At 46.7% G+C, this 144,179-nt stretch overlaps 1 protein-coding gene across 3 annotated transcripts; it reads right to left on the bottom strand.

Moving 5' to 3' along the window:
- Positions 1–39,188: 39,188 nt before the first annotated feature.
- Positions 39,189–142,900, bottom strand: msrb3 (methionine sulfoxide reductase B3). Of its 3 annotated transcripts, XM_072485179.1 has the most exons (7): positions 142,756–142,900; positions 141,918–142,045; positions 122,168–122,276; positions 109,435–109,512; positions 87,827–87,855; positions 43,375–43,472; positions 39,189–39,921 (listed from the first exon to the last, which is right to left on the bottom strand). In XM_072485179.1, the coding sequence occupies exons 2-7, from the start codon at positions 141,991–141,993 to the stop codon at positions 39,766–39,768; spliced, it is 546 nt and encodes a 181-aa protein (XP_072341280.1). In that variant the 5' UTR covers positions 141,994–142,045; positions 142,756–142,900; the 3' UTR covers positions 39,189–39,765. The 3 variants fall into 3 exon arrangements, with proteins under 3 accessions (XP_072341280.1, XP_072341279.1, XP_072341278.1); XM_072485178.1 differs by lacking the exon at positions 141,918–142,045 and having other exon boundaries at positions 142,756–142,894; XM_072485177.1 differs by lacking the exons at positions 141,918–142,045; positions 142,756–142,900 and adding an exon at positions 125,952–126,189.
- Between the last annotated feature and the right edge of the window lie 1,279 nt (positions 142,901–144,179).

Below are 144,179 nucleotides of genomic sequence, written 5' to 3'. Positions count from 1 at the left end.
ACCCACCTAACCTGCACATCTCTGGACTGTGGGAGGAAACCGGAGCACCCGAAGGAAACCCACGCAGACTCGGGGAGGACGTGCAGACTCCGCACAGACACTGACCCAAGCCGGGAGTCGAACTTGGGATTCTGGCGCTGTGAAGCAACTATGCTAAGCATTGTGCTACCCTGCTGCCCCAGGTTGTGACACAGCCGCCATGCTAAATGAGATACATTTGATACAGGCCTTGCAGCTCAGAACTGGGTATCCTTGAGGCTTGTGGGCCATCAGCAGCAGCAAAATTACAGTCAACCACCATCTGCAACTTCATGGCCTGGTATAACCCTCACTCTACCATTGCTATCAAGCTGTGCGATCAACCCGTGGTTCAAGGAGGAGTGCAGGACATCATGCCAGGTGCAGCCTCAGGCATGCTGAAAAATGAAGTGCAGGTAAAGTTACAACACAGGAACATTTGCATGTTCAACAGCGGGAAGCAGCATGCAACAGACAGAGCAAAGTGACCCCACAATCATGAAAACAGATCAAAGCTATGCAGCCTGACACATCCAGCTGTGAATGGTTATGGTCAACAACTAACTGAAGGAGGAGGCTCCACAAACATTTCGATCCTCAATGATGGAGGAGCCCAGAATATCAGTGCAAAAGGCAAGGCGAAGAAGTCATTTGCAACCATCTTCAGCCAGAATTATCAAATGGATGATCCACCTCAGCCTCCTCCTGAGGTCCCCAGCATCACAAATGCCAGCCTTCAGCCAAATTGATTCAATCCAAGCGATACCAAGAAATGGCAGTAACAGACGCTGAGAAAAGATGTAATTGTTATTCTGCTCAAGGTCTGTTGCAAATTTCATAAGTGTGGCCAGGATTTCCCAGCCCTCCCAGCCGATGGGATCTTCCTGCCCTGTCGAAGATGACCGCACCCCCCCCCCAACAGTGGGCTCACTGGTGGTGTAGCTGACGAGCACCACAAATAGCCATTGACCTCGGTGGGACTGGAAAATCCCACCAGCGGCCAATGATAAGCCACCTCTACTGCTGGAAAACCTGGAAAATCCCGACATGGATGCTGCATATTCTTAACCAGATTGTGGATACCCTCTGTCCTTGATAATTCAGTCATTTGCACTAAAAATCTCAATCTCCAGTAATTCAAAGTATGTAACATTATTTAAGCTAGGTGTGGGCTAATCGTTTTGAATTATTAAATCATTCAAATTATGAGACCGCTGATTAAGAAGTGGACATTACCAGAAAAACTGCCCCGATAGTAATTGTACAGTAATGCTTTTATTTAGCATTATATATAGCACTAGTAAAAGGCTTTCCATTTTTTTATGTTTGTAACGAGAGCTAGTGATTTCACTGGAATGTGAGGCCTTTTGAACTATAATATTCTTGGAATAGGCACAGCAGCAGTAATATGATTGGTAACAAAGTTTCATCGTAACTCTTAAAAGATTAGTTCATTCATTTATTGTAATGTGATTTATCTCATTCATAACAGGACTGTTGTTCAAGTGCAAGGAAGAAGGTGAATACAGTACTGTAAGAGTACCTTGTGAAGGAATAAGTTATGTGATGGAACTCCTTGACATAAGGAATGCTGCAGCCTTGGCCTCTGTGAGAACAGCAGCTGATAGCCACTTGCTTTGGAGATGTGTTCACGCAGGGAGGTGATGTTTGGTGTCAGACAGAGAGCAAGGAGATTAATTAAGGCTGGAAGTAACAGGCTGGTATAGCAGCCCTGTCCACTTCTTGGTTATGACTGTTCATTGAGCTTTAAATAAATATTGATGGGAAATATGGCGTTCCCTTTGCACAGCAGATTGTTTGGAATGTAGTGGTATACAAAGAAGGAATTTTAACGCCTCTGATTTGGGATGGCGTAATGATGCTTGATAGCCCCCTGCCGAAGCCCTATGCTAATTTATGCCACCCACAGTGAGCGCATTCAAATTCACAAAAAAATTTGGTGCTCTACTTGTCAGTAAATACCCTTTGTTAGTTGTAAAAGCAGCCTGGTTATGCTGCAGCCCTTGCACAAACATTTCAGGCACTCTTCATGGGACTTCGAACATGACAGATTCCTCTTGCCTTTATAAATGACTCTTAGTTTTCTGTATACCTTTAGACACTTATTGTCTTCATTTTTATTACTGTTTAAAAATTGTAAATTTACATAATTAAGCATATGTCTAAGGCTAAGGCAGTTTTTTGATTCGCAGCGTAACAGTGTTCCGATATTTATTTACAATATTCTATATTTATACGGCACCTTTCATGTAATAAAATGTCCCTAAGGTGCTTCACAGGAGTGTTACAAGCAAAATGTGACACTGAACAACATAGGACAATATTGGGGCAGATGACCAAAAGCGTGGCCAAAGAGGTAGGATTTAAGGAGCATCGTGAAGGAGGAAGGAAAGGTAGAGAGATGGGGAGATGGTCAGGGAGGGGGCTCCAGACCTCAGGACCGAGGCAGCTGAAGGCTCTTAGTGCTGGAGTGATTGAAATTAGAGATGCTCAAGAGGACAGAATTAGAGCGTAGAAGCGCCGTAACAGCCTCCCCGAACAGGTGCCGGAATGTGGCGACTAGGGGCTTTTCACAGTAACTTCATTGAAGCCTACTTGTGACAATAAGCGATTTTCATTTTCATTTTCATTTCATTCATTTCAGATGGCTGTGGATATCTTCAGAGGGAGAAGATTAAAAAATATATATATATTCATTCAAATTTTCAACGATTCTCAACAAAACACTCCAACCAGAAAAAAAAGAGAATAAAGCACAAAACAAGCCCCCAAGCGTATACATGAGATTTCAAAAAAATACAATAACTCCCATTTAACAAATAAACACGCCAGTAAGGAAAAAAAAAACACCCCACTCTAACCTAAACAAAACAGAAAAACCAAACGCCCCCCGCCCCTCCCCCCTCCCCCCTCCGGGATGCTGCTGCTGTTGACCTCCACCTAACGTTCCGCGAGAAAGTCTAGGAACGGTTGCCACTGCCTGGAGAACCCCTGCACAGACCCTCGCAAGGCAAACTTTATCCTTTCCAGCTTGATGAACCCTGTCATATCGTTAATCCAAGCTTCTACGCTTGGGGGCTTCGCATCCCTCCACATTAGTAGGATCCTTCGCCGGGCTACCAGGGACGCAAAGGCCAGAACACCGGCCTCTTTCGGCTCCTGCACTCCCGGCTCGTCCGATACCCGAAATAATGCTATCCCCCAGCTCTGCTTGACCCGGGTGTTCACCACTTTGGACATAGTCCTCGCAAAGCCTCTCCAGAACCCCTCCAGCGCTGGGCATGTCCAGAACATGTGGGGCAGCACGGTAGCATTGTGGATAGCACAATTGCTTCACAGCTCCAGGGTCCCAAGTTCGATTCCGGCTTGGGTCACTGTCTGTGTGGAGTCTGCACATCCTCCCCGTGTGTGCGTGGGTTTCCTCCGGGTGCTCCGGTTTCCTCCCACAGTCCAAAGATGTGCAGGTTAGGTGAATTGGCCATGATAAATTGCCCTTAGTGTCCACAATTGCCCTTAGTGTTGGGTGGGGTTACTGGGTTATGGGGATAGGGTGGAGGTGTTGACCTTGGGTTGGGTGCTCTTTCCAAGAGCTGGTGCAGTCTCGATGGGCCGAATGGCCTCCTTCTGCACTGTAAATTCTATGTGGGCGTGATTTGCTGGGCTCCCCGAGCACCTCACACACCTGTCCTCCACCCCAAAAAACCTACTCATATTCCCCCCGGTCATATGCGCCCTATGGACAACTTTGAACACTTTTGCTAACACTGTTGGGGAGGTTTTAAACTAATGTGGCAGGGGGGTGGGAACCAGATTAGGAAGTCAGAGGTCAGTAAAGAGGCAGCAACTAAAGCCAGTAAGGTACTAGATAATAAAATCAATGTGACTAAGGGGAAGAGTAGACAGTGGAGAGATGATGAACGCAAAGGGACAGGTGGTCTGAGGTGCATTTGTTTCAATGCGAGAAGTGTAGCAGGTAAGGCAGATGAATTTAGGGCTTGGATTAGTACCTGGGAATATGATGTGATTGGTATTACGGAGACTTGGTTGAGGAAAGGGCAAGACTGGCAACTAAATATCCCAGGGTATAGATGCTTCAGGAGGGATAGAGAGGGAGGTAAAAGGGATGGATGAGATGCATTACTGGTCAGAGATTATGGGCGTCATTCTCCGCCGGCGGGAGTCTCCGTTTTACCAGCGCCCGGGGGTTTCCCGACGGCGTGGGGCTGCCCCACAATGGGAAACCCCATTGACCGGCCGGTGTTACGGAGACTCCCGCCGGCCGGTCGGGGCAGAAATGTGGCGGGGCGGGTAGGAGAATTTCGCCCTATATCACAGCTATGATTAAGGAGGGGACGATGGAGAATTCGAGCACTGAGGCAATATGGGTAGAGCTAAGAAATAGGAAGGGTGCACTAACATTGTTGGGACTTTACTACAGGCCTCCCAAAAGCGAGCGTGAAGTAGAGGTACAAATATGTAGACAGATTATAGAAAAATGTAGGAGCAATAGGGTGGTCGTGATGGGAGATTTTAACTTCCCCAACATTGAATGGGACTCATGTAGTGTTGGAGGCGTAGATGGAGCAGAATTTGTAAGGAGCATCCAGGAGAGTTTTTTAGAGCAGTATATAAATAGTCCAACTCGGGAAGGGGCCATGCTGGACCTAGTATTGGGGAATGATCCGGGCCAGGTGGTTCAAGTTTCAATCGGTGATTACTTTGGGAATAGCGATCACAATTCCGTAAGTTTTAGAATACTTATGGACAAAGACGAGAGTGGTCCTAAAGAAAGAGTGCTAAATTGGGGAAAGGCCAAGTATAACACAATTCGGCAGGAGCTAGGGAATGTGGATTGGGAGCAGCTCTTTAAGGGTAAATCCACATTTGAAATGTGGGAGACTTTTAAGGAAAGGTTGATTAGAGTGCAGGACAGACATGTCCCTGTGAAAATGAGGGATAGAAATGGCAAGATTAGGGAACCATGGATGACGGGTGGAATTGTGAGACTAGCTCAGATGAAAAAGGAAGCATACATAAGATCTAGGTGACTTAAATCTGATGAAGCTTTGGAGGAATATCGGGAAAGTAGGACAAATCTCAAACGCGCAATAAAGAGGGCTAAAAGGAGTCATGAAATATCTTTGGCTAACAGGGTTAAGGAAAATCCCAAAGCCTTTTATTCTTATATAAGGAGCAAGAGGGTAACTAGAGAAAGGATTGGCCCACTCAAAGACAAAAGAGGACATTTATGCATGGAGTCGGAGGAAATGGGTGAGATTCTTAATGAGTACTTTGCATCGGTATTCACCAAGGAGAGGGACATGATGGATGTTGAGGCTAAGGATGGAAGGTCAAGTTGGCATAAGGAAGGGGGAAGTTTTGGGTATTCTAATTGGCATTAAGGTGGCCAAGTCCCCAGGTCCGGATGGGATCTATCCCAGGTTACTGAGGGAAGCGAGGGAAGAAATAGCCGGGGTCTTAACAGATATCTTTGCAGCATCCTTGAGAACGGGTGAGGTCCCGGAGGACTGGAGAATTGCTAATGTTGTCCCTTTGTTTAAGAAGGGTAGCAGGGATAATCCAGGGAATTATAGACCTGTGAGCTTGACGTCAGTGGTAGGAAAACTGTTGGAGAAGATACTGAGGGATAGGTTCTATTCACATTTGGAAGAAAATAGACTTATCAGTGATAGGCAGCATGGTTTTGTGCAGGGAAGGTCATGTCTTACAAACCTAATAGAATTCTTTGAGGAAGTGACACGTTAATTGATGAGGGAAGGGCTGTAGATGTCATATACATAGACTGCAGTAAGGCGTTTGATAAAGTTTCCCATGGCAGGTTGATGGAAAAAGTGAAGTCGTATGGGGTTCAGGGTGTACTAGCTAGATGGATAAAGAACTGGCTGGGCAACAGGAGACAGAGAGTAGTGGTGGAAGGCAGTGTCTCAAAATGGAGAAAGGTGACTAGTGGTGTTCCACAGGGATCTGTGCTCGGACCACTGTTGTTTGTGATATACATAAATGACCTGGACGAAGGTATAGGTGGTCTGATTAGCAAGTTTGCAGATGATACTAAGATTGGTGGAGTTGCAGATAGTGAGGAGGACTGTCAGAGAATACAGCAAAATATAAATAGATTGGAGAGTTGGGCAGAGAAATGGCAGATGGAGTTCAATCCAGGCAAATGCGAGGTGATGCATTTTGGAAGATCTAATTCAAGAGCGGACTATACGGTCAATGGAAGAGTCCTGGGGAAAAGTGATGTACAGAGAGATCTGGGAGTTCAGGTGCATTGTACCCTGAAGGTGGCAACGCAGGTCGATAGAGTGGTCAAGAAGGCGTACAGCATGCTTGCCTTCATTGGATGGGGTATTGAGTACAAGAGTCGGCAGGTCATGTTACAGTTGTATAGGACTTTGGAATCCTGCGTGCAGTTCTGGTCGCCACATTACCAGAAGGATGTGGATGCTTTAGAGAGGGTGCAGAGGAGGTTCACCAGGATGTTGCCTGGTATGGAGGGTGCTAGCTATGAAGAAAGGTTGAGTAGATTAGGATTGTTTTCGTTGGAAAGACAAAGGTTGAGGGGGGACCTGATTGAGGTCTGCAGAATTATGAGAGGTATGGACAGGGTGGATAGCAACAAGCTTTTTCCAAGAGTGGGGGTGTCAATTACAAGGGGTCACGATTTCAAGGTGAGAGGGGGAAAGTTTAAGGGAGATGTGCGTGGAAAGTTTTTTACGCACAGGGTGGTGGGTTCCTGGAACGCTTTGCCAGCGGAGGTGGTAGAGGCAGGCACAATAGCATCATTTAAGATGCATCTAGACAGATATATGAACGGGCGGGGAACAGAGGGAAGTAGATCCTTGGAAAATAGGTGACAGGTTTAGATAAAGGATCTGGATCGGCGCAGGCTAGGAGGGCCAAAGGGCCTGTTCCTGTGCTGTAATTTTCTTTGTTCTTTGTATTAGGCTGAGCCTGGCGCAAGAGGAGGAAGAATTAACCCTACTCAGGGCATCAGCCCACAGATCTTCATCCAGCTCCTCCCCCATCTCCTCCTCCCACTTACCCTTTAACTCCTCCACCGAGGCCTCCTCCGCCTCCTGCAGCTCCTGACCTTGCCTTCTCCAACCCATACACCCAAATTCACCCTGTCCTGAATCCTTCGTGCTAGGAGCAGCGGAAAATCCCTCACATGCCATTTCACAAACGCCCTCACTTGCATGTACCTAAAAGCATTCCCGGGAGGTAACCCAAATTTCTCCTCTAGCGCCCCTAGGCTCGCAAAAGTCCCATCGATGAATGGGTCCCCCATTCTTTTAATCCCAGCCCGATGCCAGCTCAGAACCCCCCCATCCATCCTACCTGGATGGTTCTCTCATATCGGGGACCAGACCGAGGCCCCCACCTTGCCCCTATGTCGCCTCCACTGCCCCCAGATCTTCAGAGTCGCCGCCACCACCGGACTCATGATGTACCTTGTCGGCGGAAGTGGCAACGGTGCCGTCACCAGTGTCCCCAGACTCGTACCCACACAAGATGCCACCTCTAGTCTCTTCCACGCCGCCCCCTCTCCCTCCATTACCCACTTACGGATCATCGCCACATTAGCTGCTCAATAATAGCCACATAGATTCGGCAGCGCCAGCCCCCCCCTGTCCCTGCTATGCTCCAAAAACACCCTCTTCACCCTCGGGGTCTTATTCGCCCATACGAATCCCATAATACTCCTGTTTACCCATTTAAAAAAAGCATTGGGGATTAGGATGGCCAGGCACTGGAACACAAACAGGAACCTCGGGAGGACCGTCATCTTTACTGATTGCACCCTACCCGCCAGGGAGAGTGGCAGCATATGACATCTCTTGATGTCCTCCTCCATCTGTTCCACCAACCGTGTCAAATTGAGCTTGTGCAGGGCCCCCCAGCTCCTTGCTACCTGGATCCCCAGGTATCAGAAGCTACTCTCCGCCCTCTTCAGCGGTAGCTCGTCTATCCCCCTTCCCTGGTCCCCCGCAGGCACCACAAAGAGCTCACTCTTCCCTACGCTGAGCTTATAGACCGAGAAGTCCCCAAACTCCCTAAGGATCCGCATAACCTCCGCCATCCCCTCCACTGGGTCTGCAACATATAACAGGTCATCAGCATATAACGACACCCGGTGTTCCTCCCCCCACCCCGGACCAATCCCCTCCAGTTCCTAGACTCCCTCAGTGCCATGGCCAGCGGCTCAATTGCCAGTGCAAACAACAAGGGGGATAAGGGACACCCCTGCCTCGTCCCGCGGTACAACCTAAAGTACTCCGACCTCCGCCGGTTCGTAGCCACACTTGCCACTGGGGCTCTATATAGCAGCCTGACCCACCTGATGAACCCCTCCCCAAACCCAAACCTCTGCAACACTTCCCAAAGATACACCCATTCCACCCGTTCAAAGGCCTTCTCCGCATCCATAGCCGCCACTACCTCCGCTTCCCCCTCCACCGAGGGCATCATGATCACATTTAAGAGCCTCCACACATTTGTGTTTAACTGCCTGCCCTTCACAAACCCCATCTGGTCCTCATGGATCACCCCTGGGACACAGTCCTCAATCCTCGTAGCCAGAACCTTCACCAACAACTTAGCGCCTACATTGAGGAGCGAAATTGGCCTATACGATCCACATTGCAATGGATCCTTATCCTGCTTCAAAATCAACAAGATCAGCACCCGGGACATTGTCGGGGGCAGGGTCCCCTCCTCCCTCGCCTCATTGAAAATTCTCACCAGCAACGAGCCCAGCAGGTCCACATACTTTCTGTAAAATTCAACCTGGAACCTGTCCAGTCCCGGGGCCTTCCCTGCCTGCATGCTCCCCAATCCTTTAACCAGCTCCTCCAGCCCAATCGGCGGCCCCCAAACCAGCCACCTCCTGCTCCTCCACCATCGGGAAACTCAGTTGGTCCAAGAATCGCCGCATCCCCTCCTCCCCCTCCGGGGGCTCAGACAAATACAGATCCCCATAGAAGTCCCTAAATACATTGTTTATTCTCACCGCACTCCGCACCGTATTCCCCCCTCTATCTCTAATTCCACCAATCTCCCTCGCTGCCTCCCTCTTACGAAGCTGATGTGCCAGCATCCTGCATTTTCCTCCACTGCGCCGCTGCTTTTCCCGTGGTCAATAGATCACATTCCATTTGGAGGTTTCGCCGCTCCCTAAGCAGCCCCTCCTCGGGGGCCTCTGCATAGCTCCTGTCCACCCTTAATATCTCTCCCACCAATCTCTCCCGCCCCCTCCTCTCTCTCTTCTCCCTATGGGCCCCAATGGAAATTAGCTCTCTCCTAACCACCGCCTTCAGAGCCTCCCAGACTACCCCCACCTGCACCTCCCCGTTGTCGTTGGCCTCAATGTATCTTTCAATACACCCCCGGATCCGCCTGCACACCTCCTCATCTGCCAACAGTCCCACATCGAGGCGCCCCAACAGACGCTGGTCCCTCTCCTCCCCCAACACCAGCTCCGCCCAATGCGGGGCATGGGTGCGAGATGGATATAGGTGAATATTCTGTTCCCTCCACTTTTGGGATTAGTGCCCTACTCATTATAAAGAAATCTATCCGGGAATAGGCTTTATGGACGTGGGAGAAAAAAGAAAATTCTCTGGCCACCGGCCTGGCAAACCTCCACGGATGAAAGACCTGTCCTACCCATCCCTTTTTCAGCCTGACCTGATCTGCCACCTTCAAGTGTGTCTCCTGGAGCATGACAACATCTGCCATCAGTCCCTTTAAGCGCGCGAACACCCGGGCCCTCTTGACCGGCCCTTTCAGGCCCCTCACATTCCATGTTATCATCTGGATCAGGGGGCTACTCACCCCACTCCCCCTGCTGACTAGCCATCACCTTTTTTAGGCCAGCCACGTGCCCGCGCCTCCCGCACCTTCCAGTCCCCTAGGCGGTGGACCCCCGCCCCGACTCCCTCTTCTCCCTCCAGCTCCCCTTTGGCCAATGCAGCTGCAACTCAGTTCCCCCCCCCCCCCACCCAGCCAGATCAACGTCCAGCCATTTTGCTCCCCCCATTACACTCCCGTAAGTCAGCTGACTCCTGCTGACCCCGGCCACTCCCGCCATTGCAACGACCCCCCAGTGTGGGAATCCCCCCACCTCCCCCTGTCGATCAATGTGCGCTCTGCTCCAGCACCATCCTTCCCCCAGGCCCCGCCCCTCCCTTCCTTAGCGTGGGAAAAAGCCCGCGCTTTCTATTCGAGCCGGCCCCGCCTCCTGTGGTGCAGCTCCTTTTTCTGCAAACTCGCCCCAGCTCCCCATCCCCGGGCTTCATCAGCGGGGACCTGCCCCTACAGTACCGGCGCCCACACTCTCACACAGCCCCCACGTCATATCCACTCACCCCTTCCCATTTCCCCTCTTCCCAGCCTGAAACCAGAAGAAGAACACCCCCAAAATGCAGTAAACACCCCCCACAACAAACCCGCAGTTCGAGTCCAGCTTTTCAGTCTGAATAAAGGTCCACACGCGTCATCTGGCGTCTCAAAATAGCGGTGACGGTCCTGAAACGTGACCCACAATCGCGCTGGCTGCAGCATTCCAAACTTCACCCCCTTCCGATGGAGAACCGCATTAGCCCGATTAAAACCAGCCCTCTTCTTGGCCACCTCTGCACTCCAATCCTGGTAGACACGGATCTCCGTATTCTCCCACCTGCTGCTCCGTTCTTTCTCCGCCCATCTCAGGACGCACTCTCTGTCCATAAAACGGTGGAACCTCACCACTACAGCCCTTGGCGGCTCGTTGGCTTTCGGCCTCCTTGCCAGGACTCGATGAGCCCCATCCAGCTCCAGGAGCCTCGGGAAAGCTCCCGCGCGCCATCAGCGTGTTGAGCATTGCGGCTACGTATGCCCCAGCGTCGGACCCCTTCACTCCTTCAGGGAGACCCAGAATCCGAAGGTTCTTCCTCCTTGACCTGTTCTCCAGGTCCTCAAACTTCTCCTGCCACTTCTTGTGTAGAGTCTCGTGCGCCACCACCTTCACCGCCAGGCCCAAAATCTCATCCTCGTTCTCTGAGGCTTTCTGCCGCACCTCTCGAATCGCTGCCCCTTGGGCCTTCTGGGTCTCCACCATCCTTTCGATCGACGCCTTCATTGGCGCCAGCATTTCTGCTCTCAGCTCCGCAGTTTTTAAGGAACTCTTGCTGCTCCCGCGATCACTGCGCCCACCACGCTTGAGCTCCACCCGCCACCATCTTGCTTTTCCTCCCCCGCTCTCTTCACTGCTTCAAAACCACTTTTTTGATCGCTCCACGCCTGGTCCACTCCATACAGTGCTGGGGGAACCTTAATCTCACCTTCCCACACTGGGAACCGTCGTACAAGTGCCGCTGGGGCTCCTCAAAAGGGCCCAAAAGTCCGTTCTTGGCGGGAGCTGCCGAACGTGCGACCTACCTAGGCATAGCTGCAACCGGAAGTCCCAGAGGGAGAACATTATGGAAGGCTTGCGATAGAGGGATTTGAAAGCAAACGGGAGAATTTTAAAATGGAGGTGTTGCTCAACTGGGAGCCAATGGGTCCATGAACACAGGTCTGGAAGGGTGAACCTGACTTAGTGTGAGTTAGGACAGGAGGAGCATAGTTTTGTGACCTCAAGGTTACAGAGGGTAGAATGTAGGAGGCCAGCCAGGAGTCCATTGGAGTAGTCCAGGCCAGAGGTAACAAAGGCATGAGGGCTTGGATACTGATAGATTTGACACATTTATCCAATAATTAGAACCCTGGTAGATCTAACACACTAGTAAAAATAATCTGGCCAGGTTCCCGAGTATCAGGAGGCACGGTGGCGTAGTGGTTAGCACTGCTGCCTCACGGCGCCGAGGACCCGGGTTCGATCCCAGCCCTGGGTCACTGTCGGTGTGGAGTTTGCACATTCTTCCCGTATTTGCGTGGTTCTCACCCCACAAAGATGTGCAGGGTAGGTGGACTGGCCACACTAAATTGCCCCTTAATTGGAAAAAAAAGAATTGGGCACTTGAAATTTATTTTTTAAAAAGGTTCACAAGTATCAGTGCGACACATTATTGACATTTAATTCCCTTCATTATGTAAAATCGCTCGTTTCTCTTAAAAAACATTGTTAGGCAGGAGATGTTTTAAATCCACAACATTGCCGTCACATTTTGAAAGTGCTCAGAACCATCAGTCACTCTTCATTGTGGAAAACATACTTTGCTTCTAAATTTTACAGTGTTTCCTTTTTCAGAGTACTTGATGTCTGGTGCAGCTGAGCTATCTGGTCTACCCTTTCTGAGATGTTGCCGCACAAAGGAGATTTCTTTCAAGCAAACGACATAGCCACGTATATATAGAATTCATCGCACTGAAATCTGCTAAGTTGAATGACTATCAGTTAGTATTTGCATTTATTTGCAAAATTACTTCATAAATAGTGATTAAGCCACTTTAACAGTGGCTGTGTGAATCCAAGGTTAGAATTGCCGAAGGGTAGGAGATTGTTTTCTAATATTAGAGCTACATGCGAAGATGGTAACAATTTATTTTTAAAGAAAGTCTAGTACGTGATAGGTGGACACGAATCAATTAAATTTGGAATGAGAGTTTGGGCTTTTGCATATTTCAATCTTTCTGACTTTAGTCTGTCCAGGAAGTTTGTCACATATGTTTGCAGCAGCTTCGGAAAGGGTAATGTTCAAAGCTCCACACAACCTTCAAAGTTCTGAGTTCTTGTTAAGGTGTAAAAGATTGAGTTAAAGTTAATGGGAGAAAATATTTCATTGTTTAACTCCACCAGGAAAAGGCAAAGTATGGAGGAGTTTTTGGAGCGTTTCTCAGAGAACATTTGCATTGTCAGAAGTGGCTGGTAAGCTGTGGCACAGTGGTTAGCACTGCTGCCTCACGGCGCTGAGGTCCCAGGTTCGATCCCGGCTCTGGGTCACTGTCTGTGTTGAGTTTGCACATTCTCCCCGTGTTTGCGTGGGTTTCGGCCCCACAACCCAAAGATGTGCAAGGTAGGTGGATTGGCCAAGCTAAATTGCCCCTTAATTGGAAAAAATTAATTGGATACACTAAATTTAAAAAAAAAGAAATGGCTGGTAAGGAGGTTAATATTAAACTACTTTCTGTTCTTAGGCAGCCCCTCAGGATCGAGGATGGCTTCCTTTCATGCTGTTCGATGGGGTCTAAGATGGGCAGTTTGTCTGATGTGCGAACTGCAGACTTTGCCACATGCAGGGCAGGTGCGTTTGGAGGGTTGGTAGATGGGCTGTTTCGAGGTATGGGGACTTCCTCTGATGCTTCGACTTCACCTCTGCATGATCCTGACAAAAGGTCGGATTCTCCGGTTCCCCGGCCATCTATTTCTTGGCGGCTCATTGTTCACTAGTGGCGGGATTCCATCCTACCACTGTTTCCCAATGGGATTTCCCATTGAAACCACCCAACATTGCCGGGAAACCGGCAGGCGGGGGTGCGCTGCCAGCGGGAAAAGGGAATCCCAGTGACTGGAGAATTCCAGCCAAAGTCTCCCCATGTGTTTAGGTCCTTCTCCATTTTGGTTGGTCACAAGCCAGGTTCTCCCACGGGTCCACAGGAATGTTTGACCTCTTCAGGGATGCTTTGAAGACATCCCTAAAGTGTTTCCACTGTCCTCCTGGAAGTCTCCTGTCGTGTTCAAGGTTCTCTTAAGGTTGACGTGCAGGTTCAGTAGCCTGTTAGGAAGCAAATGCAATGTTAGTATTCATGTCGAGAGGGCTAGAATACAAGAGCAGGGATGTATTTCTGAGGCCATATAAGGCTCTGGTCAGACCCCATTTGGCGTATAGTGAACAGTTTTGAGACCCATATCTAAGGAAGGATGTGATGGCCTTGGAAAGGGTCCAGAGGAGGTTCACAAGAATGGTCCCTGGAATGAAGAGCTTGTCGTATGAGGATCAGTTGAGGACTCTGGGTCTGTACTTGTTAAGAGTTCAGAAGGATGAGAGGGGGGATCTTATTGAAACTTACAGGATACTGCGAGGCCTGGATAGAGTGGACGTGGAGAGCATGTTTCCACTTGTAGGAAAAACTAGAACCAGAGGACACAATCTCAGATGAAGTGGACGATCCTTTAAAACAGATGAGGAGGGATTTCTTCAGCCAGAGGGTGGTGAATCTGTGGAACTCTTTGCCGCAGAAGGCTGTGGAGGCCAAATCACTGAGTGTCTTTAAGACAGAGATAGATAGGTTCTTGATTAATAAGGGGATCAGGGGAGCAGCATGGTGGCGCAGTGGTTAGTGCTGCTGCCTCATGGCGCCAAAGTCCCAGGTTCGACCCCGGCTCTGGGTCACTGTCCGTGTGGACATTCCCCCCCTGTTTGCGTGGGGTTTGCCCCCACAACCCAAAAGACGTGCAGGGTAAGTGAATTGGCCACGCTAAATTGCCCCTTAATTGGAAGAAATGAATTGAGTACTCTAAATTTATTTTAAAAAAATAAGGGGATCAGGGGTTATGGGGAGAAGGCGGGAGAATGGGGATAGAAAGTTATTAGCCGTGATTGAATGGCGGAGCAGACTCGATGGGCCGAGTGACCTAATTCTGCTCCTATGGTTTTATAGTGGCTGAGATCAGAGTAGAGCAGTTGATCCAAGAGTCAGGGGTGCGATTCTCCGACCCCCAACAGGGGGTCGCCAGCCGGCGTGGATTGAACCACCTTTTGAACGGTGGGTCAAGTCGGCGCGGGCGGGCTCCGGGGTCCTGGGGGGGCGCGGGACGATCTGGCCCCGGGGGCTGCCCCCACAATGGCCTGGCCCGCGATCGGGGCCCACCGATCCGTGGGTGGGCCTGTGCCGTGGGGGCACTCTTTTCCTTCCGCCTTCGCCATGGTCTCCACTATGGTGGAGGCGGAAGAGACCCCCTCCACTGCGCATGCGCGGGGATGCCGTGAGCGGCTGTTGACGCTCCCACGCATGCGCCGCACGGCAAAGTCATTTCCACGCCAGCTGGCGGGGCACCAAAGGCCTTTCCTGCCAGCCGGCGGGGCGGAAATCAGTCCGGCGCGGGCCTAGCCCCTCAAGGTGAGGGCTCAGCCCCTCAAGATGCGGAGAATTCCGCACCTTTGAGGCGGCACAATGCTGGACTGATTTGCGCCGTTTCAGGTGCCGGTCGGCGGACATCGCGCCGATTGCGGAGAATCCTGCCCCAGATGTCAGGCACAAAAACATGTCTGTCCAGAGGAGACGGTTTTTGTATGATTAGCTGGATGATGCTGGGCAGGTTGGCTTGTGAGAGGATGTTCCTGTTGGACTGCATTCCCTACCATTGGATTTGTAGCATTTTGCAACGTCACCTCAGCTGATACTGCTGCAGTGCTTTAAGGTGCCTGCCTTGGTCCTCCCATGTCACTGAAGCATAATAGGAGCATGTGCATCATGGCTGATCTTAGTCTCAGGTTTTGAGATCTTGTGCCTCCAATACTCTTCTCCTTAGTCAGACGAAGGCTAAGGTGGCACAATGGATCCAATAATGAGTTTCAACAGCTCTGTCTGCCTCCATTGAGAGGAGGCTCTCAAGATACGGAAAATGGTCCAGTATCTCACCGTTGATCCAAATCGATGGAGGGAGGTGTTTTGCAGTGGGAGCTGGTTTAGGAAGAGCACCTTATAGCTTTCTGGTTTTTTTGTCATCACACACACACGAGTGTCATCTGCATACCAAAGCTCGAAGACTGAGGTTGGGGTGGTTTTGGTTTTGAATTGAAGGTGGTGTAGGTTAAACAGTTATCCAACTGTTCTGTAGATTATCTCTACATCTGTGGATACTTTTCTGGAAGTGAGGTGCGGTATTGCAGCAAGTAAAATGGGAAAGAGAGTTGATCCAATGGCACAGCCTAGCCTGACCCCAGTCTTCACTGAGATAGGGTCTCTGGTGGCTCCATTGGTGAAGATCATGGCTTGCTTGTCATCGTGATGGCGGTGGAAGGCGGTGACAAATCTCTGATGGTAGCCACATTTGACGAGCTTACTCCATCACCTGGCTGATAGAGCCGAAGGCTTTTGTGAGGTTGAAGAAGACCAGGGACAGCAGTTGATGCCGAACCTTGCATTGTTCTTGAATTTGCTGCAGAGTGTAGATCTTGTTTGTCATGCCTCTCGAAGGGCTAAACTGGCACTGTGACTCTGGACGGAGTTCTCTGTCCATTGGGGTGGTTGTGGAGGATTTTTGCAATGACCTTTCCTGTGGCAAATAGCAGGGAAGTTAATACAATCAGACTTATCGCCCTTGAATATAGTCATGTTCACAGCATCCTTGAGCTCGCCGTGCTCCTCTTCCCAGATGAGGTGTATGATGTTGTGCAGCCGTGATTCAGAATTCCAGCGGGGATTCCTCCTGCTCCAGGGGCCTCGTTTGCTCTGGACCTGGGTAGTGACAGGACTGAGCCCGGCAGAGTATTGAGGGATGGAATCCAGGCCGTTTCAGCTAAAGACAAGAGGCTCGGTTGAAGAATTCTTCAAAATATTCTCTGCAGTGAGCACTGTCTGCCTCCCTGTCCTTGATGAGCTTTTCAGCAAGCTTGACTCTCTGCAGAGTGGGTGCTTGAATGCTTGGACTTTAGATTACAATAATAATAATCTTTATTATTATCACAAGCAGGCTTACATGAACACTGCAATGAAGTTACTGTGAAAATCCGGCGCCTGTTCGGGTAGATTGAGGGAGAATTCCGAATGTCCAATTCACCTAACAGCACGTCTTACAGGACTTGTGGGAGGAAACCGGAGTATCCGGAGGAAACCCACGCAGACACGGGGAGAACGTGCAGACTCTGCATAAATAGTGACCCATGCAGGGAATCGAACTGCGAACCCGGCGCTGTGAAGCAGCGGTGCTAACCACTGTGCTACCGTGCCGTCCATTATCTTGATAGTGCCGAAGAAACCGCACATGTCATTGGTGTCCATGAATTGTTGGATCTCCTGTGCTCTTTCCACTCGTCATTTGGTCTTTTATGGGATTTATAGTGTATCACTGTCTTCAACTGCATTCAGCAGGACTGGGGGTTTTCCTTTGAGCCACAGTGAAGTCTTGTAAAATACCACATTTGCAGTGAAAGAGTTAATAGTGAAGTATTGTAAAATGCAGTATCCATTGTATAACAAACAAAAGTGTCAATCAATAAGAAATGTTATCAATGAGGAGTGGAGGTGCAAGAACTAATCTACAAGCTGTAACAGGAGGTTGGACTTTTGACGAATGTTATCTGACCTTTAGACTGTCCAGCACAAAGTTAGCCATATGTGTCTGGCTCATGTTATACATTGCAAATGTTAAGGTTCAGACCTCCACAACCATCAAAGATCTGACCTCCATTTAAAGTGTGAAGCACTATCAATAAAAGTTGATTGATTTAGTTTGTAAATGGAAGGATAAACAGAGGGTCCCTTGAATTTGAGAAAAATAAATAATGTGCGTACTTTGCACTGGTGACAAACCCAAGATTTATTTATTACTCTCTTCTCAAGAACACATGGGGTCCTAATGTCCCACTTTTACGACCACAAATTAAAATTTCAATGCTTTACACAGCATCTGTCAAAAAGTGATTAGTATTTTTGATGCTAATGTTTTTTGTTGATTTGCTTTTAAGAGTGGGGCAAAAAACGTACTCCAGACTTAGGCTCTCGTTTATCGTAGGTGACATTTTTTTGTTGGAATAGTTATGGAAGAGTTACAGAAAAATAGTTCATGATATTTTTGTCACCCATGATGCACCGTAATCATTGGTTGCAAAATAAGACTTACAACCTGGATGGGAACCATTGTATTTTGCAAACGGCTGTAGCAAAAGGAGTGTGGAGTTTGTATCAGCTCAAAAAAAAAAAATCACATATTTGCAGGTCCTAAAGTGGTGACAGATTCGTCTTCTCAGCTTTCTAAATCACGGAATCAACAGAAAAGTTAGTCTGGTAATCCTGGTGTTGGGGCAGAGTTGGACTCTCAAACTGACATTCCATCATTTCAAACAGTCTTACTTGCTGGTTGAACTTGCGTGATTTTGATGACATTTTTGGCTGGCGTATGTGACAACATCTCCAAGCTGTAGCTGAGTGCAACATCGTGGAAGGAAAGGGGGAAAAAAACAGGGGCATCCCACTGGATAGAACTGCATATACCGGCTGCCGGCCATGGGTACGATTGGTTGCAGTCATGGTGAACTCAAGTCTCATCCACCAGAGGGAGAGGAGATTGTGTGATGGTAACGGGGATGCGGGACATAAAACAGTACGTTAGAGAACGTTAGCATTTGTTACCTGTGTACAATGAGTAGCTAACATTTATCTTGCAGAAATGTTTTGATAATCGCACCGGTAAAAGGCTCCAGTCCCATTTCAAACACAAATACGAGAGTGTCAAATGCCATTTTACTATTAGCTTTTTTTTAGGAGGAAATGACCCTGCTGTAATCACACTCAGTCAAATAATGGTGACTAAAGATGCACTTGAAGTGGACAATAAAATCCACCCCCTTCCCTCCCCGAATTAGACGGGCAACTGACTATTAAATTTGCTCATAACACAAAGAATGTTTTGCTATTTTTGTTTTTCATGGTGCTAATTCGACGCTGCAGCGAAGCCTTGTAGAGGGCGACTAGGAACTGCGGTTTATTGAGAAGACAAAGCACTGAATGATGTCAGAAAGAACAGAGGGCCACAGTGTGAAGGATTTGTAGGTTACTTAGCTCTGCATGTCACAAGTTAGTTTATTTTTTTTGGAGAAAACCACAGCTCATGAGCCATATATCTGGTTTGTATCACAGGTTAATGTGGCTGAGAAAAAAAGCACTGAAAATTAATAAGTTTAAAGTGGTGGTGATGCTTGTAACCCCAAGTGGCCCGGGGGGTCATGTGATGTCACAGAAATCATTTCCAGGTGGAAAACAAACAATCACAAATAAACCGTCGGTACACAGACCACACATGTCACGTAACATTGGTACATAGACCACACATGTCGCATATCATGTACTTTGTTGGCCGGGAGGGTTGCTTTCTATAAATGGTTAAATAACCTAAATCTTCAAAGTGACAAAGATACTGATTACTGGAGAATGAATTGCTTACTAAAAGGTCCAGGAAATGTTAACCTCGTGAGTGTTAGGCGAGCACTTTTGCCACGACTTAAAACACAAAACCATGTCAAACAGTTTAATTTAATAAAAATGCTAAACATTCCACACGTTTAAATAAATCCTTTAGAAAAACAACAATTTCCTTTGGCAATGTAAAGAAACTAGCATCTGGAAATGTTACAGGAATTCAGTACAGAAAGAGTTAACAACTCTTGTTTACACGATCAATCTGAGTGGCATGCCATATATTTAGTTCCTGCCAAACCCTGGAAGGTTCTTGACATTAAACAACACTTGAAAGCACTGCCATTTTCAATACTCTGATCTTAAATAGACTCTTTAGTTACAAACCACCTTCATGTAGAAATCGACTGGCTTTTAATGCTATGGATTTGGAATCTGTGTAACTAGATCAGATACAGGTCACACTGTACATCCACAAATGGAATAAGCAACTACAAGAATATACCTACCAATCCAGGGTGGGGTTCTCATCCTGCCCCCAACCACCCCCACCCATCTAGACAAGCCTTAATATGGTGCATAATTTTGTGGAGTGCCACATGGCCATATTAGGATGCAAGCAAGTTACTGATTTGGTTTAACATTTAATGTGATGTATACATAGTGCATGTTTAAACATATGCTTGTTTAGTGTTTTCGGTATAGCGAGGCAAGGCTTGAACCCAGGTGGGTGAACTAACAAAGGTTTGCTAACAGAACGGTGTACATTACAGAGCAAAGGTCTTTCTGGTGACTTCTGCTTCCTCGTAGAGCAGCACTTCTCCACCAACTGGGTACTTCTGTTGGGGCACTTTCTGTAGACACTGCCACACTAGATCTCTCTTCTGGAAATGAGGCCTCAACCTCCCCTATTTCAGTCAGAACAATAGTCTCACCTATCACAGCCTGATTGGACAGTTTACTTCTCGGGCAGCCAATAATAAATACCTCCAGCTGGCAATAACCAATCAGACTGTAACACTGGCTCCTGGGACGTCTCTCGTCCATGCAGATGATCCACATGTTTCTTCAAGATCCTGTATTGTACGCTCACTTCGTAAGATAATGGTCCCGTCTTGGTCACAATTCCTGTAACGCAGTTTGGGCCATTCTCGAAATTCCTCACATAAACTGGGTCATCTTGGATCTTTAGTTGAATCATTGCTCCTCTTTTGGTTGCATTTTTTTTTCTACCGTCCCTGTTAAATTTGGGAATAGTAGGCTTAGCCTGGTCATTAAACGTTGACCCTTCAATAGTTCTGCTGGAGATGTATCAGTGGTCAAATGTGGGGTGCTCCTGTACGCGGAGAGGAACCAAACTAATTTTGTTTCCAAAGATGCAGCTGGTTGTTTCTTTAAGCCGGTCTTGAAAATTTGGACTGTGCTTCTTTTTACCTCGTCGCCAAATGTAGTAACTTGGCTCCCCCAGTTAGGTACAAACATCAATGACTGGATTCTCCCAAAATGGTGCTATGTCCCCGCGCCGGGTAAAAACGCTGAATTCGCAGCCCCCACGCAAGAGCCTCGACCGGCCGTAGCAAGTTAGTTCCACGCAGTCGGGATCTCGGCTGGTCGGGAGTGGAGAATCGCTGGGCAGGCCTCCCCCCCCCCCCCCCCCCCCCCAGCTGCGTGGAGTAATTCGCGAAAACCACCAATTCCTGGGTTCTGGAGAGTCGCTGGACCGGCACCAGACCCGATTTCGGTGCGAACGTTGATTCTCCGCCCCCGCGCCAACATACTGTTTACAGCCTGGATGCTGCCAGTCTGCCCCCTGGATCGAACTGAGCAAAAGCCCGCTCTCTGCTCAATCATTCCACGCGTTAGCCACCGATTGGACAAGTGGGTCACATGACCCTTCAGAAGATCACCCTTTAAAGGGGCCAGCTTTTGCAGAAACATTTTATATTTGGGTGCCTTTGCCTCCTTTTTTGAGGACGAAGTCTCTTCTTTATCAATCTTCGGTTCTGTTGATTGCCGTGCTCACAAAATCCAGGTGAAATACAGTAATTGGATTCTCCTCGCCCCAACGCCGAGGTCGTGTTCGGCGACGGGGCGGAGAATCCGTTTTGGCGCTGAAATCGGGTGCGGCGGTGGTTTTTAAATTCGCCACCCCCGAAAATCGGTGTACCCGCGGAGTACGCCACGCCGAGTATCCACCGCCTCAGGCCATTGCCTGAGGCCCGCCCCGCAATGCTCCGTTGCCGACCGGCCGAATTCCCGACGGCGTGGGTTACGTGTCCTCAAACCGTCCGGGATCCTCGCCTGGCGACTGCAGACTCAGTCCGGGGACGCCACAGTCATGGGAGGGCCGATTGCTGGCAAGGGGGGCTTAATTCAGGGCTGGGGGCAATGCGAGCGGCCGATGCGAGGCACTACTTTGCCGGTCCAGGTCCGTGGGTTGAGTCCGCCATGGAGCACGGCCTGGCCGCTGGAGGCCATCGCCCTGCGCATGCGCGACCTGTGACCCAGAAGTGCGGGTGGGGGGAAGGGGGGGGGGGGCCGGATCGGTAGCTAGAGCTGTGAGCTCTACGACGGCTGCCTGCTAGCTCGCAACAAAACGGGGAATCTGGCCTTTTGACGGCAGTTTTCTTGGTATAAAAGACCACAGGTTTCACGACACCATGTGGACTTAGTCCCAAAAATGGAGAATCCAGCCCCAGATATTTTGAACTTCTGTTGTCTAAGTGGCCCTATATAGAACTCCCCAAAGCAGGCTGCTGAGCATAATCCGATGAAGCAACAGATGCAAAACAAGTGCACATCCACTTGTATCCACTTCACTTCCATATTTCTATAAAGGAATAATTTCATTCCTAATTACAGACACTATGGTGTAATTCCTGCTGGAAATGCTTGAACATGGACATGGGACAATGACGGAATTATGCTCAGCAGCGACAGCTGCTGCAATTGAATATTCTGTTGAGGCACCATCGACGCTTACACATTTAGAGTGTAAAAATTTAGAGTACCCAATTAATTTTTTTCCTACCTGCTCATCTTTGGGTTGTGGGGGCGAAACCCACGCAAACATGGGGAGAATGTGCAAACTCCACACGGACAGTGACCCAGAGCCCGGGTCGAACCTGGGACCTCGGGGTCGTGAGGCAGCAGTGCTAACCGCTGTGCCACTGTGCTGCCCTTCACATGAAGAATGGTAAGATAGCAACTGCTATCTGTGGACTATATGCTGGGCAGAAATGAATACACAGGGCTAAATAGCTGGCTTGCAATGCAGAACAATGCCAGGTTCAATTCCCGTACCGGCGTCCCCGAACAGGCGCCGGAATGTGGCGACTAGGGGCTTTTCACAGTAACTTCATTGAAACCTACTTGTGACAATAAGCGATTATTATTATTCAGGAGAGGGGTAGGTAGTTGGGTAGTTGTTGCAATTTACCTAAGGGTAGGTTCTCCGCTGTTTCTCCACGGTTCCCCAGTCCTGCGCTTTCCTCTTCAGCTGCTTATTTTCAACTTCAATGAGCAATATTAGGAGGGAAGAGAATACTTGGAAGTGGCTTCTCATGGCCTTGCCCGCGTGTGCTTAAAGGAAATACAAATCATCTTCATGAAGGATCCTCTGCTTCTGTGCAGCCGTTGTGTCCCTTGAGATTCGAGCGCTTCGGCCTTCACCACCGACAATTTGTCGTTGGCCATGTCTCGTAACCCTCACCTGGACCTGGGGCGACATTCAATCCACTGAGGTCTTAAATGATTCTCGGAGTAGGGCGGAGGGGAAGTTGCAAAGAAAGGGGGAAAAAAACATAAGTTCACCAAGGTTTTCATGACTCAGGTTCCTCAGTGGTTCAACTACTAAAAGTATTGTGTGGTATTATTCATGAGATATGGACATTGCTGACAAGGCCAGTATTTATTACCCATTCCTCATTGCCCTTGAGAAGGGGGTAGTGAAGAACCTACTGTCTTATTACCTGTGTGGTAGGTAACTCGTGCTACTCGATCCTTGGTTGATGGTGAGGTCTTCTGAATCTCGACGAAGAAGACTTGAACTCATCCAGTAACAACAAAGGTTTATTGAGTAACTATAACAAGAAGTGCATGAGTTTACTTTAACTTTGATACTAGTGATAAGGTTAACAAGATCTAACTACAATAACTATACGTAACTCCACTAGCCATCTGAACTATTCTGATAGTGTCCTGGTCACAGTGCACCCGAGAGAGAGAGAGACAAAGGGAGACACAATGTGGTTGCTTTTTATACCCCTGTTGGTCCGGCCCTCTAGTGATCATGTGGTGCTGCTGATTACACATTAACCCCTTGTGTACATGCACATACAGAGATCACTACACCTACCTGAATACAAGTGACTGGTTTCCTGGAGCACTTCGGTGGGAAGTTCAGAGCAAAGCACATTGCTGCAGGTCTGGAGTCACGTATAGGCCAGAATGGGTAATGATGACAGATTTCCTTACCTGAAGATTAATGAACTGGATATCAGAGTCCTCACCCCCTACCATGACCGCGCACTGGAGGTGAGGATCCGCCGGGCCCCGCCCAGATGATCTGTCACACGTGGGTTGTGAATGGCATACAGAATGACCAGGTTTACCTAGAGCTGATGCAGGCGTTAGGGTGCGGCTGTGATATTCAGAGGGGGATGTCAGCGACACTCCAGCAGGTCCATAGTCGATTGGAGGAGTCCTAGAGGCTATGGGCGCAGGAGATGACGTTGGCAATGTGTGGCACCAAGGCCAACACTGCTAGGGTGCCTCCTGCAGTGGAAAGCCTGGTGCACAATCTCAGCAGCATGAGTGGAGGTGTCCAAAATGTGACTCAGTCAATGATGGCCATGGCTGAGCGCCTTGACAGCATGTCCTAGTCACTGGGGGACATGCCCCAGTCCCAGGTGGACCTTCATGAGGCGCTGTGGAGCATGTCCCAGTCTCAGGTGGGCATTGCAGAGGCCCTCCAGAGCACGTCTCGGTCACTGGGGTACATGTCCCAGTCGCAGGTGGGCATTGCTGGCCGCTCCAGAGCATGTCCCTGTCATTGTGTGGCATCACCTAGGGCGTCAACACCATGCTGCAGACATTGGAGAGCCGCCATGGCTGGCAGAGCCAGATGACGTAGGGACAGCGGGGCTCGATCCAGTTGCCCCTCAGTCCCGAGGTGACCCCCAGGCCATATGGGCACCGACCAGGAGAAGGGGGCACTAGATGACAACCTGGAGCCACCCAATGGAGGTATGACAGCGGCCACCAGCTCCCCCAAGACCCACCCCCCTGACAATAGCGCGTCTCTGAGTCAGCACCCAGAACAGGGTGGCATGGTAGGACATGTGCAACAGGCAAGTGGGCCGGAGTCCTCCAGACACCCACTAGGGACAGCTGAGGCCACGGGACATGCTAGGCAGCAAGCTGTCTCCACCTCTGATGTGCATCTTGAGGACACAACTAGGTGCAGCTGTGGAGCACAGACGGCTAAACAGGTCAAGGATCACTGAGAGGAGGGGGGTAGGGAGTAAGGAAGGACGGTGTGACGAGGGGGGTTGGGGAGGGGTGGGGAAGGTGGGGCGGCACCATTGGGGGCCGGGGCAGTTGGGGGGCACATATGTATAGTATTAAAAAACGTTGCACTCGAGAAATATGACGCTGACCAACAATCTCCTGCCCCAGCCCCGCGGGCATGGATGTCCTGGATGTCGATCCCCACCACCCCGCCCCCTCTCACCCGCTACTCAGGCACACCCCATGCAGGCGATGGGTGTGAGTGAGCACTCAGCAGACAGGCACGCGTCAGACTATGGCATAGATTGAGGAGCACCAGCGCCCAGATCTCAGCGGGTTATCATCACCCCCCCGAGCTCATTGCCGCTACTCACCTCCTTGGGTTCCTGTCGCAGCCATTCCGCCAGCTTCATGGTGTAACAATGTTTACTGATCGGTGCCCGCATGACCAATTGCTCGGGAGGAGGTTCAATAGGTGGTCACTCACATTACTTGTACGGAGATTGGCCGTAAGTGGTGATTATTGGTTTTTCGCCGCACTATGGCGGGAGCCTGATTTTGCCAATGGGAGTGAGCCAGTGAGATCGCAAACCAATCGGCGCCCAGTTCTCGATTTTGGCCTCTCCTGCGACCTAAGGGCCTCTCGTTCAAGTGCAACGTGGCCATTAAATTGCGCCCTTAGAATTTATTTCATCACTGTGGAACTGTACTAACTGGCCAGACCAGCTCCTGACACATCGGGCCACCATCCTGAAAGGGTGCCCCGATCTCTAAATGAACTTGAGGGTCCCCCACGCCCTCCAACAACGCACAATATCATCCCCCCCCACACATGGGCATTACCTCACAACCCCCCTAGTGAGGACACCCCACTGTGGAGTCACTGAGGCCCTTTGCCAGCCTTCCTATGCCCCCTTTTGGGCCCCCCCCCCTTCCGGTCCCTCACCCTTCCCAACCTTCCGGAGGCCCCTTCATATCATCCAATCACCCCTGCCCCCACCCTTCATGCCCTCCTCATCCCTCCTTACATGGGCATGGCCCCCCCATCAGCCCTGATCCTTGGCAGTGCCGCATTGACTGTGCCACCCTGGCAGTGCTCCTGACAGATGATATGTGCCACCTGGGCACTGTGGCAGTGCCAGGGTGGCGGTGCCATGTGCCAGAGGAGAGCACGTACCCTACCTTGACCACGCCAGACCCTCCAATGGCCTGGGAGACCACCCCAGATGCCATTCCACCACTAAACGGCACCCGGCTGTGGTCTCCCTGGGGAGATTCCGGGAGCTGTTTAGATCCGGCAGCAGCATGTCTCAGTGGGTCCCGCGCAATGTGGGCAGGACCCAGATCGCGACACCTCGCGAGATCTCGTACCGGCTGTCGGGAAGCCCGGGGGACGCATCTCCCAACATCTTCCAGCCATGTCGTGCCCGAACAAGCTGCCGGTGGATCGCACCCTAATTATCTGAGGTGGACACTACACACCCAAACATGGGAAGCTTGATTCCTCATCTTCACTAAATTAGTTAACTCTAGCTGCAGAATAAGTTAGGCTCTTGCAATTAGCCTCAATTCGCAAACCCCCTCCCCGCCTTTCAACCCTCATCTACTCGCTCCTGATCACTGTTCAGAGAGTTCAAGTGGAAAATAGCCAGGTAAAGCTCTGGGCTGGAATTCTCTGGTCGTTGGGATTCTCTATTCCCGCCGGCAGCGCAGCCCCTCCTACAGGTTTCCCGGCGGCATGGGGTTGCTTCAATGGGAAATCCAATTGACAAGCAGTGGGAACAAACAATCCCACTGCCAGCGAACGGCGTGTCGCCGAGAAAAACACGGCTGGCGGACGGGAGAATCCAGCCCCTGACGTCTTTTTTAAAAAATATATATTTTATTGAAATTTTTTTTCCCTGAGCAACATTTTTCCCGCTTACAAAACAAGCGAAATGATAACAGTAACAAAACAGAAATTTTTAAACTTTTTAACAATAATAATAGTAGTAATAATATACAAGTAACAAAACCTCGTACTCTATTGACCTATACTCAACTGCCTCCCCCCTCCCCCCCGGGTTGCTGCTGCTGGTCATCCGTCTTCCCTCTAACGTTCCCCTAGGTAGTCGAGAAATGGCTGCCACCGCCTGGTGAACCCTTGAGCCGATCCTCTCAGGGCAAACTTTATCTGCTCCAGTTTAATAAACCCCGCCATATCGTTTACCCAGGCCTCCAGTCCGGGGGGTTTCGCCTCCTTCCACATGAGTAGGATCCTGCGCCGGGCTACGAGGGACGCAAAGGCCACGACATCGGCCTCTTTCGCCTCCTGCACTCCCGGCTCTTCCGCAACTCCAAATAGAGCTAACCCCCAGCCTGGTTTGACCCGGGCCTTCACCACCTGCGAAATCACTCCCGTCACTCCCTTCCAGTGCCGGGCACGCCCAAAACATATGTGCATGGTTTGCCGGGCTCCCGCCACACCTCCCACATTTGTCCTCCACTCCAAAGAACCTGCTCAATCTTGCCCCCGTTATGTGTGCTCTATGTAGCACCTTAAATTGAATCAGGCTAAGCCTGGTGCATGAGGAAGAGGAATTTACCCTGCTTAGGGCATCAGCCCACATACCCTCCTCTATCTCCTCCCCTAATTCTTCTTCCCACTTTCTTTTTAGTTCACCCACCGACTCCTCCCCCTCTTCCCTCATCTCTCTATAAATCTCTGACACCTTGCCCTCTCCGACCCACACCCCTGAAAGCACCCTGTCCTGTATCCCCTGTGTCGGGAGCCGCGGAAATTCCCTCACCTGTTGTCTAGTAAACGCCCTCACCTGCATATATCTCAAGAAATTTCCCCGGGGTAACTTATACTTTTCCTCCAGTGCTCCAAAGCTCGCAAAAGTCCCATCTATGAATAAATCTCCCGCCTTCCTAATTCCCAACTGGTACCAGCTTTGAAATCCTCCATCCATTCTTCCTGGGGCGAACCTATGGTTGTTCCTGATAGGGGACCCCACCAGGGCTCCCCGCATCCCTCTCTGTCGCCTCCACTGTCCCCATATGTTCAGTGTTGCCGCCACCACCGGGTTCGTGGTGTACTTTTTCGGTGAGAACGGTAGCGGTGCCGTCACCAGCGCCTCTAGACTCGTCCCATTACAGGACCTTCTCTCCAGCCTTTTCCACGCCGCTCCCTCACCCTCCATCATCCAGCTACGTATCATTGCCACATTGGCGGCCCAATAATAATCTCCCAAGTTCGGTAGTGCCAGTCCTCCTCTGTCCCTACTGCGCTGAAGGAACCCCTTCCTTACTCTCGGAACTTTCCCTGCCCACACAAAGCTCGTAATGCTCCTATCTATTTTATTAAAAAAGGTCCTGGTGATTAAAATAGGGAGACATTGAAATACAAATAAGAACCTCGGGAGGACCATCATCTTAATTGCTTGCTCCCTGCCCGCCTGCGATAAAGGCTGCATGTCCCACCTCTTAAAGTCCTCCTCCATTTGTTCTACCAGCCGTGTCAGATTAAGTCTGTGCAAGGTTCCCCAGCTCCTAGCGATCTGAATCCCCAAGTATCGGAAGTTTCTTTCCACTTTCCTTAGCGGTAAGCCTTCTATCTCTCTACTCTGGTCCCCTGGATGTATCACATATAATTCACTCTTCCCCATGTTTAACCTATACCCCGAAAATTCCCCGAACCTCCTCAAGATTCGCATAACCTCTATCATCCCCCCCGCTGGGTCCGACACGTATAGCAATAGGTCATCCGCGTATAACGAAACTCGGTGTTCTTCTCCCCCTCTAGTCACCCCTCTCCATTTCCTGGAGTCTCTCAGCGCCATGGCCAGAGGTTCAATTGCCAGCGCAAACAACAATGGAGACAGCGGGCATCCCTGTCTTGTTCCCCTATATAATCGGAAATACTCCGATCTATGTCGACCTGTAACTACGCTTGCCGTCGGTGCCCCATAAAGTAGTCTAACCCAGCGAATAAATCCGTTCCCAAACCTCAACACTTCCCATAAATACTCCCACTCCACCCTATCAAATGCCTTCTCTGCGTCCATTGCCGCCACTATCTCTGCCTCCCCTCCACTGAGGGCATCATTATCACCCCTAATAGCCGTCGCACGTTAACATTCAATTGTCTCCCTTTTACGAACCCTGTCTGGTCTTCGTGCACCACCCCTGGGACACAGTCCTCTATCCTCGATGCCAGCACCTTTGCTAGCAGTTTGGCGTCCACGTTCAATAGTGAAATAGGTCTATAGGACCCACACTGCATCGGATCTTTGTCCCTCTTCAAAATTAGCGATATCGTCACCTCCGACATTGTCGGTGGTAGTGTCCCCCCTTCCCTGGCCTCATTGAACGTCCTCGCCAACAACGGGGCCAACAAGTCCACATATTTTCTGTAGAATTCCACCGGGAACCCGTCTAGCCCCGGGGCCTTCCCTGCTTGCATGCTTCCCAGTCCCTTAATAACCTCGTCCACCTCAATCGGCGCCCCCAGGCCTGCCACCGCCTGCTCCTCCACTTTCGGGAACCTCAACTGGTCCAGGAACTGCCGCATCCCCTCCTCTCCCTCTGGGGGCTGAGACCTATACAGTTCTTCATAAAAGGTCTTAAACACCTCATTTATCTTTCCTGCCCTTCGCACGGTGTCTCCCCTTTCATCCCTAATTCCTCCTATCTCCCTCGCTGCTGCCCTCTTTCGCAGTTGGTGCACCAACAGGCGACTAGCCTTTTCCCCATATTCATACCTCCTCCCCTGTGCCTTCCTCCACAGTACCTCCGCCTTTCTGGTGGTCAGAAGGTCAAACTCGGTCTGGAGTCGTCTCCTCTCCCTGTACAGCTCCTCCTCCGGGGTCTCTGCAAATTCCCTGTCCACCCTTAAAATCTCCCCCAGTAATCTATCCCTTTCCTTGGCCTCTGTTTTCCTTTTGTGGGCCCCAATAGAGATCAGCTCTCCTCTGACCACCGCTTTTAGTGCTTCTCAGACCACTCCCACAGGGACCTTGCCGTCGTCATTGACCTCCAGGTATCCCTCACTCTTGCACACACTCCCTCATCCGCCATCAGTCCCACATCTAATCGCCAGAGTGTTCTCTGCTCCCTGTCCTCTCCTACTTCCAGGTCCACCCAATGTGGGGCATGATCCGAAACCGCTATGGCTGAGTATTCAGCTTCTTCCACCCTAGAGATCAACGACCTTCCTAGAACAAAAAAATCTATCTGGGAGTACACTTTATGGACGTGGGAGAAGAAGGAATACTCCCTTGCCCTGGGTCTAAGAAATCGCCATGGATCCACTCCCCCCATTTGGTCCATAAACCCCTTAAGTACCTTGGCCGCTGCCGGCCTTCTTCCAGTCCTTGAGCTGGATCTATCTAGCCCCGGGTCCAGCACCATATTGAAGTCCCCTCCTAAAATCAAATTTCCTGCCTCCAGGTCCGGAATACGCCCCAGCATCCGTCTCATGAACCCCGCATCGTCCCAATTTGGGGCATACACATTAACCAACACGACCTCCATTCCCTCCAGCCTACCACTCACCATTACATATCTACCTCCACTATCTGCTACGATGTTCTTTGCTTCAAATGCTACCCATTTCCCCACCAAAATGGCCACCCCTCTGTTCTTTGCGTCCAGTCCTGAGTGGAACACCTGTCCCACCCATCCTTTCCTTAGCCTAACTTGGTCCGCCACCTTTAGGTGCGTCTCTTGGAGCATAACCACGTCCGCCCTTAGTCCTTTCAAATGCGCGAGCGCTCGGGCCCTTTTTATCGGCCCATTCAGGCCTCTCACGTTCCACGTGATCAGCCTCACTGGGGGGCTACCTGCCCCCCTTCCGTGTCAACTAGCCATTACCTTCTCTAGGCCAGTCCCATATCCCGCCTCCGCGCTCCCGCTCGCTCCCCCAGCGTCGCATTCCGCCCCCGACCACCTTCTCTTTAGCCATTTCCTTTTGGATTTCCGCAGCAGCAACTCAGTTGTCCCCCCCCGCCCCCCCACTAGATCCCTATCTAGCTTGATTGCTCCCCCCATATAGCCCCTGACGTCTTTGATGATTAAATAGCTTGTTGATGCTCAACATCTGGACATAAAACATTTCTTTTTTTTAATAAATTTACAGTACCCAATTCATTTTTTTAGCGTGGCCAATCCACCTACCCTGCACATCTTTTGGGTTGTGGGGGCGAAACCCACACCAACATGGGGGAGAACGTGCAAACTCCACACAGACAGTGACCCAGAGCCGGGATCGAACCTGGGACCTCGGCGCTGTGAGACAGCGGGGCGAACCCACTGTGCTGCCCTATCTGGACATAAAACATGTTTAAACAATTGTTATTCTATAGTAAACTTGATCAACTTCTGTTCCTTTGCTCTTCTTTTACTCCATTATCCTTCCTCCATTTCCTTCTGACGGTATTTGTAAACTCACATTGCCGCAGGCGACAGGCATCCACCTTGGGGTAGGGCAGGGAGTCTGTGTAGGATATTCCACTGCATGGGTTTTCACATCTGAGCACAACCTGACCTGGCCTTGAGCAAGTTAATTAGGGGACTGGCACTTACTTCACCTCTGCATGAACCACTACCTTCAGTTGAGAATGGGTTGGGTGTGTGTGTGTGTGTGTGGGGGGGGGGGGGGGGATGTTTTAAACCTGGTTTTATATTGTGCGAGTTGCCACATGAGGAAAAAAATGAGATAAAAAGATCTTGTGAGCATCTGTAAACCAATCCCAACCAAAAACAAATACATAAAAAAGTTAACACCCAAAACAGTTCACCCAACGTCGACCTAAGCTGGGCTTATCTTTATCCAGGGGAACAAGTTTTGAAAGTTCAGCGTTTTTACTGATCAGAACTAATTTAATTTGTGCAAGAATGGAACTAAGATATCCGTGTAAGAAACTGGGTGTTGCTTGGATAGTTTTTCTAAAATAATTACAGCGATGCAGTTTTAATTTGTTCCTGTGGATCCATTGCTTGGGAGTATACGCAGGAGCATCATTTCGTGCAGCGTGGTCCCTGCAAGCAAATATTCTTTTTTTTTTAAATAAAGGCTTCATTTATACAATCACACATGAATCAAAGTGATTTGAACAGTTCTTTGCAGCCTGTCTTCAAAGGGAAAAAAAAATCCACGTTGGAATTGTCATCATAGAACAAGATCAGTCTTGTTGAACCCCGGTGAGCAGTTGTAATTTTTCTGCCAACAATTGTATTCTGCTAAATGCAAATTAAAATTAAGCTATGCTTTTGGTGAGTTCTAGCTGCATTATTCTGTATGCAGGAATGTAAACTTCAAAATCGTCTTAAAAAGTGGCAAGTGCGTATATAATTGCTACAGTGCACAAGGAGGCAATTCGGCCCATCGGGTCTGCACTAGCCCTCTGAAGGCGTACCCTACGTAGGCCCACACTCCCAGCCCATCCCAGTAACCCCACCTAACCTGCACACTAAAGGGCAATGTGGTAGGGCCAATCCACCTAACCGGCACATCTTCGGGCTATGGGAGGAAACCGGGGGAAACCCATGCAGACACAGGGATAAAGTGCAAATTCCACACAGACAGTAACCCAAGGCCAGACGTGAACCGATGTCTCTGGCGTTGTGAGGCAGCAGTGTTAACTACTGTGCCACAGTGCTGCCCTCATCAAGGTGTTTAGATGCCACCTACAAGTATTCCAAATTGCACTTTTCTACATTTTTGCCTTTATTCCCTTCTCTCCAACCTGCACTAACTAATGACCACCTAGATAAGATGGTGCCTGGCAGTCCAGTACCACCTTGTCCAGGTGATCATTCTTCATGTGTGAGCCTAAGGACTGAGCTATTCCATCACTGTGGCCATCACAGCCAAATTGATTCTCTTTTGGCGTGTTGGATACACACTGAATATGTAGTACACAAACTGAGCTCAATTATTTAGTACAGATTAGGATTAGACCGTGAAATCTCATACACTGGGCGGCACAATGGTTAGCACTGCATCCCCACGGCGCAGTGGTTCGGTCCCGGCCTTGGGTCGCTGTCCGTGTGGACTTTGCACGTTCTCCCCGTGTCTGCGTGGGTCTCACCCCCTCAACCAAAAAGATGTGCCGGGTAGGTAGCTCAGTTAGTAATTGAGCTGTGCTTGACTTCCTACTACTAGAACTCTGAAATATCTAATTCTGAATTTCCATCACTTTCAGCAGATGAGGGGCTGCTACCCTTTCACGTGGCCAGATTGGGAAAACATATTCATGTGAGTATCTTACGGCACCTTAGCATAGCATAGATTCTCTGGTCAAAGGTTGCTCTCCTGTGACTTCAGGGGCGAGATTCTCCGACCCCCCGCCGGGTCGGAGAATCGCCGGGGGCTGGCGTGAATCCCGCCCCCACCGGTTGCCGAATTCTCCGGCGCCGGAGATTCGGCGGTGGCGGGAATCGCGGCGTGCCGGTTGGCGGCACCCCCCCCCCCCGTGATTCTCCGGCCCGGATGGGCCGAAGTCCCGCTGCTAGAATGCCTGCCCCGCCGGCGTGGATTAAACCACCTCTCTTACCGGCGGGACAAGGCGGCGTGGGCGGTCCGCGGGCTTTCAGATATGAAAAGTGAGGTGTTCAAAAGAAAGGATATGGTGGAACGTGTATCCTGGGTACGTTCTAATTTTTGCCTGCCCCACTAAAACATTGGTGAGAGGACATTTGAGAATTTATGTCCATTTATGCTGAAGGAGCGACTGAGGTTACAATGTGCCTGAACATGGTAGCATTCACAATTTACATTGTTACTCGCTCTATCCGCCAGAAGCGCAAGTTAAGCACAGGATTACAGGCAGCATTAAACAGTGGGTTGCCAGTATTGTATGAGTATGGTATGTGAGCAGCACGGTAGCACAGTGGTTCGCACTGTTGCTTCACAGTGCCAGGGACCCGGGTTTGATTCCCAGCTTGGGTTTCCTCCGGGTGCTCCGGTTTCGCCACACAAGTCCCAAAAGACGTGCTTGTTCGGTGAATTGGACATTCTGAATTCTCCCTCAGTGTAGCCGAACAGGCGCTGGAGTGTGGCAACTAGGGGCTTTTCACAGTAACTTCATTGCAGTGATAATGTAAGCCTACTTGTGACACTAATAAAGATTATTATTGATAATAGCAAGAAGGGGCAGCATGGTGGCACAGTGGGTTAGTCCTGCAGCCTCACGGTGCCGAGGTCCCAGGTTCGATCCTGGCTCTGGGTCACTGTCTGTGTGGAGTTTGCACATTTTCCCCGTGTTTGCGTGGGTTTCGCCCCCACAACCCAAAGATGTGCAGGGTAGGTGGATTGGCCAGGCTAAATTGCCCCTTAATTGGAAAAAATGAATTGGATACTCTAAATTTATATTTTAAAAAATAATAGCAAGATGATGGTGGCAAAGGAATCTTACATGCAGAGGAGCAATTAGCAGCTAACCCAAGGGAACTGGACTTCACCCGTTCCTGCATTTGTAAAGGGCACTTATACAATATTCCAATCAATTATAGAACGTTTTCAGCAGGTCTTTGGCAATTCCAAAGACATCAGCTGAGGCCCTGAAACCAGTGGAGCCTTTCTTGTGTATGTTCCAACTGCTACTATGAAGATCTTGAGTTACATGGTGGACATACTACTTCTAGTGTTGGCAGGCTTGGGGATTGTTATTCGATAATCAGGATGAAGAGTTTCACTGACTTCATTGGTTCCATCAGGGTTAGGCATAGAACATAGACATAGAACGATACAGCGCAGTACAGGCCCTTTGGCCCACGATGTTGCACCGAAACATAAGCCATCTAACCTACACTATGCCATTATCATCCATATGCTTATCCAATAAACTTTTAAATGCCCTCAATGTTGGCGAGTTCACTACTGTTGCAGGTAGGGCATTCCACGGCCTCACCACTCTTTGCGTAAAGAATCTACCTCTGTCCTATATCTATTACCCCTCAGTTTAAAGCTATGTCCCCTCGTGCCAGCCATTTCCATCCGCGGGAGAAGGCTCTCACTGTCCACCCTATCTAACCCCCTGATCATTTTGTATGCCTCTATTAAGTCTCCTCTTAACCTTCTTCTCTCCAACGAAAACAACCTCAAGTCCATCAGCCTTTCCTCATAAGATTTTCCCTCCATACCAGGCAATATCCTGGTAAATCTCCTCTGCACCCGCTCCAAAGCCTCCACGTCCTTCCTATAATGCGGTGACCAGAACTGTACGCAATACTCCAAATGCGGCCGCACCAGAGTTTTGTACAACTGCAACATGACCTCCTGACTCCGGAACTCAATCCCTCTACCAATAAAGGCCAACACTCCATAGGCCTTCTTCACAACCCTATCAACCTGGGTGGCAACTTTCAGGGATCTATGTACATGGAGACCTAGATCCCTCTGCTCATCCACACTTCCAAGAACTTTACCATTAGCCAAATAGTCCGCATTCCTGTTATTCCTTGTTGTCACATAGTGCAAAGGAGAGAGCATCCAGCCGTAACAGCATAAATGGAATCGACATGATGCTGATGATGCCCAAAGCCCGGTATAGCAACACGTCTGGAATCTTTTCAGCCTGTCACTGCACTTGGAGTAGAAAGTGACCAAAGCCAGGTCACCCGTACTGCTGTGGAAGTAGCGCAGCCTCAACTGGGTATACTTCTGCTACCAATTTGTGACAGCAACCTCTTACACTGACATATTTTCTCTGGCACGGACGTAGCACCTAGGCTATGAGCAATGCCAGAGAACATTAGTTTTCCTTTCTGGACAGCCCATCAAATGGGTGAAGAGGCTTGAACCAACTTTAATTTGAGCCTCAAGTAATGGTGGGCAGCTTAAGAACGTGGACACCAAGCTCAATGCTGGAAATCGCCAAACATAGGGTGGGAGGGGGCAGGGTTCAGGTGTTTATGCTCGATGCAAGACCCCCCCCCAACTTTAATTATCTCTTGCCACTCTCCTCCACTCCTTCTCTCACGTTTCTGGATCAAATTTCCCTCTACCGGAACAATACTGCCTGCTACCACCACTCCATGTGGAACCGAGTTCCATGTTCTCAACACTTTAGGCAATCACAAACATGATATTTAATTTTTAAAAATTCTAGGTGGGCTAAAATTACTGGGTGAAGGGCGTTTTGGTATCACACTTCATCAGGTGGCGTGAATGGCAGATTTGCATTTCGATGAAAGATTTCTAGCACTGTGGTTGGAAGTATATTTGCAGAGGATGTGGGGGAGACGGGGTGAGCAATGCAGCAGCCGAATTTCCAATCTCCTGTATGAAAGCTTGTGGCTGGCATTGGTTTCTCTTCCACAGCATCTTTAGCCTGCTCCTGCTCCCCTTGCTGTTATGTTTGGAACATTTCCCCTCACAATTCCTTCGGAGCCTTTCTGACGATGCCTCTGGGTGACCTGCAACCTGTCAGTTGTCCAACACAAAAGGAATAAACAGAACATCAGTTACTTATGTTTGTTTTAAAATTTACGTACGGTTGCTTAGATCATGTCCGCGCTGTCCCCAGTCATACCCTGAAACGACATAAAGGCCCGTATGCTCTCGTCATGCCCTAGCAATGCTGTGTCTGTGAAGAGTTGGTTGCAGATCAGCTTGCAGCAGGCACAGTACCTTTTAAATTGAAGCATCTGAACGCACTGCTCCAAAATGCAAACGAAGATGTACCTCTGTTCCAGTACAGGAGGACCAGCACGGATAACTAAAAGGCAACACCCCATGAGAAACTCATTCCGCTGTTCTGTTGATGGTGTGCAACACTAAAATGTTGGGCCACTGTCTCTCTGCAGGAGACGCACATCCGTGTGAAGGACCAGGTTAGGTTAAGGAAGGGGTGGGTCGGGCAGGCTCCGAGTAGGTATTCAGGGAGCCCGTGGTGCAGTCCACGGTGAACATATGGAATCAGTTGAGGAGGCATTTTAGGGTGGAAGGGATTTCGATGTTAACGCCGCTGTGCGAGAATCATGGGTTTGAGTCGGGGGGGGGGATACTGTATACAGGAGGGGGAGGGAAGTGGGGCTGGTCAAGGTGAGGGATCTGTATTAGGAGTAAGGGCTTGCCAATCTGGAGGAGCCACGGGAGAGGGTGGAGCTGCCGAAGGGGAGTGAGTTCAGGTATCTGCATTTAGGGATTTTGCGCAAAAGGTCTGGAGGGGGTTCCGTACGTTGCCAGAATACACCCTGCTGGAGAGACTGCTGCTTCCGGATGTGGAAGGGGAGGGAAGAATTGGAGATATATACTGTCATGATATTCATATAAACATATCATGGTGCAATCACACACACACTAATGGACAGATCAACGGACCAATCAACACACACGCAACATCACAGCCAATCACCAGTGAGAGCACATGCACTATAAAACAGGGAACGCCACAGTTCCCGCTCATTCCAGCAGGAGATAGCTCAGAGCACAGAGCTCACAGCGTGCCACTCAGACAGACACCATGTGCTGAGTGCCTCTCTAAGATAGTGTTAGGGCTGGGTCCACAGGTTAACGGGTAAAGTACGAACCACAGCCATGAGTTAACAGATGTTGTTATCAAGAGTAATAAAACAGAGTTGTACCATCTACAACCGTGTTGGTTCGTTTGTATATCGGAACACCCAACACGACATATACAAGTGGCTGGGGGAGCAGGGAGGCAAGTGGTTGGTGAAAATCAAGGAGAAATGGGAAGCGGAGTTCGGAGGGGAGATCAATTGGGGAGTATGGCGTGAGGCACTGCACAGGGTAAACGGGACCTCCTCTTTGCAAGGATGAGCCTGATACAGTTTAAGGTGGTGCACAGGATGCATATGACTCAGGCGAGAATGAGTGGGTTCTTCCAGGGGGTAGCAGATGAGTGAGAGGTGTGAGCGGGGCCAGCAAATCACACGCACATGTTTTGGGGTTGTGATAAATTGAGAAGATTCTGGGCGGGAATGTTCGCGGTCCTGGCCAGGATAGTGGAGGAGGTGGTGAACCCGGAACCTTTGGTGGTGATATTTGGGGTTTCGGAGAAGCCGGAGCTCATGGACAGGAGGAAGGCTGATGTCGTGGCCTTCGCCTCTCTGATTGCACGGCAGCGAATTTTGCTGGAGTGGCGGTCGACATCGCCACCGGGGGTAGCGGCATGGTTGGGTGACCTGTACGACTTCCTGCGGCTGAAGAAGATAAAGTATGAGTTAAGGTGCTCTGCAGGAGGGTTTGAGAAAAGGTAGGGGAGGTTTGTGACCGTGCTTGAGGAGTTGTTCGTCCCGGGGCGGTGGGGGGGTGAAAAAGGGAAAAAACTCTGTACAGACTGCACAGAAAAAGGGAAAAAACTCTGTACAGACTGCACAGTTGATTGCAGGAAGCATGTTTCCCGGGGTGTTTGTTCGCTGTAACCTGCTTTGATACATGTTTGTAATAAAATACATTTTAAAAACAAATGTTGGGTCCAAAACATTCCTGACAACCCAAACAGCTCAGGAAAATGAATATACCTGCCATCCTGTCCCAAATCTCACCTGTCAAGCATAGCACAAGAAATGGCCAGCTTTTCATTTTTCTGTGCCTGGGTGTACTGTATTAGATTGCTTGACTATAGCACACAAAGAGGTGCTGGGTAGAATGGACAACTGCATTTTCTTTCATTGAAGTTGTATTAATGAGAAAAAAAATTGATGTAAACATGTTTCACTTCAATACACCTCATCATTTATGCAGTTGTCTCAATTTAAGCAATAAATGGGTGCAAAGACTACGGGCACTATTCTCCCCCCCCCCACGCCGGGTGGGAGAATCGCCGGGGCGCCGCGCGAATCGTGGCACGCCGACCCCACCCCTGCACGCGATTCTCCCACCCCCCCGGAAACCTGGACTGGCGTGAACCGCTCCAGTGCCGTGCTGGTCCCCTGTGGGGGCCAGAATAGGTCGTGTCCGGGCCCTGTTTGCGCTATCGTGAAACGGGCAAACACTTGGCCTCAATATCGGAGAATTGCCTCCTACGTTTTTTGAAAAATGTTTGATAAAACTGTGGTATGCGATACAGCACATTTATTTTCCAGTGGAGGTGATCCATAGTCTGAGTTTATCGCAATAAGCCACATATAAGGTAGCTTTTTCTAATCACTGATTTCTCCCAGCATCCAGAATTTGAACCACCAAAATGACTAATTCTTCGTAAAAATCTTCAAAACTCTTTTAAATCCCGCCAAGGATACTCCCTCCCATCCTCTCATGTGCACATCTATTGCTTGCGGTTTATATTCGCACTGGTGTGTGCAAAAGCGGAGGTTCTGAAGAGGGCGACGGTCGAAATCTTTCTCAAAAGCGCCTGCCAGCTCTTGATTGGATTTCAATCCCCTGAAATATTTTCCCAGGAATGGGTGTATGCAGGGAATATGGGCATGCTCCACTGCTCTGACCCCTGCTTCGGGAGGCTCCATGAGATAAAAGTGCTGAAGGTACTGTATGCAAAATGCAGACAATGGGCAAAGGAACCAGGTACACTGAGCTGCTCTTGACATATACCAGCTGCAATCAACAAGTGAGATTCACACCACAGACCCACACGTCCAGACCCAAATCATTCTTTTTTTTTTCTTTATTATAGCAATAGTAATTTTACAAACATGTTTTGAGTAAAAGATTAGGGAAAATATATGTCCGCTTCAAGAAAATAATTTTTAATTCTGACGTAGAATACATAGACTTGTAACATCCTGATTTTATTCTGCTCAGGACAGTGACCCAAGCTTGAACTTTTCTTGCTCTTGCCATTGCGTTCCATTGTCAGGCATTCCTGGCAGCCTCCAAATTACATTACGAGGAAACTGCTAATACCTTGCTTTTCCTGCCTGCCCTGTGCCATGCTATGCTGCTCTGGAAGAGTACAATGGATTTTCTATGCTGCATGGTAGAACTCCCACAGTTTACAACCCCAACCACATTGACTTACTCCGTTACAGTCCACATCCTGTGAGAAGCAAAGTTTACAAGGATAGTCATATCCATTTTAAATACGTTCAGTGCTTTTGTACAGAAGACCTTTACTGGTGTGTGTTTAAATAACTTGTTACTTTATTACTTTAAATGCACAAAGATGTTTGTCCCTGGAGCATGGGTTTGTGAAGTAATAACCCCATCCATCAGCCCTCTGTAGCCTAGAGTTCAGTCTTGCCAGATGGGCCAGGATCGGTGCCTTCATCAGTTGAGCTCTTGCCCGTGGGTAGAAAGGATAATGAGGCAGAGTTTATACAATACCGTTTACCAGTGGGACGGGGCCCATCATCAAAGACATGTCCCAGATGTGCACCACACTGAAATAAAATAGCAAAAGTAATTGCTTTCTTGTAACAAAAAGGATATTTTAGACTACTGTTGTACTCTACATCATTTATCAAAGCAGATAACATCTGAATATTCCTCCTGATCTAACCTTTCACCCTTGAATAGCAGTTATTTCTCGACTGTGGTTGGAAGGTATTGTCCTAGAAACTTAATAAGGGGTTTGGAAAATTCTGAAACATTCCTTCTGCTTCTCAATAAATCAACGGAGCACAACCGGACTGCTTCGAACGATTTCAAGAAAAATTGTTATTTTACACCCGTGGATACGTACCAACTCTGCAGGACAAAACAATCTTTGAAATGACAGCAGAACGATAACAAACTTGGCATCGACAGGAACAGACAGCAAGGAGAATCCAGGCGAAAGACGGGACTAACGGCTGAAGCGGAGGTGAGCGCGAGACGACATCGGCAGCGAAACCCGTCCGGGAGAAGCAAGCGACAACACCAACACCGGACCCATTCGCGTATTGCCCTCTGTAATTGCTTCTCCGGCACCCAAATGTATATCTACCTTCCCAGTCTCTCCCCGCCCCCCCCCCCCCGCCCCCCTCCCCCCACAAACAGATGCCTACTTATGTGTTGCAAATAATATTGCTAATTGTACAGAGTTGCTGCTGTTGAGCTGGTGCATAATACCGTACCAGTTATTTTATTTTTTATTTCATTTTTATTATTTTTTTTTTTGTGGTATGTTTGTGTGTGCCCTTCTCTTCTGTATATACATCTCTTATTCTGTGTACAAAACGGTAAATATACTTTGTGCAAAACCCCAATAAAAAACATTTATTAAAAAAAATGAAATGACAGCACATGCCTGTCAGTAGGCATCGGAAACAATAAAAGGCTCATTTTTAAAGTTTTCCGCTTTGGCCAAAGCTTTTGTCTACACGTGGAGACCTGTCAAACCATCATGTGCAAGCTACATGCCAAGATCAGACTGCATGCTGGTGACAGACAATGATGCTGTGTTGTTAAAAAGGAGGGAGCCTGCTTTACGTTGCTGTGGCCGTGTCAGTTGTGTGGGCCATCAGCTGCTCGCTATGTTCAATCGCTCTCCCACCAAAGAAACAACGATTCCACTATTCACCAATGTTTCTTTCTAGCTTTAAGACTCAGGAATTTAATTGCCAATATTTATTAGAATTGAAATTGATCCTCAGACAATTTCAGTTAAGTCTATTTTTCAGACCCGTGTACATTAAGCATATATGATTAATAAATTACGTATGAATTTTTCATGCAATTTATTGGCGAATATAAGCTTGATGTAAACGTAATTACTTTTTAAATTTGATGATGGAACATCGATCTTTAAATTTGAATGAACTTCTCTTAATTTTTCCCCTCCCTCATCAGAATATTGATTACTTGTGTCACATTCCACGAGTGAGGTTGAGTGTCTTGGGCTGGTCAAATGGGCAGAAAGGTGGCAGATGGAATTTAACACTGAAAAGTGTGAGGTGATGCACTTCGGAAGGAGTAATTTCACAAGGACGTGTTCAATGAATGGCCTGAGACTGGGTAGTTCTGAGGAACAAAGGGACCTTGGCGTGTTTGTCCATAGATCTCTGTAGGCAGGGGGCAGGTTAACAGGGTGGTGAAAAAGGTATGTGGACCATTTTCCTTAATCAATCGAGGCATAGATTACAAAAGAAGGGAGGTCATGTTGGAGTTGTATAGAACTTTGGTGAGGTCACAGCTGGAGTACTGTGTGCAGTTCTGGTCACCACATTATAGGAAGGATGTGATTGCACTGGAGAGAGTACAAAGGTGATTCACCATAATTTTGCTTCGGATGGAACATTTAATTTATGAAGAGAGGTTGGATAGGCTTGGGTTGTTTTTGCTGGAGCAGAGAAGACTGAGGTACAACCTGATTGAGTTGTACAAGATTATGAGGGGCATGCACAGGATGGATAGGGAGCAGCCGTTCCCCTTAGTTGAAGGGTCAGTTACAAGGGATCACAAGTTCAAGGTGAGGGGCAGCAGGTTTAGGGGGGATTTGAGAAAAGACGCTTTTAACCAGAGAGTGGTGACGGTCTGGAATGCACTGCCTGGGTGGGTGGTAGAGGCGGGTTGCCTCACATCATTTAAAAAGTCCCTGGATGAGCACTTGGCACTCGAACCAGAGGGCACAATCTCAGACTAAAGGGGCGTTCCTTCAAAACAGAGATGAGGAGGAATTTCTTCAGCCAAAAGGTGGTGAATCTGTGGAACGCTTTGCCGCAGAAGGCTGTGGAGGCCAAATCACTGAGTGTCTTTAAGACAGGGATAGATAGGTTCTTGATTAATAAGGGGGATCAGGGGTTACGGAGAGAAGGATGAGAAAAATATCAGCCATGATTGAATGGCGGAGCAGATTCAATGGGCTGAGTGGCCTAATTCTGCTCCTATGTCTTATGATAACATTCAAGGCTATGGGCCAAATGCTGGCAAATGGGATTAGGTGGGCAGATCAGGTGTTTTTCTTGCATCGGTGCAGACTCGATGGGCCGAAGGGTCTCTTCTGCGCTGTATTATTCTGTAATTCTGTGAAGTGACAGTACACTGGTAACTACAGTCTAACTGGTAACTACAAACTTTGGGGACGAAAAAAAAAGAGCTTTGATGACTATTACGACATCATGTCCGAACCCAATCTTCTTCTCACATACCCCGAGCAGAAATTGTGCGGGAGCTATCAAGAGTGAGATTTATCAGCCCCTCCTTATACCAGTGGCACCGAGGCCAATTTGGATTTTCCCCTATCACTGCCCTCATTGAGATCAACCAGGAATCCAGTCTAGGCTCTGCTTATGTTGTATGGCGTCACTACTGAATAAAGCCAGTGTGTAATCACAGGACCTTTTTACTATCCCTAATTAATGACCAACATACACTGGAGCAAGCCTCTGAAACACAACTTGCAAATTGCAGTGTAAATAAATGGGCTCCCGAGCAAATCTGCGATCAATGTTGATCCCCTGGAAATGAATTGAACTGAAATAAGTGCAAAAGAAGAACGGTCTCGGACTAAGAGGACTCAGAAACTCTCAGGTTAAGAGGAGTCATAGGGACAGCATGGTAGCACAGTGGCTAGCACTGTGGCTTCACTGCGCCAGGGTCCCAGGTTCAATTCCCCGCTGGGTCACTGTCTGTGCTGAGTCTGCACGATCTCCCTGTGTCTGCGTGGGTGTCCTCCGGGTGCTCCGGTTTCCTCCCACAGTCCAAAGACGTGTAGGTTAGGTGGATTGGTCATGCTAAATTGCCCCAAAAAGGTTAGGAGTTATTGGGTTACGGGGATAGGGTGGAAGTGAGGGCTTAAGTGGGTTGGTGCAGACTCGATGGGCCGAATGGCCTCCTTCTGCACTGTATGTTCTATGTTCTAACCAAAGAAACAGTAGAAATATGGCCCGAGTGACAGTAATTAATAAACTTACATTGCTGCAACTTGTCTCAATCCTGTGCATTCCATGGGAGAAGTCATCTACCTGTGTTATGGCTTTAGAATCCAGCACATCATAGAAAGATGGCCAACCTGTAATGGTGATAAATTGAAAATTCATTAGCTGCTATATCATACTTGCACCACTGACAGTAATCGACTATTTCCTGATAGATCTGATAGGTAAAAAGGCTATTTTAGTGTAAATATTAAGCCCCAGTTTTAATACTCATTTTAAAATGAGGATATCAGCACTCATAACCTCAGGTCATGACAAAACAGATAGCTTCAACAGAGACACAAAAAGCCTGACACATGCATAAACTAATTGGAGATAAAAACAACATTTTCACTAAGCAAGATGAAAAAGCTATTGTTCTAATAAACATATTTTCAAAGACAGTTTGACATTAGGAAATGAGCTGTACCAGTAATCAGATCAAGGCCAAGTAAGCACCATAGCAATATGAAGGCACCATTGTCCAGAATGTGGATAAAAGCAAAGTCAGCAGAAAACCAGTAGAAACCAGTCTTGATAAAAGCACAGAATCACATTCCATAACATACACAAATATTCAAACATGAAACATTCAGAACTTATGTTGCACATTAAGGATTGACAGTTAACCATCGAATCAAATGTATTTGATTCTAACCCAAACTAATTAGGATGACACAGAGGTATAGATAGTTGACTAAAGTCTGATAAGATTCTCCTTAAACATGATGGTCCATTGGGTCATCTTTATCTAGGATCATTCTATAATCTGACCTAACTATTCGCTATCTCTATTTTCATATTTTCACTTTTCCACTCTAACTCTTGAAGTAAATGCAAGCTGTTTTGCCGTAAGCAAGAAACCATTTCTGTATTATTTTGAAAGTTAAATTGTTTATAAGTTACTTCTCTTTAAGTCCTTTTGCTAGCCGGCATTAATTGAGAATAGATTTAAGTTTCTCTCAATTGTAATCAAATAGAGGCAAAAAAGATTCTTGTTTGCATCCAAGAACTTTAACTCCAATTTCTACTGAGTTTTAGTGTCGCAAGACTTCACTAATTCCGCCTGGTAGATCTCACCAATTTGGCGTAGTTTGACAAAAGGGGAGGAGCGCAGAATCGGAGGAAATCTGAAGACCGAAGATTGCACCATTGACGGAAGCCCAGAAGGACGGAAGACCCAAAGAAAATCGGGGGCTCGAGAGATCAGGACGTCATTTAAAAATGGCGCCCCGATCTCTCCCTGCACTGAGGAGTTTTGACGCCCAGTGTTCCTCAGTGCAGGAAATTAGACTAAAAGCGGCCTCGGCCACACGTTCCCCGCTGAGGCCCCATATCTAACCGGAGTGACGTTAGATAGCGTGCTAAACATGCTCGCTATGGGACATAGTTTCCATTTGGTTAAATCATACCCTAAATCAAAATTAGACATAATGCCCTAACCCTTATTTCCTGTTTTTTAAAGAATGCATTTGTCATCATAAACTCTACAACTTGAAAAAAGATTAAAAGTATAAAAAATTACACAGTTCCCTTCAAACACTTATATCCATAATAGTTTCCAAATAAAGCATTGCAATTAGAAGACTACTGGTTTACTGTTATCAGTCATTACATGATAGAATATTATCAAAATCTTGCAGAAGCATGATTGGTCATGGTGACATTATCATAAAAGAAACCAACAAGAACAATATTTGTTGTGAGGAACAAACTGAAATCGCTTTGTTCATTGTTCCCCTTATAATTCTGTTTAATTTGCTCATTTTAAACAGCAAGGAGTAAAAAACACACTAATTTGTTAAACAATAGACAGGTTAGGACATGAACACTAATCTCAGGTGGGAAGAGATGGGGGGGGGGGGGGGGGGGGGGAAGAGAAATTATTTTAACCCTTACCCTGCTGGATAAACAGGAACTCATACAGTTAGCATAGCAAAGGCAGAAGGATTAACACTGTTCATATCTGGAATTATGAAGTGCATTTAAATTCTCAATAATGAGTTTGACTTTCTTAAAAAGTTGCAGACGGCACATTGTTTAGATTCTTTTTTTGCCCTGTTGCTCCTGAAACACTTCAAGCAGCAATTTTTTGGCATTCCTGTACCTACAAATTATTTGCTTAGTTTTCTAGATCGCTAACAATCCTTAGAAATATTCATAGAATTCTGGTCCGCTAATAATAACCGTAGGCGTGACATTTACAATTCTCCAACACCATCATTTTTCACTTCTGGAAATACAAAACCTTCCATTACCACTGTGCACAGCCAAGAGATAAAAATCAACCAGAAGCATTTTCTCTCTTCAAAGACCTAGCTTCATAATTGCCAATAAAGTTGCTGCTCTACAGCAAGAAAAAGCAGTTGAAATAATTGTGGTTAACCAACACAGCCTCTTGACTTTTTAGCTTTTGTTACATTCTGTTCAATTTGCTCATTTTAAACAGCTAGGAGTAAACTAACACAATGCAGGGGAGGAGTAATTTTCAGTAAAGGTGTCAGCACTGGTCCTTTATAGGAAATCATCAATGAAAATGCTAATGCAATATCTATAATTAGTTTACAAATTACCGTTGGCCGGTGTTGAGAAGCACTTTGGTATATGATAACATCTAAATTATAACCACTTATGTGCTTAGTACAGTAGCGAATATGGGATTAGTGAAAGTTGTGTGCTTTACAAAGTCAGATTTCAAGTGTTGTCAATCAGTTCACTTCAAATGTTTTTCAATGTCAGTAGGAGTTCAGATTGAATTAGTCTTACTATATTCCTTGCTAATGATTTGTTTTGTATATTCCATTACTCATAATTTAATGACATTTGCTTTTCATAGCATTGTGTAGCATTACACCTATTACTTATTACCTGTTAACTTGCAGACTGTTTTTATCGTATTATTACTGGTTGTGATGGGAATCTGAATGTTACTAGTATTATTAATCAGTGTAATTTTAGTGAGTTATGATTAGTTGTTGATGGAAAAGGTTCACCATCCCAAGTCTCCCTCATGTAGATTGCCTCCCCTCTTTAAGGCTCAGATTTCCGGCCCCCGCTTGCCACCAGGGTCACCAGACCTGCTGAAAGTCGATGGACTTTTGGCTGACTTGCGTGCATCCCCCACAGTGGATCTCACTGGCCAGGAAATCCCAGCCGCAGTTTCCTACTTCCCCACCCTTAGCTTCCTTTCTTCACCTTCTTGTGGGTGGCCGACTGGTTCTCAGAATTTCTTGCACTACAGCCGCTACCTTAGAACCAAGAACAAGGATATTCACCTGCCATTATAAAGAACAAAGAAAAGTACAGCACAGGAACAGGCCCTTCGGCCCTCCAAGCCCATGCCGACCATGCTGCCCGACTAAACTACAATCTTCTACACTTCCTGGGTCCGTATCCCTCTATTCCCATCCTATTCATGTGTTTGTCAAGATGCCCCTTAAATGTCACTATCGTCCCTGCTTCCACCACCTCCTCCGGTAGCGAGTTCCAGGCACCCAATACCCTCTGTGTAAAAAACTTGCCTCGTACATCTACTCTAAACCTTGCTCTAAATCTACTCTAAAGGTCAATTCAATTACTTTTACAGATTTCAATTGATCACAATGTCAGGTGATCAGATCGACAGGAGGTCAAATGTCCAGGATTGCCTCCAGCTAGAGTTAGCAAGCCACCCGGCGATTGGTAAAGAGCTTCTCGAAACCCACATCTGCCATCAAGGGGATCCACTGGGAATCTCTGGAGGAGCAAAATATGGTTGGAAGGAGCACAAAGAACTGCACCAGCAGGGGGAGCCACCAGGAAGAGAGATTCAGGAACCCTGGTCATCCCCAAGGAGACGGTGGTGTTCTGGAACTATCACTGGACTAGTAATCCAGAAGCCATGGCAGCTGGTGGAATTTGAATTCAATTAATAATTCTGGAATTGAAAGCTAATCTCAGTCACTGTGAGCATGAAATGGATCATCGAATCCTGTAAAAGCCCACCTGCTTTACTTATTCCCTTTGGGAAAGGCAATCTGTTGTCCTTACCTGATCTGGCGTATCTGTGACTCCAGACCCACAGCAATACTGCCCTCTGAAATCCGGGAAGTTCGGGATGGGCAACAAATGCTGGCCTTGCCAGCAACACCAACACCTCATAAAAGAATAAATAATAAAGAAAGAGCGAGCGAAACACTCCTGCAGTTCGCAGAGAAGAGTTGCATACAAGATTGTGCACAACCAGGGATGCCGTGGCAGCTAGGCTACCTTCTGCAATGAGACCTGGATTCAAGAGATAGAGCTCACATAAAGCAGTCAAAATCACACTGCCGTACCATAATAATTCCAAGAGGCGCAGAGTGAAAAGCCAAACTGGTTTATTTTAAACTAAAAATAAAGCCTCTATTGCGGCAAACAAAATAAATGTCCCGGCAATGGCCAGTCTGGGTCTGGGAGCTACATATAAAAGTCCCACTAATGACCACAGCTGGGCAGGCCTTTGCCCAATCACTACTGGAACTGGTATGCTAGGAAGTCCACGGGGAGATTAGTCAGCAATTCCCCCGAAGTCCTTGTGACGATTATCTTACTTACACTTCTGCCTCCGTTTCCTTCCAGCCTGCAACAGGTGTCACCAGTCAGTCTGGATTCCATTAGGCATGTAACTGATGTCTTATTTGTCTCCTTCCAGCCTGCAATAGGTGTCACCAGTCAGTCTGGAGTCCATTAGGCATGTAACTGATGTCTTATTTGACAAAACAAACATGTACATCATTTAAAGTAAGTAAAGTCGCCGTAGCCCCAGATGACCAGAGGCTGCTTTCCCCTTTGAGGGGGAGGGCGGACTGGTGGCGATTTAACCTGAGGATCACTACAGCTCAGGTGGAATTGAGAAGGTGGGGCCTTCATGAATAACATCAGCTGGTACGGGGGCTTGAACCTGTGCTCTTGGCCTCGTTCTGCATCACGAAGCAGCTGTCCAGCCAACTGAGCTGAACCGGCCCCCAAATACATCATTTACCCCACGACTAACTGGAAAGAGAAATGTAGGACTATGGCTTTGTGCACACTGCTGGCTCTCTTCGCCCCCCCCCCCCCCTCCCCCCGCCCTCCCAGAAGCCTAGCGTATCACTCACTGTCTTGCACATCCTGCTTATTTCCATGGATCCTGACGCATACAGAAACACCAATGACTTTAGTTCTTTGAATGCCACAAATATTTTGACTGTGATGATCAATAGTACCTTACAAAGGGTCTGTATCCACATAGCCATCATGACACACTCATACTGCAACAATCCATCTCCCCAAATCTTTGATCTCGTACATCAAGTCAGAGGCAAGCTACATTGAGAGATTGCAACATAGGAACATGAGCACGCAATTTAGCTTCTTGAGCTTGATCTGCTGTTCTACTAGATCATGGTTGATCTGTGCCTCAAGCCCATTAACCCGACTTCTCTTCCCATTAGCTGACAAATAATCTTTTGATCTCCGTTTTGTAAATTTTAGGTGACTCAGCATCCCCCGCCTTTTTAAGAAGGGAGTTTTAGCTTTCCACTATCATGTATGTGAAAGAGTGTTTACTCATTTCACACTTAACTGGGCTGACACTAATTTTAGGATTGTACCTTGGCTCCGATTTCCCTGCAGTAACTCACCAAGGATCGTTAGGCAGTACCTTCCAAACCCACGGCCACTACCACCTCGAAGGGCGAGAGCAGCAGATACCTGGGAACCCCACCACCTGGAAGTTACTCCAAGTTACTCACCACCCCTACTTGGAATTTGACCCTTCGTTGTCGCTGGGTCAAAATCCTGGAACTCCTTCCCTTACAGAGCTGTGGGTGTACTTACACCTCAGGACTGCAGCCGTTCAACAAGGCAGCTCACCACCATCTTCTGAAGGGCAACTAGGGATGGGCAATGAATGCTGGCCTGACCAGCGACGCCCATATCCCATAAATGTATTAAAAAAAACTAAAAGAAACAGCTTCTCTATTCCCACCCTATTGAATCACTTCATCATTTAAATATCTTGATTAGATTGCTGCCGAACCTTCTAACCTCAAGGAAGTGTGATCCATGTCAATGCAATCTGTTCTCATAGTTAACTCTAAGTCTCAGTATCATTCAACGACAGCAATAATTTGATTTTGATCACCACCTTTAATGAGGCAATATGTCACAACGTGTTAAGAAAATATTCCAAAGTGTTATGCGTCCCCCCACCGCCAATATATCTTTCCTGCGATGCAGTGTCTAACTGAGCATGTATTCTAGATGGGTTCGGTCAGTCCAGCCATTGTCTAACTGAAACACGATTTCCTCACTTTTATATTCTACTCCTCTTGAAATAAAGACAAACATTCCATCAGCCCTATGTTTACGTTTGTACCTGCGTGTTCGCTTGTAGCCAGTTGTGTACATGAACATCTAAATCTTTTTGTTCCTCCACAGCTCTCATTGTTAAGAAAATATTTTGATTTGTCTTTGTGGGATTTAAAGAGAATGGTGGCACGGTGGCACAGTGGTTAGCACTGCTGCCTCACCGCGCCAGGGACCCGGGTTCAATTCCGGCCTCGGGTCACTGTCTGTGTGGAGTTTGAATGTTCTCCCCGCGTCGGCGTGGGTTTCCTCCAGGTGCTCCGGTTTTCTCCCACAACCCAAAGATGTGCAGCTTAGGTGGATTGGCCATGCTAAATTGCCCCTTAGTGTCCAAAAGGTTACGTAGGGTTATGGGGATAGGGCAGAGGTGTTGGCTTAAGTAGGGTGCTCTTTGGGGCAGCACGGTGGTGCAGTGGGTCAGCCCTGCAGCCTCACAGCGCCGAGATCCCAGGTTCGATTCCTGCTCTGGGTCACTGACCGTGTGGAGTTTGCACATTCTCTCCGTGTTTGCATGGGTTTCGCCCCCACAACCCAAAGATGTGCAGGGGAGGCGGATTAGTCACGCTAAATTGCCCCTTAATTAGAAAAAATGAATTGGGTACTCTAAATTTATAAAAATAAAAAGTAGGGTGCTCTTTCCAAGAGCCAGTGCAGACTCGATAGTCCGAATGTCTGCACTGTACGGATTCTATGACTTCACGCTTTCCCATGTTGAACTCCATTTGGCTTAGTTTAGCACATATTCTTAATCTGCCTATGTCCCTTTGTAACATCCCATGTGTACAACCTCCTTTCCCCAACTTGGTGTCATCGACACGCTATGATGTCCAATCAACTCCCTGTTTCTTCACCCAAAGTCATTGATACATATGAGGAAAAACTGAGATCCCTGTCAAACCCTGCCAATCAGGGAATGTTCCCCATGATCCTACTGTCAATATCTTGCCTTTGTAAAAAGCTACTGGCTGCTTCTAGACAGCAGTGACCTAAAACAACTTCCTGCTCCCACCACACCCCTTTGGGTAGCTACCTTTCGATAGTGCCGGGAGCGAACCATTTAACATTAAGGCCGACTGTGAAAATGGTTTGAGCTTCCTGCTGACACCATCAGGTGGGCATCGCACCCACTGTCAGGCCAATGTATGTGAATGTGAAAATTCTACCCCCACCTCCTTCCCATCCCACACATATTTATAAACAAACTGTGACCAATTCAAGATCTAGAATTGGGACTTTAGTTTTCCTTTATATTGATACATGTGAAGTATTCATGTATCATACAACAATCTGGATTAATATAGCCTTGTTACAGCTGATAATTGCACAATAGAGTCTTTTTTTCCCTTAGATGCAGGCAGTCTTCCTCTGAATTCAATGTAGAACATTATTTATTCAATGCACCAGACATAATGGTCACTTTAAGGTTACAGGAAGCAAGTCTGCAAAATATTTCCTCTGAAACATCCCCTGTTAAACCTCTAAGGTCTACCACAGCGTTGCTGCATCACATCAATAAATATGACAGCCTTAATGTTTTCTAAGTTTATTCAAATGTAGTTCTGCGAAATTGTTTCTGAGCTCCTATAATCTTTATCTTTGCCCATCTTTATTGCAATGCTGTTGCCAATTTCACAAGTCTCCTTAGGTATTTATATACACGGCACAAAGAATCGCTCAGTCGACTCGGCTATGTTTCATCTTAATCAAACCTGGCCACTCATTGCCAGCTGAACTTACAGAGTAAGATCGTTTGTCAGACGCATTGAGCATTGCAAAAGACGCAGCCGGCAATGGGCTTTTTCTCAACACAAACATACTGGCCCCAATTTTAACTGTGCTGACCAATGAGTGTGCTGGGGTTTAAAATCAAGTCAGCCCCGCATGTGCCAGATTCATGCTGCACATGTTCCCTGCACAGACGGGCACATTATGGGCACCAGGCGAGGGCCTGCCTCACAGGTGTTCAAATGTTGCGATCTGATTAGCTATTTTAACTGGAGTGACATGCTCACCACCTGGTCTCACCATCACCAAGATCTAGCAGGCCAAGAAATGGGACAAAGTAGTCAATAGTAAATGTTACTAAAATGTTCTTGTCAGCTGGGCCCCATGAGGAAACCTGGGCCACCTTTCCCACTCCATTACTTTGTGAACCATCGAAGATCAGTTCTGTGGGCCATCGACAATGTCCTTTTGCTGCACATGACTCACCAGCTCCACGTCATTCAGTTGGACCAGAAATATGTGAATGAGGCCTGGGCCTCATTTCACAAGGTTGGCTGAGCTTCAACGATCCCTTTGCCACCTCCAAGTTCACTTGCTTGCCAAAAGTCAAAAGTGGGGCTACTGTATTATGGAGCCTCATCGCCCTCATTCAATTGTCTGGTACACTCCTGCACAGTAAATACTGAACAAATGTTCCTTTTGTGTTTTTATTTAGAATCTTTTACAGTCATTTTAACCATTTACTGCAATGATATAATCCGCCTCAAGTTTGAAGAGAGCTAGGCAGGGATTCCACGAGCATTGAAAGTTACTGTCAGAATTTGTCTTCCTGTTGCTGTATCTAACAATAATAATAATAATCTTTATTGTCACAGGTAGGCTTATATTTGCACTGCAATGAAGTTACTGCGAAAATCCCCTAGTCGCCACACTACAGCGCCTGTTCGGGTACACTAAGGGAGAATTCAGAATGTCCAATTCACTTAACAAGCGTGTCTTTCGGGACTTGTAGGAGGAAACCGGAGCATCCGGAGGAAACCCACTCAGACACGGGGAGAATGCAGACTCCACAAAAATTCATAGAGCTCATTTTTTCATTGGGTATGAGTGCAGATGTGCCAACCAGGTACCAAAGTCACAGAGAGCATGAAAGACCCATGTTCGATGCCTAGATTGTGATAATTTAGTTGATCTCAGCCAGGGGGCAGTAAAGGCAATATAACTGGCCTCAGTGCACAGGAACTGCGAGGAGGAGGAAAAAGGGAAAAAATATAGCCAGTGCTACCTACTGTCTACTAATAGAATCTGTGTATTCGGGGATGACAGGATGTGACTAAGCTGTGATGCCCACTCTGGTGGTGTAATAGGCTGCCGAAGCTCACTGGCTAGACACACAAGGCGAGAAGCCTTTTGATTGAGGTACCAAAGCTTGGTTGACACCCAGGAACTGTACCTTAAGAATGGGTCCACAACTTCAAGAGAGGGCGAGAGAAAACTCTAATGGGAAAAATTCAAACATTTATGCTGTGTTATTACTCTTTCTAGAAAGTGCTGGAACAGATCTGCTCTTGGAAAGTAGCTTTATAACCTTACATGCCCGTGAGAAATTTGGCAGACGGTCTGTTTAAAATTGCCTAGCTGACTTTCTATCCGGGGGCCACCACGGGTTGATGGGCTGGGAATTTAACCTGCTCAATTTAGCAGGTGTCAAGGAGACTCGTGCAGAGCCAACAGGGTCCTTTTAAAGTAAGCATGTTAACTTTTGATGGCGTCATTAATATTGGAGCCTATGCTCAATTTTACCAGAGGTTAGTCCCTCCTTGACCACCTCCCCAGGGATGCTGCATATTCCAATTCCTTTCCATTATCTGGATCTTTTACAATATCAAATCAAGGCGAGTACTGCCTTTTGTTGCTTCCTTGATGCACAGAATTATAAGATAACCATGTGGGTTTTCTCAGTTTATATTTGGTCAATTTAAGTGTCCCATTAAGTAATTAACCATAATCCACAAAGGACCATAGGCATCTCTCCTCCATTAGAGACAATTGGTTATATTTAGCTAACGTTACTATTCACGTCTTTGAGTTCGCGGATTACCACCACCAACTGGCTTCACAGGATATCGTTTCAATAAGCTGTTTTCCCACAGAAATTCCTTCGATTTTACACTGTAAAAAAAAATCACTGCTGACAATGTGTGTGTGCGCGAAGAGCTCGACATCATGTTAAAGGAGCACAAAATGGAATATGTCATCAATGCACTGAAGTCAAATTCTAGGAAGCACAGTTCCTTCACATCTCACCACGTTAGGTCAGCTTCGAACAAAGTGATCCTAAGTTGTCTGTAAATGTGATAGAGAAGCTATTTCTTGCTTTTAATCATTGCAGACTGGAGGTAACAATTCAAACCGGCAATCGCAAGCACCGCTTAAGGGACACTTCACTATTCGAAAAAGTCAAGACTTGGCCAAGCAACAGATAGAACAAGAGTTTTAGCTCTAAGATGATATTCCTTTTTATGAAAAAAAAAATTACATCTTAGTTACAAAATGTATCCCCCCCTCCCCCCCCCAGTAGAAATATAATTTAATGGTTGATCGGAAAATTGAGTTGGGATTGATGTGACGTAGGACAGCGGCTAGCCAGAAGATTGAGGTGCACAAAATTATGAAGGATATAAATAGCGTAGATAGGAAAAAACGTTTCCCCTTAGTAGAGGGGTCAATAACCAGTGGGCATAGATTTAAATTAAAGGGCAGGAGATTCAGAGGGAATTTGAAGAAAAGCAAGAGGGTGGTTGGAGTCTGAAAGGGTGGTAGAGGCAGGAACCCTCACAACATTTAAGAAGCATTTGGATGCACACTTGAAATGTCACATCACAGGTGCGGAAGAAGGCACTGTAAAGATTGGGTTACAAACTTTCCTAAAATATCACTGAATATCACAAACGGGTGTGTTATTCTGCCAGGGTTTGGGGAAGGAGCGGGGGTAGAGTCATTTGGTTGTGCTAAGAACAAGAAGGGGCAGGATTTATCCTCTTCTGTGGCTAAGGCAGAACGTATAAGTTGCCTATGGACAGCTTTTAGTCAACCTGCTTTTAATCTGGCTACAGTAAATGTGAAATATTAGGTCATCCTTTCAAATATTAACTGGAAGATCAAATTTCATTTTTAAAACTGATCAGTCTCTATGGAGATCATAACACTACCTAAACTGTACATATGAAGCTTCATTCTTGATTATGGAACCAAAGAGAGAGTCACACCGATTTTGAGCTTTATTCACTTCATTATGCAAACACACACTTAACTTTGCCAATATGATTCAGATGTTCACATTCAGCAAAGTGCTGGAATTGAGCCTGTGCTACTTGAGTCAGCTATTCAAAACCAGAAAATACTGGACAATCTCAGCAGGGTCTGACAGCATCTGTGGAGAGAGAAGGGAGCTAGCGCTTCAAGTCTGGGTGACTCTTTGTCGAAGCGGAGTCAGCTCAGCTCAGCCCTCGTCAAAGCTGGCTCAAATATGAGTCCGCTACTCGTTGGCCAAACCTGCTGCGCCATTGGTAGGCGTAGTGCGTCTTTTCCGCTGAAAGCCACTGCAATCTATTTAGCCAATTCCCAATAAACAAACAGAGGAAAAGTTTAATTCCTAGATGTTATCTACAAAGGTGAAAACTAGTCAATAATTCACTGGAATTATCCAGTCTTGGATTTCAGCACCACCACAATCGTAATCAAAACAATCAATAAATCGTTCAACGCTGCGACAATGTATGGCACAAAACCACGATGATTTAAAAAAGCACGTGCTGGCTTATAAAACTCCAAACATACGGGTAAATGGTCATTCTTACAAAGTGATTTGTTTACACTAAACGCTAAAATCTCCCATTTTCTTATAAGTGAACTTTACAAAACGTTGGGGTATACACAAGCAATAATTTAAATAAAGCAAACAGCCTGACTTCCTACAAGTGGTCTTTGTCTTAATGCACATTACGTGACACTTAATAAACAGAATTGTTTAATAAATTTAAAGCCTTTTCGATCTGCCAAGGTTCAATTTTGAATCAGGATTACAAAATGTCTGGCATTCCACTGTATTCCAAATTTCACCCCTAAAAATATATCCAATGGCATTTTCGTATTAATTGCTAAATGGTCCAATACACTCGTAACTCTATCTCCCTTTCCTTTGCTCTGGGTGAGTGATGAAAACCTGATGGGTTAGGCCTTCAAGCAAGTCACCACTGAACACAAAGAATCAAAGAAAGAAACATAAACATATATAGAGGTAGACAAATGTCACTTAATCTACAGATGTTATACACATTGTCCGTACGGGGAACTGCAACGAGGGGAAAAAAAAAAGCAGGAAATATTTTTTAAAGTCGCTGCGGTCAGCTTTCGAAAGGGATCCATTCTCTTGAAAACCAGGAGTCAATAAATGACCCAGCTACCCAGGTATAACGGACCGACCACAAGAATATGGTCATTCAGAAGTAACTGCTTCAAGTTATCCAGCTAAAACTACAAAGACATGAAATTCCAGTCAGAGACAGGAAATTCTCAAGGGAATAAAGGAATTCTATGACTCAGAAGAGGAAAATCCCCATGAATACGTAACTAAATTAATATAATGATGAGGTATTGTCACCAGGAAAGTAGTTGGGTGAATTTATGCTCTTGTGCAGCAGGGTTTAAACAAAACAAGAAATTGGACAAATCCGAGCCATATTATGCTTTTAGCTGTTTGCATGCAAATCTAAGGCTGGCAGTTGCACAGGCTGGTGGGGGAACTTTATTTTTTTCAGTGTGTGTTTTTTTTGTGGGTGCAACAAATGCAGCTAATGCATGGTAAGCGTATTTACAAAGCTAACAGCTAGAATCTTGCCGCATCGTACGGTGCCCTGACAAACAAGTGGGACAGAGGGCCACTATCCCACTCAAGTGAAACTCAAAAGGTTTGAGGTGAATGCGCTGCGGTTCGTGTTGTGTTTTGCCATGACAATTATTCACTGCGACTCGTGAAATCAGAACCAAGTACGAGGAGTAAAACAAGTAACTAATTCCATATGCTGCCAGAAAAATAAACATGCAGAGCTGGGGTATTTTTTTATGTAAAGTCAGATACAAATGACCAAACAGAACTAAACAAGGCCTGATGGCTGATCACTGTATAGGCTGGTTTACGAGATACAAAACAGAGTACACACACACACACAAAAAAAAAAACTTGGTTCGACAGCGCTGTGATTATTCTGCTGCAAGTTTTCAAGCTCACTACACATCATTTGTATCCTCCCATTTTAGTGCAACTGTAAACTCCACTTAAAATAGTAAATATTTATGTTAAAAATACAAGAGAATGTGTGATGTAACCGAACTGTCAAAAGTTCTGTGACTGGTGGCAGCTGGGGGGAGTATTCAGCCCACTCTGCAATTACGCAGAGCTCAGGGATTACGCTTGCTGCAATTCATAACAAAAGCTTAACTTTTGTTGTTCGTAAAATAAGCAGATAGATTAATCATAAAGTTTTAAGTATCTAAAACAGGAATCAAAATGTGTTCCTTTTATTCGGCATCTTTTGTGCCCTTAATGCACTGCAGTTCTCAGCAACATAAAAGGTTGTTGAGACCAGAGTCAGGCTTCCTAAGTGGGGCTCTGCTTACCCATGTGCCAAAGTACACAATGCCAGACATTAATCTTCATAACACAGTTTGAATGCTGGTGGTCACTGTCGGTGTACACAGGACAGTAAACCATCACCTACCTTCAAGCCCATTTATTCCTTTTCACAGCATAATAATTCTATGTCTGTACTTTATCTGTGCTAAATGCTACTATGTCAATTGGCCACAAACTATCACATATTAAAGATCTTTCTCTTGTAAAATAACTTCAAGCTGCAGAATTCCCTTTGATTTTGGTCTTCAAGGGCTGAATCTGAAACCCTAATCACTATAAGTTTTAACCGTTCTGCACTTCAACTGCGTGATATGATGGTGAGGAATGCAAAAGTTCTTCCATTTTCATTTCTGTTGATTTAGAAAATGATTAAAGAGACGAAGGAACCATTTTCTCCAGCTGCTTATAGGGGTAAATTACAAACTGACCTAGGTAAAAAAAAAAAAGGTTATTTGTAATGATTGTAATGATCTCACAAACCGGTCTCTGCAGTGAAAGTACTGCAAGATCATTTCATAAAAAGCAAATTGTGGAAACATATTTTCTCCAATGATTTGGAATTTTTTTCCCATATGAAGTAAATAATCAAAAATGGTTTTACAATAACCAGCAGGCCTTCCATGCTGTTGGCCATAGTGAATCAGAGTTTTTGATAAGATCTTGGTTTAATATCAGTAGAATTATAGGCACATTGATTTATCAGGATTGGGGTAGCCTTGGGTTCAGGAAATTTTGAGAATGGGATATTAAGGTGTGTGATCCTTTCTTGAAGGCCTTGTTCTTGTAGTGGACAGAAGGAAGGACACCATGCTCATCTCCAGGGAGCAGAAAGCCCTACCAGCATCAACAGTGAGAAGATGTCACAAAGCACTTCGGTACCCACATCATAGCTGCAGTGTCTGAAAATGTTCAATGGCCTCACTACAATTGCCAAGGTAAGAATATAGGGGGCGATTCTCCGATATTGAGGCCAAGTGTTCGTGCCGTCATGAACGCCGTCGCGTTTCACGACGGCGCAAACAGGGCTCCGGCATAACCTATTCTGGCCCCCACAGGGGGCCAGCACGGTGCTGGAGCGGTTCACGCCGCTCCAGCGTCCTTACGCGGCGCCAAACGGGTGCCGCTCCAACCCGCGCATGCGCAGGGAACGTCTTACGTACGCCGGCCCCTCACCAACATGGAGCCGGTGTTCTGGGGCCGCGCACGGAAGGAGGTAGGCCCATGGGGGGGGGGAGAGGCCGGCCCGCCGATCGGTGGAACCCAATTCCGGGTCAGACCCCATCGGAAGCCACCCCCCCACAGGCCCCCCCCCCCCCACCCACAGGCCACCCCCCCCCCCCAGGGTTCCCGCCGGCAGCGACCAGGGGTGGACGGCACCGTCGGGAACCTGTCGTGTCGTAGTGGCTGCTCGGCCCATGCGGGCCGGAGAATCGCCGCTCGCCGGTTCTCCGAGCGGCCCGGTGCGAATCGCGCGCTGCTGATTTCCGGGGGGGAAGAATCGCGTGCGGGGGTCGGGGTGGCGTGGCGCGATTCGCGCGGCGCTCTGGCGATTCTCCCACCCGGCGTGGGTGGGGGGGGGGGGGGGGTGAATAGTGCCCATTGCTCTTCTACCCTCTGTTCACACTACCAGCAGCTCCAGCTTCATAACTCTCAACACTTCCCTCTCTCACTTTACACTGCTGCACTCATTGCACAACACATCAGTACACCTCATTATTATTACAACCCTCACTTACCCACAGGCCTGAGGATGTGCTCCCTGCACAAGCTATTCTCACATCTACCCTCAGAGCAAACGCATTTGACATTGTGGACAGGGGGAGGGCCATGGCGACAGGCACTGTTGGAGTTGACATTCTGCAGAGTTTGTTAATTCTCTTCTTCCTTTTGACTTCTATCTCACACGATATATTGAATGACAATTTAGTAAATTGAAGGGGTGTAGGTTAGGTTGATCTTGGATTGGAATAAATGGTCAGCAGAACATCGTGGGCTGAAGGGCCTGTACTGTGCTGTACTGTTCTATGTTGACAAGCTGGAGATGCTTTTGCCCCCATATCTTAGCCTCTTCACTCCATTCATACCTTTTCCCTCTTCATCCCAGGTGCTGGACATTTAGAAGCCTCCTTTGTCAGCGACTTGAAGTTGCACCATCAAGGAATCTCACATTCAAAAGCCTCAGCACATAAATTGGCATGAAACGTACATTAGAAGTTAGGTTAGGGGTGGCGCCGACATGGGATGAATCACTGGGCACCAATGCAGAACAACAAGAACAGGGCTATAGGATGCCATAGGTTCCAGCTTATTGAAAGGGGAGACTGCATGCCCATTCTGCTGACCTAAGGGGGCCCAGGATAGCCACTGCCAGACACAAACTATTGCCTACCTCTTGTCCAATTTTTCTGTCTATAGAGATGTGGGTGTTCTGACTTGTGTAGAGAGCCTTGATGACCGCCCTTATGGTGATATACTGAAATATCTGCCAGGTAGGGAATGTCACCTGTTGCAGCCTGAAAGGAGCCTGTGACAAAAACTTTAAAGTGTTACCTTGGCAGCCACAGGCAATTTGGGATGGGTAACAAATGCTGGCGTAAGCAGTGACGGTCATATCCTGTGATTACCACCTCCTTCGCTAATCAACAGAAGGTGTCTTTGCCCATGTTAGATCAGATGCCATGAGATTCCATGGGGTCTGGCGTCAATGCCTCTGATTGCATCCGGCATCATATGTTCCCTCCATTCCACTCACCATCCCGACTTGCAACTATATCTCAGAAATACACCATGCTAAAGTGGCCCTTCGGCCCATCGAGTCTACACCGAAACATGAAAACCACCTGACCTACCTACCTAATCCCATTTGCCAACACTTGCCCCAGAGCCTTGAAAGTTATGACATGTCAAGTGTCCCTCCAGGTACTTTTTAAAAGGATGTGAGGTAACCCGTCTCCACCACCCTCCCGGGCTGTGCATTCCATTCCTTCACTATGACTGAGCCAAAAGCCTGGAACGCCCTCCTTAACAGCACAGTGGGTGTACCTACATCACATCTATTGCAGCGCGTCGTCCCATGGACAATTAGGGATGGACAACAAATGTTGGCCTAGTCAGTGAAACTGACAGCCTGTGAATGAGCTGGGAAAAAAATGTCTCATATCATTAATCAGCCTCTAGGTGAAAGTATAGCAGGAACAGTGTGGTTTATCTGAAGTTAGATGCTTGTCAGACCCCTGATCGGCAAAATATTCCGCTGATAAAATGTCTTCAGGTTTGCACTGCCCAATGCAGTAGAAATGTAATATAAATACACAGAGTGGGTTGACATCTCCCACATCACCAAATGGGGATTGGAAAGAAAACAGAGTAGCATAGAGGTTGAGTGTGGTCAAACGACTCAGTGACGCTGGCAGGGGCTGTTTAGCACAGGGCTAAATCGCTGGCTTTGAAAGCAGACCAAGGCAGGCCAGCAGCACGGTTCAATTCCCGTAACAGCCTCCCCGAACAGGCGCCGGCATGTGGCGACTAGGGGCTTTTCACAGTAACTTCATTGAAGCCTACTTGTGACAATAAGCGATTTTCATTCATTGTTTCATTCAGGTTGCACTAATTTCTGAATGACCGAATTTCTGGCTTCATCTGTCTAACATTCAGGGCCTAAATCTCCAAATGCCTCTTAGTGAATCACAACCAACAACAGCAACAGATATGACCAGCGAGCAGTTAGAGCTGAACTGAATGCTCATCATTTCTCTTCTTCAGCATTTTACTGCTTCCAGCTGGATTGAAAGAAGCCCTCAGTCATTTTGCAGCAGTCGATTCAGTTTTTAACAGGTTCTTAATGCAGTTTGTTCCAAGATATCAGCTAGTAAATAGTATCAAAAATTGCTTCCAACACTTTTCAATCAGCGCATTGTGTTTGTAGGTCAATGTTAACCGTTGGTGCAAATGCTTAAATAAGGACATGTCTCTTCTTCTGTCTATTTAGAAAGGAAGGATGCTTGAAACAAAACATACTCCTAAATTTGTCTTTCCTCTTTGAGACACTATGTCTTTCAGACATTATTTGAGACATTATTAAAGATGAGATCGTGGAGTACTTGGAAGTGCACGATAAAACAGGACTGAGTCAGCACGGCTTCATCAAAGGAGGTCATGTCTGACAAATCTGTTAGAGCTCTTTGAGGAGGTAACAAGGAAGTTAGACAAAGGAGAACCAGTGGACGTGATTTATTTAGATTTCCAGAAGGCCTTTGACAAAGTGCCGCATAGGAGACTGTTAAATAAGTTAAGAGCCCATGGTGTTCAGGGTAAGATCCTGACATGGATAGAGGATTGGCTGACTGGCAGAAGGCAGAGAGTGGGGAAAAAGGGGTCTTTTTCAGGATGGCAGCCGGTGACTAGTGGTGTGCCTCAGGGACCACAACTTTTCATAATATACATTAAAGATCTGGAAGAAGGAACTGAAGGCACTGTTGCGAAGTTTGAAGATGATACAAAGATATGCAGAGGGGCAGGTAGTGTTGAGGATGCAGGGGGGCTGCAGAAGGACTTTGACAGGCTAGGAGAGTGAGCAATGAAGTGGCAGATGGAATACAATGTGGAAAAGTGTGAGGTTATGCACTTTGGAAGGAGAAGTAGAGACTTAGATTATTTTCTAAATGGGGAAATGCTCAGGAAATCAGAAGCACAAAGGGACTTAGGAGTCCTTGTTCAAGATTCTCTTAAGGTTAACGTGCAGGTTCAGTCGACAGTTAGGAAGGCAAATGCAATGTTAGCATTCATATGTTGAAATGGCGAGAATACAAGAGCAGCGATGTACTTCTGAGACTGTATAAGGTTCTGTACAGACCCCATTTGGAGCATTGAGAGCAGTTTTGGTCCCCATATCTAAGAAAGGATGTGCTGGCCTTGGAAAGGGTCTAGTGGAGGTTCACAAGAATGATTCCTGAAATGAAGAGCTTGTCATATGAGGAATGGTTGAGGACGCTGGGTCTGTACTAGTTGGAGTCTAGAAGGATGAGGGGGGATCCTATTGAAAATTGCAAGATACTGCGGGGCGTGGATAGAGTGGACATGGAGAGGCTGTTTCCACTTGCAGGAGAAACTAGAAACCGAGGCTACAGCCTCAGACTGAAGGGACGATCCTTTAAACAGAGATGAGGAGGAATTTCTACAGTCAGAGCGTGGTGAATCTGTGGAACTCTTTGCTGCAGAAGGCTGTGGAGGCCAAATCACTGAGTGTCTTTAAGACAAAGATAGATAGGTTCTTGATTAGGACAAGGACAGAGTACAGCACAGGAACAGGCCCATCAACCCTCCAACAATCATGTGCCCTACCTCGACCAACCACCTGTATCCTTCTACACCCAGTCTGTCCATGTGTCCATCTAGAGAAGTCTTAAAGGTACTAACGTAACTGCCTCAACCACCTCACTTGGCAGTGCATTCCAGGCCACCACCATCCTCTACGTAAAAGACTTCTCCGGCACATCTCCACTGAACCTATCCCCCCCTCACCTTGAACTTGTGCCCCCTTGTAATTGTTATTTCTGCCCTGGGATAAAAGCCTCCAATGTACACCCTATCTATACCCTCATAATTTTATAAACCTCTATCAGCCTCCGTCTTTCTAGGGGGAACAATCCCAGTTTTTTTCAATCTCTCCTCACAGCTAATCAATCTCACCTCACAGCTAATAAGGGAATCAAGGGTGATGGGGAGAAGGCAGGAGAATGGGGATGAGAAAAATATCAGCCATGATTGAATGGGGGGGCAGACTCAATGGGCCGAGTGGCCTAATCCTGCTCCTATGTCTTATGGTCTTATGTGGAAAAAGCAAAAAACAAAATCAATTCTGAAGTACTTTAAATGAAATAGTCGCCTAGCTTATGTTCAGTTTTGAACTAACAGATCATGATTTTACCGAATTAAATGTTGCCAATCACTGGTAATAATTTTTCAACTACAGAAAATATCAGGAGGACATGCCCTTTTATGTTTGCAAATATTACTTTTTCAACTGACATGAAATTTTGCAATTTGAAGTGAGATGAGGCTACTTAAAAGTGCAAGGCCACCTTCCAAGATGAAGGTGAAAAAGCAAACAAGATGCCGTCAGAGAGAGACATTGCCTATAATTGAAAGGTCCAATGAAACGCGTCACTGTCTGAAGAAGAAATGCAAGTGCTGGATATTGAAATAATGGCTGCCACAGACAGACCCACGTAAAACCCCTTGGAAATACACAATGGGTGAAGTATGACAGGCCGGACTTCAGCCATTGCAGAGAGATTGCATGTGACACAGGGTGTGTCAAGAAATATTTCAGGAGGGGAAAGGCTGAAAGCTGCGCACTCTCCTGATCTCTCTTTTGGAAAAAAAACGTGTGTACTCTAACTTCCCTTCTATCTAATAATTATGTATACACGTGAGACATCATGGGCTGGATTCTCCGGTCACCCACGGCGACATCGCGTTCGGCGACGGGCTGGAGAATCCAAATTCCCGACAGGATCGGGGGCGCCGCCGCTTTCTTGATGTTCCACCCCTCCGACCGGCCAAGTTCCCGGCGGCTTGGGTCGTTTGTGGTCTCACCCTTCGGGAACTCAGTGTGGCGGCTGCTGACTCAGTCCAGCACCGCCACAGTCGGGGAATGGCCGATCCACGGGTAGGGGGGACATTATTAGGGGTGGGGGCACTGTGGTGGGGGGGTCCGGGGTGCGCGAGCCAGCCGAAGGGGGGATTATTTCACGGCTGGGTCCGCGAGCAGCATCCGCCATGAAGCATGGCGTGACCGGTGCAGGCTGCTGCCATGCACATGCGAGACCACGGACCTGGCTATTCTCCAGGCCGTATCGGCAGCTAGAGCCAGCTGCTCTACGCTGCCTTCCTGCTAGCCCCCAGCAAAACGGGGAATCGCTGGGCGTTTTGCGCTAATTTTCCTGGCGTAAAATGCCACCGTTTCCATGCCGGTGTGGGGACAATAGTCCCCAAATCGGAGAATCCAGACTCATGTTTTAAATTATTTTCCCCTCGAGTTTAGCAGTTACTAAATTTGCTCTTTCGTTAGCTTCAGAAAATCTTGTTTGATGGGCTCCTTATTGCTCACTACATAAATAGTTAAATACATTCGGATTTGAGAAAAAGCATATCCTTGTGAAAAAGAAACTTAAACATTTTTTGTGACCAAACTGACCTCAATAGAGAGGAGTCAACCCTCCTCACGTGATCATAGCAAAGGACACACCATGGGGAGGTGAGGCATCCCGGAGGAGAGAGCTTATCTCATTTACATCGTTATATCCTGGTGGTCTACTACGGAATCGCATTCACAAATATGAGAGAACCTCACGCACTCTGAACGTTTTCTGTCAAATGCTCAATGGAGTTTCTAACCATTGAACTATTTGCAACTCAGTTCTGTACTTTTTTAAAAAGAATTGCTTATGGCATAATTGCCACGTGAGCACATGCATACACAATTGTAAACATTCGGAGAGCACGGTGATGCAGTGGTTAGCCCTGCTGCCTCACGGTGCCGAGGTCCCTGGTTCGATCCCGGCTCTGGGTCACTGTCCATGTGGAGTTTGCACATTCTCCCCGTGTTTGCGTGGGTTTCATCCTCACAACCTAAAGATGTGCAGGGTAGGTGGATTGGCCACGCTAAACTGCCCCTTAATTGGAAAAAATGAATTGTAAACATTCATCACTTTGGGATCATTCCTTTTGTTTCAGGATTTTAAACATAAAGTGGAAAAAGAAAACCCCTCCTGAGATTCTGCCCCCCCCCCCACCAAATCAAATTGCTAGACGATCTTACCGAGAGGGTTTACCAAGTGCGAAAAATAAAACAAACCACTGGACATTTGCAAAATTAAGGAGCCAGGTCCAGACCAAAGGCACGACCTAACCCCCCAAAAAAGGCAGTTCTGGGCAGGAATCGAGGGGTCGTTCCCGGCACTTGTAGCGGCGGGGATATCCCTAACGGCACTTGATTTTTTTGGGGGGCGTACCATCGGGGAACCCCCCTCCCCCCCCCCTCTCCTCCCACCGCCCGAGGCCGCATTCAGTCGCATTTCTTGCTCTGAGGAGCTCCGCTCACCAGAAGCCCTCAGTGCAGGAAGCGATCAGGACATCATTTTAAAATGGTGCCCTGATCCTACGACCTCCGATGTGACTCCAGGACCCCACTCAATGTCACAAACCATCTATAAGGGGGTTCTCGGGTCCCCCCACATCACACCTCACATTGGCAAGGCACCGCCAGGCCCTAACCCCAGCGCAGGTAAAATGCCAGCCTTGCACACTGGCAATACCCCTCCTAGTCTGGCAGTGCCTCCTGGGCACCCTGCAGTGCCAGGCTGGCACCTGGGTGGCACTGTCATGGTGCCCAGGTGGCACTACCTGGGTGCCAGTGCCAAGGTAGCACCAACTGTGCCAGGGTGTCACCCTGCCCAGAGGCCAAACACACCTCCAGTCCCCTGGGAGACCTTCCCAAGTGCTGTCCCACCGTAAACCTGTGGGGCTCAGAACTGAATGGCACTCGCCGAAGGTCTCCGAGGCGAAGGATTTAGATCCAAATGTCTTGGGTAGATCAGACAAGTATATATTAGAGTGAGACAAACTACTCACTCTAATATGCAGATTTGTGATTGAGACATGTTGCGCTATCCCGTTTGATCTCACAAGGCCTGGCGGGTAAATCCTGGAAGAGGTCTCTCCCGGCATCTACCGGCCATGTGGCACCCGGTTCGGGCAGGACGTGGCTGGTAGACGACGCCCCAAATCTTATCCATGTATTCTTTTTTTCCAATGTTGTGCAGCGGAAGAGTTAAAATGGATAGTTAAGCATCAGACACAGCCATTTCCCTTTAAGATATTTTTTATGCCCTGTGCACATAACTTGTGTACTGGCAAAGTTGTAACTGGCAATCAGATATATTTTTCGTATTTGGAAATGGTACCACGCAATCGCTCACTTCATCATGTACACTCGCATTCAAGGAAACAAAGAAAAAAAATGCCTTACATTTACTTCTGATTCATGCTCCACCACAGTTTTCCACCTCTGATATCAACTCTTATATAACTTCAAGTCCGATACTATTTTAGGGCGAATTATCTGAGATTATTAAACTTTTAATTTTATCCTATTAGGCGGCATGCCACAGAAAGATTGACCCTGAATTTAGACAGAGGCCAACTTGTCAAACCCAAATTTAAAGTGGGGCAAAGTATTTTCTTCTTCTGCATTTGACTTGCAAGGCCATTGCCTTTATGGCAGGCCTGTTTAGTGAAACTCTGATAAAGATGCTGTTGTTTATGAAAGGCATGCCTTTTAAAAAAGCCTCATATTTATTCATTAGAAGAGATCACCAAAGACGAAAACTAGCATATTAGGATCAGAATTTGACAAAAGCAGTTTGCAGCAAAAATAATTCCTCTATAATTATAGTTTTTTAAAAATGATTACAGATGTATTCAGAGTCTATCCCCAGATGAGGATGAATCATACTTCTCAGTTTCTCTGAAGTGGGAAAGTCCAGTTAATGACTAACTAAAAACTGTTAAAAATTAGTTTATGATTGGGGTGACGCCTTCTCCTCGGAGTGCATGCTGCATTGCCTATTTGTGAATATTCTTTTTAAATTTTCCAATTAAGGGGCACTTCAGCATGGCCAATCCACCTACCCCCTGCACATCTTTTGGGTTGTGGGGGTGAGACCCATGCAGACACGGGAAGAATGTGCAAGTTTGTGAATAGTTTTCCATAGGCTGGCATTCTGTTTCGCTGATTTCTGGAAATTATACCTTTGAACCAGATGATTTGCAATACCCGCGATGAATGTGACCTTTATAGAAGTTTAATTTATTTGCCCTAGATTTGGCAAGTCCCAGGTTGATTGCTGTTTTGTGCGGCTCGTCCTCAGGCGGTGGTTGGAAGGGACTGGGGAAGGGAATCAGCTGCTGATTATCTCATGACTGCGGATGGCAGTGCATGTGTGGATTTTGGAGAGGGACAAAACTGGACTCGAGCCGAACTTGATGTGCAAAATAAAAATGCCGTGTGAGCAATATTGGCTGTCTATGCACATAGAACCATATTCCCTATAAGGTATCAGCCTGAGGAAAATAAGAGGAGATAAAATAGAGCAAACATTAAAATTTGTTATCATCCCTCTCATTAAGCCATCCCTGAATGCGTAGTTCTCGATTGGGTCTGGTGCAAATTATAGAAACACGGACCTAGAAATTGGATCTTCCCAAATAGTGGGTGTGTTTCTGGTCCAGCACAAGTCACACATACGGGGGAGGGGGGGGGGGCAGATTCAGGTAGTTTGGCAAAGAATTGTTGGTTTGGTTGCCATGCACCTTAAGAAGACGACAGTAGCAGTCATTCTGCAATTACATTTTATAAAGATAACCTAAAGTAATCGTAGGCCTGATTTGCATACACAGAATTTATGATCTGTGACGTGGGTGGGAGTCTGGGAAGTTGGCCTTGTGCCACTTTTCCAGCATGTTCCCATCTCACGGTCGTTTTGAAAATGGATGCTTGGGTGATGGTTACCAGCCCGCAAGCCGCAGGCAACCAATGAACATAGAACATGAAGACTCTCAAAAGGGCCGATTAAAAGCACCGGAGAGACACTAACTGGGATTTTGGAGTTGGCTGTCAGGTTCCCTGCATCAGTTGAATCCAAATTTCAGACTTTATTAAAAAGTCTTCAGAGGGCACAACACAACCATCTTGAGGCACCACCTCTTGGCTACATTGGCTACGCTGACCTGTGGTGACCTTGCCTGCTATTGTCCCTTAGCCCGTGGGAGGCTGCCTACCATCTTTAATTGGACGGCGAGCACGTGCCGTGGCCGGTGAACTGGCTAGCCATTTAAATATTGTGTCAGGTGGTAGCACTGCTGTCTCACGGCGCCGAGGTCCCAGGTTCGATCCCGGCTCTGGGTCACTGTCCGTGTGGAGTATGCACGTTCTCTCCGTGTTTGCATGGGTTTCGCCCTCACAACCCAAAGATGTGCACGCTAGGTGGATTGAACACGCTAAATTGCCCCTTAATTGGAACAAAAATGAATTGGGTATTCTAAATTCAAATTTTAAAAAAAATATTGTGTCAGGCCTCAGGTGCCGATGTGATGCGGGGTCGGGACCCCAATTCGTTTAAAAGATCCTGGCCGGAATTCTCCAGCCGTTGGAATTCACTGTTCCCGCAGGTTTCCCAGCGGCGTAGAGTGGCTTCAATGTGAAATTCCATTGACAAGCGAGAGGAGTAGAGACCCCCCCCCCCCCCTCCCAGCGAACGGCACGCTGCCAAGAAATATGTGGCCGGGGGACGGGGAATCCAGCCACCGGTTTCTAATGTGTTTTAGCTGCAGACCCTGGGTGCCTACGAAGAAGCCTGAATCAATGTGGCAGGCACACATACTTTTGCCATGGAATGGGTGCGCACATTCCACCTGCCATATTAGCCAACTGTTTACACTTGCAATCCAATTTCTAAGCCATAGTGAGCGCCTAAAACAAATTTATTGTTGACGATCTTCAACCAATGTGACGTTCCTATTAAAATATTCAATTTGGCGATGGCACTTTTTTAAGACATTAATGCACAAAGCCAAATTTTATTACCATCTTGAAGATGATGTCGTCGTTAATACGATGAGTGTTCTCACTTCATTGCTCCACAGGACATGGCCTTTAATGTGCATATTCTCTTACCATTAGAAAGAACTCACTTTATGTTTCAGCTTTCCCTCGTGTTCATTTGGCCTGGTTTCACTCATCTGTCCTCCTTATTTCCTTTCCACTACGCCAGATTCTTTTAATAATCTTTAAATCTCCCCCCCCCCCCCCCCCCCCCCCCCCCCCGCCCCAAACCCATTCCTCATTACCAGTTACTGGAATGCACATCCCTTTTGTTATTCTCTCGGTTAACTTTGAATGCTTTTAAGATGACTGCTATCACTTCCTATTCCTCCAGTCCCTGGAATCCATTAATTTTACAATAGTCTTATATAAATAAACCATAATGTAGAAAAATGTGATAACAGCAAGAACATTTTGTAAATACAACATATATTAAATGGCTGTTTTGACTGCATGGTGCTGATAACTATATTTTGTGTTTTTAAAGGTTGGTCTGCCAGGCTGTTATTACAGTAATGTAGGCGGAATTGTTGACACAATTCTAAACCACACACATTCTTCTTTACTGCAACAGAAATTGTTAAGAGAAAAAGATACTAAAACTGTTACAAACCTATGGAATTTAATAAAACAAGTGTCAGAAAGACTTTTATTACATTTTAAAAGTCGGAAGCCGAGTAATAAGTATTTCTTGAGAGCAGCTATGGCGTGATTCTATTTATTGGAAGCTGGTAATCGAATTCTTGAGACTGGTCTGCTTCAACGATCACATTAGTAAACAAAAATAATCAACTTCTGCAAAGCTGAGACAGGATAGATATTTTATTTTCCATCACGCTCCACTGCTTCCTTTAAATAGTCAACATGTTCTGGATTTTAAACTGTCCTGGAACCATAGAATTAATAGTGCAGAAGGGGGCCATTCGGCCCATCGAGTCTGCACCAGCCCTTGGAAAGGACACCCTACCTAAGCCCACCACCTCTACCCTCTCCCTGTAACCCAGCAACCCCACCCAACATTTTTTTGGATACTGAGGTCAATTTAGCATGGTCAATCCACCTGCACATCTTCGGGCTGTGGGAGGAAACCGGAGCACCCCCAGAGGAAACCCACGCAGACACGGGGAGAATGTGCAGAATCCGCGCGGGCAGTGACCCAAGCGGGAATCGAACCTGGGACTAAAGTCAGGTCTCAACCTGAAGGCAGCCGACCCACACCAGTTTAGGTGGACAATCCAGAGTAGTGTTGAGCCCAACTCTGAAAATGCAGGAAAGAAATGGGAAACCTGTTGTCCTCTTGGAACCTTTTAGGAGCTTAAATTAATTTTTCTCAAATGTTTTTGAATATGGCGCCTATTGCCTATTTTCTTGCCGCATATTCAAATTCAGGACCAGCTCTGGTGTCCAGCCATTTTGAGACACTCATGTGTAAAACTCCATTTGATCCAAGACTTGGATCCACATTTGGGTTCATACACAAAGTGCTGCTGGCTGAAAACAGATAGCACAGTCAGTGGTCCGAGATTGTTAGCTGCGATGTTTAAGAGAATTATGTTTCTACCATTTTCAGCGGTAGAACGTATTGGCTCAATAGAAGATTAAGTAAAAATATGTTTACTCACTCCCTTGAAGGTTTGGTGGGTCTCAGCCGAGGGAGCAGATTGGTACTGTAATTGGCCCCAGCTTTCCTGGGATAAGTAGAGGAAGAGATTTGGAGAGGTTTTCTGCTCTTAATTATGATTCAGCGAATATGCTGGAAAGCACAAGTGCTCAGTTGGCAGGGAAGAAGCCCCTTCAGATGAGGAAGGAAGAAAAATTGGGGGAGGTGGGGGAAGAAACCACCAAATTTTCTTCGCTAATCAAGTCTGATAATTCTTCTCCTCTCCCTTCTCAGGTTGCTGACCACTTACAAAGATGGTTCCACCAAGATCGGTAAACCTAGACATGAGTGTTGACAGGCTAATTGAATGCAGAGATAATCATAACTGAGCTCGATCGGTTCACACCAGTTACCGTCAGAGAAAATATTCTATAGCAGTCGCTTTGACCCAGTGCAGAACTCTGGCTATCTACCTCCTCCTAATAATGACAATGACCCTTCTTCCATCTTTCAATACAGCCTTGGGATTGAATTTGGAATATTCCGAAAAACTCCGTGACGGCTCTCAGACCGTATTTTTTTTTCAATTTTCAAAATTACTTTAAGAGGGGTGGCACGGTGACACAGTGGTTAGCACTGCTGCATCACAGCTCCAGGGACCCAGGTTCAATTCCGGCCTCGGGTGACTGTCTGTGTGGTGTTTGCACTTTATTCCTGTCTCTGCGTGGGTTTTCTCCGGGTGCTGCGGTTTACTCCCACAGTCCAAAGATTTGCAGGTTAGGTGGATTGACCATGATAAATTGCCCCTTCGTGTCCGAAAGGTTAGGTCGGGTTACTGGGTTACGGGGATTGTGTAGTGGCGTGGGCTCAAGTAGGGTGCTCCTTCCAAGGGCTGGTGCTGACTCGATGGGCTGAATGGCCTCCTTCTGCATTGCAAATTGTATGATACCATGAAATAACTATGAGTTGATGGCAGTGAGGTATTTAGCATCCTTTTTCTAGACTTTATCCAGGCAACAAAACTCTAATGGGGGAGGGAATATTGCGTAGGTATGTACCCCTAATGTAACAATGCAATTTTACACTCCTTTCCCAACTACACCCACACACACTCTTCACCAGAAATTTATCAGAATTTGCTTTATTCAGCAGGACATGTGTTTCCTGTTTTATCTATTGTAGTCAGCAACTCTGAACTAATAGCTCAAATCAAAAGTGCAGAAAGGTGTATTTGACAGTTGGTTGCTGGAGGATCAAACCACTACAGTCTTAACTTGGAATATTTCTTTAGGTTTGTACCCAGTTTATAAAAATTACTTTGATATTTCATAGCCACTAAACACAACCATCCATGGAAGCTCTCTGAAACTGCATTGATCTCAGTATTCTAATCAGATTAAAAGAACTGCTTTAAATAAATCAGCGATAAAAAACAGGGACATATTTAAACAATTTTGACATGAAAAGATTCCCTTTCCTATTTTTAGGCTGCTTTTTTTAAAAAACCACATTATCTTCCTCCATGACCTGTACAATTATGTTGCCCCCACTGACTTCAAGACCTACCCTTCCCACAGAGGAAATCTCTGTGAGGTGGATTTCCCCTTTCCAGAAAGTAGGTTGAATCTGCTGCCAAGTCAAGGAGATTGTTAAACAGTCAGCAACATTCAGTGATGTCATTGAGCACGGGAGGCAGCTCATCATTATCACAGGGAAAGTAGAAAGTGAAACACACTGATTATTGTCACCTTTTAGTATCAATTTACAGAGGGCAAAATAAATGTTAAGGACATACTTTTGGGATTGGGATAACCAATGAAATACCACAAACTTTTCTTTTTTAAAAAAAACATGTGTGCTTATCATAATTTTACATTCCATAAATATAAATTAAGATTGCCACAGCCAGAGAGGCTGTTCAGCAATAATCATGACCTCAGTACATAGTTAAAAATCCAGTTGTGCAACATTCAACGAGGGTTTTGCAGTGACACTAATAACATTAATGCCAGTTCAGTGATTTCTAATTGAAAAAAAACTTAACTCAATAAAAATCTGGAATTACAAGTCTAATGATGACCATGAATCCATTGTTGATCGTCTTAAAAACACACATTGTTCACCAATGTCCTTCAGGGAAGGAAATCCACCATCCCCGCCTGGTCTGGCCTACATGTGACTCCAGACCCAATGTGGTCGACACTTAAATGCCCTCTGAAATGCCTAGCAAGCCAGTCAGTTCAAGGGCAATTAGGGGAATAAACATTGACCCAGTCAGCAACATTCACACCCCATTCATGATTTTTTAAAAAAGAATGTCACCTGCAGGGCACCCTGTGGAAAAGCAGAGAATCACTGACAGTGGCTTATGAATTTCCACATTTGACTGCACATGTACACACTCCAGTGGTTACTGTCATTTTTAGAGGAGGAATTACAGTGAACAGTGACACTTTCAGCATCATCAGTATTATAATAAATATCAGGCCCTTTTAAAAAAAAACTATTCCAATACTAAACTAAGTAGTGTGCAAAAATCACATTATAAATCTGAATAAGTTATGACCTGTCTGTGGCATTCCTAAATCTTCTATGAAACTCTAATCTCACCTAACATAACTTTTTCATTTAGTCTCATTTGAACAAGAAAACTTTGTCTACTCCATGGCAATTTTATTGTTTCCTTTTTTCATTGATTAGGTCATTTTGTCAAGTTAAACGATTTGTATACAACTATTAAAAGCTAAACATAAAACTGTTTACCTTCATCAGTGTGCAAAACTGAATAACCACCCTTCTGTGCTAGGGTTGTCTCGGGACAATAGCAAATACTGGGATAAAAATGTAAACTGCAAAAACAGAAGGAATGATTTGGCTGCAATGTGAAAACAACCCTCCTTTTCAGTTCCCAAGATAAATGTCTTATTTTCGAGCTGCATAGATTGCTCATTTAACAGCCATATATTAAACTGATAGAACATTATTTCTCTGATAAATCTGTCCGGATATTTGTGTCATTATGGAGCAAAATGAAAAAAAAAAGTGGATACAATATGATTAAAGATGACAAGGCTCTACTGTAAAACTTAATATTTTGACAAACTTATCAAAGGAATTTCAGATAATGTTCATTAAAACAAGTTTTTGAAAATAATTGACCTTTGTGGTGCCCATCAATGTATTCCTATCTGGCAGACTTTTGAAAATTTGGTCAGAATAGTCAAAGGCTGTTAATCCTCTTTAGTTTTTCTAAAAAATGTTCCTCGCTTTCTCTTGTCTTTCTAAAAAGATGAGAAAACCATGTCGCTAGGCTAAAGCGCATTGTGCAGCCGAGGGGCCAGGCTACCACCAGGGTTGAAAAGAGCTGGAAATAAAACAAATCAATTCTTAATTCCCATTAGCGGTTGCTTGAGGTACAAACTCATACTTGCACCTATCCACCAAAAGGGTTTTAGGGTCACATTCCATTTTCTCACTTACAAAACAGTGCTTTATAGTAAATTATAGCAGAGAGATAAAAAGAAGATGCAGACATTCTCATCTCCTGGCTATGTAGAATCATGACCTGAAAGACCATTGATCATGTTAATGAAAACAACCTGTTTAATGAAAGTTTACAACACTGTGTGGCGAGCCGCTCAACAAAGCAACAAAAAGCTTAGCTTAAGATAAAAAGTAGATATTGCAGAAGTAAACCAATGATAGATGGGCACTCTTTTGAGCAATGTTTATACTTGGAAAGGACAAGGACCTCAAGTGGACAACTATTGTTTGGACTGAAAAATATAAAGTTAACAGGATGCATTTGTCACTGCAGCGAAAACCCCCTTAAAACGTTTGATTTATTATTGATTGTTGTTGATACAAACTTGATCAGCAAGGAGCGCTGCTTTTTTTAAAGATGCAATATTTCTCATTTCTTGCCACTAGACAATTGCTCAAGTAGAATTGTTTCCCTTTCAAATGACAATTCTCACTTCTTGCTTTCTCTCTGCTTCTTCCAAAGGCATGGACTATCACAGGGATAATATTCCATGGGTGCTCAGCCCTCTACAACCTTGTCCAAATCGCTATTTGAGTGTGACCTGCACGGTAATTTAAATGTGGAGATACCCCAACAGCTCTGGTACTTATCTCTACTCATCATCCGGTAGGTTATAACCAGGAGCAGGATCGCAGGGTTAATGTTCCCCTCCTTCAGCGGGAGGTATGGAACCCTGTTGTTATGCCTGCACAGCACGTTAAACTCAGATCAGCTACGGAGCAGAGGCTACGAACTAAAATTAGAATCCTATCAGTCAATATGACTCAGTATTGAAGCACCGAACCAGATTTAAAACAGAGATACGGAGAAATTACTTCTCTCAAAGGGTCGTGAATCTGTGGAATTCACTACCCCCAGAGTGCAGTGGGTGCTGGGACATGGAGTAAATTTGACGAGAGAGACAGATTTTTAATTAGTAATGGCTCGAAGGGTTATGAACAACGGATGGGAAAGTGGGATTGAGGCCGAGAGGAGATCAGCCATGATCGTACTGAATGGTGGAGCGGATTAGAGAGGCTGAATTGTCTACTCCTGCTCCTAGTTTTTAGGTTCTAAATCCGAAGCCATTGGGGCAGTCCTAAACATCAAATTACTTTCCGTACATTAGTGTTTGAGGTCCAGATATGCAGATTCTTTGGTATTTATTTTCAATATTTTCCTCATTTAAAAGTGTATTTCCCCCCCCCCCCTTGGTGAACCTGCTGACAGTTTAGTTTTCTCCGAAGAAGCCGATAAATGGCTGACACCTCCGAACGAGCCCTAATGTTGATCCTCTCAGGGCAAACTTAATTTTCTCAAGTATGAGAAACCCAGCCATGTCACTAACCCAAACCTCTGATTTTGGGGGCTTGGAGTCCCTACAAGCCAGCAATATCCGTCTCCCAAGGAGGCAAAGGCCAAAACGCCAGCCTCTCTCGCCTCTTGGACTGACGGATCTTCCGACACTCCAAAAATCGCCACCTCGCCGCCACCCTCGTTTTTAGCACTGTGGACATGACATCTGCAAATCCCTGCCAGTATCCCCTAAGCTTCGAGCATGCACAAAACATGTGGACATGGTTTGCGGGCCCTCCCGCGCACCGCACACACCTGTCCTCCACCCAAAGAACTTGCTCATCCGGGCCACCGTCATGTGTGCCGGTGAACCACCTTGAATTGCATCAGGCTGAGCCTGGCACAAGATGAGGATGTGTTGACTCTGCTCAGAGCATCCTCCCACAGCCCCGCCTCTACCTCCCCTTTCAGCTCATCTTCCCATTTCCGCTTAAGCTCACCTATCTGGGTTGCCTCCCACTCCTTAAGTTCTTTATAGATTTCCAAAACCTTCCCTTCCCCCACCCCCATTCTAGAAACGACCTTGTCCTGTACCCTCTGTGGCGGCAGAAGCGGGAAGGTCGAAACCTGCCTTCGTACAAAATCCCTTCTCTGCAGATATGGATATCTATTCCCTCCCGCCAATTCAAACTCCTCCTCCAAATCCTCTAAACATGCGAAGCTCCCATCAATAAATAGTTCCCCCAACTTCTCAATCCCTACTCTCTGCCACTTCCGAAACCCCCATCTAGCCCCCCCCCCCCCCCCGGGACAAACCGGTGGTTGCCACAAATTGGAGCCCACACCAACGCTCCCTCCACTCCCATGTGCTTCCGCCACTGCCCCTGAACTTTCAGAGCCGCCACTCCTACTGGGCTTGTGGAGTACCGGACAACGAGAATGGCAGAGGAGCCGCCGGTCCCCCCCCCCCGCGTTCGGCTCTGCTCTAACAGCACTTTCTTTATTGGTGGGGTTTTACCCGCCCACACAAACCCAGAGATTACCCTATTCACCCGCTTTGGTATGAAAATAGGGAGGCACTGAAAATCAAACAGAAATCTCGGGGGGACCGTCATTTTTAAGGTCTGTACCCTCCCCGCCAGTGACAACGGGAGCATGTCCCACCTCCGAATGTCCACTTTCATTTATTCAACTAGCCGGGTCAAAGTTAATTTATGTAGCTGCTCCCATCCCCGTGCCACCTGAATCCCCACATAACAAAAATTCCCTCCCACCACTTTAAACCGTACCAGCCTCCCCGAACAGGCGCCGGAATGTGGCGACTAGGGGCTTTTCACAGTAACTTAATTTGAAGCCTACTTGTGACAATAAGCGATTTTCATTTCATTTTCATTTCATTTCAAACGGCAACTCCCCTAACCTCCTCTCCTGCTCACTCGCCTGGATCATAAAAAAAAACTCACTTTTGCTCATATTCAGTTTGTATCCCGAGAACCGGCCAAATTTCCATAAGATCCGCATAATCTCCCCCATCCCCCCTAACGGGTCAGAAATATATAGGAGTAGGTCGTCTGCATATAACGAGACCCTGCATCATAACAGGTTTTCTAAGCGGCAAGACATCATTGATTGCACCATGTTGCCATCATGTACCAGCAGGGCAGCCAGTGGCCTTTAGTTACAGAAAAGGGATACCATTCATAGTCAACTTGTGGCCACCAGCAGTGTATATCATACCGTGTGTGCACGGTACCTGGGGAGCAGCAGGAGGTTCTGAATTTAACCACGGGATGTGCCGATCTTAGTTATGGTGGCAGTAAGGTCATAATGGTACTGATGCCAGGTGTATACAATGGGATGGATAGTCCGCCAACACAATTACTTCTTTTTTCTTGTTTTACAAATTTAAAGTACCCAATTATTTCTTTCCAATTAGGGGGCAATTTAGTGTGGCCAATTTAGTGTAACCTCACATCTTTGGATTGTGGGGATGAAACCCACGCAAACACGGGGAGAATGTGCAAACTCCACACAGACAGTGACCCGGGGCTGGGATCGAACACCGGTTTTCAGCGCCGTAGGCAGCAGTGCTAACCATTGTGACACCGTGCCGCCCAACCATCAACACAATCACAATGTGCACTCAGAAGTGCACAATGGCCAAGGTATTAGAGGATGCGAGCACCTATGGAATTGTATTCCAACAAACCCTACTTGCCAAAGAAAGCAGATAAACGGAGAGGAAGAAAGATCAATAATTGTTGCTTTTCAACCTATTTTAAGGCAGGTTCGCAAAAACTAACTTTAAGTTGAGGCACAATAAGATCATTTTATCATCGGTTTTGCATCCAGGTCATGATCAACGTGATTTACTGAAATGGTGAAGTAACTAAGAATTACTAGTAATATTACAATATCTAAGTTATTGCCACATGCGTTAGGCTGTAAATCTGCTTTAAATCCAAGAGTTATTATTCAAAGATGATAATTTGTACCATTAGCTTTATCAATTAAAACCTAGATACATCGAGGGGGGGGAAAAAAATCACAATTCAAAAGGCAAGAAACAAATCTTGGTGTATGAAGGTGAAATAGGGAAACGTGGTGCAAAAACCATTAACATCAATAAACAAAAGGAAAACAATTTATTCTCAACAGCAAGGGGGTCGGCACCTTTTGGGGGAAATTGTCCCTTCTGCATTTATTAGAAAAGCATTCAATGCTTAACAAGTCAGTATCGATTAGATAATGTTGTGCAACTCACCGATAAAAGTAAACAGCATTTTAAAATAACACACCAGTCTTCAACTTTTTTTCTCTCTTCCCACAACAGCCAAATTCCCAAAAGGCAGCTTTTTCCGAATGCCATGGTCTGCGACGTGGCAGAGCCCAGGCAGCATTTGACTAATAGAATCCTATGCAGTGAGTGGCCAACACGCAGCAGGCAGGCATGAGTGCTCCCAATCTCCTCTCTAAGGATGTGGTTTTACTACCGAAGAGGCCTGAGACTGACACCACTTAGTATAAAGCACCTGACAGGAGTTACATTATTAGGCGTGGCGCTGCTGGTCTGGAAACGTGGACTCCCTGTTGGCAGTGAAAGTATTGAAAACGTGGCAACTGACAGCAGGAGTACTCTGTAAATGTGGCTGCACATCAGCTTCACGTTACACTACACTCTTGTGATGGTCCAAAAAGGGCAGCACGGTAGCAGAGTGGTTAGCACAGTTGCTTCACAGCTCCAGGGTCCCAGGTTCGATTCCTGGCTTGGGTCACTGTCTGCGCGGAGTCTGCACGTTCTCCCCGTGTGTGCGTGGGTTTCCTCCGGGTGCTCCGGTTTCCTCTCACAGTCCAAAAATGTGCAGGTTAGGTGGATTGGCCTGTTAAATTGCCCAAGGTTAGGTGGGGCTACTGGTTTACGGGGATAGGGTGGAGGTGAGGGCATAAGTGGGGTGCTTTTTCCAAGGGCCGGTGCAGACCCGATGGGCCAAATGCCTCCTTCTGCACTGTAAATTCTATGATCTATGATTGAGACTACATACTCAATCTCATACCTCGGAATGCCAGAGAGCTTCATTTAGATAATTGCAAATTGTTTGGGTTTCTCTCTGAAACATGCACAGACACCGCTGTTCAACAGTTCTATCTACTGAAACTCCTATTACAACATTGCTACATTTCATCCACAAGACCAGGAGCGAATGACCTTCATTCAACTTGGAAGGGCAGGGATGCAGAAGGAACCCCAACATGTGACAGTCCAACGAACCATTTACCATGAAAACATCTTTTGCACATTTCCCAACAGAGGTTTCTCAGTATCAAAAGCTTCCCTGCACTGCAGTGAACATGCCAGCAAAAACAATGTAAAACGGTTTCCTGTAACCTATTATCGCTTTTAAACCTACACTGTTCCATTCTGTGCCATAACTACTGTACTCACACAAAACTACTGTAAGTGGATTTTGTATATTTAACTTTTATGTTCGGATAATGATGCATGGTTAGTTCCTACTATTGAGAAAAAAAACCTTGGAAATTATCTCCCAGATTCCTGTTTACTGCCAAGGCAGTAAAATATAAATCAAAAGGAACTGGAGGAGCTGAAGCTCTGACCATGAAATTCACTTACCGAGGACCACCTGCTACAGGATACATGACTAGAAATACTTCAGGCTTAAAATTATTTGAAACAATGCTTTCTTGCAAATTTCTGTTGCTCCGGTAGAAAATTTGCTCGGCAGCTAAAATGTGGAGTCCTTTTTTTTTAAGATCTTCTAAAGGAGCTCCCCCAGTGACCTAATACCAAAGGCACTGTCTGGTGGGTTACCAGGCCACACAGGCCGGAAGGCTAAATGATTGCTTCATAGTCTGTGTTACAATTATAAGATTGTTATGTTTTGGAACCAGGGGCGGGATTCTCCCCGACCCGGCGGGGCGGGGGGTTCCGGCGCAATGGAGTGGCGGGAACCACTCCAGCGTCGGGCCGCCACAAAGGTGGGAAAGTCTCCGCACCTTTAGGGGCCAAGTCCTCACCTTGAGGGGCTAGGCCCGCGCCTGAGTGGTTTGCGCTCCGCCGGCTGGCAGGAAAGGCCTTTGGCGCCACGCCAGCCGGGGCCGAAGGGTCTCCGCCGGGCGACGCATGCGCGGGAGCATCAGCGGCTGCTGACGTCATCCCCGCGCATGCGCAGGGGAGGGGGGTCTCTTCCGCCTCTGCCATAGTGAAAACCATGGCGAAAGCGGAAGAAAAAGAGTGCCCCCACGGCACAGGCCCGCCCGTGGATCGGTGGGCCCCGATCGCGGGCCAAGCCACCGTGGGGGCATCCCCCGGGGCCAGATCGCCCCGCGCCCCCCCCAGGACGCCAGAGCCTGCCAGCGCCGCCTTGTCCCGCCGTTCAAAAGGTGGTTTAATCTACGCTGGCGGGACAGGCATTCCAGTAGCGGGACTTCGGCCCATCGCGGGCCGGAGAATCGGCGGGGGTGGGCCCGCCGACTGGCGCGATTCCCGCCCCCACCAAATCTCTGGTGGCGGAGACTTCGGGACACGGCGGGAGCGGGAGTCACGCCAGCCCCCGCCGATCCTCCGACCCGGCGTGGGGTCGGAGAATCCCGCCCCAGGTCCTTAACTTAAGTTAAAATGGGGGAGGGGGTGGAAAGTGGTGTCATGTGACTTCATCTGAAATCTGTGGCAACAGTCCTGGGGTAGTTAAAGATCAAAAGGAGGCCCAGGTGTTGTTACTGAGGTGAGTGCAATGTGTTTTTGATTGAAGTTAATGGCATCTGTCTACAAGTTCACAATGGGTAAACCCTGAGGCTCCCAAAGTCCCAGAAAGGTATTGAAAATATCAGGATTGTATACAGTTGTGCTGTAAACTATCCAATTACCTCTAAGATGAAAGGGCTGGGCAGCACAGTGGCGTAGTGGGTTAGCACTGTGGCCTCACGGCACTGAGATCCCAGGTTTGATCCCGGCTCTGGGTAACTGTCCATGTGGAGTTTGCACATTCTCCCCGTGTTTGCGTGGGTTTCGCCCCCACAACCCAAAAATGTGCAGGCTAGGTGGATTGGCCATTCTAAATTGCCCCTTCATTGGAAAAAATGAATTGGGTACTCTAAATTTTTAAAAAATAAATAAAATGAAAGGGAGTTGTGACCAAGAATCATTAATCAGCAGCTCTACCGGGAGGCAAGGTTAATGTGTTTAATGTTGATATCAGGTTACAAGCTTCCCTACAAATCAACAAATATCACAGACAGATAGCAGTTTTTCTGTGATCAGCAGAGAAAAGATGCTGCTTGCTTTTTCAAAAGAACATAGCCGGATGCAAGAAGGAGACTGTCTCTAATTGAAGAGATGCATCCTCAGCAATCAAAGGATTCCTAGGGATTTAGTTTGCATGGTCAGAGGGGAAGAATCATCAGCCAAGCATTACTGCTGTTAGTGGATTTAGAAAACTTTTTCAAAACTAAAGGCAGTGCCTGAAACGGCCACTCAAAGTTACTGCTTGGCATAACGGGGAATTGTGGACCCAGTGGAAGCAAGTATTGATTGTTTGGTAGAACTCTGCAATTCTGTGGAAAGTGCGATGTGTGGCAAGTATAAAATGGAATGTACCTTTCTGGGGTTTGAAGTATAAGTTGACTACAAAATGAGTGTTGAATTAATAATTGTTTAAAATCTTTTGTTGCAGTAAAAGTTTTTACAAAACGAAATCTTGATGAACAGGAAGTTCTAATTTATTTTTAAATGTTATATCAGTCTCTACAGAGATTGCAACACGGTGCTCAATTTGCTGATATAATCTGTGTAGTAATAGATGCTCCTCAATTGGCCTTAACTTTATTGGGCTATAGCACATATTGAGCACACCAGGAAATATTATTCCCCCAAGTGCATCACCCTGGCACCCCCCTCACCGCCTGAGCATGGAGCCGCACCACGAGGACTGCGCTTACCTTTGAACTCATCTCAGAGTACTGCTTGTGAGTTGCACACCTTCTGAGACCAGTTGTGCATCCACAATTCTGACACTACGCATCATTTGACATGAGGGTGTGATCCCAGCTTATTGCCCAACAATGGCACGCTAATTCATTACAAGACGGTTCCCGCTGACGGGACAGGGGATGATCGCTTCCTCCTTTTAGTTCGACACACCACACGACTTTAGCCTTTTCGCGATATTTCCCGTTCCTGCCATCAAATCCGCCTGACATGAACAGGCGTGGAAACTTCCAGCCACTGTCCAGATTCACACATGAAGAATGGCCACTTCTCTTAAATGCTGGTCAGGATTTTCCATGCAACCTGCGCCCGCCAGTGGACTTTCTGGGCCTGCTGTTGCCAATGGGGTTTTCTGTTGAATGCACCCCGCACCGGCAGGGATGTGCCATCGACGGGGCCAGACGAATCCGGCCATTGGCGGGCTAAATGGCTGATTTTTTTTTTTAATAAGGGGAAAATTGTTTACTCACCAAACAATAAAACTGGTAATCCATTTTAAACTAAGTAAGATCCCCCAGTTGGCAAATCAGACAATTTATTCCCTCACAAGCATTCCAAAAGTCAACACTTATGGGAGCACAGTGGGCTAAACAGCTGGCTTGTCATGCAGACCAAGGCCAGGAGGGCGGGTTCAATTCCCGTACCGGCCTCCCCGAACAGACGCCGGAATTGGGGACTAGGGGCTTTTCACAGTAACTTAATTGAAGCCCACTTGTGACAATAAGTGATTATTATTATTAGCAGGTCATCTGTAGAGCTGTAAATGAATACTCAAGAAATTGTGATTTCTGAACTTGGGTTCACTTCACTGATCAAATGCCAAACGTCGGTGGCATGTGGCGCAGGCGACACACGTGGCGCAGTGGTTAGCACTGTGACTTTGCGCTGAGGACCCGGGTTCGAATCCCGGACCTGGGTCACTGTCCGTGTGGAATTTGCACATTCTCCCCGCGCCTGCGTGGGTTTCACCCCCACAACCCAAAGATGTGCTGGTTAGGTGGATTGGCCACGCTAAATTGCCCTGTAATTGGGAAAAAAACAATTGGGGACTCTAAATTTTTTTTAAAAGAGAAAAAAAAATCAAACAGCCAGGTCAGGAGATGGGAGAGATAAAGATACGAGTAACAAAATTTACTGTTACTCACCGTTATAAAATACTTGAAGAATTGACTCAAATGTGCCTTCAATCCTACTTTTTTTAAAGCAGACCATGACAATCATTAATAAGCTCACCCGAATGCTGTAGTTCAATTGATTACAAGTAAGCACCTTTGATTGCTCTCATTATATTTGATATTCAATTAATATAAACCACTGCTTCAACATCTTATCATTAAAGGAACCTAAGAGGTTAACCTCCCCTGTTGCCGGTGCATCCATCCTCATGCCACACTGACATTTATTGCTCATCCTTAATTGTGCTTGAGAAAGTGGCCAAGGTGCTCCCACAAGTGAAGGGGTGCAAAGGTGATGGTGTTCACAAAACCCTACCGCCCTCGCCCTTCATAGATTTTGGAGGTGCTGCAGAGGAAGCTAGGAGTTGTTGCAGTGCTCCCTGTAGATGGTACATCAATCAGTACAGCGCACTAATGGTGAAGGTTCAAGGACAATGCGTAAGCCCACTCAGACCGTGGGCTGCAGCAGGCAAAATGGCTCGGGTAAGGTTATTCCCTCAGCTTGATTAACACTACCAGTCTGCTTTTCATGAAGGTTTAACCTCAGTGCTTCCTCCAAGTACTGATTCGGCAGTTGAGAGCAGTAGTAGTAATTAATAATAATAATGATCTTTATTGGTGTCACAAGTAGGCTTACTGCAATGAAGTGACTGTGAAAAGCCCCTAGTCGCCACACTCCGGCACTTGTTCGGGTGCACTGAGGGAGAATTCAGCATGTCCAATTCACCTATTTCGGGACTTGTGGGAGGAAACCGGAGCACCCGGAGGAAACCCACGCAGACACGGGGACAACGTGCACACTCCGCACAGACAGTGACCTGGGACCCTGGAGCTGTGAAGCAACAGTGCTAACCACTGTGCTACCGTGCCGCCCTCAGGAGCTCATTAGCAGAAACTAACGTTGCCCATGTCTGACCTGAAGCCATGACACAGCTTGGTTCTGGAGTCAGCGTTGAGGATTTTCACTGCCACCTGTATTCTACCGCCCTCCCATCTCTGATGAAGCTGTTCTGCTTGAACATGGCATAGCTGGGGATGAAGAGTGGGAAACATTGAGTATGACTGTCAGGGCCAGATGTTAGGGAGATTTGCGGGGTCGACTGCACTGGATGTTGTGAGCTGACACAATGCCTAGATCTCCTGCTGTGTGAACAATTCAAGAACCTTTGTGGTGAGATCGTACTCACATTCTTTGGATTACCAGTGCAGTAATATGCACTTATTAGCATTGGTTATGGTCGCAAAACAGTTTTACACCTGTTGAGTTACAGATTTTAACCATCTTCAGAAGCAAACTTTTACATTGAGGACTGCTCATTTCAACTTTTCCAAGAAGTATAAATATTGTGAATTAAACTTATATGATGTTCATTTTTTAATTAAAAAGAAACAAATCCGAAGGTTAAAAATAGAGCACATCAGCTCTCAAATGTCCATATTCTCCAGGAATGCAGCTTCTGACTATATCCTATGTCTAAAATTTTGATTGCACTTGCTCAACAAAGGGATTGGTATTCCACAATATTCTCTCAAAGGAAACACAGGTATGTGTTTGAACCAGAACTTAAACATGAGAGTGTTAATTTTCACTGCATTTCCCAACCCTCAACTTCAAAGGAAGCATTGTGCAAATTTCCCGACATTCCGTTCCGTGTGGATTGCTGACTTTTTGAGCCAGCAGGACCCGGACAAAAAAATAGGAATGCTAGCATTTTATATTTATATTACCAATGCAGTTAGTTTTATTCTGCACATGAGATGACTGTACTCAGTTGAAAGGTCCACAACTTTCCATCACCGATTTGAAACCTGACCTGGAGAGTTGGATAATATTTTCGGTGTTGTCATCAAGTGTGATTTTGTTAATGATTTGTTGATTTTTGACATTTTTTAAAATAAAAGGAGCACACAATTCATGAGGATAAAAGGCTGGAAGTTATTTTTCATCTCCCCTATTCAACAATGCCAGGGGCAGCACGGTGGTTAGCACTGCTGCCTCATGGCGCTGAGGTCCCAGGTTCGATCCCGGCTCTGGGTCACTGTCCGTGTGGAGTTTGCCCCGTGTTTGCGTGGGGTTCGCCCCACAACCCAAAGATGTGCAGGGTAGGTGGATTGGCCACTCTGAATTGCCCCTTAATTGGAAAAAATAAATTACGTACTCTAAATTTATTTTTTTAAATGGTCAGCCTCTCACCCAATAATGCAAAGTCAACTCATTTAAATATTTCACTGGTTCTGTAGCTCATGATGTGCAAGGATTATTGGGGTCGGAGGACTAAATTTTAGACCAGCGTTCATTTAATACATTAAATCGTCTTTCAATGACCTGTAATTCAATGGCTCTGAAAAAAGCAGAATTTACACCCAGGGAGGGGGGGGGGGGGGCAGTTGGGACTGTTTCTGGCTCTCAAACATGCATGGGGTAACGATTCGGGTGGATCATTTGTCAGAGGGGAGGAATGAGAGGGGGGAGGAATAGGAAAGGAATGCGAGGGCGGAATGGGAATGGGGAAGGAATGGGTATGGGAGGGGGAGATGGGATGGAAGTGGGAAGGAATGGGAGGGCATGGAAGGAATGGGAGGGGGAAGAGGAGAATGCGAGGGGAAATGGGAGGAGGAATGGGAGGGAATGGGAAGGGGAATGGGAGAGGGGAATGGGACTGGGAGAGTGAATGCAAATGGGAAAGAGGGACTGCAAATGGGAAGGAGGGACTGCAAATGGGAAAGAGGGACTGCAAATGGGAAAGAGGGACTGCAAATGGGAAAGAGGGACTGCAAATGGGAAGGAGGGAATGCGAATGGGAGGGCGAATGCAAATAGGGGAATGGGAATGGCAGGGGGAAATGGGAATGGGAGAGGGAATGGGGATAGGGATAGGGATAGGGGGGGAGAATGGACAGGGGAGAAACAAAAATGGGAGGGAACTAGAGGGGGAGGGAACCAGAGTGGGAGGGAATGAGAGGGGGGGTTAAGAGGGAATAAATGGTGGAAGGATGGGGGAAGAGAAGGAGGGTGACGGCAGATGCGGAGAGGGCAGATGAAGAGAGGGGGAAGAGGGGGAGGGGGGTGAGAGCGAGGGGGAAGAGAAAGGCAGGAGAGAGGGGGAGAGAGGTGGAAAGTTATGATGGAGAGAGAGTGGAGAGAGGGGAGAGTGAGGAGGGGTAATGAGAGGGGGAGATAGAGAGGGGGTCAGAGAGAGTGGGGGAGAGAGTGCACGGGAGCGAGAGTGCAGGAGGGAGAAAGTGCGGGAGGGAGAAAGTGCGGGAGAGAGAGTGCGGGAGAGAGAGTGCGGGAGAGAGAGTGTGGGAGAGAGAGTGCGGGAGAGAGAGTGCGGGAGAGAGAGTGCGGGAGAGAGAGTGCGGGAGAGAGAGAGAGTGCGGGAGAGAGAGAGAGTGCGGGAGAGAGAGAGTGCGGGAGAGAGAGAGTGCGGGAGAGAGAGAGTGCGGGAGAGAGAGAGTGCGGGAGAGAGAGAGAGTGCGGGAGAGAGAGAGAGTGCGGGAGAGAGAGAGTGCGGGAGAGAGAGAGTGCGAGAGAGAGAGAGTGTGGGAGAGAGAGTGCGGGAGAGAGAGCGCGGGAGAGAGAGCACGAGAGAGAGCGTGCGGGAGAGGGAGTGCGGGAGAGGGAGTGCGGGAGAGAGAGTGTGGGAGAGAGAGTGTGGGAGAGAGAGTGTGGGAGAGAGAGTGCGCGGGGGAGAGAGTGCGGGAGAGGGAGTGCGGGAGAGGGAGAGAGAGGGCGGGAGAGAGATTGCAGGAGAGAGAGTGCGGGAGAGAGAGTGCAGGAGAGGGAATGCGGGAGAGTGTGCGGGCGAGAGCGCAGGAGAGAGAGTGCGGGAGAAAGAGTGCGGGAGAAAGAGTGCGGGAGAGGGAGTGCGCGAGAGAGTGTGGGAGAGAGAGTGCGGGACAGAGACAGAGGGTTTGAGGGGTGGGGAGGGTGAGGGGGAAGAGAGGGGACGAGAGGGGGTGAGGGGGAATAGAGGGGCTGAGGGGAGAAGAGATGGGGGAGAGAGGGGGGATGGAGAGAGAGGGGTGAGGGGGTGGAGGGGGAGGGGCAACAGAGGGGGGGAGAGGGGGGAGAGAGGGGGGTAGGGGGGGAGACAGGGGTGAGGGGGTGGAGGGAGGTAGAGAGTGGAGCCCCTCCACAGGGCTGCCTTTGCACCCCTATCAAGGTAGGCTGAGCCAGCCGTCCTGTCTGGAGCTGGATGCCTGCCTCCAAGCAGCTGATCTGCACAAGCAGGGAAACCGGAGGCAACCTGAAAAATTCCAGTCAGCTTCCTAAAGGCCAGGCTCTTAATGAGCTGAATTGTTTGTTCACATGATGGAGTGCTGAATGTTCATTGAAAACATTCATTTTTGAATTCGACTTATTCAAGCCCTGGAAGATGTGCAGTTGAAATCCACATATATCTGTTGACATTACACTTAAATTGTCTGAAACCTCGCCACTCAAATTCCCCGCTTTGGTACAGTTATAATGCTTCTGGCAGCAGAGCTAGACCTCAGGAAATTTGGGCTCCACAACAGCTGTTTTGACTCGCTTTAAACGCAGATATAGCAACCGTTCCGGTTGAGGCATCTTTGGGTACCTGATGCCTCAGCCCGCCCCGAAGAGTGGACTGCACTGGCAAACCACCACTGACAAAAACTGCCAAGAAAATCAGCTCAGGATCAGCAGTCAGTGAGCTACGGAGCTGACGTCAGACACATACGACACCCAAATCACACTGCACAATCCAAGTTGTGTCCTTGCTGAACATCTGCTCCAATTTCATACAAGTGGAAAATCCATGCTTTGAAGTTCAGCCAGAAACATTTTCACAATACATTTGTTTTAAACTCTAAAAATGCATTCAATTTAGACACTGACCGAGACGGACTGAGCTTTGAAAAGTATACATACCTGATCCAGAGTCAAACTTGGTTGTCGACCTATAAAATGAAAGATTATTTTATTTACAAAGATTGAATGTGTAAAATGTAGCTGCAAAGAAAGGAAATATAGTTTCACTTTTATATCAACATCGAGTCATTTTGTATCAAGCTCTCGCTTCTGGTAGCTTGCCTCCAGGAATATAGGGGTGGGCACAGCTTCCTTGCTACGATATGACACATTCCGAGTACTCTGTAAACAGTTTGTTTGGAATCTCAGTTAAAGAATGCTTCTCTTTGCTTTTCTTTAAACTTCCCTCTCCTTACTAACTCACACTCTGCAGTAAGCAACCCTCGCTCCCTTATCCTACGTTGTTTAGGCAGTAAATGCTGGCAGAGAGTATGGAGGGTATCATAATCTGATCTCTTACCTTCATTCAGTGACAACAGGCACACACTTTCTGGCAGGATTCAATTGCTAACAATTCGGAGCGGAAATACTGGGCTTTCCTTACATCAGCAGGGAGCGAGTGCCCAACAGAGAAAGTTACAGAGGAGATTTACAAGAAGTTATCAGGAGTGAGGAATTGGATGAGAGTATGAGATTGTTCTGAGATTGTTATGAGAAGGTTGTGAGATTAGATCGGCTGGGGTTGTCACCTTTGGAACAGAGGAAGCTAAGGGGGAATTTAATTGAGGGCATTAAATTAGATCATAGAATTTACAGTGCAGAAGCAGGCCATTTGGCCCATCGAGTCTGACCGCTCCTCACAAAGAGCACCCTACTCAAGCCCACATACCTACCCTATCCTCGTAACCCAGTAACCCCCACTTAACCTTTTTGGACACTAAGGGCAATTTAGCATGGCCAATCCACCTAACCCGCACATCTTTGGACTGTGGGAGAACCCGAAGGAAACCCACGCAGACACGGGGAGAACGTGCAGACTCCACACAGATAGTGGCCCAGCCGAGAATCGAACCTGGGACCCTGGAGCTGTGAAGCAACAGTGCTAACCACTATGCTACCGTGCCGCCCATTATGAGGCGCCTATAAAGAATGGATAGGAAGGTCCCATTTCCTTTAATCTAGAGGTCAATAACTAGGGAGCATAAATTTAAGGTAATTGGTAGAAGGACGAGATGGGAGTAAAGGAGTATAAATATTTGACCTCTGGAGAAAGTGGGGAATCTGGAACTCATTGCCTGAGGCAGAAACCCTCATCAGTCTAAAACATACTTTGGATAAGCATTCGACGTACCGTAACCTACAGGCCTACAGACCGAGAGCTGAAAGGTGGGATTAAGCGGGATGGCTCTTTTCATTAAGTGCAGACACGGCAGACCAACTGGCTGCCTCTTATGCCATAAATCTGTTTATCTTTGTAATTGTGGTGCATCTATTCCCCTCCCAGCTCAAATCAGATGGGAAAGTGAACCTATGATGTTCTTGCCTTTAGAATCCGGTACTGACACACACCAAGAGGTGCCTTTAACGGGTAGACCATAAGTGCAAGTGGCAGATCCATGTTAAATGTATGAGGAGATCTGCAAATGTTTCCTGCCATGATGGACCACACTGACTATTTATTTTCTATGTCCTTTAGGTGAGTTCTCCCAGTGAGCCAGAGAAGACAGAGCCAGGAGTGAGACACAGCTAAGAGTGAAATTGGGAATTTGAATCTAGGTGGGAATTGAATTAAATCAGTAAGGCAGCTCCTTTTAAATTTCAGGAGTTTAAATTAATTTAAATTAAGCTAGTATTGTGCAGTGTAGGTTAACAAGAGCTGCCCCACCACTCACATAACTGGTTGGCAGTTAAGTGTCGGTCACTTAAATCTACCTTGATCTCAAAGCAGGTGGGGGAGGGGAGTCAATTCAGGACAGTTTAAAAAGAGCAACTTGTAAACTCACTCCCAGTGAGCTCTCCCAGTGAGCCAGAGAAGACAGAGCCAGTAGTGAGACAGAGCTAAGAGTGAGTTTGGGAATTTGAATCTAGGTGGGAATTGGAAGCTGGGTGGGGAGGAAGTGCTTTTTTATCCCTGGTAAGTGACTGGTAAGTAGTGTTTCTGTTTCTTTTCATTGGTATATTTATTTATTTTTTCTTTGTTGTTTTTTTTGTTGAAATTGGAGTTGTTGAAGTTAACCGAAGGTTCAAGACATGGCAGGAGATCTCAGATCCTTGCCATGCTCCTCGTGTGCTATGTGGGAGCTCAGGGACACGTCCACTGTCCCTGGCTCCTTCACGTGCAAGAAGTGTGTCCAGTTGCAGCTTCTGTTTGACGGCTGTGGAGCTGTGGATGGACTCACTTTGGAGCATCCGCGATGCTGAGGACGTCGTGGATAGCACGTTTAGTGAGTTGGTCACACCGCAGGTGAAAGGTACTGAGGGAGATAGAAAATGGGTGACCAAAAGACAGAGCAAGAGTAGGAAGGCAGTGCAGGTTTCCTCTGCGGTCATCTCCATGCAAAACAGATATACCGCTTTGGATACTGTTGAGGGAGATGGCTCACCAGGGGAAGGTAGCAGCAGCCAGGTTCATGGCACCGTGGCTAGCTCTGCTGCGCAGCTGGGCAGGAAGAAGAATGGCAGGGCTATAGCGATAGGGGACTCAATTGTAAGGGGAATAGACAGGCGGTTCTGCGGACGCAATCGAGACTCCAGGATGGTATGTTGCCTCCCTGGTGTAAGGGTCAAGGATGTCTCGGAGCGGCTGCAGGACATTCTGGGGGGGGGGGGGGGGGAAGAGGGTGAACAGCCAGCTGTCGCGGTGCACATAGGCACCAACGATATAGGTAAAAAACGGGACGAGGTCCTACAAGCTGAATTTAGGGAGCTAGGAGTTAAACTAAAAAGTAGGACCTCAAAGGTAGTAATCTCAGGATTGCTACCAGTGCCACGAGCTAGTCAGAGTAGGAATGTCAGGATAGAGAGGATGAATGTGTGGCTCGAGAGATGGTGCAAGAGGGAGGGATTCAAATTCCTGGGACATTGGAACCGGTTCTGGGGGAGGTGAGACCAGTACAAACCGGACGGTCTGCACCTGGGAAGGACTGGAACTGATGTCCTCGGGGGGGTGTTTGCTGGAGCTGTTGGGGAGAGTTTAAACTAATGTGGCAGGGGAATGGGAACTGATGCAGGAAGTTGGAAGGTAGTAAAACAGGGACAGAAATAAAAGGCAGGAAGGAGGAAAGTGTAAGGCAGAGAAGCCATAGTCAAAAATCAAAAAGGGCGACAGTACAAGGTACAGTGACTGAGGGGAGCTCAGTGAATAGGACCAGGAATACTAAAAGAAATAAAACGGGAAGTGAAAACATTAAGGGTAAGCGACGCGGCAGGTTGTTACATGAAGATATGGGTTCAACGACAAGGAAAATTAGGAGAAAAGTTAAGAGGAAATATAACTTAGGAGAGGTTACTAATCGAGGTGTTAAGATTCAGAACAGAGGTAAAAAAGCCAACAGAAGTGTACTTTACCTGAATGCTCGTAGTATTCAGAATAAGGTAAATGAGTTGATGGCGCAAATCATCGTGAATGACTATGATTTAGTGGCCATTACTGAAACATGATTAAAGGATGGTCACGACTGGGAGATAAATATCCGAGGGTATCAAACTTTTCGGAAGGACAGAGTGGATGGTAAGGGAGGTGGTGTAGCTCTGTTATTTAAGGATGACATCCGGGCAACAGTAAGGGATGACATCGGTGCTATGGAGGGTAAGGTTGAATCCATTTGGGTGGAAATCAGGAATAGTAAGGCGAAAAAGTCACTGATAGGAGTAATCTATAGGCCACCAAAATAGTAACATTATGGTGGGGCAGGCAATAAACAAAGAAATAACTGATGCATGTAGAAATGGTACAGCAGTTATCATGGGGGATTTTAATCTATATGTCGATTAGTTTAACCAGGTCGGTCAAGGCAGCCTTGAGGAGGAGTTTATAGAATGTATCCGCGATAGTTTCCTAGAACAGTATGTAATGGAACCTACAAGGGAACAAGCGGTCCTAGATCTGGGCCTGTGTAATGAGACAGGATTGATTCAGGATCTCATAGTTAGGGATCCTCTCGGAAGGAGCGATCACAATATGGTGGAATTTAAAATACAGATGGAGGGTGAGAAGGTAAAATCAAGCACAAGTGTTTTGTGCTTAAACAAAGGAGATTACAATGGGATGAGAGAAGAACTAGCTAAGGTAGACTGGGAGCAAAGACTTTATGGTGAAACAGTTGAGGAACAGTGGAGAACCTTCCAAGTGATTTTTCAGTGCTCAGCAAAGGTTTATACCAACAAAAAGGAAGAACGGTAAAAAGAGGGAAAATCGACTGTGGATATCTAAGGAAATAAGGGAGAGCATCAAATTGAAGGAAAAAACATACAAAGTAGCAAAGATCAGTGGGAGGCTAGAGGACTGGGAAATCTTTAGGGGGCAACAGAAAGCTATTAAAAAAGCTATAAAGAAGAGTAAGATAGATTATGAGAGTAAACTTGCTCAGAATATAAAAACAGATAGTAAAGGTTTCTCCAAATACATAAAACAAAAAAGAGTGGCTAAGGTAAATATTGGTCCTTTAGAGGATGAGAGGGGAGATTTAATAATGGGAGATGAGGAAATGGCTGAGGAACTGAAGAGGTTTTTTGGGTCGGTCTTCACAGTGGAAGACACAAATAACATGACAGTGACTGTTGGAAATGAGGCTTTGACAGGTGAGGACCTTGAGAGGATTGTTATCACCAAGGAGGTAGTGATGGGCAGGGTAATGGGGATAAAGGTAGATAAGTCTCCTGGACCTGATGGAATGCATCCCAGAGTGCTAAAAGAGATGGCTAGGGAAATTGCAAATGCACTAGTGATAATTTACCAAAATTCACTAGACTCTAGGGTGGTCCCGGCGGATTGGAAATGAGCAAACGTGATACCACTGTTTAAAAAAGGAGGTAGGCAGAAAGTGGGTAATTATAGGCCAGTGAGCTTAACTTCGGTAGTAGGGAAGATGCTGGAATCTATCATCAAGGAAGAAATAGCGAGGCATCTGGATGGAAATTGTCCCATTGGGCAGACGCAGCATGGGTTCATAAAGGGCAGGTCATGCCTAACTAATTTAGTGGAATTTTTTGAGGACATTACCAGTGTGGTAAATAACAGGGAGCCAATGGATGTGGTATATCTGGATTTCCAGAAGCCTTTGACAAGGTGCCACACAAAAGATTGCTGCATAAGATAAAGATGCATGGCATGAAGGGTAAAGTAGTAGCATGGGTAGAGGATTGGTTAATTAATAGAAAGCAAAGAGTGGGGATTATTGGGTGTTTCTCTGGTTGGCAATCAGTAGCTAGTGGTGTCCCTCAGGGATCAGCGTTGGGCCCACAACTGTTCACAATTTACATAGATGATTTGGAGTTGGGGACCAAGGGCAATGTGTCCAAGTTTGCAGATGACACGAAGATAAGTGGTAAAGCAAAACGTGCAGAGGATACTGGAAGTCTGCAGAGGGATTTGGATAGGCTAAGTGAATGGGCTAGGGTCTGGCAGATGGAATACAATGTTGACAAATGTGAGGTTATCCATTTTGGTAGGAATAACAGCAAAAGGGATTATTATTTAAATGATAAAATATTAAAACATGCTGCTGTGCAGAGAGACCTGGGTGTGCTAGTGCATGAGTCGCAAAAAGTTGGTTTACAGGTGATTAAGAAGGCAAATGGAATTTTGTCCTTCATTGCTAGAGGGATGGAGTTTAAGACTAGGGGGGTTCTGCTGCAATTGTATAAGGTGTTAGTGAGGCCACACCTGGAGTATTGTGTTCAGTTTTGGTCTCCTTACTTGAGAAAGGACGTACTGGCACTGGAGGGTGTGCAGAGGAGATTCACTAGGTTAATCCCAGAGCTGAAGGGCTTGGATTACGAGGAGAGGTTGAGTAGGCTGGGACTGTACTCGTTGGAATTTAGAAGGATGAGGGGGGATCTTATAGAAACATATAAGAGTATGAAGGGAATAGACAGGATAGATGCGGGCAGGTTGTTTCCACTGGCGGGTAAAAGCAGAACTAGGGGGCATAGCCTCAAAATAAGGGGAAGTAGATTTAGGACTGAGTTTAGGAGAAACTTCTTCATCCAAAGGGTTGTGAATCTATGGAATTCCTTGCCCAGTGAAGCAGTAGAGGCTCCTTCATTAAATGTTTTGAAGATAAAGATAGATAGTTTTTTGAAGAATAAAGGGATTAAGGGTTATGGTGTTCAGACCGGAAAGTGGAGCTGAGTCCACAAAAGATCAGCCATGATCTCATTGAATGCTGGAGCAGGCTCGGGGGGCCAGATGGCCTACTCCTGCTCCTAGTTCTTATGTTCTTATTAACTGAAGTCATATGTGAAGTGAAAACACTAGCCTCTACTAGGACTATAGCCTCACAAAAAGTTGGGGAGCTATGCCGCGCAAGTTTAAATTTGTCCGTAGCTGATCCCATCCACAGCAGTGGTTAGGAGAAACTGCAGTTTTCTATGATGCCTCAGGGCGGGGAGAGAAAAATAAGCCAGTTGCACCCCCCCCCCCCCCCCCCCCCCCCCTCACACACACACTGGAGAGATGCTTGTGTGGATGTCAGATGAGGATCATGAGTGAACTCAGTTGCGATGCCATCAACAGTCAAATAGCTCATTGTTTGTCGCCATTCATGAAGAATGCCATCACAAGCCCATGGAACTATATCCCAGCAACAGTCAACATATCAACATCTAGGGGCGGCATGCAGCACAGTGGTTAGCAGTAGCACTGGGACTGTGGCGCTGAGGTCCCGGGTTCGAATCCTGACCCTGGGTCACTGTCTGTGTGGAGTTTGCACATCCTCCCCGTGTCTGCATGGGTTTCACCTCCACAACCCAAAGATGTGCAGTTTAGGTGGATTGGCCACGCTAAATTGCCCCTTAATTGGAGAAAAAGATAATTGGGTATTTTAAATTTATAAAGAAAAAACATATCAACATCCAGACGGAATGAAATGGGGGAAAAAAATGATTTCAAAAAGAGTGATCAGTTTTGATGGCGTGAATGTCCTATATTACAGCCTCAAAATTTTGTCAGAGGTTTAAATGCATGACTGGCCTGTTGGAAAATTAAACAATTCACGAATGTTCAATGCAAGTATTTTCCTTATTTTCTCAATTTTATTTAAATTTGCGAGAGACTTAGCTTTTAACTTTAAGCTATAATCTGTTGTTCGCTGCTGCTAATGATCTAATCATTTTAATCCATTTTTGTGGTTGGTGCATTTAGTGAATCACAGGTTAAATTGTTCACAAGTTGGGCCACTCTGGAAGCCTGCTAATTAGCTAAGTATGTAAGAATTTTCTGGGTCTTAAAACTCAAGTCGTCCAAAGCCAGATGTAATTCTTTCTCACTATTTTGCTGCATAGCTATCTGACCAGGCAATTTATACATTTTAAAAGGAAAAAATTTCTGTCCTTGTGGGAACATCATGTTTCAGATATAAGTTAATACTAGCTGTAAATTCAGGAGCCTTTGAAGCTCTCCATTCAGCTGTGGGAAAACCTTGGTTCGGTAATTATACTCAAGATACTGCTGATGTGCTGTCAAGCAGAATTAACCCTCAGACTAGACCTATCCATGCAAGCTGTTACAAGACAGCATTGTCTATATGGGACTCTCGAACCAATTAGTGAGCATGCTATGGTCAGATTTATATCACACATTAATGCTCAGTGGTATATCTGTCCACAACTGCCTCGGCAAGATACAAGAGTACCTCAGCAGGATTCCAGTTAGAGGATGTTTCATGCTTAAAGACCTTTCAATACAATGTATTAAACTATCCGAGAATGGGGCATTAACCTTTCTTTCCCCCCATCCCCCCTACCAATCCCAGCTCAGCAACAGCAAAAACTGGAGTGCACTTGAAGGTTATAATAGTATTTCGAGTAAATATTGAGCCATAACTAAGTTTTTCTCAAATGGAGCAAAAAGAATAACAAGATTAATTTCCCAAAGTCTGACTTTAACCACACTTTTATTGCATCTCCACTTACGATGCAATAAAGTTGCCTGTTTCCTCAAGTGCTGTTTTCTTAAGGGACTTGGATTAAATGCCTCACAGTCGCGGGGCTCCTCCAGAAGCCAAACAACTGCTTAACTGCAGCTCAAGCAAGCCATTCTCGGTGGAATATTTTACCAAGTTGGAAGACGACGCCAACAAAATGCTGAAATAAAGTCAAGTTCTCAGAAGGGATCTCAGATGTCGCACGGGTGTTCTGAATCTGATTTAAAATTTTTTTTTAGCTAAATCGTGAATCAGAGGCGTAAACAATGTATGTGCTGTCTGGGAGGCAAAACAACTTGGAAATGACACCAGAATTTTCATCCCTTAATGTTAAGGTGTGTCATAAGGTAAGTATTTCCCCCTCCTCTCACCCCAACGTGGCAATAGTTATGTACTTCCCAGTCTCCAGAATTTATTTCCCGGGTCGGGGGAGTCATGTGATGTTGTGTTTCCGTGAGCTCCGGCTCCGCTCACCCTCTATTTAATCCGTCATTTTATCCTGGTGCACATTTCATGTTCGCCTCTTTTTGGATTACATTGGCGTGTGCTGTGGCTCTGGTAATTTCTTCACGGCAGTCAGAGAGGGCCGGGGTGGGGTCCAGCTTGAAGTGGCGCAGTTGCTGCCCTCGCATGGTGCTGCTGTGCATATCTGGATGATGGCCGCCATCAAAGTTCTTGGCTTGGCTGAGGTTTTCGGCCCTGTGGGTCAGGCCATTAAAGCTCACTTTGAAGAATTGCGGGGTACTTACATGAAGAGGGATAGAGGCGCAAGAGGAGGTTCTTGCATTTTGAAAGAGCACTTTCCCTGGTGAGATATGTGTTGTCGAAGTCCTGTTGCCTGGTGTCCGTCCACGGAGAGGTGAGCCGGGTGGGGTGTGTCCCTGAGCCCGGTCCCTGGCGAGAGGGGAGAAACAAGTTCCTGATTGTGTTCGAAGATTGGCTGCCATGCTTTGGTAATCCTGATTTGTGGTTGGGTGCATCAGATTCAATGGAGCACAATGTATCCCGTCTTCGAGGACCGGTGTTCGGTCTGGCTCACCCATCGCTGGTTCCTTGTCCAGTTCTCGGTGCTTGAAATAATAATCTTTATTGTCACAAGTAGGCTTACATTTTCACTGCAATGAAGTTACTGTGAAAAACCCCTAGTCACCTGTTCGGGTACATGGAGGGAGAATTCAGAATGTTGAAATGACCCAACAGCACGTCTTTCGGGATTTGTGGAAGGAAATCGGAGCACCCGGAGGAAACCCACGCAGACACAGGGAGAACGTGCAGATTCCGCACAGACAGGGAATCAAACCTGGGACCCTGGTGCTGTGGAGCCACAGTGATAACCACTGTGCTACCATGCCTTCCCCAAGATGGGGGCGTGATGGGTTGGGAATCGCCGAGCACTCCAGGTCATTCATCCTGGCCAGGGCCTAGTTATGGACCTCTTGGGTCTCGGAGAGAGGGCATAGTGGGAGTGATGGTGTCTCAGGATTCGATCAATGGAATCCTTGGAAGATCCTGAAGAGTGCTTGTTGATCCTGCCGTTTTCCTTGTTGTGCAACATGGAAGATGTCTTTATTCTGCAAATTTCCCTGCAGGTTTGCATGGTGGCACAGTGGTTAGCACTGCTGCCTGACAGCACCAAGGACCTGGGTTCAATTCCAGCCTTGGGTGGCTGTGTTGAGTTGCACTTCCTCCCTACGTCTCCGTGGGTTTCCTCCGGCTGCTCCGGTTCCCTCCCACAGTCCAAGATGTGCAGGTTAGGTGGATTGGCCATACTAAATTGCTCCTTAGTGTCAAACGGTTAGGTAGGTTATGGGGTTACAGGGATAGGGTGGGGGGGTGGGTCTAGGTAGGGTGCTCTTTCAGAGGGCCGTGCAGACTCAATGGGTCGAATGGCCTCCTGCACTGTAGGGATTCTATGATTATGTAATCCTGGACGTTGCTCTCTGTTGACCATGTTGCTGACTATTTGTTGGTGTCTTTTCTCCTGCAGAGAATAACAAAATGTGAGCGTGATGACCTGTGCTGTTGATTATCCTGATCTAGTTGTATCGTATTGAGTTATTTATGAGGAATGTGATTTGTGCTCAGTTTTACTCCTTTTGGTTTTGGGGAGGATGAGTGGGGCTGGAGCGAGGGTAGGGATGGGCAGGTGGTTGGGTCAGTTCAGTCCACATTTAGATTGAGGATAGGCTAATTGTTTTGGGTTTCATTTTGGCATTCATTATTTATTTTGCTTCTTTCTAAGTTATTAAATTTGGCTTAATCCTGCGACAGCCTGGGCAGTTTTTTTTTTAAGCTGGGGCAGATTCTCTTCCTTTCTCTCCACTTGGCTCTCTTTTCACTGGTGGGTTCGGAATGCAGGAGGGGCATTTGGCTCCCATTCCCTTATTGGCTGCGAGGCTCTATTGGTTTCAGCGTGATCTGAACATGTCTCTTCCTCGACCAACGCCGGCCGAACTTAACGACTCACATCGCCGAACTTCGTGACCCACACCGCTGAACTTCGTGACCCACACCGTCGAACTTTCTGACCCACACCGTCGAACTTTCTGACCCACACCGCCGAACTTTCTGACCCACACCGTCGAACTTTCTGACCCACACCGTCGAACTTTCTGACCCACACCGCCGAACTTTCTGACCCACACCGTCGAACTTTGTGACTCACACCGCCGAACTTTGTGACCCACACCGCCGAACCTTGTGACCCACGCTGGAGAAACGTCGCAACCCACACCGCTGAACTTCCCGACCCATGCCATATGCGTTTTCCTTTAATGCGACAGGTGAGCCTGCTTGGTCCTCACAATCTCACTTGCTTTGACATTCAATGTCACATTTCTGCTAAGTTCTTCAGATGATGATTTAAGTTCTCACTGCATTCTTGGAAAGAAATCAGGAGGTTTGTCCTCAACCTCGCCTTGCTTAGTCTTCAAATGCCTTTTAAGTTTTGAGGGTTTTAAACTTTCATTTGCCAGTACTTCCCTGCATATAACACACATGGGGTGGGATTCTCCGAACCCACGCCGGGTTGGTGAATCGGCGGGGTGAGGGGCTCGAATCCAGCCACGCCGCTCCGAGCCACTGATTCTCTGGCGACCGGAGAATCGGCGCCAATCTTGCCGGCGCGGCCGCCACTGAAAGTGGGTTCCCCCGGCGATTATCCGCGCTCAACGGGCCAAGTGGCTGCCGAGTTCCGGCGAATCCAGCCGGCGTCGTTCGCGTGTGGTCCTACCCGGCAGGACCTCAGCGTTCTGGCTGCGGGGGCCGTCCTGGTGGGGGGAGAGATCCGACTCCGAGGGGGGGGGCCTCCACGGTGGCCAGGCCCACGATCGGAGGCTACCGATCGGCGGGTGGGCTCATTCCGGGGGGGTCCTATGTTCCTCCACACCGGGCCCCTGTAGGGCTCCGCCATGTTGCATGGGGGCCAGCACGGAGGCGGCCGTGGCGCACATGCGCGGACCTATGCCGGCCATGGCGCGCATGCGCAGACCCGCGGTCGTAAGTGCTGAGGCCCGTATCGGCAGCTGGAGCTGCGCGAGGCGCTCCAGCCGCGTGCTGGCCCCTTGTGAGTTGGGGGATCGCTGCTCCTAGAGGCCAGATGACGCAGTCGTAAAACGCTCCAGCCTTTACGACGGCATCAACACTCCGCTAAAACGGAGAATCCCTCCCATGGGCTTTGCATCCCGACTTGCATTGGCATAATTAACAAAACCATACCCCAATAAATCATCTTTACACTGCTTTGTTCCCGATTTCAGTATTTTCTTTGTTTAAAATGATCCATCTTTAGTTCTTCACAGTCCTGTTGCCTTGCTTTCTTGCAGCTAGAAAATGGAGGAATCTCTCCTCCATGATTTCACACCAAAAGCATTTGTCATTCAGTTGGGTGGAACTGCCCTCAACTGGTTCCATTCTTGTAGCCAGAGAATCACTTGCAATGGCCTCTCTTCTTGCTCTGGCACAGTTAACTCTGATGTTCCCCAAAGTTCTACCTTTGGCCTCCTGCAACCATTTAGGTGCTGGCCCTTGGTGCAGAGTTAATTTTCGCATATATGCTGATGACATCCAAAATCTAGCTGAACAACACCTCTCCTAACAACTCCACTGTTGCTAAATTATCAGACTGCTTATCTGACATCCAGTATTGGAAGTTTCCCCCAATTCAATATTGGGAAAACTGAAGGCATTGTCTTCAGTCTCTACACAAAACTTTGTTCCCTCGTTACTGACTCCATTTCTCTCCTTGGCCACAGTCTGGGATTAAGCCAGTCCGTTCACAACTTTGTGTCACATTTGACCCTCAGGTGAGTTTCTGATTCATAGTCATCCCATCACAATGACCACCTATTTGCACCTCTGACTTCACCTCTTTCTCAGCTCAGAAGAGGCTGAAACTCTTATTCACGTCTAGACTTGAATTCCAATGCATTGCTGGCTGGTCTCCCTGCACTCGACTCTCATTAAACTTGAGGTCATCCAAAACTCAGCTCGTGTCTTAACTCACAGCAAGTCTGGTTCCCCATCGCCCCTCAGCTTGCTGACCTTCGTTGGATCCCAATATTTTGAGTTTAAAATTCTCATCTTTGTTTTTATATCCCTCCATGGCCTTTCCATCCCTATCTCTATTCCCCTACAACACAACCCTCCGAGATACCTGCGCTCCTCCAATTCTGTGTTTTTGTGCATTCCCAATTATAATTTCCCACTGATGACCATGTTTTCATTTGCAGAGTTTCCTTCCTCTGGAATTCCCTCCCTAGATCTCTCCACCTGCTTTAACACACTCATTATTATTTCTTTGATCCGCCCTACTATCCCCTTATGTGGGTCAATGGTATATTTTGTTTTGTCATACTCCAGAGAAGCGCCTTGGCACTCTGTATTTTTTTCATAGAATTTACAGTGCAGCCATTCGGCCCATCGAGTGTGCACCGGCTCTTGGAAAGAGCAACCCACCCAAGGTCCACACCTCCACCCTATCCCCATAACCCAGCAACCCCACTCAACACTATGGCCAATTTTGGACACTAAGGGCAATTTAGCATGGCCAATCCACCTAACCTGCACATCTTTGGACTGTGGGAGGAAACCCACGCACACACGGGGAGGATGTGCAAACTCCGCACAGACAGTGACCCAAGCCGGAAGCGAACCTGGGACCCTGGAGCTGTGAAGCAATTGTGCTATCCACAATGCTACCATGCTGCCCCTGTAAATAAGTTTTAGTTGAAAGCAAAAGTGATCCCAGAATAGATCCGGAGGCACATCACTATCTGAAATCTGATCAAGCTGAAAAGCATTCACTTATCCCAATTCTCTGCTTCCGGCTCTCTGACATTCCTCTATACATGCATTGCCTCATCTTCCTTGAGGTACGGTGCCCCAAGAGGACATTGGCAACCATGGATCGGTCCATGATTACACTTGACAAAGTACTGCAGTGGTCTGCCATTGCCTTAGTACGGCTAACCAGGAAACTCTCCCGCTTTTACCGCCTGGTATCTGACACATTGGAAGGACTCACAGGCTGATAATCAACCTGTTTGGTCACATTAAGAGTGCACCTTCCAGAGACTTCCGGTTGCGGCTGTGCAGAGCTAAGCCGCACGATTCGGCAGCTCCCGCTATTACGGACTTTCGGGCTCGCTAGAGGAGCCCCAACGGAATTTTTTCGAAGACAACCCGTGGGGAAGGGAAGAGAGAGGTCCCCCTCCAACTTTATGGACTGGACCAGAAGTGCAACGGACAAAAAAGCGGCATTGGAGCAGCGGGAGAAGCGGCGGCCGGGGACAAAGCGGAGTGCGGGCCGGAGCGGCAGGAGTTCATCGAGCGCTGCTTCGAGGAGCTGCGCAAGGAGATGCTGGCACCTATGCTGGCGGTAATTGAAGGACTAGGGATGACCCAGAAGGCCCACGAGGTAAAGATCCAGGAGGTACAGAAAAGAGTCAGTGAGAATGAGGACGGGCTCTTGGGCCTGGCGGTGAGAGTGGAGCGGTACGAGGCGCTACACAAGAGGTGGGCAGGAAGACTCGAAGACCTGGAGAACAGGTCGAGGAGAAAGAATCTGCGGATCATGGGTCTCCCTGAAGGAGTGGAGGGGGCCAATGCCGGGGCATACGCGCGCACGATGCTCGGGGCGATAATGGGCGCTGAGGCCCCTTCGAGGTCGCTGGAGCTGGACGGGACACACCGAGTGCTGGCGAGGAAGCCCAAGGGAAATGACCACCAAGGGCGATGGTGGTGAGATTTCACCGGTTCACGGACAGAGAGAGGGTCCTGAAATGGGCCAAGAAGGAGCGGAGCAGTAAGTGGGACAATGCAGAGATCCGAATATACCCGGACTGGAGCACGGAGGTTGCAAAGCGGAGAGCGGGTTTCAACCGGGCCAAAGCGGTGTTGCACCGGAAAGGAGTGAAATTCGGAATGCTGCAGCCAGCGCGACTGTGGGTCACATACAAGGACCAACACTATTATTTTGAAATGCCTGAAGAGGCGTGGACCTTCATACAAACCGGAAAGTTGGACTCTAACTGAGGGTTTGTGAGGGTGGGGGGGATGTTTGAGGTTTGATGTGTGATGGTTGTTGTATATAGGGGGTCAATCACGCGCAGGAAATGTTACATGGGCTGGGGGAGAGAGACAAGGCCGTGACAGGAGCTGCGCCAGAGGGGGCGGGGCGGGCTTTGGAAAGCGCGGGGGTTTTCCCGCGCGTGGGAAGAAAGGCGGGAAGGGGAACGAAGGAACGCATATTGATTGGGAGACTCCCACACAGGGAGGTCAATGGGACGGCAGGGGAAGCCGGGGTCACCAGGTGTCAGCTGACTTACGGGAGTGACATGGGGGGAGCAAAAAAGCTAGACAGGGGTCTAGCGGGGGGAGGGGAGGGGGGAATGGGGGGGGGGAAGGGTTGCTGCTGCACTGGCCGAAAGGGAATGGGACACAGAAGAGGTGGTCGGGACGGGGGTCCCCCAGCTGGGGGACTGGAGGGTGAGGGAGGAGCGCACATGTTGGGGCGCATTCCGGACCTGGAGATAGGAAGCCTGATAATGGGAGGGGACTTCAATACAGTGTTGGATCCAGCACTGGACAGCTGCGGATCAAGGACTGGAAAGTGTCCGGCGGCGGCCAAGGTGCTTAGAGGGTTTATGGATCAGATGGGGGAGTGGACCCATGGCGGTTTGCAAGGCCGCAGGCCAGGGAATTTTATTATTTCTCCCATGTGCACAAAGCCTACTCCCGGATAGATTTTTTTGTTCTGGGCAGGGCGCTCATCCCGAGGGTGGCGGGGACGGAGTATTCGGCCATAGCCGTTTCGGACCACGCCCTGCACTGGGTGGAACTGGAGCTGGGAGAGAAGAGGGACCAATGCCCGCTGTGGCGGCTGGATGTGGGACTGCTGGCAGATGAGGTGGTGTGTGGGAAGGTGAGGGGGTGTATCGAAAGGTACTTGGAAGCCAACGACAACGGGGAGGTGAGGGTGGGGGTGGTATGGGAGGCGTGGAAGGCGGTGATCAGTGGAGAGCTAATCTCCATCAGGGCTCATAGGGAGAAGACAGAGGGCATGGAAAGGGAGAGGTTCGTGGGGGAGATTTTGAGAGTGGACAGGAGATACACAGAGGCCCGGAAGAAAGATTACTTGGGGAAAGACGACGGCTCCAGACGGAGTTTGACCTGTTGACCACAGGGAAGGCGGAGGCACAGTGGAGGAAAGCGCATGGGGCGACCTACGAGTATGGGGAAAAGGCTAGTCGGATGCTGGCACACCAGCTCCATAAGAGGATGGCAGCGAGGGAAATAGGGGGAGTCAAAGATGGAAGGGGAGCCACGGTTCGGAGTGCAACGAAAATAAAGAGGTATTTAAGGCCTTTTATGAAGAGCTGTACAGATCCCAGCCCCCAGCGGGGGAAGAGGGGATGAGACGATTCCTAGACCAACTGAGATTCCCGAGGGTGGAGGAGCAAGAGGTGGCTGGCTTGGGGGCACCGATTGGGTTGGAGGAGCTGAGCAAGGGTTTGGGGAGCATGCAGGCGGGGAAGGCCCGGGACCGGACGGGTTCCCTGTGGAGTTCTACAGGAAGTACGTAGACCTGTTGGCCCCGCTACTAGTGAGGACCTTTAATGAGGCAAGAGAGGAGGGGACCCTGCCCCCGACAATGTCGGAAGCGACAATTTCTTTGATCCTAAAGCGGGACAAGGACCCACTGCAATGTGGATCGTACAGGCCGATCTCGCTCCTCAATGTGGATGCTAAGTTGCTGGCAAAAGTGCTGGCCACGAGGATCGAGGACTGTGTCCCGGGGGTGATCCACGAGGACCAGACGGGATTCGTAAAGGGCAGGCAATTAAACACTAATGTGCGGCGCCTCTTAAACGTGATAATGATGCCATCGGAGGAGGGAGAAGCGGAGATAGTGGCAGCTATTGACGCGGAGAAGGCCTTTGACCGAGTAGAGTGGGAGTACCTCTGGGAGGTGCTGCGTAGGTTTGGGTTCGGGGGAGGGTTTATCAGTTGGGTTAAGCTCCTTCACAGAGCCCCGGTGGCGAGTGTAGTGACGAACCAGCGGAGGTTGGAGTACTTTCGGCTGTGCCGAAGAACGAGGCAGGGGTGCCCCCTGTCCCCCCTGTTGTTTGCATTGGCGATCGAATCCTTGGCCATGTCATTGAGGGAGTCTAATAAATGGAGGGGGGTGGTCCGAGGGGGAGAAGAGCATCGGGTGTCGCTATATGCGGATGACCTGTTGCTGTACGTGGCGGATCCAATGGAGGGGATGGTGGATGTCATGCAGACTCTAAGGGAGTTTGGGGAGTTTTTGGGCTATAAGCTCAATGTAGGGAAGAGTAAGCTCTTTGTATTACAGGCAGGGGACCAAAAAAGAGGGATAGGGGACCTACCGCTGAGGAGGGCGGAGGGGAGCTTTTGGTATCTGGGGATCCAGATAGCCAGGAGTTGGGGGGCCCTACATAAACTGAAACTGACGAGGTTGGTGGAGCAAATGGAGGACGACTTCAAAAGATGGGACATGTTACCACTCTCGCTGGCGGGTAGAGTGCAGTCGGTCAAAGTGGTGGTCCTTCCGAGGTTTCTGTTTGTGTTTCAGTGCCTTCCCATCATGACCACCAAGGCCTTTTTTAAGAGAGTTGGTAGGAGTATAATGGGGTTTGTGTGGGCGAATAGGACCCCGAGGGTAAGGAGAGGGTTCCTGGAACGAAGTAGGGGTCGAGGAGGGTTGGCGCTGCCAAACCTAGGGAGCTACTACTGGGCAGAAAATGTGGCGATGATCCGCAAATGGGTGATGGAGGGAGAGGGGGCGGCCTGGGAGGGTGGATGAGCAAGAGATAACATGAAGGGTTGGGGAAACTGGCACGTGCGGGAGAGAGCCAGTGTACAAAGCTAGGTAAACATATCATTTTGCCATGTATATATCTTGCTCTGTGCGATTTCTTGTTATTTTGTTACGGGGGGGGGGGGTTATTGTTTGTAAGGGAGAAAAATTGTGCTAAAAAACTTTAATAAATATATATTTTTTAAAAAAGAGTGCACCTTCCATGGCCATCAAGTCCTGACGTGGGACTCGAATCCAGAGCTTCTAGCCCAGAATACAGTTTTCTTTTGAATATGCAACTCCAGGAGTGAGTGGATTTGCCTCGGTCTCCCTAGTCTCTCATTGATTGTCCTTGGTTAAGAAGAAACCCAAGGTAAAACATTTACCAAGTATCGCTCATCCCCTCGCTCTCAAATCCAAAATAGCTACCTTCTTCTAAACGCGGGGCCTACAGATGTCCTGGAGTCCCACTGCTACCTGAGACAGATTTGCAACAAAGACAAATATGCTGAATCAATTATGGCAAAAGGTTCCTGATGTCTTTATCCATGTAGAGTTGAATGGGTTGGCAATGGAATGTAAATAATCATAGATAGTTACCGGCTTTAAAAGCAATCTGCAAACACGTGCACTGCACACATACCATTGAACAGATATTTGATTTGTTCCCAGCCAAATAAATTTGAACGTATACATTTTACATCGTAAAAAAAATGAATAATATTGGGATTAGTTATCCGAAAATCATGATGTAAGAGGTGGAGAAGATGGAATATTCCAGTCTGAAGCCGATTGGAATCTCCAGTTTGTCAATCAACATTTGCAACACATAAAACAGCAACTATAATTGGTCGAATGGTTAGGAGAATATCTTTGGAAGTTTATTGCATCCAAATTAATTTGAGTTAAATTGCTTTCCTTATTGCAGCGTTAATAGCCTATAAGCAGGGCAATATTTAAAACATTTTCATGATGTATGTACCTTTCGGGATTTTGATTGTGGGGGCAACCAACCCTGATTCATGGCTGCAATGATGGCTTGGAATAATACAGACTAAAAGAATTGAATTGAAGGAGAACATGTCTCCTTTTTTATGGCACTAGCTGCTGCAAAGCTGGTAAGTTTAAAGGTCCCCCTGAAAATAACAGGCCAGGGAGAAGTGGGGCGGGGGTTGAGATCTAATTGGGTTGTGGGTGTCAGGTCAAACATGGGGGTTTGGGGAGAGTTCTGTGTGGGGATCGATCCCTACAGTGCAGAAGGAGGTCACTCGGCCCATCGAGTCTGCACCGACCCTCTGAAAGGGCACCCTACCTAGGCCCTCACCCTGTAACCTGCAACCTCACCTAACATGCCCCTCCCTGGAAATTAAACTCGATTATTCTCGCTGGCTGGTTCAGACAAAGATGAGGAGAAATTTCTTCCCTGTAAATTTTTGGAATTCTATACCCTACATGCTCAGTCATTGAATATGTTCAAGGATGAGATCAGTAAGATTTTTGGGTACTCTATAGGGAGTAGGGATAGGGCAGAGTGTGGAATTGGGATAAAGGATTAGCTATGGTCTCAATGAATGTCTGATCCTGCTCCTATTTCTTATGTCATGAGGCTAGGGTCCACTGTGCAGGAGATCATCCAAGGTTGAACAGTAAAGGATGAAGTGGAACAAGAGGCAGTGAATCACAGTGGTTAGCACTGTTGTTCACAGCTCCAGGGTCCCAGGTTCGATTCCCAGCTTGGGTCACTGTTTGTGCGGAGTCTGCACATTCTTCCCGTGTCTGCGTGGGTTTCATCCGGCTGCCCCGGTTTCCTCCCACAAGTTCTGAAAGACGTGCTTGTTAGGTGAATTGACATTCTGAATTCTCCCTCCATATACCTGAACAGGTTCCGGAGTGTGCCGACTAGGACTTTTCACAGTAACTTCATTGCAGTGTTAACATAAGCCTACTTGTGACACTAATAAAGATTATTTTTATTATTAGGGGGAAATTTAACGTGGATAATCCACCTAATCTGGACGTTTGGATTCAGGGAGGAAACCGGAGTACCCGGAGAAAACCCACAGAGTCACGGAGAAAAAGTACAAACACCGCACAGATAGGTCGGAATTGAACCTGGGTCCCTGTAGTTTGAGGAAGCAGTGCTAACCACTGTGCCGCCAATTTAGCGCTTTTATTTTTTCAAACTCTTTCAGAGTAACCATTAGTGTATCACTGGCAGAACCATGCAAAGTTACTGATTTCAATCATTTTGTCGGATGGTTTCCAGCGCAATTGTCCAAGGGAAAGTTAGCGCTTCTGGACAATTGCAATACAAATGCTCACCTGGGAACTTCCCGGAGGGATTCCCCAGCACATCTTTAGCGTACCTCCTAATTCTGACACGGGGGAGCCAGGAAGTTACAGGCCTGAAGCTTTCAAATCACCAGGACCTTATAAATGAATCGGTTTAGTTTAGTCTTGGGTGGTAATGTTGTTAATTTACAGTAGTGACCGCCATAGTGCACGCTCATGTCTATTGCTTGGTGCAAGATAAATAAATATTCATACAGAAGGACGATGAAACAATAATTGCAACTTTCCTAAGTTTTGGTCAACAGCCAGTTATCTGAAAACAGAGCTTCTGGTGACGGCCATGGAGTGAATGGTCGCGCGCAAGGTGGCTCCCGTATGAAAACTGCGAAAACAACCTTTTAACCTCATCAAACGGCCACCAAAATTATCCAAACCATCCCCCAATTATCTGAAAACAATGCACTTAGTACATATCAGCTAAATTATATCATGCATCATTTCCAGTTTTGTGCATTACATCTGAGGTAAATAAAAAAAAATGTAAATGTTAAACTTGAGCTTATCCAAAATTCGGCTGCTCGTATCCAAATTCATACCAAGTCCTGCTCACCCATTGTCTCTGCACTCGCTGACCTATGCTGGCTCCTGGCCAAACAACATCTCAACTTCAAAATCCTCATTCTCAAACTCCTTCATGGCCTCAGTCGCCTCTCTCTGTAATCTATTTCATTCCTACAACCCTCTGAGAAAACTTTGCACCTCCATCCCTGGCCTCTCGTGCAGCGGTGCTTTCAACTTGGTCCTAAACTCTGGAATTGTCTTCCTAAACACCCCACCTCTTTCTCCTCCTTCGAGAGGCATCTTCAGACCTGCTCCGTCGACCAAGCTTATGGTCATTTGTCTTTATATTTCCTGACAAGGCTCGGTGTCAAATCTGGTTTCGAAACAGTCGTATGAAAGACCGTGGGACGATTTTAGAAAGGTTCTACATAAATAGAACTGTTGAGGATCAGATTTTGAATGTTCTTTCAAATGTTTTAAAAACGCAACTCGCTGAAATATTAATGAGATCTAATCCAGTATCACTTTCGCATAAGTCTCAGTCTCTACAACTTAACAAAAAAAGCGTAGGATATTTCATTAGGCTCGTCAGCCATTGCCTTGATTCATGTGCAATAGGTCAACCTGTACAGTGTTCTATGTGGTCTGAGGGTGCAAGAAACCTTGCAGAGGTAATCAGTAGCTCACACCCTCAGGGACTGGTTCTCGAATGACAATAAAAAAGATCTTGTCCCCTAAATGTAACAAATGAATATAAAATTAAGCAAAGCATCGCCAAAACAATATCATATCCATTTAGTCAGACATATTCAACCCAGAACTAAATAAAAAATGCAGCCAATATATTATTTCATTAATAGATTTGGTCAGCAGAATTGCTGACCACTTGTAAAGAAAATACACTTAAGGGCAGCTAAATGCTAACAATAGTCAAGAGGGAATCATACCATAAATGAAAAGGCTCTAAAGTCGATTAAATCCAGATGACCTTCAATATTAACCAAGTTGCTGCAGAACCCTGAATGTTTAAAGGTAAGTGGTAATCTGGACAGTTTTATTATCAATCCACTACATTCCTTTTCAACTGCTCAATACATTTGATGAGTAGAAGGAGCTTTATTATGCTAAACACTGCATCCTGCCACCTGTTTTTGTTTAGCTTTTAAAGTTTATGATAATTTGGGGGTCTTGTAGTTACTTTTTACTTGCCCCTCCCCCAAAACGTATTGTTATGCACTTCAGTTCATAAAGATCAGAGGCAGCAACCTGGGGACAGGATTGAAGAGCAATAACAAACACCGATATTTGCATCACGTTTTTATAGAATGGTTTAAGTCCTTGAGTGCATGCTTGGCTCTAAAATTCAATAACCAATCCGCCCGTAATTGACATATCATTTTTGCACTTACGTAAAAAGGGGAGCCCCACAAACAACACAACCGTATGTCCCTTTGTCTTTCTTCAACGTGAGCTCTCCCATAAAGGCACTGCAAGAGAAAATGTTACTGAGTGGCGTGAATTACAAAGCACCTTTTTTTATTGGCAATAAAGTAACTTTATGTTTCACTGGTAAAGCTGTACGTTATCCCTTCGCCCTCTTTCCCACCTCCACAACTAGTTTCCATTTTTACCAACAGGGATCCTTTTTAAAAAAAAAAATGACTTGATAATTTCCGGGCAATTGTGCGTGCTGAATCGTTGTTGGTTCAGTACACAACAGAACGCGGTTTGGCTGGAAGCTCAGAGGTTAAGGTCTGCTGCCAAAGCACTTCTGGTGTTTCTAAGCAGACGACATACATTCAGTAAATTCAAACAGTATATTGTGACAGGAGGAAAGTGAAGCCTATTAACTGGGAGCCCCAAGTGTGGTAAAGAGCATTTTGCGGAGCGTGAATAGAAACAAGCGGTTACATCATTGATAAATTTGGATTAGAGGTTCTTGAATACGTGTACCAGGGTCCTCTGTCTAAAATGGACAAAAAGGGTTCGCCTTGTCCCGTCAACTTGGCACTAAAATCAGCTGGGAGGCCCAAGGCTTTCACTAAATACAGCCTTGGAAGAGGGCGAGTATTTCTTTGAAAACAGCACTGAGAGCTAGGTTCCAAGGACTACAGACATGTGAGCGTAGTTACTGAACATTTTTGACATTCCAACGGCAAATGAGCCAATAAATACTTTCTCCATATGTGCTTCAAAAACAGGCTTAATTACGCTACCTTCCTTTGGCAGCCAAACGTTGGAACACACAATGACCACCTTCAAACTGCTCACTGGCAGTGGTCCATTTTCCCTCAGTGTTTAGCTTATTCTAGTATCTGGAGAGAGACTTGCAAAGGAATAGACTGCACTCAGCACTCCTACTTTGTCACCCCCAAAGTGGAACAAAGAGTCCAAAGGAATTCCACAACGTTTTGTTATCAATCATATTAGCAAAGGCAATATGCTTAGTTATTGTATCTACATGATCTCTAGCAGCAAAGTGACAGGTTTAAATATGTGGACGCTGTTTTAAACATAGCAGAGAAGCCATGGGATAGGTTTTGGCACGGGCCTAGCAACAACCGCAGACAGCGGTGTCACAACTGGCAAGTGGGAGCTGTTGTGTTATGCAGGCTGCTACGTGATGCAGTCTTAACTAAAGGATGCTCCAGACTATGAAATGAGTTCAATGTGTATTTTTGGACTATTAACACAGTTCTCAAATGTATTCGACTCTCTGCTAATCTAACTGTAGTAACTCAGTCTGACTGTACCAGCTTGCTCTAAGCCACATGCTGGGGTGTGATGCTGCTGACGAACCCTGTCAAACTCTCTAGATGTCTGTCTGTGGAAAGAGGCAGGGTGTGAGTGCCTCATCCCTTTTATAGTGTCTATGTCATGCCCCCTTGTGCTGATGCCACATCTGAGTGTCCTGACTGCCCATTGGTTGTGTCCTATTCTGAGTGCTCATTGGTTGCACGTTTGCTTATCATGACATCTGCCCCTTTTTTTTTAAAGATGTATAGACATGTGAATGTGTCTGTCTAATGTTGACTGACTGAGGAATACAGAACAGAACAAACAAAACAAATGCTCATAAGTCCAGTCTCGGAGGCTTGCGTCTGATCCTCGTCGACCGCCAGAGAGGTGGTGGAGGGGATGATGGTGTCTTGACAGGCGAGTGGGAGGCACGACTGGTGGCCTCGTGGTTCGAGGTGTCTGGAGGTGGCAATTCGACATGTGGAAATGGAGGGGAAAGTGGTTGTGGACAAGCAACGTTTCGCAGTGCCCTTCGATTCCTTCGCACAATGGAGCCATCAGCCATACGTATGACATAGGATCTGGGCGCGGCCTGTCGAACAACGACAGCCGGAGCAGACCACCCACCATCCAGTATCCTGATCCTGACTGTGTCTGCCAGGGATAGCACGTCCAGATCGGTGGCATGGGCATCATAGCCCTGCTTCTGGCTGTCGCGATGCTGCTGCATCTTCTGCAGCACAGGGAGGTGATCAAGGTTGGTCAGGTGTATGGCTGGAAGTGGCGTCCGCAGGACCCTGTTCATCAGCAGTTGAGCTGGCGACATGCCAGTGGACAAGGGAGTCGCCCGGTGTGCAAGTAGTGCAAGGTGTATGTCGGAAGCAGAGTCGGAGGCCTTGCGGATGAGCTGCTTAACGATGTGCACCTCTTTTTTGACTTTGCCATTGGACTGCGGATAGTGCGGACTGGAAGTGACATGCCTGAAATTGTAGCTCTTGGCAAACGTGGAGCATTCTCGACTGTGGAAGCACGGGCCATTGTCGCTCATGACGGTGTTCGGGATGCCATGCCGTGAGAATGTCTCTTTACACGCTTTGATGACGGTCCGTGAGGTGAGGTCTGGCAGCTTCAGCACCTCAGGATAGTTTGAAAAGTAATCGATGATTAAGATATAGTCGCGACCATTCGCGTGGAATAGGTCAATGCCAACCTTGGACCACGGGAGGTCTCTAGGTCATGTTGTTGAGCGTCTCCTTGCTCTGCGCTGGTTGGAACCTCTGACAGGTTTCACAGTTTAGGACCATTTCCGTGATGTGCTGGTTGATGCCGGGCCAGTAGACAGCTTGCCGGGCCCTGCGTCTGCACTTTTCTATGCCCAGGTGTCCTTCATGAATCTGTCACAGCACCATGCTCTGGAGACGTAGCGGGATGACTATCCTGTCCAGCTTGAGCAGGATGCCGTCGATCAGCGTCAGGTCGTCCTTGACGTTGTAGAATTGAGGGCATTGCCCTTTCTGCCAGCCATTGCTGAGGTTGTGGATGACTCGCTGCAACAGGGGGTCTTTGGCCGTCTCTTCTCGGATGAGAACGATCTTCTCATCTGTTGCCAGGATAGTGCTTGCACACAGTTGTACCTGCAATTCAATGTGCTGGATGATCTCCAGTGGTTCACTGGGTGAGTTGACGGAGCGGGACAATGCATTGGCGATGATGAGCTCCTTGCCAGGTGTGTACACCAAATTGAAATCATACCTCCGGAGTTTGAGCAGAATTCTCTGCAAAACGAGGCATCATGTCATTCAGGTCCTTTTGGATGATGTGGACCAGAGGACTTTGATCCGTCTCAACAGTAAATGTTGGCAAGCCGTAGACATAATCATGCAATTTGAGGATGCCGGTGAGAAGACCTAAACACTCCTTTTCAATCTGTGTATATCTGGTCTCAGTGGGTATCATTGCCCGTGACGCGTATGCTACTGGTACCCAGGATGACGTGTCGTCTCTTTGAAGCAACACCGCCCCAATGCCATCCTGACTCGCATCTGTGTCTCTCGGTCTCGGTCAAAGAATGCAAGGACGGGTGCAGTGCTGAGCTTGGCTTTCAGCTTCAGCCGCTCTGTTCGGTGCTCCGCCTTCCACTCAAAGGCGGTTGATTTTTTTCACCAGGTTGCTTAGGACCGTGGTGTGTGTGGCCAAATTTGGGCTGAACTTGCCAAGGAAATTGACCATTCCCAGGAAGCGCAGTACTGCCTTCTTGTCCTCGGGGACTTTCATTGCCTCGATGGCTTTAATTTTGTCTGTGTCCGGGCGCACACCGTGTTGTGAAATCTGATCACCCAGGAACTTCAGCGTGGATGTCCCAAAACAGCACTTGGACCTGTTTTGCTTGAGGTCATGTTCATGTATGCGTCGGAATACTTTTTTGAGTCGCGACACATGTTCCTCTGAGGTTGGGACCAGATTATGATATCGTCAATGTAGACACAAACCCCTTCTATTCCCTCCATCATCTGTTCCATGATGCGATGGAAAATCTCTGATGCCGAGATGATGCCAAATGGCATTCGGTAATAGCGGAATCTGCCAAAAGGCATGTTGAAGGTGCAGCGCCTTCTGCTGGATTTACCAAAACCCTTGGGATGCGTCCAATTTTGTGAAGAATCGTGCGTGTGCCATCTCACTCGTGATTTCTTCCCTCTTCAGGATGGAGTAATGTTCCCGCATAATGTTTTTGTTTAGATCCTTGGGGCCAATGCAGATGCGTAGGTCCCCCGAAGGCTTCTTTACGCACAGCATCGAGCTGACCCAGTCGGTTGGTTCAGTGACCTTGGAGATGATGCCTTTTTGTTGTAGACTCGTGAGCTCTGCCTTCAGGCGCTCTCTCAGTGGAGCAGGGACACGTCATGGTGCGTGGACCACTGGCTTGGCAACAGGCCGAAGTAGAATCTTGTACTCGTACGGCAGCGTGCCCATCCCGCTAAATACATCTGGGTACTGGGTTAGGATGTCGTTGATGCTGGCTTGAAGATCCGAATGGGCGGCATCGTGGTGTAGACCCTTTGAATGAGGTTCAGTTGCTTGCAGGCGTGCACACCTAGCAGGGACGCCCTGTCTGGTTTAACAATTTCGAAGCATAAGCTTGCTTCTGAGTGTCGGCTGGACACCTGCAGATGGCAGGACCCCAGTGCCTTGATTGCGTTTCCATCGTAGTCCAGGAGTTTGCAGGCAGCTGGAAGGATTGTGGTGGGCTTCTTGATTCTCTTGAAGTCCACCTGCGAAATCAGGTTGGCGGAGGCACCTGTGTCCAGTTTGAACTGGATGGGGCAGGGATTGACATTCATCACTGCATGCCATTTGTCCTCGGAATCCACGGCCAGGATTGATTGGACTCACGATGTGTCGGGTGTGGCGTATTTGCACTTCGTAATAATGCCCACTCGGTAAGTGTTGTCCAGATATTCATCATCTGGATCCGTCGCACTGCCTGGATCAGGGTCATGCATTCGGTGTTGCACACTTCTGATGCGCCACTGTCGGAATTGGGATCGCTGGTGGCGCAGATCTGCACAGGGCTGCATAGTGGTTTGGTTTCCCACAGTTTAAACAGCGTTTGCCTCTTGCAGGGCAGTTTGTTTTAAAAATGGGCGGTGCCGCAGTTCGCACACGTCATTGCGCATGCGCGGTGTGGTGCTCGGACGTCTGCACCTGCGCAGTGCGGTTTTCGGCCGCTTCGTGTTCCCGATCGCATTGCGCATGCGTTGGACCCCGGGAAGAGCGCGCAAAATGGCCGCTTTCGTCAATGTGGAGGCGCTGCTTCCGGGAGATGGCCTGAACACTCTCCACCTTGTGGGAAGCTTATTTTTCACTTTCTGCCGTTTTGTACTGTGAATTGCGATTTTTAGAGTGCTCATGCACAGTACACATTTCAATCGCGACTGGCAGGGTCATGTGCTTGATTTTCAACAATTGCTCTCGCAGAGGATCAGAGTGAACTCCAAAAACGATTTGGTCTCTGATCATGGAGTCAGTGATATCACCGAAGTTGCAGGATTGCGCTCGCAGTCTCAGGTTAGTTAGATAGGAGTTGAAGGATTCGTCTTTACCTTGCATCCTCTGCTTGAAGTTGTAGCGCTCGAAGATTTTGTTGGTGTCCACCTCGCAATGGCTGTCGAATTTGTCCAGGATGGTTTGGTACTTCCTTCAATGAGGTAGGGTGCTTCCACGTACAGTTGAAATTTCTGCTTGAATGATCGCCAGTTGGCACTAAGATTGCCGGTGGTCCTGAGCTAATGAGGAGCCTGATTCTTGTCCATTGTGCCTGTATTCAGTAGCTGGTTGTCACGGATCTTGCTGAGTTGAACTAAATAGATTGAACAGTCACTCCTGGTATCATGTTGTGTTATGCTGCTTCGGATAACACAGGCTGCTACTTGATGCAGTCTTAACTACAGGATGCTCCAGACTCTGAAATTAGTTCAACGTGTTTATTGAACTATTAACACAATTCTCAAATGAGTTCAACTCTCTGCTAATCTAACTGTAACTCAGTCTGACTACACCAGCTTGCTCTAAGCCACGTGCTGGGGTGTGATGCTGCTGATCAACCCTGTCTAACTCTCCAGATGTCTGTCTGTGGAAAGAGGCAGGGTGTGAGTGCCTCATCCCTTTTACAGTGTTTATGTCATGCCCCCTTGTGGTGATGCCACCTCTGAGTGTCCTGACTGCCCATTGGGTTGTGTCCTATTCTGAGTGTTCATTGGTTGCATGTTTGCATATCATGACAGGAGCATCAGGAAAAACATATCCCCTTCCATCATCAGGATGCAAAGGGTGCACTGGGCGGAAGTCAGTCACCCGTCAAATGCCGGCATGGTGGTCATCTCGAAGATGAAGATGAGCTGGTGAGAAAAAGTATCAGGCTGACCGTGGGATTGTGTTATCAGGATCCTTAAGGGGGAGGGGGAGCAGCCCCAAGTCGTGGTCCACATAGGTACCAAAGACATAGGTAGGAAAAGGGATAGGGATGTAAGGCAGGAATTCAGGGAGCTAGGGTGGAAACTTAGATCTAGCACAAACAGAGTTATTATCTCTGGGTTGTTACCCGTGCCACGTGCTAGCGAGACGACGAATAGGGAGAGAGAGCAGTTGAACACGTGGCTACAGGGACGGTGCAGGAGGGAGGGTTTCAGATTTCTGGATAATTGGGGCTCAGTCTGGGGTCGGTGGTACCTCTACAAACGGGATGGTCTACACCTGGACCAGAGGGGTACCAATATCCTGGGAGGGAAATTTGCTAATGCTCTTCAGGAGGGTTTAAACTAGTTCAGCAGGGTATTGGGAACCTGAATTGTAGCTCCAGTATACAGGAGGTTGAGAGTAGTGAGGTCATGAGTAAGGTTTCAAAGTTGCAGGAGTGTATCGGCAGGCAGGAAGGTGGTTTAAAGTGTGTCTTCTTCAGTGCCAGGAGCATCCGGAATAAGGTGGGTGAACTTGCGGCATGGGTTGGTACCTGGGACTTTGATGTTGTGGCCATTTCGGAGACATGGATAGAGCAGGGGCAGGAATGGTTGTTGCAGATGCCGGGGTTTAGATATTTCAGTAAGCTCAGGGAAGGTGGTAAAAGAGAGGGAGGGGTGGCATTGTTAGTCAAGGACAGTATTACGGTGGCAGAAAGGACGTTTGATGAGGACTCGTCTACTGAGGTAGTATGGGCTGAGGTTAGAAACAGGAAAGGAGAGGTCACCCTGTTAGGGGTTTTCGATAAGCCTCCGAAAAGTTCCAGAGATGTAGAGGAAAGGATTGCAAAGATGATTCTGGATAGGAGCGAAAGCAACAGGGTAGTTGTTATGGGGGACTTTAACTTTCCAAATATTGACTGGAAAAGCTATAGTTTGAGTACTTTAGATGGGTCCGTTTTTATCCAATGTGTGTAGGAGGGTTTCCTGACGCAGTATGTAGATAGGCCAACGAGAGGCGAGGCCATATTGGATTTGGTACTGGGTAATGAACCAGGACAGGTGTTAGATTTGGAGGTAGGTGAGCACTTTGGTGATAGTGACCACAATTTGATTACATTTATTTTAGTGATGGAAAGTGATAGGTATATACCACAGGGCAAGTGTTATATCTGGGGGAAAGGCAATTATGATGCGATGAGGCAAGACTTAGGATGCATCGGATGGAGAGGAAAACTGCAGGGGATGGGCACAATGGAAATGTGGAGCTTGTTCAAGGAACAGCTACTGCGTGTCCTTGATAAGTATGTACCTGTCAGGCAGGGAGGAAGTGGTCGAGCAAGGGAACCGAGGTTTACTAAAGCAGTCGAAACACTTGTCAAGAGGAAGAAGGAGGCTTATGTAAAGATGAGACATGAAGGTTCAGTTCAGGCGCTCGAGAGTTACAAGTTAGCTAGGAAGGACCTAAAGAGAGAGCTAAGAAGAGCCAGGAGGGGACATGAGAAGTCTTTGGCAGGTAGGATCAAGGATAACCCTAAAGCTTTGTATAGATATGTCCGGAATAAACGAATGACTAGGGTAAGAGTAGGGCCAGTCAAGGACAGTAGTGGGAAGTTCTGCTTGGAGTCCGAGGAGATAGGAGAGGTGCTAAATGAATATTTTTCACACAGGAAAAAGACAATGATGTCGAGGAGAATTCTGAGATTCAGGCTACTAGACTAGAAGGGCTTGAGGTTCATAAGGAGGAGGTGTTAGCAATTCTGGAAAGTGTGAAAATAGATAAGTCCCTTGGGCCAGATGGGATTTATCCTATGATTCTCTGGGAAGCTATGGAGGAGATTGCTGAGCCTTTGGCTTTGATTTTTAAGTCATCTTTGTCTACAGGAATAGAGCCAGAAGATTGGAGGATAGCAAATGTTGTCCCCTTGTTCAAGAAGGGGACTAGAGACAACCCCGGTAACTATAGACCAGTGAGCCTTACTTCTGTTGTGGGCAAAATCTTGGAAAGGTTTATAAGAGATAGGATGTGTAATCATCTGGGAAGGAATAATTTGATTAGAGATAGTCAACACGGCTTTGTGAAGGGTAGGTCGTGCCTCACAAACCTTATTGAGTTCTTTGAGAAGGTGACCAAACAGGTGGATGAGGGTAAAGCAGTTGATGTGGTGTATATGGATTTCAGTAAAGCGTTTGAAAAGGTTCCCCACGGTAGACTACTGCAGAAAATACAGAGGCATGGAATTCAGGGTGATTTAGCAGTTTGGATCAGAAATTGGCTAGCTGGAAGAAGACAAAGGGTGGTGGTTGATGGGAAATGTTCAGACTGGAGTCCAGTTACTAGTGGTGTACCACAAGGATCTGTTTTGGGGCCACTGCTGTTTGTCATTTTTATAAATGACCTGGAGGAGGGCGTAGAAGGATGGGCGAGTAAATTTGCATATGACACTAAAGTCGGTGGAGTTGTAGACAGTGCGGAAGGATGTTACAAGTTACAGAGGGACATAGATAAGCTGCAGAGCTGGGCTGAGAGATGGCAAATGGAGTTTAATGCAGAAAAGTGTGAGGTGATTCATTTTGGAAGGAATAACAGGAAGACAGAGTACTGGGCTAATGGTAAGATTCTTGGTAGTGTGGATGAGTAGAGAGATCTCGGTGTCCATGTACATAGATCCCTGAAAGTTGCCACCCAGGTTGAGAGGGCTGTTAAGAAGGGGTACAGTGTGTTAGCTTTTATCGGTAGAGGGATTGAGTTTCGGAGCCATGAGGTCATGTTGCAGCTGTACAAAACTCTTGTGCGGCCGCATTTGGAATATTGCGTGCAATTCTGGTCGCCGCATTGTAGGAAGGATGTGGAAGCATTGGAAAGGGTGCAGAGGAGATTTACCAGAATGTTGCCTGGTATGGAGGGAAGATCTTATGAGGGAAGGCTGAGCGACTTGAGGCTGTTTTCGTTAGAGAGAAGGTTAAGAGGTGACTTAATTGAGGCATACAAGATGATCAGAGGATTAGATAGGGTGGACAGTGAGAGCCTTTTTCCTCGGATGGTGATGTCTAGCACGAGGGGACATAGCTTTAAATTGAGGGGAGATGGATATAGGACAGATGTCAGAGGTAGGTCCTTTACTCAGAGAGTAGTAAGGGCGTGGAATGCCCTGCCTGCAACAGTAGTGGACTCGCCAACACTAAGGGCATTCAAATGGTCATTTGATAGACATATGGACGATAAGGGAATATTGTAGATGGACTTTAGAGTGGTTTCACAGGTCGTCGCAAAATCGAGGGCCGAAGGGCCTGTACTGCGCTGTAATGTTCTATGTTCTATCGCGAGACAGCAAAGCATTGGCCGCAGAGATCCACTGTTTCAATGTGGAGTCACATTAGGCACTCCTGCTCCTTTTAGTTTCCTTTTTAACACGTTATTTTTGTATCAGTATCTTCAGGGACCATCCTTTTGGTGGAAACCTCCAGTGGTGACTTTAAAGACTGCAGGCTTGTCCTCGGTTACCCTGAGTAGAATCATAGAATCATAGAAGTTTACAGCATGGAAACAGGCCCTTCGGCCCAACCAGTCCATGCCGCCCAGTTTTTACCATTAAGCTAGTCCCAGTTGCCCGCACTTGGCCCATAACCCTCTATACCTATCTTACCCATGTAACTATCTAAATGCTTTTTGAAAGACACAATTGTACCCGCCTCTACTACTACCTCTGGCAGCCCATTCCAGACACTCACTACCCTCTGAGTGAAGAAATTGCCCCTCTGGGCCCTTCTGAATCTCTCCCCTCTCACCTTAAACCTATGCCCTCTAGTTTTAGACTCCCCTACCTTTGGGAAAAGATGTTGACTATCTACCTTATCTATGCCCCTCATTATTTTATAGACCTCTATAAGATCACCCCTAAGCCTCCTACGCTCCAGGGAAAAAAGTCCCAGTCTATCCAGCCTCTCCTTATAACTCAAACCATCAAGTCCCGGCAACATCCTAGTAAATCTTTTCTGCACTCTTTCTAGTTTAATAATATCCTTTCTATAATAGGGTGACCAGAACTGCACACAGTATTCCAAGTGTGGCCGTACCAATGTCTTGTACAACTTCAACAAGACGTCCCAACTCCTGTATTCAATGTTCTGACCAATGAAACCAAGCATGCCGAATGCCTTCTTCACCACCCTGTCCACGTGCGACTCCACCTTCAAGGAGCTATGAACCTGTACTCCTAGATCTCTTTGTTCTATAACTCTCCCCAACGCCATACCATTAACTGAGTAGGTCCTGGCCTGATTCGATCTGCCAAAATGCATCACCTCACATTTATCTAAATTAAACTCCATCTGCCATTCGTCGGCCCACTGGCCTAATTGATCAAGATCCCGTTGCAATCCTAGATAACCTTCTTCACTATCCACTGTGCCACCAATCTTGGTGTCATCTGCAAACTTACTAACCATGCCTCCTAAATTCTCATCCAAATCATTAATATAAATCACAAATAACAGTGGACCCAGCACCGATCCCTGAGGCACACCGCTGGTCACAGGCCTCCAGTTTGAAAAACAACCCTCTACAACCACCCTCTGCCTTCTGTCGTCCAGCCAATTTTGAATCCAATTGGCAACCTCACCCTGGATCCCGTGAGCTTTAACCTTCTGCAACAACCTACCATGCGGTACCTTGTCAAAGGCTTTGCTAAAGTCCATGTAGACAACGTCTACTGCACTGCCCTCATCTACCTCCTTGGTCACTCCCTCAAAAAACTCAATCAAATTTGTGAGACATGATTTTCCACGCACAAAACCATGCTGACTGCCCCGAATCAGTCCTTGCCTCTCTAAATGCTTGTAGATCCTGTCTCTCAGAATACCTTCAAGCAACTTACCTACTACAGACGTTAGGCTCACCGGTCTGTAGTTCCCAGGCTTTTCCCTGCTGCCCTTCTTAAACAAGGGCACAACATTCGCCACTCTCCAATCTTCAGGCACCTCACCTGTGGCTGCCGATGATTCAAATATCTCGGTTAGGGGACCCGCAATTTCCTCCCTAGCCTCCCACAACATCCTGGGATACATTTCATCAGGTCCCGGGGATTTATCTACCTTGATGCGCTTTAAGACTTCCAGCACCTCCTCCTCTGTAATATGCACACTTCTCAAGACATCACTATTTATTTCCCTTAGTTTCCTAACATCCATGCCTTTCTCCACCGTGAATACCGATGAGAAATATTCATTCAGGATCTCACCCAACTCTTGTGGCTCTGCACATAGATGTCCTTGTTGATCCTTAAGAGGCCCGACTCTGTCCCGAGTTACTCTTTTCCCCTTTATGTATCTGTAGAATCTCTTTGGATTCTCCCTTGCATTATTTGCCAAAGCAATTTCATGTCCCCTTTTTGCCCTCCTGATTTCCCTCTTAACTCTATTTCGACAATCTCTATACACTTCAAGGGATCCACTTGATCCCAGTTGCTTATGTACGTCATATGCCTCCTTCTTCTTTTTGACCAGAGTCTCAATATCTCGAGTCATCCAGGGTTCCCTACTTCTACCAGCCTTGCCCTTCACTCTAAAGGGAATGTGCTTACCCTGCACCCTGGTTAACACATTTTTAAAAGCCTCCCTTTTACCAGCCGTCCCTTTGCCTGCCAATAGTCTCCCCCAATCTACCTCTGCAAGTTCCTGTCTGATACCATCAAAATTGGCCTTGCCCCAATTAAGAATTTTAACTCTTGGGCCAGACCTATCATTCTCCATAGCAATCTTAAAACTAATGGAATTATGGTCACTTGTCCCAAAGTGATCCCTCACTAGCACTTCTGTCACTTGCCCTTCCTTATTTCCCAAGACGAGGTCAAGTTTTGTCCCCTCTCTAGTCGGTCCATCCACATACTGAATGAGAAATTCCTCCTGAAACTGCAGCCTGCGTGCCATGTGCTGCACCTGGGTCCGATCAAGTATTGGAAAGGGACCTGAATCACATGTTAGGCACAGGTGGGTGCCCTGATCGAGTAACCAAACTAAACACGGCATGTTGCACCAATTGGATTGGATTAGATTTGTTCACTGTCACGTGGACCGAGGTACAGTGAAACGTATTTTTCTGCGAGCAGCTCAACAGATCATTAAGTACATGAAAAGAAAAGAAAAGAAAGTACCTAATAGTACAACGCAAGGTACACAATGTAAATACATAGACACCAGCATCGGATGAAGCGTACAGGGGTGTAGTGTTAATCAGATCAGTCCATAAGAGGGTCGTTTAGGAGTCTGGTAACAGCGGGGAAGGAGCTGTTTATGAGCCTTTTCGTGCGTGTGCATCTCCTGCCCGGTGGAAGAAGTCCGACGAGGATTGCAAGCACACAGACCCTTCAGTATCTGTACCTCATCTGAAAGAAAGGCACTGCATTATTCAATTTCAAAGACATGTCTCACTCGCTCCATCCAGTCCTACCTCTCTGTTCCCTTTTCCTGAGTCACATGGTACTGCTGGGCTGTCAAACGCTTCCTCAGTTCCTGCTCTGGGAAGACCACCTTGCAGCTCTTTTTGTTGCTACATGAACCTGGAAAGGGAGGATACGGGAGAAGAAGCTCTTTAGGGTAAAACCTGAATAATTACTTTGGCCGACGGCCAAAGCACAGCTTCTGCACTCATTTGTCAATCACCAAACTAGTCGCTGATGCAAAACTGAATTCAGCGTGACATAGCTGATTGCTTCTTTAATTCCAAATTAAGAATACTGCAAATGAGCCAGGTGATTCCAGCGCAGCAGTGACAATGTGTGGCAGCCCAAAGCCTCTATTGTGTGTGATCATGCTTAACATTGTACTGATAGTGGAAACCATTGATTTCACACTGCAATTAAAGTGTGCCGTTCACTCAGTTTGAAAGCTTGCTATTTTAACCTTCTCGCTACGAAACCGCTGTAGGAGTGCCTTTTGGTCCCTGAAGATTCTGATACAAAAATAACGTGTTCAAAGTATAAGGGTGAGCTGAGGTGAGATGGATGTAATGGGTACCATTTCAGCCTCCAGAACTCCTGTGAAATTTATGATAGAAATGAATTGCCAGTGTGGTATGAAATCATGTCAGCACCTTGCCAGTTCTCCCTCTGAGTGAATTTGTAAAACCTCCACAAAACGAAACGTTCCTGAGCAAGCAGACACAAGACATTTCTGAGTTGATTGTAATGTAAATGGGTAAATGTGAACTGTCCCAACTTGGATAAGAAAACAGCTGTACCTGCATTTAAGAAACCAGCGATGCATCTCTTGAGCATTAAGATGCTTAAAGTGACTTTAAATAATGTTGCTTAAATATATTACGAATTTTGTAAAGTCAGCAGCTCAGGCAGATGCCATTTGTACATTCAAGTCAATGAGCAAATGATACACTACGCAGAATAATGCCAATTATGGCAAAGACTCTGTCAATTTGAAACGCTTCTGCTGCAAAATATAAGCTTATCAAAATGCAATCCAAATATACAAATCATGGAAAAATGGGGGTAACTTTAGTGATTCAAGTGTCCAAGAGATAAGTGAATTCAAAATTAATCGCTTTTCACAATTTTAACAAAATAAAGTAGAATATAAGAAAAAAAAGCTTCAAAAAGTGAGCCGTTCGCAATATCAGTACCTTGCACAATTTCACGGTCTTGCTATAACGGTACCCCCCACACTGCATCTGCTCAATCATTTTGTAAGTCAGTTCACTGCTACAATTTGCTCTTTTCTCACCAACTAATCATTTTCCTCAGTAGTTTGTAAACTCTTTCCCGGAGACGTTCGGTAGCACTTGGGCAGCACGGACGCACAAGTGGATAGCACTGTGGATTCACAGCGCCAGGGTCCCAGGTTCGATTCCGGCTTGGGTCACTGTCTGTGCGGAGTCTGCACGTTCTCCCCGTGTCTGCGTGGGTTTCCTCCGGGTGCTCCAGTTTCCTCCCGCAGTCCAAAGACGTGCAGGTTAGGTGGATTGGCCATGATAAATTGCCCTTAGTGACCAAAAAGGTTAGATGGGGTGATTGGGTTACAGGGATAGGGTAGAAGTGCGGGCATAAGTGGGTCGGTGCAGACTCGATGGGTCGAATGGACTCCTTCTGCATTGTATGTTCTATGTTCTAATCTGAGCTGTCATTCTTCATTTCCACACTGTGTCAGGCATCCATCTCGTTCATTTTAAAGAAAGATAAAGACTGGGATCAGTGTGGGTAGTACAGCCCGATATCGTTATTAAATTTGGATGCAAAGGTATTGGCGAAGGTGCTGGCAGTGCGGATAGAGAATTGTGTGCTCAGGGTGATAGGGGAGGACCAGATGGGGTTTGTGAAGGAGCGGCAGCTATCGGCAAAAGTTCGGAGGTTATTGAATGTCAACTGATGGGCCGGGAGGTGGAGGTGGTTCTGCTATGGACGTGGAGTACATGTTTGACCATGTGGAGTGGCCATACTTATTCGAGGTGTTGGGCTGTTAGGGTTTGGGCAGGGGTTTGAGATTGTTGTAAAGGGCTCCTAAGGCAAGTGTGCGGATCAATAGTGTCAGTGCAAAGTATTTTGGGTTGCATTGGGGGACGAGGCAGGAGTGTCTGCTCTCCTCTTTGCTCTTTGCCCTAGTGATTGAACTGTTGGCAAGGGCACTTAGGGTTTTGTGGGGGTGGTGAGTGGAGCACCGAGTCTGTTTATACGCTGATGACCTCTTGTTGCATGTTGCAAACCCGGGTGAAAGTTTTGACAGGATTATGAGGATTTTGAGGGAGTTTAGTCTTTTCTCAGGATATCAGCTCAATATGATGAACAGTGAGGTATTCCCGACCAACACCAAGGGACAAAGGGGAGTTTAAGGAGGTTGCCGTTTTGGTTGATAGGGGCGGGCTTTCGGTATCTTGGGATACATGTGGCGCAGACTTGGGCCCAGCTGCACAAGGTGAATCTGGCAAAAGTGGTGGAGGGAATGAAGGAGGGCTTTAGGATATGGGATGTGTTGGCTTTGTCATTGGCTGGAAGGATCCAAACGGTAGATGGTGCTACTGAGGTTTTTGCTCGTGCTTCAGAATCTCCCGATTTTCATGCACAAGTCTTTTTTTAGTAGGGTGAATAAAATGATCCTGGGGTTTCTGTGGGTGGGTAGGGTTCTCCGGGCCAGGAGGGTGTTCTGGAATGGGACAGGCAGCTGGGGGGGGGGAGGGTGGCTGCAGGCGCTGTCGAGTCTGCAGAATTATTATTGGGAGGCGAACACAGCCATGGTACGGAAGTGGGCACTGGAGAGGTCGGTGTGGGGACGGATAATAGAATTTACAGTGCAGAAGGAGGCCGTTCAGCCCATCAAGTCTGCACCAGCCCTTGGAAACAGCCCTCTACCCAAGCCCATACCTCCACCCTATCCCCTTAACCCAGTAACCCCACCAACCTTTTTGGATACTAAAGGCAATTTATCAAGGCCAATCCACCTAACCTGCAGGTCTTTGGAATGTGGGAGGAAACCAGAGCACCCGGAGGAAACCCACGCAGAGACGGGGAGAACGTGCAGACTCCGCACAGACAGTGACCCAAGCTGGGAATCAAATCTGGGACTCTGGAGCTGTGAAGCCATAGTGCTAACCACTCTGTTACCATGCCGATGGAGGTGCCTTCGTTTAAAGGGAGCAGTCTGAGGGCCCCTCTTCTGTTCTCGCTGGCCAGGTACTTCACAAGCCCAGTGGCGGTACCAGCATTGAGGGTGTGGAATCAATGTTGGCAGCACTGTAGGCTGGAAGGTGCCCTGCCAGCGCTGATTTGTGGCAACCACAGGCTTGTTCTGGTGGTGCTGGATGCAAGATTTTGTGGGTGGGGCCAGTTGTGGATAGAGTATTTTTGGGGCCTGTTTATGGGAGGCAAGTTTGCGGAAATGGAGGAGCTTGAGGAGATGCACTTGCTGCCGAAGGGGAATGGGTTTAGGTACCTGCAGGTGAGGGATTTCTTGAGGAAGGAGTCTGGTTCATTCCTGCGGCTGCCACCTCCAGCGCTACAGGACAAGCTTCTATCCCAGGGTGAGATAAACGAGGGCATGGTGTCAGATATATATGGGGAGATATATATGACGAAGAGGGAAGCCGATCCGGTGGAGGAGATCCGGTGCAAGTGGGAGGAGGAGTGATGCAAGCCGGGGTGTGGATTGAGGCACTGAGAAGGATACACTCATCGTCATCGTGTGCAAAACTGAGTCTCACCCAGTTTATGGGTCTCAAAACTGAGTCTCACCCAACCATGTCCATATGTTTGGGGCATGTCTGTATTTGGGAGGATTCTGGAAATAATTTGCAAGCGCAATGTCGAAGTTCTTGGGATCACCACGTCGTGGTGTCGATATTTGGGGTGTCGGAGTATCCGGAAGTGCAGGTGGGGACAGAGGCTGGCGTGGTGACCTTTGCCTCCCTGATAGCCCGGAGGCGGATCGTCTTGTGCTGGCGGCAATCGGAGCCATCAATAGCGGGAGCGTGGGTGAGCGACTTGGCAGCATGCTTACACCTAGGAAAAATCAAGTTCACCATAAGAAGGGCAGAGGCGGGGTCGAGACTGCTCAGTGACTGCTTTAAGGGACTAAACATGATGAATTAATTAAATCATTAATTCTGTGTCTCATCATTACGCAGCACCTCACACCATTATTCAAACACATACTTCCAAAATGAACATATTTTAAATAGGATAGAATTTCAAAAATGTGAAGGGAGTGACGTTTTATATTTTACCAATGCTATTAATGTTCCATGGCAAACGTGCTTGTTAGTTTTCTAAGCTGTGGGAAAGCATTTGGAAAATATTCTGACTGGTACATGGACCGTAGTCAAATCCAACATTTAATTTTCCAATTGTGTCGACTGGGGAATTTTACTTGAAACAGCAGTCACCAATTCCACTTTGGAGCCGGGCATCTGCTGCTTAGTCAAGAACTGCGTTCTCCTCCACCCAATTCACTCCAAATAATATTTCATGAAGTTTAGAGAAATTATTACTGGAGTGGTCAATTTACCTCTTTCTGCAGGGACGAGGCACATTGCGACAAACATACTTTTAAACAGGATCAAATCCTAACTGTAATGCGAATCTTCAGAATATCCAATGGGTTTGATATTAGAAAATTGCACAAATGCATTCTTTTTCGAGTTATTCAAAATTATAAGTCAACTCTTCAAGGAAATGTAAAATGTAATGACTCCATGCTGCTGGCTGCCTACAGCACAAACCAGAATTGGTGTGCACATTGTCCATAGCTTTCCTCCCATCAAAATGTATCATGGAATTGAATCGAGTCAAGGCCTGTGCGTGCCTAAATTTCCCATTTGTGCATCTGGTGGGTGAAGTTCCTGCTGGCAGCACAGATTGTAAAATCACCCCCAAAAGGTGCAAATTGGATCAAATGCTCGACTGCCCTTTGAAGTTGTTCCCAGGCTTCTGTAATTCAGCATTTTCTAAGGATACTCGAGTTGATTTAGTGGACATTTTAGTTCAAAACAAAATGCACAATAATGAAGAGTCACAGAAGTAAAACATTGTTTGGACCAGATTCCAGTCCAGAGCCCAGTGCTGCAAACGGGGCTGTGCCCCAACCATAGAATTTACCGTGCAGAAGGAGGCCATTTGGCCCATCGAGTCTGCACCGGCCCTTGGAAAGAGCACCCCCACTCAAGCCCACCCCATCCCCGTAACCCAGTAGCTCCACCTAACCTTTTTGGACACGGAGGACAATTTATCATGGCCAATCCACCTAACCTGCACATCTTTGGACTGTGGGAGGAAACTGGAGCACCCGGAGGAAACCCACGCACACACGGGGAAAACGTGCAGACTCCGCACAGACAGTGACCCAACCTGGGAATCGAACCTGGGATCCTGGAGCTGTGAAGCAACTGTACGAACTACTGTGCCACCATGCTGCCCGAAATTTAAGAGTACCCCATTCATTTTTTTCCAATTAAGGGACAATTTAGCATGGCCAGTCCACCTAGCCTGCACATCTTTGAGTTGTGGGGCCGAAACCCACGCAAACACGGGGAGAAAGTGCAAACTTCACACGGACAGTGACCGGGATCGAACCTGGGACCTCGGCGCCGTGAGGCAACAGGGCTAACCCATTGCGCCAGAGGCCTGTACAAAGAGATGACAAGAAAAAAAATCGTTGGAACTTGGTCCTCAGGAGCGTATTCAAATGAACTGTCGGCGCACATTATGACTCCATAGGCAGCTTGTTTGATGTCACATATCAATGTCTCAAACAGAATACCAGGAAGAGTTGGGGTGGGCAACTAGGAGGTGGCACCTGTAAAGCTTGTGCATTTGATGAAGCAATCCTGACTCGACTAGAAGGCTTGTTTTATAATTAATTAAAATCTGAAGCTCATGTCCGTTTTTTGGCCACAGGACCTTTTGAAGAATCCCAAGGCCAGTTGTGATGTGGGCCTTGCTCCATTGCTAAATACCATGAGCTATTTTTCAACAGGCATTAGGTGTTTAATTAATCAGGACGCCTAAACAAAAAATGGGCCCCAAACAAACTTAGCAAAGAGTCCCCGAAAAACTGGTGCAATGTATATAAATTTGTACTCACACAGGGTAACATGTTGGGAAATTCATACAATCTGTAACATTATCAAAATGGAAATCTCAGTTTGAAACATCCTTACCATAATAGTTTTCTCAATTCCTCTCCCGATGACATTAAATTCAAGCTGGAGCATGTCCCAAGTATCTGGGCAACCCCAGGCACTTTATGAAAAGTGGTCAGTAATCTTCTTAAACATTCAGCTCTCTTCTTCTAGTTCTGACCTCTTGTGTGTCCCAATTTTAATTGCTCCACCATTGGTTACCTTGCTTTTCGTTGCAAAAGCCTCAAGCTCTGGAATATCCACCTTCTACCTTTCCACCCCTCTTTGCTTTGCTTTCCCTCTTTAAGACACTCCTTCAGACCCACCTCATTGACCAAGCTTTTGATTATTTGATCTAATATCTCCCTTATGCAGTTTGGTGTCATATGTTGTTTTATAATGCCCCGGTGGATCACCTTGGGATGCTTCATTATATTACAAGGCATTATGGGTGGCACGGTAGCACAGTGGTTAGCACTGTTGCTTCACAGCGCCAGGGTCCCAGGTTCTATTCCCAGCCCGGGTCACTCTCTGTGTGGAGTTAAATGTAAAAATGAAATGAAAATCGCTTATTGCCACAAGTAGGCTTCAAATGAAGTTACAGTGAAAAGCCCCTAGTCGCCACATTCCGGCACCTGACCGGAGAGGCTGGTACGGGAATTGAACCCGTTCTGCTGGCCTGCCATGGTCTGCTTTAAAAGCCAGCTATTTAGCCCTGTGCTAAACCAGCCCATGTCTTGTTCTCCGTGTGTCTGTGTGGGTTTCCTCCGGGTGCTCCGGTTTCCTCCCACAAATCTTGAAAGACGCGCTGTTAGGTAATTTGGACATTTTGAATTCTCCCTCTGTGTTCCCGAACAGGCGCCGTGTGTACCCGAACAGGTGCGGGAATGTGGCCACGAGGAGGTTTTCGCAGTAACTTCATTGCAGTGTTAACGTAAGCCTACTTGTGACAATAAAGATTATATTATAGAAATCTAAGTTGTTGTTGATTGCACCTTTGTCACCTTCCCTTGCTTCTTCCACTGTGTTCACCTCTCTTTCCCCACACTCCCTGTAAAGCATCTTAGGACATTAACAATGTTGTGCAAGCGAAGGTTGTTATTCATGTACAAAATGTCTGATGGTTCATTGGTTCTGATGAATCAGATATTTGTAGGCTGGTGTCACACCTGAATGTAAACTATAGACACAGACTTCAATGTGTTCCTGAGGGAATACTGCACTGTTGCATGTGTTTTTCAGGTGGGTCTAAATGGTTCGATGGGACTATCAGGAAGAGTCGAGAAGTTCTCCAGTGTCCTTGTCAACGTTCATCCATTTATTGCCGGCAAAGTGTGTATTAGTTGGTCAGTTATCTTACTTGGCTGTTTGTGGGACCCTCTTGTGTGAAATTCAACGCCTCATTTGCCCACAAAACACTAAGTAGTAGGTTCCAAAAGGATTCACTAGCTGTGAAGCACTTTACAAAGTCTTGGGGATGTAAAAAGACTCTTGGGTAAATTCAAACTCTTTCATTCAAATCCTCACTGTACACGTTTGGCAAACTCTGCAGAGACGTCAAAAGAAATACATGGTTTAAAATTTTGACCAATCAAGTAATTTGCACAGAGTTGTTTGAGTCCGATAGTTTAACTGGTTCAAAATTCTGTTTTAGTTAAAAATACAGCTAAAGTGCTGAAAGAAATGTATTAACGTGATTTGCGTTATTTACAAGCAGGCAACGTTTGGAGGATACGCAAACGTGAAAAAGGGGCAGAGAAAGGGGCCACCAGATTTAAACTTCAAATCAAAGACATAGCTACCTGGAAAGTCTAGGAACTTGTCCGTACACTTTACAATATATCTAGACTCATTGCAATTTAATTGAAATCTATCAAATAATGAAGAGACTAGATTGTGTTAACATGAGCCAATTATTTCAGATAAAGGAATGAGAAACCTAGCTTCCCCCCCACTAGTTTGCTCATGGGTGTTGAGACCAATTGCAACATCCTCTGCTGCCATACTGAGGTAAAGTAATTTAGCACAGCTAAACCTAGAGAGGACCACGGTCATGTTTACAGATTATACAACGGTACGAGTTTGGATGTGAGATGATTCTTCTTTTCCAGAGAAAGCAGTGTACTTGTGGAGCAGGCTCTCTCTCCGTTCAAATGGTGAATGCTGATGCAATGGATTTCTTAAGTGAGAGAGAGCGTGCAAGACTGTTTTTTGGGTTTGGTCATAGATCATCTAATCGAGAGGTGGGCACACAAAATACTTAGTTCCCAGGTGGAGGAATTCTGCCCATTGAGACAGCAGTTAATGTAGACTTGGAAAATAGAGCTGAAGGCTTTGAAGCTGCAAAAGGGGTTTTGCATGAATGCTGGAGTAAAGTTGAATCAGTTCAAATCTAGAAGAATGTCATGAGTCAAGAGACCAGTTTCAAAGAGCCAAAAAGATCCCAGAAGTCCTGGAATCCACAGGAAAGAAAGCATATCGTGCCATGTCTTGACTAGCGGAATGTTAACTATTAATCTTTGATGTCGAATAGACCTTGTAAGTTTGTATTCTAAATTAGTGCTTGTCTTTTTCTGGCTATCGGGTTATTCCCCAACAAGAATTCTCCCATTTTGGGGTTTAGTAAAGAGCCAAAATGCCAATACCATTGCTAGAAGAATAAAGCTACGAACAGAGTTGATTTTTTTTTTTTTTTAATGGCCATCTCGGGCAGCAAAGGCTCTGTGGACTTGCTCAGATTCTGTGACTAGTATGTGAGTAGCACAGTTTATCATTTAAGCGTTGTAGGATTACATAATTAATTCAATAGGGTTACATCCTTTTTGAAGACTTTTCCTTTGTATCTGATAGTTAGAACCTACAGGAGGTGAAGCACTGAAAAGATAACACCGCCACAAAAGTTTCAACTACACAACGAACAACAGACGGTCATGTAATTTTTATCTCGTTGAAGTTATTTTCCACACTCAGTCTGATATTTTATTGATTGTATCTACTACAGTAAACCAGCAATCCCTCAGAGTGTTGTGATGAACTGTTTAATGCAGCGACAAAATCATTCTTCTTCCGACTTTGGATATTTCTGAAGTTGACAATTTTAATCCATCCTAGTTTATTATATACGACACAGAATTTGACTGCAAACATCTGACCAAAGGATTGCAGTTTATATCTTACACAAATACATCAGCATACCAGCAACAGGCAACAGTTATGTCCCACAGTGCAATGAAATTAAAATGATTTGCTGAATACATAGGTGGGTACTAAGCCATTTTCATTAATGCAATCCTAGATTCGATTCCTTAGCTGTGCTAAATTACTTTACCTCAGTATGGCAGCAGAGGATGTTGCAATTGGTCTCAACACCCATGAGCAAACTAGTGGGGGGGAAGCTAGGTTTTCTATTCCTTTATCTGGTGACGGCCAGCAAAATTGCGTTTATATTGTTAATCAAAGCACAGTTCAGCTCTGTCGACCACAATAGCCAAATAGCCTGTCAATGTTTATGGTTCAAGCTCACACATGTGTGGTACTGGAGGTCCGATGAATTATGCCCAAGCTTTAAATCCTGCCTTCTGGAAAAGGTAGCCAGGAGAAAAGTCAGAGTAAACTCAAGCGAAAATAGGTTCAATTTTCCTCTTGTAATTTGAGTAAAAGTTGAACGCATAGAGAACTGTCTCAAGGGCAACCTGTACAAAATTAGCCTCAGAAATACTCCCCTAACAAAAGGGGAAAGTATAAAAAATAAAACAGAGAGAAATAATACATTTGTTACTGAGAAATGTGTACCTTGTACAAAAAGGCCAATTGTGCTCACAAACTACAAGGACCAGAGTTGCCCATCTGTATGTCATTTACCGCAAGAGGAGCAACTGCAGGTTTAAATTACATGGTATTGGATTGCAATTTCCTAACATTGAATGCTTTTCAACTTTTACCTTGAGTCATTACTACAAAGTATTCATAAAAACAGCTCCAAACACACTTCAGGAATGCTGTTCCTTACATTTGTGTTTTAAAAAAATCACCACATTGTTTAATACTCGCTTGGCATTCAAGGCATTTATTGGTAAAATCCGCTTTTTTTTGCCCAAGTTTTATTTTTGGAGCTGAAACCATTAAAGCAACTTTGGAAAATATTGCTTTTTTAATTCACTCTAATTTTGCGTAGTCAATTGCTTTCAAGGGGGATATCTGAAATATATAATTATTTTCCTTTCCCAATGTTCTCGTTAAGTGTGTGGTAGAACTATGCTCCAATGACAGGCTTTGAAAGAGCACTTTGTTAGCTTCAGTCTTACTTGAAAGGGATAAAGTTTTCATTCCTGGTTTCTTTGTTAATCTTACAAGAACTGCTTAAATCAGTATTCACAGAATTTGCTAGCATGTGCTTCATGTCATATCCTACAAATTATTTGGTTTTGGTATATATAAAACATCAGTTTCTAATTAGCAGGATTCCTTCTACGTTCAGCATTTTCAACTTTAAATATAAACCCAACTTTCTACTGGGTAAACGGTTTTGAAGGTGACTACAAGAATGACGGATTTCTGAAAGGAATCTAATTAGCCTTAGTAAGTTAAGATTTGTTGTCAGCTTCATGTACATTTTTGTTAAATAAAAGAAGAAAACGTGCAGATAGGTAACCCTCTTTCTTTTTAATATGGGTCAATAACTCATTGTCAAAATATTCCATTGGTTTAATATCAATTTCTGGTACAGAATACTCAGTTCTGCTCTGCTAATTTACCAGTTTTAGAGAAATTGAAATCCTATTTTTTGGTGGGTGGGTGGGTGGGGGGGGGGAAGAAGGGCAATGAAAAAACAGGCCATTTGGGTTATATAAAGAAAAACAGACCTTGCTATTTTAACAACATTGCTGCTTTAGTCGCAGTGTAACATAAACGTTTGAAACGGCCTAGAATTAAATCGGAATACAACTTTCTAAACGTCTTTGACCCAACTAAAGTCGTTTAGTTGTAGGTTCGCATTTAGATAGAGATATTTTTCCGTGATGTTCAAGTATTTTTACATATTTTATTAAATAAGAAGCAGATTACCTTGTCAATCACCTAAAGCCCATTTCCTCTCTATTCATTCCTGCAGTGCTGGGTCAATAACAAGGTTAACCAAGGTTTCCCCCCTTAATTAGTAAAATACTGACAAAATTTGGTTTTATTTGAGTACTGAAGTTTGTTGTCTGCGCACTGGAATAATTATGTTAAACAGCTTTGAAACCATTACTTGAAATGATAACATTTATAAGGAATCAAGAACAAAAAAATAAATGAAACGTTCCAGTTTTAAGGAATGCCACCCCCCCCCCCCCCCCCCCCCCTTCCCCCAGGGTCCCAATTTACCTTCATGTTGGCTGCAAGGTGCAAAGGAAGGGTAGAGGTAAAGATCTCCTGATGAGCGTATAGGATGAGATAATATTAGCATTCAAGTTTTATTTTACGAAAGTTCCTTTAAAGAAAAATGATTTAACAGTGGGCTTGGTATTGGCCAGAGAAAAAGGATAATGGGTCAGAACCTCAGAGGAATGGCGATCACAATCGGATTGCCACTCCGCCCCCCCTTTTAATTGCCTTCGTCGTAAGCTGTACATTTCTTACCCAACCTTCCAATGTAGGCCTGGTAAGGAAAGTGCAGCGTCACGGGTTCCCAAGCCCCTCAGTGCAGGGTAGCAGCGTCAGGGACGTGGAGCAATGCTCCTTTTCTATATCAATCAAACTAGCTGCTGTTACTCGTTACCCAGGAGTTGGAAGTGGTTTAAGCCCGTGCAGCACGGTGGTGCAGTGGTTAGCACTGCTGCCTCACGGCACCGAGGTCCCAGGTTCAATCCCGGCTCTGGGTCACTGTGCGGGTGGAGTTTACACATTCTCCCCGTGATTGTGTGGGTTTCGCCCCCGCAACCCAAAGATGTGCAGGCTAGGTGAATTGGTCACGCTAATTTGCCCCTTAAATTGGAAAAAATGAATTGGGTACTCTAAATTTTTTTTTAAAGAAGTGGTTTAAATCCTTCTAACTTTTCTTGGGTAACTATTTTGGCAAGAGTCAGGGCCATGCAAAATCTCGAATTCAAATTGGATTATCTGATGGTTCCCAATACAGGGCAACAATAAATTTTTGAACTTCCTGGGCAATATCTGTGCAGCCCTTACATGGGGACTTCCAGGGGTGCGGAATCTCCACGGAGATCGGAAGCTCTGGGCTATGTATTTGAAAGATACACCACTGTTCATGTTTGACCCAATACAGTGAAACACATCAGCAATTACCTGGGATGGTTATGGAAGGATTTTGCATTATACCCCTCAACACTGAACCCCCTACAACTGCCATGGTAATTTAAATAACTTAGAGCTTTTACAACAGTGCCAAATCCTATTTACAGTATAAGTCACACAAAAAATCTCTAAAATAGCAATTAACCCACTGAAAGATCTGACACGATCTCACGAGATGTTGCGATGGGAATCCTGCCCATTGTGCCCATCTCCTTCTGCACTGAGGAGTTCCGCCGCTGAGCATTCCCCGCTGAGAATTTGAAAAATGTAACCACTGATTGTAATACTCTAAACATTCAGAAAATGCAAAGCATCCGTATCATTCTTACTCTTTTACTGTGCCCAGTTCGGGTTTAACTTGCGCAACCCCCCCCCCCCCCCCCCCCACTCCCCACTCCCCCCAAGTGCTCTCCACCGCTTCTCCTGTCACTTCCTCTTTATCTCTTCCAACGAGGTAGGTCATGTGCCCATTGACTTGTATTTTTGTTTTAATGGAAGATATCTGGACAAATGTGAAGTGCCAGGAAAGTTGATGATTTGAAGAAGGTTCGTAGTCTAACCTTAAGGATGAAAGAAATCTAATCAGCGTCATTTTTAAGGAAAATTCCCAGGCGCTTATTATTTAGACAATGTAGTAATGATGGACCTTGTCAGTGTCCGCCTTATAAAGGTCGCATAGATTTTTAAAAGAAACAAATATTTAGTTATTATAACATTATTATGAACAATTTATTTTGACCTTCCTCCAACCACCCCCAAAAGAAAATACTCTAACCACTGTGCAGACTGTTACATACAGGGAAGCAAGTGTTCCAAGTTGCAGCACACATTAATTAGCAGGCGATTGAAGTCGTAAGTAATTAAGCAAAGCAAATGACTGAAGACCATTCTAATACGAAACACAACGTAAAAAAAAGCAAAGCAAAGTATGCAGTGCTGCATTCACAGAGGCAGTGGTCTGCTGCGGAAAATGCTTCGAAATAACTGTGTTCACTTCCCTTCCCCGAGCTCCTGGGAGACCGAGAGAGCGAACCTTCTCTTCCTAGCCTAGTAAGGACTCCCAACATTAAAAGTGGTTTCCCTGGAGACATTATGATTCTTGCTCATTTCCAAGTACTGACAGATGCGGTTTTAAATGCTCTCCCGCCGCTGCATGCTCCAAAATGAAATACACGCAAAATGTTCCCCCCATAACTTCCCTGCAAAATATGACTTTCCCCTACACGGAATATGCTTTGTATCACAGTACTTCAGTCACGTTGCTCATTTGTCTTCCCCTCCCGGATACATAATTTGAACACGGAGCGCATACTGTGGCACAGCAGAAAACAAATGTAAGTGCCATTAACCCTAATGATAATAAGAAATATCAGCTTGTACAACATCACTCAAATTTAAACAGAAGCTCTGCAAGTAAATAACTGGGAGGATATTTTAACAGTTGCAATTCAATGCCTGGGTTCTCAAAATTATTTGGATAATTTGAGCAGTTTCTCATTTGGATCATTCCAATCCATTTAACATTTCATATGTATTGTGCAATGAACTAAATAAAAACAATGCTTGTAATTTTGTAGTTTTAATACTTGGTGAAATAATTCAAACTATGCTGCCTATCTTCTAGAATGCACTACTTACTTCAATGTGCTTGTTAGCTGCATATTAAATCTAAAAGTCACTCACATATGCCATCTACTGGAACTTCTAAAGTTTCTCTGAAACAAAATAAATATATTTAAGAAAAAAAAACTTTTGTAAAATGTGGTATTCAGCGGGATAAAATATTTGCAATAATAATGAGATCGACAAAGTTCAACACTGGCATGCACTAGTTATCAGCAATGCAGAATAAATGTTTGCTTAATTAGGAGCTGGGACCATAGTGAAGGAATGCAGAGGATAATGTAAAGTCTAAAGTTAATTCTGATACTGTACTGTTTGTAGTGCAGTATCTACTAGACCGGGAGTTGACTGTATGAGCAAATCTCTGTATTGCTGCTGTTTATGATAAATATATGGGTCAGTGTACCCACGAGCTTCAAATCATAGCACTGTTCCCTTGATGGTTCAGCTAGTTAAGGCAGTAGTTAGCTGAACCATCAAGTTTCAGTCTGTGCAAATCTGCAACAGGTACTATAATTAGCCTCAGCGTCCTTGGGTGGAATCAGGGGTAAGTCAAGTAGGATTCCTCCCATAATGGCCATTAAGTAATCCCCACTAGAAAATGCACGGTTCTTTAATGTCCCTATGATCTGGTTCAGTTGTGGTGGCAAACACCTATCAAACACTCACTGTCCAGGCCCGCAATGTGGCCTTGGGTGAGTTATCAGAAAGTAATCAATGATCCTGGAACCATATCCAACAATGGCAGTTCTTCGGAAGAGGACAGAATTAAATAAGCAGAAAAAAAAAAATCACGTTGTCTTACAAGTGAAAAAAAAAGAGAGATTTACTGGACTTCCGAAATACAATATGACAATATAATAGCTATGCTTACTCCAATCAGTTCCATCGGTGAAGGAACTGAATAGGACAAGGTAAATTTGGAACTAATTTTGTGCGACTCAGAGGACCTAATATTGGCAGGCCTCAATCAGATGCTCGTTTGGTGCCCCAGCAGCTCTGGCTTCACTTGAATGAAGCCATTACATGTCTTCAAGTTTGGGAAGTAGCAAGGGAGCAGTTGCCTGACTATCAAAATCAAGCCCTTGGAGTTCACTCTTACAACTAATCGTGCACAGTGTGAAATTCACAGAGATTTACAACACTGAAATCAATGGGGATTGAAGGTTGGTATCAAGCAACATCCTTCTGGTTGAGAACATGCATCAGTATAGAAGGTAATCGTGAAGTAGCCTCACTTGTTCCCCATTGTTCGGTAACTTCCTGTTCCAAATATTCCCTTTACAATATTAATATCCCAAGTCTCATCCCCAACGATTCCCTGTGCCAAAGCATTGCATGTTCCAACAAGAACGTATTCAGAAAATTTTCTTAGCATTGTAAAAATGATGGCCAGTGGTAACTGACTGATCAATGTGTTCTCTACTCACCCTATTAAAACCCTTGATAACTTGTGAAAAGCTCGATTAAGTCTCCTCTAGCCTTCTCTAGTCCAGTGGAAATAGTCCCAACAGCTTAAATCAACGCTTACTTTAAAAATATTGATTGTACTGGCATCGAGATGTGCCGAAACTTTAGGCCAGCTTACTACAGAATCACATTCCTGTGCATCAGAATTTGGTGCAGTTATCCCTGGAACTGATCTCTGGTTGTCTCAGAATTCTAAGGGCTTCAGATCACACATACACACTGCAGTACTGAGTAAATGTGAATCAAGGACAAACCGGTTGCTCTACAGTCCGATGTTAGTACCTGATGATAAGTTTGCCCATTTATCAATGTCTAATGGACTTTGCTCTTGCCAACGCTGCTATCAGTTATCTTATTCAGGTGTGATGGGATGTGGTCCAAATTTCAGATGTTCAATAATGAGGGGGAGGGGGTGTTGGGTTACACATACCATACTGCCCAGCTTCTGGTACTGGGCTCGGAAGGGAGGCTAGGAATTAGAAGATTCTCCTCTGCTGCGGCCTCAAAGAGGGTGAAGGATTCTTCCTGACCAGACGGTTGTAAATAATGGGGGCGATTTAACTAAAAAAGAACAGAGTCTGTTCTGGCCGGGAATTAAAGGGTTGTTACCGGTGCTCGTAGCCATCATAGATTATCATAGAATTTACAGTGCTGAACGAGGCCATCCGGCCCATCGAGTCTGCACCGGCTCTTGGAAAGAGCAGCCTACCCAAGGTCAACACCTCCACCCTATCCCCACAACCCAGTAACCCCACCCAACACTAAGGGAAATTCTGGACACTAAGGGCAATTTATCATGGCCAATCCACCTAACCTGCACATCTTTGGACTGTGGGAGGAAACCGGAGCACCCGGAGGAAACCCACGCACACACGGGGAGGATGCGCAGACTCCGCACAGACAGAGACCCAAGCCGGAATCGAACCTGGGACCCTGGAGCTGTGAAGCAATTGTGCTAACCACAATGCTACCGTGCTATCTAATGGCACACAATTTCTTCATTCGCCTCGGGTGGAAAAGCCCACGAGGACGCACTCGGCCACATATCCTGCACAGGGGAACTCCTTTTTTCAAAATATTTTTATTCAGGACATTTTCATTTTATACACAAACACAACATTCCATCCAACATTATACATTTCTCATTATAAACACCCCATATCACCCACATGCCTTTTCATAACTATAATATAAAACCCCCGCGCTCCCACCCGCTGATGTTTATCAACTCTTAAACAAGATAAACAGCCGCCCCCTCGAGTAGAACCTCTCCCCTGACCCCCAAATGGCTTACTTTATCATCTCCAAAGATAAAAATTCAGACAGGTCACTCACCCACCCCTGCTGCCCTTGGTGGCTCCAGGGCCCCACCACCCTAACAAGATCCTCCTCCAGGCTATCGCGGAGGCAAAGGTCAACACATCAGCCTCTCTCCTCTCCTGCACTCCCGGGTCTTCCAATACCCCAAATATCGCCACCCATGGCTCGGATCACCCCCAAGATTTCCGACATTGTCCCTGAAAAGGACTCCCAAAATTTCACCAATTTCAGACAGGGCCAAAGTACGTGTGTCTGGCTCGCTGGCCCCTTAAACACTGCTCATTTCTGTCCTCCACCTCCAGGGAAAACCCATTCATTTGTCCTTTGTGCTCTGTGCACCATGAGGAGTTCGGGTTTAACTTGCGCAACCCCCCCCCCCCCCCCCCACTCCCCCCAAATGCTCTCCACCGCTTCTCCTGTCACTTCCTCTTTATCTCTTCCAACGAGGTCCTCTCCCTCTCCATTAACTGCCCATAAATATCCAAGACCTTTCCCTCTCCTATCTCATCCCCAGATCCTATCTCTTCTAGCAATGGAGGGGTGGCCAGCTCCTTCCTCACAAAATTCCTAATCTGCAAGTACTGGGACCCATTCCCCCTCGGCAACTGGAACCTCTCCACCAGGTCTGTAAATCTACCTTCTCTGAACAAGTCCCTAAACCTCTCGATTCCCTCCCATTCCCAAATCCTGTAATTATGAATCCAACCCTGCTGAAATAAACCTATGATTTCCACAGAACGGCACCCACCGCGACAAGCCCTGCAGCTTCAAATGTTGCCTAAACTGATCCCAAACTCTTAATGAGGCCACCACCACCGGACTGGTAGAGTATCTGGCCGGTGGGAACGGAGCAGAGCCACCATCAATGCCCTCAAACGTGCCCCTGTACACGAGGCCGCCTCCAGCTGCCCCAAATCGACCTTTCCTGCACGACCCATTGCCGAACCACCCCCTCATTTGTTGCCCAATAATAATGAATCAAATTCCCTACAAGTACCTTTGCAAAAAGGTTTTCCGAATCCGAGGCACCTTACCCACTCATATAAAGGCTGAAATTATCCTATATACCCTCCCAAAAAAGGGTTTAAGGCAGGAAAATAAGGAGATTCTGAAAAATAAATAAAGCGCCACTTTCACGGTTTGAAGCTACTCTGCCAACGATAGCGGCAGAACATCCCACTTCTTTAAATCCTTCTTCACCCCCTCTGCCAAGTTGGCCACATTCAACTTGTGCTACGGAGCTCAGCTATACACCAACCGAATTACCAGATACGGAAACCTCGACCTGACCAGCCGAAAAGCACTGAGGAGCTCCGATGAATGCAAGAAGAGATCGTCTTGATCTCTCGACCCCTGAAGTGACGCCCGGACTCCCTCTGAAAGAGCACCTTACTTAGGCCCACTCCCTCGCCCTATCCCTGTAACCCCACCAACTGTTTGGACACTTAAAGAACAATTGATCATGGTCAATCCACCTAATCTGCACACGTTTGGACTGTGGGAGGAAACCGGAACACCTGGAGGAAACCCACGCAGACAAGGGGAGAACGTGCAAACTCTGCACAGTCACCCAAAGTCGGAATCGAACCCGGGTCCCTGGCGCGGTGAGGCGGTGGTGCTAACCACTGTGCCACCATGCCGTCCCACAGTTTCCCCACAGTGGAACAATGTACTTTGAGAGCATCCGATTGCCGGCACTGAATTCTGAAGCTGAAATGTGACCGGTAGGTCATGCACAAGTGAGGAATATTGAAGTTGTGGCTTTTCCCTCATGAGTACCTGGTGCACAAGCTGAATGAAACATTTTGGGCGTGCTTAAAACAACACCAACAACTCATGTAAAGCCATGCATTTTTATTATTCTTTTCTAAAAATCACAAGCCATGATGTGGAGATGCCGGTGATGGACTGGGGTGGGTACAGTAAGATGTCATTCAATACCAGGTTGAAGTCCAACAGGTTTGCTTGGTACCACTAACTTTTGGAGCGTAGCTCCTTCCTCAGGTGAGTCCTGATGAAGGAGCTATGCTCCGAAAGCTAGTGATTCCAAACAAACGTTAGACTGTAACTTGGTGTTGTAAGACTTCTTACATAAATCACAAGAACTGTTGTTTCGGTCTATGACCAAAAAAAGGACTTGGGATCTACAATCAGCCAGAATAATGCAATATAGCATATAGTATTGCCCAATTTATGTTAAAAATGTCTCTGGAATCAGCTCAACTGTATCCATTGACATGCAATGTATGCAACAGTTCCATTTTTAAAAAAGTTTACACTGGTGTGTAATCATCAATTGTTTAAAAATACCGTCAAGAAAGAAAACAGCTTTGTACCAAGAAAATGTATTAATAATATTTCCATGACATCCAAAACTTTTCCTAACTTTTAGAATATTTTAGCCTTTTAGCTTACATGATTGCAACAATTCAAAATTTTTAATGCCATTTGAACTTGTATGAAATAAGATGTATTTTAAATTAGAACAGTGACACTGTCAAGATGTTGTCAAGACAGGGGGGGAATAGCATCTCAAGTAGCAAAGATGATCGCAGTTAAGTTTTTCTCAGGATCTGAAGGTTGTCCCTGCATTTCAGAGCAGGAAGATACCATCAGGGGCAAAGGAAGATAATATATAGACGAGTGGGAGCTGGTAAATGTTACTTTGGCTTTTCAAAACGGGGATAATGTGTACACTCAGGCAATGATTTATTGCTAACTTCTGGCTTCAAAGACAAATTCTGCTAAACTAAAACTCGGGTCAGCGTCGTTCGAATAACCTAGGATTTTCTACAGCAGAATCACCCCCTTAATTTAAAAAAAAAAAACAGCACCCAAAGTTTGCAAGTCACACAGCATGCAGCACACATTCAACCTGAGGGAAGCCCACAAGCACGAAGGGCTACTGGCTGGTTCTTTGTCACCAAATGCAGCAGGTTGAATGCGGACATCACTGGGATTACTTCCACCAAGAAATAAGAGGCAAGAAGCAGGGAACAACAGCTAAGTAGGGAAACAAAAAAAAAGTCCCATTAAACATCAAAACGATAACGAGCATGCACGTTATTTCGATAATATTCAGAAAATGCTGATTTTTAAAAATGCTACGAAAAGATCAACAGTAACCCACTAGCTTAGGTTTCCTCGGTTAAATATTTACAAGTGAGAGAGCAACGTTTGTTATTTACACATGACTTTGGATCGAGTGGATGAAAACACATGGCGAAACCCCAACGTGGGGCATTCACAGGGAAATTAATCTTCAAAGCAACGTTGTCTCTCGTGTTTCCAAAGGCTTAAGAGCGTAGGCATCTCCAGAGTCTCACCACCTTCTGAGGAGCAAAACAATGATTTATACGGACAAACATGCTACTCGGTCATTCTGGAGTGTGTCTGAAAGAAATATGCTTATGTTAACTCTGACATCTTAAAGCTGGCTGGGAAGAGAAAAGGAAACAAAATGAAGTGTCACAATGAACAGCCTCAAAGAGCCATTAAACACAAGTAAACATGTCAACTTTAAAGTGACTGTTTGGTGCAAAACAGAAAAACTGCACTGGGCAACATTCTATTGTTGGGACTCTTATTTATTGTGGGCGGATGCAAACGGGTAATCAGAAATAAAACAAAAAAAGGTGTACAAGAACATAACATTCTTGCGACTTTCGCAGAGCCTGTTGTGAAAATGAAAGTGTTCAATGATGCGCAATTACCTAGAGGAGCTGCAGTGTTACTCAGTGCCCGCAGCTGATCATAAAAGGTCCTCCTATTCAGGATCATCAATTGCGGTACCAGGCAGCCTGTGAGCCTACCAATCGAAGCCATCTGGCTTATGTCAAGCCTCTGGGTCAGGCAGCTACAGTGCAACAGGAAGAGAGGCAGTGATGTCACTCCACAGGTCAGGCAAAGAACAAGGATGTATTTTGCAATTAATAGGCAGTGTGCCCCAGTACTGGGGTTCCAGCATACTTGAACTGGGTGATTTATTGTTATTATAATATGTTCATGGTGTTGGTAGAAGAGGTGCCATCTACTGGCGAAAGCAAATATTACAACGCAGGATGAGTGGCTGTGTGGAAATATGCACAGAATGCATGAGGTTAGTCTCGTGCACATTTCATCAATAGTGTACATGTATTCACAGTGGACTAATCATGCCAAACCCATTGAACGTCCGCAGGTTGATAATTATATTTGCATTCTAGGTTGATACCTTTGTTGCCACCATTCTAACGGGCAGCACGGTGGCATAGTGGTGGGCAGCACGGTAGCATAGTGGTTAGCACTGTGGCTTCACAGCGCCAGGGTCCCAGGTTCAATTCCCTGCTGGGTCACTGTCTGTGCGGAGTCTGCACGTTCTCCCTGTGTCTGCGTGGGTTTCATCCGGGTGCTCCGGTTTCCTCCCACAGTCCAAAGACGTGCAGGTTAGGTGGACTGGCTATGCTAAATTGCCCTTAGTGTCCAACAAAAAGGTTAGGAGGGTTTATTGGGTTAAGGGGATAGTGAGGGACTTAAGTGGGTCGGTGCAGACTTGATGGGCCGAATGGCCTCCTTCTGCACTGTATGTTCTATGCAAGATGTACCAGTAAACAACAGGGTTAACTTAAAAAGGTCCACAGCTACCTTGCTAACTCAGCAAAGTAACTTCGGGGAGAGGTTCTCAGATTCAGTTAGCTGATGCCAGCCAGCAGTGCTTCAATTGACATTGATGTTTCCACGTAAATGGGGGCGGAGAGGATAAATTCGTCAGGAGTCCCATTCCCTATCCTGTTATACCTGCAAGTGTGTGAATAGCAGATGTGGACAAGGTACGGCTAAGCTAACAAGCCCATCACAATTGAACAGCTCGATAACACACACTTTCAGCAGCAGGCTTTGTCTTGCATTGCACAAAGGTTCAGTTTGGTCATTGGATTCATGTTAGTCCCTCTCCATATGCAAATAAAGGGCCTTGTCCAGTTTACTACAGTTTTGCCTCTGGGATATGCATGGCTTACTATGTCCATGACGGTGCATTTGTGACCCATGATTCATGCGACATTCAGACCACCCTCAATGTTTAATTCCACATACTATTTTTAAAATAAATTTAGAGTAGCCAATTTTTTTTTCCAATTAAGGGAGAATTTAGCAATCC

The sequence above is a fragment of the Scyliorhinus torazame genome, chromosome 19 (assembly GCF_047496885.1).
Source record: "Scyliorhinus torazame isolate Kashiwa2021f chromosome 19, sScyTor2.1, whole genome shotgun sequence".
Taxonomy (NCBI): Eukaryota; Metazoa; Chordata; class Chondrichthyes; order Carcharhiniformes; family Scyliorhinidae; genus Scyliorhinus; species Scyliorhinus torazame.
This window is presented reverse-complemented; position numbering and strand designations above follow the sequence as displayed.

What these genes read in the sequence shown, in the direction of transcription:
- msrb3 (XM_072485177.1), bottom strand. Translation starts at nt 126,174, where the DNA reads ATGGCTCCGATTGCCGCCAGCACAAGACGATCCGCCTCCGGGCTATCA. An exon ending in CAGGAAAAGGGAACAGAGAG is followed by an intron (nt 109,513 to 122,167) that starts GTAGGACTGGAT and finishes TTTCTCTTGCAG; the next exon opens with TGCCTTTATGGGAGAGCTCA. An exon ending in CAAGTTTGACTCTGGATCAG is followed by an intron (nt 43,473 to 87,826) that starts GTATGTATACTT and finishes TCACCATTACAG; the next exon opens with GTTGGCCATCTTTCTATGAT.